At 37.9% G+C, this 115,588-nt stretch overlaps 1 protein-coding gene across 4 annotated transcripts; it reads left to right on the top strand.

Moving 5' to 3' along the window:
• The first annotated feature begins 32,777 nt into the window (after positions 1–32,777).
• On the top strand, positions 32,778–113,008 carry FBLN1 (fibulin 1). 4 transcript variants are annotated; one of them, XM_065742393.1, is made up of 17 exons: positions 32,778–33,516; positions 46,522–46,621; positions 54,065–54,200; positions 61,234–61,405; positions 63,601–63,660; positions 68,466–68,567; positions 70,186–70,323; positions 72,037–72,174; positions 74,184–74,327; positions 75,137–75,265; positions 75,749–75,874; positions 76,373–76,492; positions 77,275–77,406; positions 77,967–78,090; positions 89,953–90,095; positions 92,177–92,308; positions 111,576–113,008. In XM_065742393.1, the coding sequence occupies exons 1-17, from the start codon at positions 33,441–33,443 to the stop codon at positions 111,713–111,715; spliced, it is 2,112 nt and encodes a 703-aa protein (XP_065598465.1). In that variant the 5' UTR covers positions 32,778–33,440; the 3' UTR covers positions 111,716–113,008. The 4 variants fall into 4 exon arrangements, with proteins under 4 accessions (XP_065598465.1, XP_065598466.1, XP_065598467.1 ...); XM_065742395.1 differs by lacking the exon at positions 32,778–33,516 and adding an exon at positions 34,175–34,256; XM_065742396.1 differs by lacking the exon at positions 32,778–33,516 and adding an exon at positions 34,223–34,251.
• Positions 113,009–115,588: the final 2,580 nt, after the last annotated feature.

The raw sequence follows: 115,588 nt of genomic DNA, 5'->3' as shown, positions 1-115,588 counted from the left end.
TGTATATATTTACCAAGGCATGATAGAGAAATTGAGGGTGTGTCGTAGTAAGAAGGCAAAAGAATGGGAGAAAATATTCCTTCATGCACCATCACTCCTTAGAATTAATGGAAAAATTGGAAGTTAAACATGGGAAAACATGATGTAGAAGCTAGGTAAGTAACTACATACGATAGGTGGATATGGAGATACCAAAAAATGAAATCCTTTAGGGAAAGAAATTAAATGCAAAGGATTGGAAAGAGGGTTAGAAGACTTAAGTGATCTAAAGCAGGAGAGATCTGTATCTGGATCTTTGGTCATATTCAGTTCTAACTCTCTAAAACATGGCACAGTAAATAAAAATAGTCCATTGATGAGACTATAGTTTACCCTAGGTTCTGGGATCTAAACTTGAATAAAAGCATCCTAATGATGTTGACATGGAGTTCACTGATCTTTCTATTGACATAAGTGATAACTGAATTCTGAGGTAACAGGTTGAAGATGATTTCCACCAAGCTAACTCCAAAAAATGTGGAAAGAAAATTGAGACAGAGATAAACTCAAGTGAGTTATTCTCATCTTGGTGAAAATAATGAAGAATACAAGGTTTTCAAGGTAGATGTTATTAGAAGGATTTCAAGATGTTTGAAGGAAACATTCCTTGAATGGAGACTAAGACTGGTCCATTTTCTGTGCTGAAGTTGTAGTCCCATGGAATCAGGCTCACATATTTATGTACCATGTTGTACCACGTACTAACAACAACAGTTTGGAAAAATCTGTGACGTTAAATACTGCTAGATAGGAAGGTAAAAGAAAATCAACTAAGTACTACATGACAGTGGAAACTGAATAGCCTATAGCAAGAAAAAAGTCACAGTATTAGTGTATTAAAACTGGAGCTACTAATACCTACAATATAGGTAAAAAACAGCTGGGAAAGGAGTGTCTGGAAAACAAGAAATGAAAAATGTACGATACAGAAAAGATAAATCCGAGAGGGGAACACACTGCATCTTTAGTAATGAGATGAACCAAAAAACTGAGAAGTGTTGATTTTCAAGAGACGCTAATATGATAGCACTGGGAAATTCATTTATCAGGGTGGGATTCAGACATGGCTTATCTTTGTATTATTGTGACATACTGTATTGTATTAAATTGTCAATGTAGGGAGTTCATCTAGTTGCCTTTTTTTTTGTTGTTAAACTTATATTTTAGTTACCTGACAGAAAAACAGATAAAGTGTTCAGAAGTTCATGGCATTGTCTTTATTTGTTCATTTTGTGAGTAGGTGTCTACAGTTTTTACAGTAGCAGTACAATTTAAATAAAATGTGCTGGACATAGTGAGGTGACATTTAAGCTTCTTAGGAAGTATGATGATCAGTGTATGATCAAATCCTTTTTGCATTTATATGCTTAATTTCTTGAAAACATTTTTATGAAGTTACAGAAAGGATTGACTTCTCAGTTACACTGTGAATAAGCCTTTAGATGGACATTCAAATTAAAGGTCTCTGACCATCTTTAATATTAAAATCTTTTTTTTTTTTAATTTTTAAAAATACTATGAATATCGTTGAGGGGAATTGTTAGATCATGGCTTCAACTGGTGATTGGCAAAGTGATGTGGCTGGCCTAGGGAGCACAGGCAGATGGGGAGACCGGCTCACCTACTGGCTGCCTCCCAGACAGTAAATCTGGCCGTGGTTTCCACGAGGCAGAAAGCTCTACAGGTGGTGACAAAAGAATGTGGTGACTCAGATGGAGCGCCTGCCAAAAAATGCGGTGGCTCAGGGAGTGCCTGAGCGTGTTGCTACCAGTGGAGGGCAGTAGGGATATCACCCATGTGAGCGGGTGGATGATCTGCTCAGTATGGCGGTGGAGCTCAAGGAGGCAGAGGTTAAAAAGCATCAAGGTGTCCAAACAGGAGATAGATTGGTGGAATAACTCCCTGCCATATCTGCTGGAAAGGCACTGCGGTAAGACCCGTCCAAACAGTGGTTGGTGCCGTGCTCTGACACCTCTGGGCAGAGGAAGGGGATTTATGATATGAAGAGGAGTGGAACAGGTCCCAGCTCAGCATTGCAGGCAAACCCTGTCCCCATATACCTCAATTCCCAAGTGCCCCTGTGTACTAGGTTTGAGGATCTGGAAACTCAAGGGAGATGTGAGGATGTGTTGGAAGGTCCATTCAGGAGATTGTCTAGGGTGAGGTGGTTGACCATCTTCCATACTATTTTCATTCACTAAAACCATCTTCCATACTATTTTCATTGAGTGCCATTCTTGAGGGTTATTTGCCCTACAGTTCCATATAAGAAAATATTCTAATTCAGAAACATCGTTGCTGTCCTCTGCTATTCACAATAAAATCTTTCAATGTATTTGCAATGACCTTAACTTTTCTAGCTGCTGCTCGTATAAATTTCATTTATGGGCTTCCCTTTCAGGTTGCTTGCTATTGAGGTATTCAGAAATGAATTTATTACAAATGTCATGGCTTTACTGCAAAGATCCTTGAATTTCTCTTGTCTATGTTGTTAAATTGTACATTTAAGTTGCCAGAGATTTTTTTCTTCCTTCTTATACTGAACCCTAAAGGTAAGAAGGCATACTTGAAAAAGTTTCCTAGTGATGTTTGGTGAAATATTATTCTGCAAGATCTTGATAGTAGCTAAAATTTGCATGACTTATTTTTTAGTAACTTTATTATCTAGGAATTTTCATGATCTCTAGCAAATGGATTTGACAGGTCATGTTATTTAAAATATATTTTCATGGGTTTTATTTTTTATGTACGTGAGTGAGGCAACATAAATAAACCCTCTTAAATTGTTCACTGGAATGAGCATGTCTTCATCAAAGAATGCAGAAATTCTCCAGTTTTATCTGCTAACTGAAAGTTCAACGAAATCTGTTGGTTTGTTTGCTATTTTACAAGAACATTTGGCTGAAGTACTACGCTATGATAGCATAACATCATCTCTTTCTTTAATTTATAAAACCCAGAAAAATCTTCTAAGTGTCTTTCAGATGCTAGTAAGGTTAGGATCAGAAGTGAGCAGACAAGTTTCCACTCTTCTTTGGCCTATGTAATATCAGAATTTACTGCAATTAAACATGGCAGAAGTTAATGGAAGACATCTCTGAAGTAAAATGTAATGCTTCTGTTAAAATTAAGAAGTAATCATGTTTGCCTTGTTATGGAAAGATGTTTAAAGTGTATCACCAGCCTAAGCAAAACATGTCCAGAACTCTATGAGAGCCGTTATGTCACAGCCTGAACCATTGATTGAGCACCTGGTGAAAGGCTTAGCCAGCCCTGGGAGTGCAGGCGCAAGCAATTCACCTGTAACCTCATTTAGGGGCTGGCAGCTAAAAGGGAAGCATCTCTACTTGGACACTGTCTCTTTTAGGAGTTTCCAGTGAGCCCTGATCTTTGGAAAGGGGGTAAGCAATTCCTTCTTTATTACTGAATTGTGACTACTACCTTTTTTTGTGTGACTTGAAACATGTTAAAGGCAACTGTGTCTACTGCCTCCTACTGTTACAAGAAACAAGCTATGTTTTTGGTATAAGAAACCTGAATGGAACATCATACATCCATGAAAGTAAACAGACTGTATAAAACAATTTATTAGTAGTATTCTGATTTCAATTTTATGTCTCAATGATTTTTTCATAAGTACTTTACATCTATTGACTTGAATAAAATTATCTGAATTGAACCAATCAGAATTAAGCATATTATCTTGCTAAATTTAGTATTGTATTTGGTAAATAAACTGATATTTACTTCAGCACAGGTAACTTACTCTCTATCAGTAGACATTTCTACTATTTGTATAGGATTAACTCTTCATGTATGAAGCTGGTAAACTGATACAGATTTGAAAGAGTTCTTAGTTATTTGCTACTTTGGCATGTTGTATAAGCAAGTGGTGGATATTCAAGTTTGTGACACTGAAGAGATTTCTACTCTCGTAAACATAGCTTTTTAAAACACTAGAAACTGATTACAGAAGCAAAAATAATAATATTGAAACAGTGATTTTCTATTGCGTTTCACACTTGTGGAAACCTGATTTTGGCTACTCATGTTAAGCTAGGATTGTGTTTAGTATGCAATTCAATTCCTAGAGGATGTTAACATCAAAACTTAGTGATGTAGGGGCCTGTGCTATATATAATCACAGATTAAATTAACAAATCAACAAGGCAAAGAATATTTATTGACAAACAGGCATAATTGTTTGCCAAATGAATGAACTTAATTTTTCTGAGATTTAATGTTTTTCTGGCTGTGAGGGCAAAGTTGAGCTTAATTTGTAGCTTATAGTGAAATGTTAGTAGTACTTTCTTATCTAGTGTTACTATACTGTATTAGTAATGCCAATAAACAAATGCAATTAATGAGGGAAGCCAGGTCAGTTCTGTTTTTCCTTCTTCAAATGTACTTTATTTGCTTTTCATATACCTGGAGTCCTCTTTCTTGAGAATATTATGTTCATTCCCAACCCTATAGTACAAAAAAAATTGTACTTCAAATTCTTCAAGAAAGGAAATGCTGTATATGAATGAGGGAGAAGTTTAAGTCTCTTCCAGTAAATCATGTGTGTGTTTTTTTTTTTTTTCAAATGATACTACATTGCAATTATTAGTGGATTGAAGTGCTTTTCAGATGGCAGGAGAAGCTGACTACCTAGCAGCCATTCTAATCAAAGGCTGAAGATAGAGTGGAAGTATGAAAGATACTTTAAAAGATTAGTATTAGATCTTTCTTTTTGAAAGCAGTTTTATCTAAATTGGCATTTATTCACTGTCTATGGGTAGCTTTAGATTGTTTTTAATTTACTAACTATATTACCACTACTTCTCTGTAAGTCTGTTATATTACTACAATACTTTTCTGCCTTTCTCTGCATGAATGTTTGAATGATCTTTTTTAGGACTTAACCATTCTTTCTGTTGGTTTAAATACTTCTTCATGGATACTATGCTCTTCAAGATTTATTACAAAACATAGATGGGCACCTTACTGACTGTGGGTACTCCTTGCATTTTATACAGTCAGCTTCAGAAAAATAATCCTTATTGCAGTTTAATGCGATGGTTCTTTTTGACTAACTACCTGCCAGGAGAACTGATTAAAATGTGTACAAGAAACTGGTCATGAAAAGCAACTGCCATATAAATATAGGCATGTCCCAGTTCAAGTAAAATAAGCATTGACTCCTTCACTGATATAGGGTGAAGAATTTGATAGTCATGAGAAGGGGGTGTTATTGTGTTTTTTTTCATTCTGTGGATAGCCTCACTCACAGATCTCATGCTGCTAAGCAAAATTATAGGGAACTTTGACCCTGACAAATCTAATTCCTGTGGCTTCCTATTAGCAATCCTAATTCTTTATAGAAGAAGCCATAAAAATTCTGTCTGTAGAAGAAACCACAGAAATTAAACAGCAGCTGCTAGACATCATAGTAGAAATTGCACAATTGCAGTTAACACAGCAAAAAATACTCATGTTAAACTCCAGAGACTAACAGCCGCCTTCTTTATGTCCTTAGAAAAGATGGATGAGTTGTTTTTAAACAAATCTTTCATCATAATACTTTATCTAATCATGCCATTTTGCAATAAAGCAGGAGGAATATTGAGATCTAGATGCATCATCTTTATGCCAAGTTGAGACAAAGCAGCAGTTCAGTATATGTTCTGGTTTTCCCAACAGAATATTTGCTGTGCTAGTGGTGGTGCTTGAAACTAGTTTTAAAAATAAATACCTTAAGCATTAGCTATCTGAGTCAGCATGTCAGAAATGGCAATTACTCAGCTTTGAGCTTTATTAAATTTTATATGGTCTTCCATCAATATGCTGAAGAGTTTAATCATAAAACTTAAAGTAAGAGAAAATGCTAGATAAGGAGTAAGGTTTGGGAAATGTTGTTTCTTTCTGTTAAATTATCCTGCATATGCAATAAGTTATATTGATTTATTAATGAAAGGTTTCATTCAAAATATTATTTACTGATTGTTATAACTGACAACTAAGTGATGAGATGTTAAAATACAGATATCAGGAAAATAAGTTAGAATACTTGAAGCTGACAACACTGCTCTGGCAATGGGATAAGCAAATTAATGAGTGAATACATGGGTGAGAAAGCAGCAAAACTGGACAATTTCATAATGTACTATATGAAAGTCTCAAGTATAAGAAACTGCACAGCAATGTAGCAATTGAAGTATGATTATTTTACCTGCTTGCTTAGTAATCAGCAACCCATCTAGCTAGAAGAAATTGCTGTTTTACAAAGTGTCCTATTGCATGTGGTCATTTTCCAGGTTCATGCTCCTGCTGGGCTAACAGTTTCAAGTACTAACAAGTTTGACTTGTGAATTCTTCAGAGGTTCAGGTCTCCTTAAGTCCTATTTCAGTGGATCAGTACCTTAGCCAACCACTGTATACATGCGTAAGCATTTAATGTGTGCATGTAGATGAATATGCATTCACATAAATGAAAATGCAGTTTTCAAGGCCATCTGTTCATCTCCTGCTGACTTTAAATAAATAAAAACTGACTGGGCTTCTGGAAGGATGGCTAGAGACAGAGCTAATTCCAACAGAGATCATAAGCTTTTTTCTACAAAGAAAAATGTCTTTCATTGAAATCTTCAGTGGCTGAAGAATGAGAGATTCTGCCAAGGCTACCCAAGTGTTACACAGATGGTGTAGAGTTGGGAATGAGCTTGCTTCTTCTATGAACTGCATTAAGGGTCTCAAAGCTCCTGGCTTTTCTGTTTGGATACCTTAGCGGTATATATTACAATTCCTACAGAACTAAAAGTATGTATGAGTCGTGTATGGTTCAAACAAGAGAGCTCTAATGATGCAAGTATATGTGCATGTATAAAAGTATATAATATGTGAAAACCTAATCCCTGAGGACAACCAGAATTCCATCCATTTTCTTTTCTTTCTCTTTCCCGCCTTCAAAGCTCAATGTAATGCCTTCATTTTATGCAAACTAGATAAAGAAGACAGCACTTAAATTTATTGGTTTGTACATACTCAGTGACGAAGAGAGAGCTGGTGAGCTGGGGCTCTTCAGCCTGGAGAAGGCTGCGAGGTGACCTGATAGCAGCATGGACTCTTTGGCAGAGTCTGTGGTGCTTAAAAAAGGGGAAACAGCTTCAAGCTTGGGGAGGGTAGATTTAGGTTAGATATAAGGAAAACATCTTTTACAGCAAGGGTGGTGAGGCACTGGAACAGGTTACCTAGTGTTGTGGTTGGTGCCTCATCCCTGGAGACTTTCAAGGCGAGGCTGGATAAAGTCCCAGGAAACCTGATCTAGCTGTGGCATCCCTGTTCACTGCAGGGGAGTTGGACTAGATGGCCTTCAGAGATCCCTTCCAACTCTAAGGATTCTATGAAAGAAAACATGAGAAGATAAAGACCCAAACAGAGGGGATAGCTTGTAACAGATTTCTAGTAAGAAATGACTTTGTTTTAAGATCTGGAAAGAAGAGGAAATAGATCCAAGCAATCTACAAGTGACAATATAGTAAAAAAAATGCCCAAATATATATCTTATTATGGGCGCTTACATTCTTAATACATTATGCAATGGAAACTTTACCCTTTCATTGAAAAGCTCAAGAAGCTTTGTTCCTGTTTTAAAAATTACTTGCTCTTTACCTGTTTTCAGTTAACTTTCCTGTTCACACACAATTTTGTTATGTATGAAGGTTTTGTATTTTCTGAAAAATATTAACACAGTATATGAGGCTAGTTATGACTGGTGACAACAAACAACTGACAATAAATGAAAAAACAGCATTCTTTTTTTATTACTGCTTTCCAGTCAGCACTAGGACAAGGCATTCTTTACACTTAATGTGATCATAGAATGGTTTAGGTTGCAAGGGTCCTGTAAGATCATCTAGTTCTGACTCAATGCTGTGGGCAGGGACACCGCCTACTAGACCAGGTTGCTCAAAGCTCCATCCAGCCTGGCCTTGAATGCTGCCTTCATTTAGGCTTTTTTTTTTTTTCGGCCTATGGGTGTAGTCTCTGTTCTCCATGTTTCCCTGGTACAAGGAAATCCCCTTGTACCTTGAAGTCAGCTGTGGATGGGCTGGCTTTGAAGCAGCTGCTCTCAATGAGTAAGAGATCCTATTATGCAGATATATAATAATTTCACACTATGTAACCAAGAACCTGTACGTTTTAAAGGTATCTATCCAAGAAAAATGATTGAAAATAATGATAAAGAATTAAATAATATTGGTGGAAAAAACCCACAAACTGTAAAGGATGGCCATATGAGAATCAGAGTGAGTTACGGAGCTAACAGCTACTTCTAGTTTTTACACTGTTGACCCTCTAAAAGGGAATTCATAAACAAAATAGGCCAGTGTTCTCTGAAGTTTCAGTTATGATTACAGACCCTGTTGGCTGCAGGCATGATGTGAAAGTAGAAAGGTGTACAGCTTTGATAGTCCTTTCCCAAAACATGAGATGAAGTATGTACCTGTGACAGAGATAATGCAAAACTGCAGTTTCTGACAGATGAATGTTTGGGCAACTTATAGTCTGGATACTTCTACTGTGAAATTAAACAGAAATCTTCAAGATTGTTCCTGCATAATTGTACCCAAGAACCAGCTTATGTAGATGTATGGGAACTGTTGAACCACTGATCGGTCACCTGAGGTGAGCACCCAGTCAGCCATGGGGCCACAGGTGAAGATGATATACCTGTGTGAGTGGAAGGGGTGGAGCCTGGTTCCACCTCTCCCAAACCCCATTTAAGGGCTGACCACCACCAGGGAAGCATCTCTTCTTGAAGATCCCTCTTGTGTGGAGTCCATGGCAAGCCTTGATCATCACAAAGGTGAGCCACTGTCTTTTGTTACCTATCTGTGTACCATCTATATAGGCCTACTAAAATATACCATCTTCCATACTATTTTCATTGAGTACCATTCTTGGGAGTTATTTGCCCTACAGTAGAGATGAAAAAATCACAGGCAACCAAGAAAGCGTGTACTTCAAGTTACATTCCATGTTGGAATAAACAAACCACAAAAAGTGATTAAGCTTCTTCAGTATAAATACAAAAAGAACTCTCAAAAATGTTTTGACTTGCAATTTTCTTTCCCCTTTTAAGTCTGGAAGGAAGCCTGAGTTTTAAACTTAGCCTGCCTATAAAAGTGCTGCAGAAAGTACTTATGAGGGAATGTTATCAGAGAGGAGGAAAGAAAAGCCTTTGTTAGACGTGAGGAGGACTTCAAAGTAATAACATGAGAAAATATATTTTGTTTCTGTTGGGGGGAAATTTACTGTCACAGAAACATTTGAGTTGGAAGGGGCCTTTGAAAGCCACCTAGTCTAACACCCTTGCAATAAGTGGGGCCATCTACAGCTGGATCAGGTGACTCAGAGCCCATCCCGCCTGATGCTGAATGTCTCCAAGGAAGGGGTTTCCGCCGTGTCTGTGGGCAACCTGTTGCAGTGCTTCACCAGTGCTGTAAAGAACTTTTTCCTTAAGTCCAGTCTAAATATCCCCTTTTTTAGTTTGAAACAGTTTTCCCTTGTCCTTTCACAACAGGTCTTGATAATGATTCTGTCTTGTTCTTTCCTGTAGCTCCCCTGTATTTGCTGGAAGGCTGCTATCAGATCTCCCCGAAACCTTCTCTTCTCCTGGCTGAGCTTTCTCAACCTGTTCTTGTAGGGAAGGTATTCCATCCTTTAAGTCACTTTTGTGGCCCTCCTCCAGATGCAGTGCAATAGATTAACAAATTATATACCTTAATAATATATGATTCAATACACGATGCTTGGCTCTGATCATCTCAATTCAAAAGGAAAGAAATATTAAAAAAAAAAAGCTAAAGAAGGGATTTTGAAGGTGAGAGAGAGTAAGGAAAAAAAGAAAAGGATCTCAAAAAATTGTACAGTAGCTTAGAACACTGAAGACCTTGATGGTATATCCTCTGTCTACCAAGCATTTAATGTCTGACTACATTAATGTTCTTTAAGCTTTCTCCCCTTATATTTCCAGTGTTCAAAATGAGAATAATAGCATAGAAGAAAACATAAAAAGGCACTTACATTATGCTTGCTTAGTCTTACTTTTATGCTCCTTTGAAATTTGAAGAGGTTGTTGCACAGTGCTACTTTAATAAGATTAGTGCTTCAAATGATAAAGACAGCTTTAGTAGAGGGACTGAAGGTCAAATATACTAAAGTTTGTATGTAGCTTTAAAAAGATAGAAAAAATATAAGGAATTGATAGGTATGATAAACTTCAGATTAGATCAGGTAAACAGGCTGATATTCCTGTATGTTGAGCTGTTACAGGTCTTGCATTGTTCTGACTTGTTAGTTTTGTACTTCTCTATCGACACCCAGGTGATCTACTACAAACCTTGTTCAGTTTTGTGAGGACTTTTCTTACCTGTCCTCTGTGACATGTGATAACACCAACTGCATTCTGAAACGCAGCCAGACTTCGAAGTAGAGCAGTTATATTCATACAGAACTGCAAACTAAATTAGTTCTGATTTGGGCTCCCTCAGCTGTCTGCAGACTTTCACGCTTTCCACAAATAGCGTAGCTGTGAACCTAAGATGCATGTTCACTTTTTCTGTTTATCCTCAGAAAATATGATAGAAAGTAATTAATGAAACAAAGGCAGTGCACTTAAAATTGTAGAAGGAAATGTTTGAAATCAATACATAATGTGATGAAATAGAATCTCTAAGATAGACAACCTTACATTTTCTTGAATTATATGGTTGATGAGAATCCATGGAACTGCTTCAGGTATTTTGAGAAAATTGTTATGTAAACAGTCATGTTTCAAGTCTTAAGCCAGTTATTAAAACCACTATATGATGAATCACTGAAGCACGTCAAGAGTATGAAATTATTCGTGCTTAAAGATCTTATGCACTGAAGTTTTACTGTCTCAGGAGCTAATATTTCAGTGGTAGAATGACAATAAAACTGTGTGCAGATTCTTTCTTTTCTCTGAAGCAAATAATGAAAGTTACTGTCAAAGGCAGAGTATTGCAATAGATGAATCACTGGCCTAATCCAGTGGGTACTTTATATTTTCCTTTAATGAGCAATTTTTGATTCTCAGTTTTCCTTCTTTTGCAGTACACAGAGAGAAAAGAACTGAGACCTATATCCTGCAGAATCTGTTTGTTCTCTAAAAATAGAAGAGTTGTATCCACTAGGAAATGAAAGTTATTAGATTTGAGCATGCAGTGAAGATTACCTTTCTTAAACACATAGCATTCTATTTTTTTTAAGTACATGGGAGAGTCATTTGATTCTTCAGCAATGATGTCACTAAGCTTGTAGCCCAAATGTTCTCATTCTTGGCAAGTAACTTTAAACAAAGAATGTATGGTTTTCAAATGTTCTTCAAATTCAGTAAAAAGCATTTGTGCAAACAAAAGCTGCTGTTGTGTCTAGAAGCTGTTGTTTATCTTTAGAGTGGAGACACGTTAATAGTTTTAACATGCTAAAATATGAGCTCATTGCTGCACTGAATAATTAAATTCTGATAATCTTGCTTCACAGAACTGTCATACTGTGACCTGAATTAGGAGAGAAAGAGAAGATTTGAATGCTGAGGCTTTCTGTTCTTAGTAACCTGTGCAAAAATTAGATATCAGCAAAGCCTTTTCTATTCTTACTTTTCATGGAAGATGTCTCTAAACGAGCATTTCTAAGGTTTTTCTAAGTTTTAGCTATATTTTCTAGAACATGTAGAGAAAAGATGTATATTGATGCAGAATGACAGCTATTACACAAGTTTTCTGACCTGATTAAGCTGATATCCACCTTTTCAGGAATCCTGAAAGAGATGTACATCGAACAGACATCTAACGTCTTAGTTGAAAGAGGTTAATGTCACCAACCAAATCCATTAAGTCCTCTGCCCTTAACAGCTAATAGGTAGAGAAGAACTGAGGAATGATGAAGAAAACCAAGAACCACATTAACTTTTTTATATTAGAAACCTACAAACCTGTGACATGCTGAGTATCTTCACAAAGAAAGCTTTGAATGCTACTGCAATACGTTATGAAATTCCCTCTCTATTCTTTTTTAAAGAGACATTAATTTATTGTCATTGGTGTGTCAATAGCTGGGACCTGATAAGGACAGAGAAAAAGAACAGAGAGAGGCCTCATTCTTCATAGCTGCCAAATGGAACCAGCTACGTTCCAGCCAGCCAAAGATTTAATAAGAATACAGAATGTAATGTACAAGTCTTCTTATGGGATAAAGTTTATATAACTACTCTGTAAATCAGTTTATCTGGATGGCTTCACTAATAAGTTGACACTTAAGCATTTTCAGTCACATTCAACTGAGCAGGAAAAGTTTCATTGATGATTTCCCATGAATCTGAATATAGGTAGCAGGTTGTTTTCTTTCACTGAAGGAGTACTTTCACAGGTTTAGTGAAGAAAAGTTGCATCTGTATTTGTCTCCAATAACCTACGTGGGGGAAAAGAATGTAATTTCTTTAGCCATGAGCAACACTCTCTAGATTTGTATCCTTTTAAACATCTGCTTCAAGTAATGACAAGGGGAGAAGCATCAGAAAACAAGTTTAGTTCTGATATTTTAATGTAACTTGTCTTAATATTTATGTAGTGTCCAGGAAAAATGATGAGAAGAGAACAGGGAAGATTGGAGAAGTTGACTGTGATTAAAGAGAAGTTTTAAACATTGTGTAGATAGAAATGGAGGCAGATATATAAAGTAGATTTTCTTTTTCAGTTAAAATTTCCATCTGTGCATCAAAACATCTTTTCGTCTAAATGTCATTGTGACATTAAGTGAAACGAGGAACATTTGTATGTCAGCTATATACAATAGCATTGTAAAGCATGACTTCCAGACTATTTGGATGGCTACCAAGGCAAGTAATACATAAGTCATTTCTGAAGGTAATACACAAAGAAAAGTAAATTCTTACTATCCATGGGTTGATTATCTATTGCTATCATTTCTTTTTCTATATTATTAAAGTCTCAAAAGGCCTCAGATAGGAGAAAGTATAAAACAAAAGGAGAAGAAAAAAAAATCTGAAGTAATAACAAGGGGGGAAATTTTTTTTTTCAAAATTTATATTTTTCTTATGAACAAAGTTACTAATTTTCTCTTCATATTGACTCCACATCAAGGAACAAATATATTTAAGTGTAGTTTTTCCGAAGACAGGAATTATGCATTCTTAGTAGTGGCATGAGAAGCAAAATCCTTATTTTTCTATCAGTTAATTAGGATAAAAACACTTCCAGCTGCATAAATAATGCCAATAGACTGTGATAGACAGAAGGGGAAAGGTACTGTCATTTAGGAGCCAGGCAAGATTGTGCTTTATCCTCTGCTGCTGTGATACAGCAGTGCTTCCCAGTTGAGGTAGAATATTCCAGGCTTTTTTGGAATATGAAGAGCATATCTAAGACTCATTGGATTCTGTCTTTAGCGGTAGTATGGAAGCAAGATTTTATCAGCCTAGCTAGACATCAAGCAGGAGTTAAATGCAAAAGATAATTGCATTAATTCAGATGGAGTAAAATAGAACAAGAGTCAGGCAAGAAATTCTAACATGCAAAGGTAAAAACTGCTTAACAGTACTGCATACACAATTCTAGTACATTGTCATCTAGTTTCCTCAAATATAACTCAACATTTGTGTTCCCAAGGAAGTAGTAGTTCACAGCGGGAAGTATTTGCCATCATTGTCCAAGGCAATTGATGATCATTTACCCTTGATTAGGTTTGTATAGCTCTCTTTTCTATTGTCTTGGGAATAGCTGTTACCTGATACTGAGATGTAGTATTCATGCTTGGAGTTACAGTGTCTTTATGGAGAAAGGAAGGATGTTTAATGAGATTTTGAACTTCTAAGGAAATCTTGAGAAGATTCTTCTCCTTTCAAAATGTCTTGAATCTCCTGAGGAACACTGAAGAGGCAGGTAAATTACATCTCAAACATTGACAATAAGCCTGTCATACCATGGATTTCTGGGGATACCTTGCAGATTAGTTCAGCTAGGAGCAAACTGTTGATGAGAATTGTAACTGGGACTTTGTTCTCATACAGGGGCATTATAATCAAAGGATTTCTTTTCCATCGCCTAATTCTTAAATCTAGATACGATGGGCTATGTGGTACTGAATGCCTGCTTTTCCATGCAAACAAATCAAACTGGCAGCTCCTTTCAGTTTTACCAATACCCCACTCCCAACTTTTTTTCTGTATACTTGTATATAATTGTAACATCTGTTATTATTACAACCAGAAAAGGGCAAAAAATTATGTGCTCACATGCACAACTTCTATTGCCAAAGACTCAGCAATTGCCCCTAAAATATTCTGATTTTCATCTTGTTGCTATAGCTACCTCTTTTGTCCATGCTGAAGCATACAGTAAGAATGTTGTAATTGTATCATGCTCCCTGCTGTCTTAAGTAGTTTTCACAGCACTTTTTTCAGAGTGTTTGTGAAGTATACCATATGGTTTCCACACGAGAGCTGACCAGACTTTAGTTATTACACAAAGATGTGAACAGTGTATCTTCAAAACTCAGGTTCTTTACTCAATACCTCCTAATTTCATTAAAGGGTAAAGAAGTTTGGCAGAAAAGAAACTCCCTTCTATTCCAGCTTGTCCTTAGTTATCAGAGGGGATGGGGGCAGCTGGGGTTAGATTTTGAGTGATAGGTGTTGCAAGTCTGCTTGCATTTGAGTGAGGTAACACGGCTACCCTTAAAGGAGTTTAGTCCTGCTCAGTGAGAACTGTGAAGACTAGATTAATGAAGAGTGCCATTTACTGAATGCAGATTCCTTTCATGAAATCATAAAATCATTTGAATTGGAAGGAACCTTTAAATGTCATCTAATCCAACTCCCCTGCAATGAGCAGGGACCTCTATGGCTAGATCAGGTTGCTCAGAGCTCTTGTTAAATACACCGTTTGCAGAGCATGTGCAAGTACCAAGAATGTGGACAATACAACTGTCCATGAACATGTTAAACAATGGAATAACTCTAGGGATTTCTAAATTTACCTGGGATGCACTTGGCATGTGTGCAAATCTTGCCTAATAGGTGTCCTTCTGGGGAGGCCGGCGGGGGGGTGGGTGAAGAGAGGCTTAGCCCATCAGCTGGTCCCAGAAGTCAGCAATATCCTCAAAACTCATTGGTGATTTTATCTTCCCCAAAATTCCTCTTCTCTTAAGCCATTTTTATACTATTTTCTTACTTTCAGATGGAGCGTGAATGACTCTAGTCATACATATCTTTGTTACAACTCATGTTGACAGGAAATGGTAAACTCCTGACTCAGGGTGACCACTATGGAATCATTTTCATAGTACCACCAAGTTCCCATCCCTGCTGTGCTAGCACAGAGCCTGGCCCATGATGTTTGCGCTTCATTTCACTTTCCGTGCTGTATCTCTTAGAGTCAGCGTACATAGCTGTCCTGATGGTGCCAACATCTAAGGCTGCAGGTTTATCTTGCTTAGGAAACTGTCATGAAACAGACTCCTTGCATATTCACCACGTTCCACCCTGGAGGTTTCCTCAGTGCTGTACCTTCTCTTAAGAGGTGGCCATCTCAATCACTCACCACTAATTACTCTACATAATTCATCCTGTGACTATGTTCACTCAATCTTCACAATGTTTAGAAGAAATTGAGGACTGAGATCAAGGGTTGCTTGCTATTTATGGGGCCGGAGAAGGGCACGCTTGCTATCACACTCTTGCTACTGGTTCATTTTTGCGAAGGATCTGTAGTAAAGTAGTATTCATTAAAATAGAATAAACTGAAATTGATTTTTCTCTATACATAACACTGCTGCCCACACCCAGGACACAGATTTGTGGCTATGCCACTAGCATTAGTTGTCCTTGTACATCTCTTGAATTAACTTACTTGTAAATATTTCTGTTCAGCATTAATTTTATAGGGATTATGATGCATAAAGATTAGATGGTAGTACAGCTGGCTGTATCACATTTAAAATGCAACTTCAGTTAGTATAGTTACTTTTAAATCATATTCAGTTTAAAGGAGTAAGAAAATTCACAATTAAGGACTGTTGGCATTTATTTATTTTTGAAGATTTTCTTATGTATTTTAACCAGTCTTTCATTTGCCTATAAAATGTTCAAGAAATAGCTATGCGAACTTACTTCCCAGACAACTTTGGCCTTCTAGATTTATAGGTTTCCACAATTATTTATTTCTTTCCCTTCTCATGAATTAAAGAAAAAGAGTAAATCCATTTAGTTGTACATTTTTAGTCAACCTTGTGATTTTAGTCAACCTCTAACGGTCTTCCAGCAGAGAGGAATATAATAGTGGTATACAAATCTGACTGACATGCATCAAATACAAGCTGCAGCTGCTTTTGCAAGCTAAGATGTCTAATATAAAAACTATATAAATGGCATGGCTATGTCCATTGCTAAAGCTATAGCAAAACTGCTGGTGTAGACTGAAGATCACCAAAAAAATGTCCTTGCTCTGGAAGGTGTTATTGTCTTCTGTTTGAGATATGTATGCAAGTTTCAGAAGTGGAGAATGGCAGATTCTTCTTTGAGAACCTCTCTCACTGCATAACGAAGTCTGTTTTCTGTTTACTTGAGCCTGAGTGGAATTTAGGAGATGATAATTCAGCTGCACTTCTATGCAAGGAAGTTAAATGGAATACGGCATTCTACTTTCTCAACTTCAGGATCTGACATAGAAAAGAAAAAGGTGCAACATACTGATTTTCTGCCTCTCAGACTACACAACCTGAACATAAATGAGCAGGATTAAGTGTGTCTTGTTGAACTGAATGCTGAGCTTGGCAGCAATTAGCACAACAGTACTAATTTACAGTGAATGTAGCCCATAAGTCAATTTGTATTTAACAGAAGTGCTAAGATAGCAAGCAGAGTTTTCTGATTTTCTGAACCATAATTGGAGAATAAGTCAGTTTTACAATAGACAGTGGTCACTGGTAAAGTTTGACAGGAGTCCATCTACTCTATTCAACATACTCATAAATAGCTTGGAAGTGACGGTGAACAGTGGATGGAAAAGGTTTGTGGAAAATACTCTTGTTATTCAAGGCAGAAAGGAGAAATCAGTAAAGAAGAGATGCGGTTGAAATTCAGTGTAGAAAGATGTGAAGTGATATACATTGTAAACACGACTGTAGTCATGTATGAAATTGAACCATCTGTTACCACTCAAGAGCAAGATTCTGAGGTTATGATCTTTAGTTTCATGAAAGCATTGATTCATTGCACAATGACATTCAAAAAAAATAAATCTACTGTTAGTTCCAGGATTGAAAACAAAGCAGAACCCCATTATACCACCCTCAACATCTATGGTTCAGCTGTGTTTTAAATGCTGTGCAAGTTCTGATCCCTTGATCTCAAAAAGGAGTATATTAAAACTAGAAAAAGGCATCCACATCCTCAGCCTCGCTGGGCAACCCATTCCAGTGTCTCACCACCTTCACAGTAAAGAATTTCTTCCTAATATCTAGTCTAAATCTTCCCTCTTCCAGTTTAAAGCCATTTCCACTCGTCCTGTCCCTTATAAAAAGTCCCTCTGTAGCTTTCCTGTAGGCCCCCTTTCTCATGTACTGGAAGGCCACTGTCAGGTCTGCTTGGAGCCTTCTGTTCTCCAGGCTGAAGACCCCACTCTCTCAGCCTGTCCTCACTGGAGAGGTGCTCCAGTCCTCTGATCGTCTTTATGGCCCTCCTCTGGACCTGCTCCAACAGCTCCATGTTCTTGTGTCCGGGGCCCCAGAACTGGACACAGTTCTCCAGGTAGGGTCTCATGAGAGCAGAGTAGAGGGGCAGAATCACTACCCTCAGCCTGCTAGTCACATTTCTCTTAATGCAGCACAAGATACAGTTGGCCTTCTGGGCTTTAAGCGCACACTGCCAGCTTGTGTTCAGCTTTTCATAAACCTCCCAAATCCTTCTCCTCTGGGCTGCTCTCAAACCATTCTCCTCTCAGCCCGTGTTTATGCTTTGGAGTATTCTATGTTACTAGGTGATGTAGATATCAAAGAAGTAACTTAGAGCTGATGTTTTCAGAAAAGTCAGGGAGCCTGGCTTCTCAATCAGACTGAATTGCAGTCAGATATAGATACTTCATTGTATCTGATGTCCTTGAGAACTGGGGCATAAAATAACAAACATTAGCAAGTCATGATTCCAGTAAAATTATGTTGGCATCTGCACTTTAATTAGGGGTTGATCACTTTTCTTATTCTTTAAGATTACTGCGCTACTATGCATATTTTCAATACTGGGTGAGTACAAACTCATGTTTCTATTAGGAGCATTAATCCTCAAAGCCTAAAAAGTAAATAAATAAATGAATCAAATACTTCAAAACCAATCTGATTTAATTTTAATTTTTCAAGCAATGTAAGTGTTCCATGAATGTGCTATACTGCTCATTCAAGTACAGTAGTGCTCTTTACATTTGCCGATTCACTGAGGCTTTTAAAACACTTTAGAATGTGTAGCCCTTTTGAATATCTTTTTTCTAAACAATCAAATGTTTTTCTTTGTTCAGCTAATACTCAACAAAAAATTATGTGGTTCCTTAATGAATATATTTCTTAAAACCTCAAACTAAACAATGTAAGATCTAGAAGAATGTTGCTGTCCAAGATTACATTAATGCTTTCAAATATTTCATCTGAGAATTTATGTATGAATGGACATTCCCAAAGCATATGCATTAGATTAACAGTCAGCCTGCAACAACTACAGTGCTTTACATACAGTTCTGTAATGAATTCCAGGCATTTCAGAAGAGTATATTTTACATTATTAACTTCAGCTTAATGCTATTATAGCAATTAATCCTTTTGAATTCAAATTCATGAGATTTATGCAAGTTTAGGACTTTGAAGATAATATTGCTGTATTAGTATGAGTCTATAAATGAAGGGATAAATAGCCAAGAAAAATCTAGTAATTCAGTGTCGATCCAGATCTACCACACTGCTCCTCATTAGCATGCCTCAGTTCATCCCTGAGTATGTCTTTTAGCTAGTACACTAGGACTCTGAATTCCACCTAGGACTGCTGCTGACTAATTAGAAAATAAATATATATATTTATATACATATCTAGTATGTCTAGAAATCCAGACAAGATTACTGATAAAATCTGGAATTTGTTTTCTACATTAAGGTATTTTCTTTTATTATTGTTAGTTGCAGTGTATTTTAATCCTCAGTAATAATAATATTGTATGAGGACAGCACATTAGTTCTCGATGTCAGATTCATGAAGTTTTTTAGATCAAAACAGTCTGTTTCTTGATCTACATATCTAGTAAATAATAAGGTGCAAAAAATCAAGATTTTTTTAGCTGGAATAAGAGAGTCTTTCTGAAGTTTTGAATGAAGAAGGGAAGAGAGTTTTCTTACCATTTCAGTATGTCCAACAATTGAGTCAACTCTAAAGATAGAAACAATTTAGATAATCATTTTGTTCATTGATTTTTTCTCTTGTCTTGACAAATAATTCTGTTAGCCAGTTTACTTGATAGTACCTAGCATATTTAATCTGTTAGCATATTACTTCCGTTATGAGACTGTAAGGCAGGGTGCGTGAGTGACTATTGGCGTTCATTCAGGAAGATCCTTAATGCAGTTTGTCACATTAAATGAGAGTTGTCGTGTTCAATTAAAAGTATTTTTCAGGTACTTAAGAAGATACGCTCATGTTCAAATTCCTTGCATGGAGATTCATTTCTTGAATGTCACTTTTGACATAACTGGTTGCTAGCAGATGATATGTATCTGGATTCAGGCAAATTGCCAAAAAGCATTTGCTATATTGTCCTTCTCAAGCTAAAAAATTGCTTTTAGTATGTCAGAGGGCTTGGCATAGGCAAATCTGTAGTAGTATAGGCAAAATGTAGTACATTTATTTTTCCAGTTATGCACTGGGAAGACAAACTTGCTGTTTGAAAGGAGTCACATTATATACAAAAAAAAGTTGCATTTAAATTATTTAAGGATGTTAAAGATTTTTAATTTTTCCCTTTGTGCTTCTTCTCTTAGGCTAAGTAGAAGCCTGCTGGACTCTTATACATGTGGCAGTCACTGTGCTGGAAGAAAAGGCAGAAGTACATAGGTCACTCTGAATGTAATGCTTTCTATTTATTTCCATGGAAACGACAACATATATGAAGAACACAATAACACTATTTGATAGAGCAAATTCTCAGCTACAAAACGCTATTTTTAACACAGTCACCACCGTTAGTTATGTGTTTTCACCAGCCATAAGAAGAGTCTGCATGCTGTGTTTATACACATCTGCAATGTGACCCACTGTGACTGTCATATCGCCCCCCTGTCTAACTGCACTCACTGCTTGGTCACCATAAATGTTCAGCAAGTGTCAGTGAATGTCAGTGGGTGACATTTTTTCTGTGTTGAGGAATTCAGTGACGCCCCTTTTCTTCATATGCACTTCTGTGTCAGATCCCATTTTGTCAGATTACCCCTCTGTTGCCATCTGTCACACAGCCACAGAATGTAACGGAATATTGGTGGGAAGGTTCAGCCTCTGCTGCCTTACCTCCAGCATTCTTCTCTGATATTGTGGGCCAAAATAATAAAATTGGAGGCATTACTTTCAGAGCAGCACTCATATAATGAGCTAAGGATAATAATAAGAACATAAAACTAAGAGTATAAAGCTTTTGCACATGAATAATCATAATCCAAGAATAACATGTACATGGTTATTATATGAGTGCACACCAACTGCCTGTTATTTTTCATTTTCTTTGAAGGGCAGAGAATGGCTAAATACATCTCCACAGCATAAAATATTTCATATAACTTGGATTTGTTCCTGGTTCCCATGAAGTCAAGTATATGTTTGCCATATGATTCAATGGAGCTAACTCTTGCCTGAGTGCTTTCATGGACGTTTGAGACAAAGCAAGGAAAATGAAAGGAAAAAAACACTATTATTGTGTTTTACTTGCAATTAGCACCAGCATTAGTGACTAACGTGAGATATGGGACAAAGGAAATAAGGCTTACTGTAATTTGGATCATGTCAGATTTCATATGTTCAATTATATCATTACATTTTATTGTAGAAAAAGGCTCTATAAATGCAAAATCAATATTTTTAATTGTGTGTAAGTGCTACTTTCTTTCAGTTCAATAATTAGAATACCTGAGGCAAACTTTTTGAAAAGCTGGTAAGAGTTGTTATCTGACTTTAGAGGACTTTAGATAACGCTTGTGTGTAAATGTCCAAAACTGCCCTGGTTATTTGCAATTAGATGCTTCTACTTTTTAAAACTCTAAATTTCAAATTGACTGTGATGTATTTTAACTCTATGAGCGTTAAATGCTTGTGTGGGTTACATTAATGGATCTGTAAAGTTGTTTGGTCCTTCAACCGTTGAAAGTAATGGCAAAATTCTCGCTGATTGCAGCAGCAAAAACAGGTTGCATCTTAACTAACCACTCACTCTACTCTCCATGCCCTCTCCAAATATCTTGTTTATTATAGAAAATATGTCTTTAAATGAACTCTACATATTGATCTACAGAAAGAACTCTTTTCAATTTCAATTTATTTTTTAAATATTATTTTTAATATTTTAAATTGTAAGTTAAGAAACAGGTTGTTTGAAATGAGAAACAAGTCGATTAATGGCTTTCTTTCTCAGTTTGTGCATGAATGGAAAGGAGATGTTAATGGGATATATAGTATATTGCAAACACAGTGTTTAGAAAGATCTATATTAATGTAATTTTCCTACTTAAATACATCCTTTGTGTTTTGCATGGTACTAGTTAAAGCTTATTATGATGCATACTAAATGAAAGAGACTAGTGAAATAGGAGGTTGTCAGATCCCACATGATGAATTGTAACTCCAGGCATTTCTGTTTAAATCTCACTGCTAACCTGTTACCAATTAGTGACATCTGGGACCAGATTTCTTTCATTTAAAGCAGAGGCTTTTAGAAGGTTTGATTCTGAAAAAAAGGCATAAAAAAAGGAGATGGAAAGTTTTTTTCTACAAAAATGAACTGAAAAATCTTTGAAGAAACACTAGTAAAATTCCTATCTTAAGCATAGAAATTTATAAAGATTTATTATTTATAAAGATATAATTTATGTCTTTAATTATCTTAATCTATAATTTATAAAGATTATGCCTCCTTTTCCAAGCATTGGAAATCCTCTTGTGTTGTAAATTGGCACGGTTCATTTGAAATGAGTGGAGCCATAAGGATTTACACAGTTGAGAATCTTGGCATCCATATATTTATATTGATTTTGCATTGCTGATTATGATACCACTCCGTTTTGATTCACTCCATGGATGATTTTTTAGACTAAGCATCTGTTGTCTTTCACTGAAATTACAGCTGGAGTGCAGGAGTCCTCAGGCAAAAGCATCTGATTTGCTGAAATATACAAGTGATCTTTTAAACAAGAATTCTTCATTTTGTGAGAACATTAACCTCTCATGCCTTTCAGCTAGAACATATGAAGTTAAAACTTGAACATACATGTATGTTCAGGCTTAGCAATTCTGTGGTAATAATTTAACTAAATTCAAGTATATCATTTTTGATGTTCCAGAAAATAGATACACTTTTCTTGTTTTAACTAAAAGTGCTTAAGTAATTGGTTGCATATATGTAGTATACGTGCTGCAATGACAGCTACAAACCCACACTGCAAGAAAATGTCAGACCAGTGTCAGATGTACAATGGAAAACAGCAAGACATTTTACTTTTGAGTCCTCTGAAATATAGAAAAGAACACCATGAAAATACCTCCAAATAATGTACAACTTGGGTGGTATGCGGTAATGCCAAAGTCTGAATTAGTACATACAAAATAAATAAAACCTGAGCCAGACTCTGAGACAACTCAATCTGGCTATTTTCTCTGAAAAAAAAATAAAAAAAAATAAAAAAATTTTTTTGAAGATTGTTGTGTGGAACATAGATAGACAGACACAAATCACTTTGCATGTTCAGGTTCACAAAGATGTGTAAGGCCTTGTAGCCAGCTGCCGTACATGCTGCTCAGCTGTGGCAGTAAATAAGAAAGAAGTTGAAAAGAAAACTCTTCCATGTTACCCTGGACAGAACTATAGAACTTAAAAGTGAGTTTATTAGTCAGTGTCTCAAAAAGGCATAGTAACCATGGAATACTATATTATGTAACAGCCAAAGTGTTCAATAAAAAGACTGCAAAGAAAAATATTTGAAAAAAAAGAAAAAATAAAGGGGGAAAGAATATCAGGTAGGAAATACTTAGAACAATACCAAGTATTCAGGATGCATGAAAAACACAAATGCTTCATCATTCTTTGGCAGTATTTGTAAATGAAAGATTTACTGATGATTGTTCCTAGACATGATAGAAACTTCCTCTAGAATCTATATATCCTAGTTAAAAATAATAATAATTTTAGAAAGAAGTACTTTAAGCTTCTCCCATCATTATATGCCTGTACTTAAAGGCCATACTTCTAGGCCTTCCTATACTGCTGGTGACACTTGTGTACAGCTTCATTTCAATCTCCTGTCCAGCCTGTGCTCTAGGAGCAGACATGTCTTTAAAACAGCACAGTTATCTTGTTAGTCTACCATCTGAAACGTTCCCAGTGTGATGATAAGCTGCCAACAACTTCAACAGTTTACGGCTTGATTATTTTAACTGGTATCTAAGGAAAATATTACATATATTGCATGAAGAAGAACCATGCAGGAAAGAAAAAAGGACAGATGAAAGGAATTCTTCAGGCTATCATCAAAAGTTTTTCTGCACTTGTTATTTATATTTTAAGCATGTTATTACTATTATTAGTAAATACTTATAGCAGGACAATATTTAGAGGTCTGTCTCACAAATGGGATCCCACAGTGCCAGAAATTCTGGTGATAATGTCTGTGTAATCAAGTAAGGGAATGGCTGTACCATGTATAGCCATGCCTAAAATTTAGCTAACAATGAGCAATAGTTGTAATGATGTAACAATATGGTACTAAGTAAAAACTAGCAACCTGTATAGCTCCCTGAAGCCTACATGAAAGCCCTGTGTCTTTGTCCTTGTAATTAGCTCCACTGCATAGATTAAAGTTAACAGGAGATATAATTTGCAGGGAGTTGCAGGGCATCGGTTGGTGGGTGGTGAGTAATTGCATTGCAGCTATTTATGTTGTTATAAATGCAATTTTGTTTTTCTTCCTTTGTCCCTGCTATCTCAACCCATGAGTTCTGTTTTGTTGCCAATTCTCTCCCTCATTCCTCTGGGTGGAGTGTGACTGCGTCTCCTTAAATTCAGCATATCGGACAAAGAGACTATCTCATTAACACCTTTTCTAAATCTAGGCTTACTTTTAGAAACAAAAGCAATTCTGATATTATTAATCATAACTTCTTCTCCTGAAACTGAGTTGAAAAATCATTAGGAGCTCCAGCAAGAATTTGTTACTAGAAAATGAACACAAAAAAACAGGAGAGACGATGCTGACATTTCTAGTAAGGATGGCATTTCTAAAAGAGGAGTTAGCTCAGTGTACCAACAAATGGACTTCAAACTGCATGAGTTGTCAGGAGGTCCAGAATATATTTACAAATAAGCTCAGTCATATTGTAATAGATATTAATGCCCTGTCTTCACTGAAGGGAACAAACAAAATAGCATTGGCTTTTTGGTATTTCTGCTGCTAGGTGGAATAGATCTGGGGAGTAAGGCACATTATTAGAAGTAAATAAATGAGCGTAGATTACTGAAGTAGATCTGATTATTTGGTGGATGGTGCAGAAGTGTTATCTGTGTATCTTTGTGCATTGTGTCTTGGAAGTTCATTCTATCAGATTCTATTTATTCTATTCAGATCACGAAGTCATCTTTTTGTTGAGTTGGGAATAAACAAGCTAAAACATACCAAGAATAGTAATGAATAGTATGATGTAAACACACAAATCATCCCTAATTTAGATAGCTTCAGGAGATATGAAGATAACATAGTAATATGCCACCAAATTCTGAGTATTTTAAGTGTGTTTATGGTGAAATGTCAGACCTGAGGGCAAAACATTTCATCAGTGTGCACTTAACAACATGAATTTTCTTCTGTAACTGATAATTACTGTTGAAATTCTATACAAGCAAAATTGTCATTGAAACCATGGGGAGATATGTCTACCTAGGTGCTTTCATTTATAAAGTGAGAAGGTATGTCTTACTCCAGGGTATAAGTCTGGGGAAAATTTATGATGCTAGTTTTGTCATAAGGATTTGGCAAATTCTCAAAAACAACAGCCTTAGTAATTGTGCAAGGTCTGTTCAGCTTGTAAGCAGTCTGGATGTGAGTCTTAACTATGGCAGGTCGGTTTCTTAGGCAATCTTGAGTTTCACTATAGGGAAGAGTTAACAGCAGTACTGGGCCCACTGAAGTCAGTGGGAATGTTGCCAATGATTTCTGTAGAGCCAAGATTTCATTCGTCTTGAGCAGAGCTATTAATTACAGTACATAGCATAAAGTGAGGGAAAAATTGAAAGCTGCAAATAAGGAAACTTCTTTTGGATTCATGTTAATGATTCTGTAAATGCTTTTTTTACTGTTTTTTTTTCTTTATAAGAGCTAAGACAATTTATATTACCCCTAGATATATATAGCTAATGACACCTTCTTAATGAGGAATCTAAAATCTTAGAATAATTCTAGTTTCTGATGTTCAGTGAAGCTATTACTTACACGAGTAAGTTAGTTTGCTGTAATGATTGGCCTGTACGTTTGTGGAACATTTCAGAAGTGAAACTATGGAATAACAATCCAAGCAAATATATGTACCTGCTATTCAGCTGGAAACTTTCTGTGTCTTTATGTTTCTAAGTTTAGAGAAAAGAATATGATGGCTATTCTGAACACTAACATTACTCTAATACAAATGACTGTATAAAATGGTGCTTTTAAACAAGAGAAATAGACTCTAAGCTAACAATGGCCTGAATTGATTCACATTACATTCATGCGACGTTAATGCATCACAGTTGCTAGTTTGTAACAGCTAAGTTAGCAAGTTTATAACAGCTAACTATAACAAGCTTGTGCAGCTTGTTGAATTTTATGGAGCTCCAAATGTTTTACAGGTCAGGTTATTATAGATAAAATGAAGCACAGAATTGTAAAGTATTTTGCCAAAAGACATCTCACAAGCCAGAGAGAAAGCTGGAAGCAGAACCTCTGTTAAAGACTGCTCACAACTGTTATTTACCAGGCCATGTTTCTTCCAGATAATTATTTCCTGAATAGTTGGATGTTGCAGGGTGTGGGGGGCCATTTTTTCAGAGGAGACTGAGCATGGTTTTTCTACTTCCTTTTAGTGTAAGTTGCTGCTGTCTGTATGCCACATCCTCCTTCTATACAGCACACTGGGGACTGTTCTTTCCTCTGGCTGGAATATCTAATTGATCCATTTCCAAAGTGTGACTAGATCTAAGAGCAATTGTGAGATTATAGTCAAAAGAATTAAGTAGAAGTGTGAGAGAAAGCCATTTGCTAGAATAAACAGGTAGCACAGGTTTGGTTGGTAAATGGAGCCTCAATTCTGCCTCTAAGTGTACTTTCAGAACTCAGCAAGGACCTAAGATGGGTACGTCACAGTAGTCCCCAACAGACAGAAAATTCAATTTCAGTGCAAAATTAAAAATAAATTACAGTATCCCTCCAAAGGTTCTGAAATAATCTCATTTCCATAGGCTGTTCCTAATAATGTAGTATACACAGCTGAAAATGTCTACCCCAATTCTCTTAAACCTGAGGGTACGTGTGGCATGGGACACTTTAACCCACTGATGTTCATTTAGTGGATCTGATCTATTGTGTTTTTTTTTTTTTCTTTTGCAGCTGTCCAAAGGTATTCTGATTTATTCACCCTACTGATTAACAGCTACAAGAAGCACAATGACACTATTTGATAGAGGAAATTCTCAGCTACAGAACACTAATTTTCAACAGTCACTGCCATTAGCTATGCATTCCCAGCAGTGAGCCTGTATTCTGGACATAAAAACCCGCACCTGTGGAGGTGACCCACTGCCATTGTCATTGCTGCTGAAAAGTACCACCCACTATCTCACTGTGCACACATCCACTGTTTGGTCTCCATAAATGTTCAGCAAGCATTGATGAATGTCAGTGGGTGCCATTTTTTTTCCACATGGAGAAGTTCAATGATGCACCTTTGCACCATATGCATCTTCCATGTCAGACTTCATTCTGTCAGACTGTATGTTCACGGAACTGTTGCATCTGTTGTCATCTGTTGCACGGCAACAAAATGTGATGGAATATTGGTGGGAAGGTTCAACCTCTACTGCCATACCACCAGTGTCCGCCTCAGATATCATGGGCCAGCATAATAAAATAGGAGGCACTACTTTTGGAGTAGCCCACAAAGAATCAGGCCACCAAGGATGGTCTTGGTTTCTTGAGACAAAGACACCACAGCCCAAGTCTGTAAAGTCTATAACATGGTAAATGAGTAAATTCCAGAAGTTTGGGAATTCTGGAAAATTCTGGAAGTTTGGGAATCTCTATTAAAGAATCCAAGGCTAAGGAAAAGGAACAGAGGCTGTCTATAAAACTAAAGGAAGAGAAGGAAACCCAATGCACATTAACTTGTTGCAGAGCTTCAACAAATTAATGCTCTTTTCTGCTGACTGGCTGCTTACATTATCCGGAGTTTAAATCTCAGTTTTTATTGGTAAGATAAAAGCTTTCTGGCAGGACTGGGACTGTTTGCAGATGGATCGCTTTTTTCCTTGTTAGACTTAACAAAATAACATTCATAATAAACACAGCAAAATCATAAAGTAATGAAATAGCAGTGAAAGAACTTTGAGTAACCATGAGGAAATACAGAAAACTGTACATCCCTGATTTTGACCTGTTAATTATTCTGAAATTTTATTTCTGCAAATCTGAAATGTCTTGTGTATTTTTTCCTTTTCAAAGATCACTTGATTACATACTTGGACACTGTTTTTGTTTGACAGGGATGGAGCTCAGATTTATTAGAGATGTCAAAAATGGAAATGGCTTTTTGCCAGAATAGCCATTTACTTTATTGATGGCTTTTCCCCAACCTTTATAATGAGATTTTATTTTTGTTTGAACATTGAAACTAACTACTGGTACATGTGCTGATGGGCAAATTTAAGTCACCTTCTGAGAGACTGTAGTAGAAATAATGCCCGATCCATACTGTTAGATTTCTGGAGGCCCCAGGCAGAATCTAAGGCAGATATCATTGTCCCCTCCAAGCCATATGTGCATGACTTCTCTCTACATCTTATGTAAACTGAGCCCAGCCTTCCTAAGCCTCAGGTCCTGCAAAATGCTTTGACTGTTCGCACAGAAGACTAGCTCTTCCTGAAGTGACATGAGAGAGTCTAAATGGGGGAAGGAAATTTATGGGATGGGGGAGATCTGAGAGACTGCAAGGATGCATCTCTAGATGGAGAGCCAGGAAATAATACCTTATGAATGTCAGACTGACTTATCTGCCACGAGGGAAATGACATAGATAATCAAAGCATTCCTTTATTCCCCCAATAAGCTCTTCCTTGTCTTAGAAGAAGACATATTAATAGCCATTATCTCTTTTGAGTGTCCAAGATAGCTATATCTATGCTGCATTTATCTGTGATAGCTATATCTGCTCTCAATCAGACAGAAAATGGAAAGTAGGCAACACTTACAAAATGGATATAAACTGAAAAATGGATAAAAACTCTCAATATTTAGAAGCAATGATGTTGAAAAAGGCTCAGGGTTATCAGTCTCAGTCTGGAATATTAAACAAAAAAAAAAGTTGAATTCTGTCTTAGTGTTAACCAACAAAGCCATGGAAAGAGGAAAAAAAATGTTTAGAGATCAATCTAGCAGTGAAAGGGTTTGTTTATGTGAGGAAAGCTCTATAAACTATCCTCTTATGTATTTGAGCTATAGAGAGCAACTACATTCCCTGATTTGGATGCAAGCATCTATATTGCTACCCATATGGTATAAGTGGCTTGGGCTATAGGAACTCATATTATTTCATATATGTTTATATACAATATATGCATATGTATTTATCTGTATAAAGAGCGATTCAAATTTAGGATAGTTAAAAATCTAACCGGACATGGCAATTATTCTGGAAAGACTCCTGAGCCAGATTAGCTGCAGGATGCCATTCTAAACCAAATGGGATATGGGATGGTGTCCAGGACAGCCTTCTTGACACAGTTGGAGGCACGGTTTTGTACATACTAGGGAACAGAGCAGGTGCCCAGTCCTTCTCTCTTCCATTGCTCATCTAGGGCCTGGCATGATTGAAGACAGTATCTGTTTGGCATGGATAATCAGTAGTCTTGATTTTGAGAACAAAGATGAGCCTACGGCTTGGGGTACAAACTGGCTTATCTAAAAGGAGATTTTATTCCAAGCTAATCCCCAGTGAAGATACACAAGTGCATATGAATTGTCCACAAGCTACAGCATTATAAGCTACTTTGATGGTCACTTAGGATGCACAAAGCACTGAATACATAGTGATGATAACTCTGCCATAAGTACGAGCCCAGATATCTATTAAGAATGAAGCTAGATTGATTTAGGCTCAAAATAACCAATAATATGTCATATGTGATAACATTAACAATTTCAAAAGATAACTTAGGATTGTTCTGCATCCATTTCTGAAAGTTCTGATGTGGATTTTCTGTAAAAGATGTGTTGTAGTTCAATCAGTGAAATTAATGCGCATCCAGGACAGGCAAGAAAATCAGAATGATGCCCATAAAACTTAGAAATCAGTTTCCAGTATTGAGCTGATAAAAAAAATATAAACAGGCCAAATTTCCAGTGTTAAAATGATTATTTGACGCTGTTGTTTCCAGATCTTTTGCAAAGAAAAAGCTTAATTATTACAGTTATTATTTTTTAAAATTAGAAAAAGATTCAGGTAGTGTTTTTTCCAGCAAAGAAACTGAATGCCAGTTATACTTCACAAATACCAATGTTTGGAACTAATTTGCATGGATCATCTGTACTCCGGTAACTATGGATTTGTTTACTGTAGAGTTTGAGGTCTTATATTTTAATGCTGGGAGATGGACTCCATGGACTTAGCAGTGAGTAGAGTATTATTCTTTTTAAGAAAGAAAAGGAGGCCTTTTTATGCATCTTTGGTGTTGCGCATTTCCATAATGAGAAGAAAATGTAGCCTCATATTTTGCCATTGGGGCCAAGAAATTTTTCTTCAGTAACAATGGATAAATTTAATTTCTAGTGCATCTATTTTCTTCCCTGCAACAGGGAAGATGGAACAATTTCCTCCTGCTTTTCCCTCAAATTCTCAGGCAAACAAGTGGAGGGGAACTAGAAAGCAGGATGTCAGAGCTGCAGTTAACCAGAAAGGCTGGAAGGCACAACAGCTGGGAACACGGGTAAGCTTTGTTCACCAAGTCGACTTTAATGTCCTTAACAAAGGCTTGTTAAGGCCACTTAAAGATCTGCTGTTCCCATGAAAGTAAGTAAAAAAATGGCAACTGTGAACCTGCTGCCATAGATGGTAATAGGTTTGTTGGAGCAATTCGAAACTCTTTGTCATTCTTCTCGATTGTATCTACTCGCAACAAGACCCTTGGAAATGACTAATGCAATGATTTGTTACACTGTCATTACTCATTAATCTGAGCTTTTGCAAATGATTTTTATTCTTCTGAAGTAAAAATAAAATCATAATTAAGGAATTTGTTTGCTTTAAAAGCTACACAAAGGATTACAAGGCTTTTGCAAACAGATGTAAAAAAAAATGTGGTTGTGCAAAATGTTCCCTCTCATAAGCCCTTACTTTCCCTTACTTTCCATTGACAAAACAGGAGCTTTGAATTGAACCCCAAGTGCACAGCTTAGCTCACTGCAAAGCTTGGGGTCAGTAATTAGAATCACATGTCCTTGAAGCCACTGAATCTCACTGTAGGTGAGAGAGCCAATTTATACTGGAGATACATATTAATACAAAAAAAAACAAAACAAAACAAAAAAAAAAGGCAACCAAAAACTATTGTCAGATCTTCAGATGGTTACAGCTGTGAGAGTTTCTAGAAACACTGCTTAAATTCTAAGTTGGTGTTTCTTGATTCTTACCTCATTTCTAGTAAACAACTTGTGGTGGCAAACTAAACAGGAAGAAGGAATTCTTACTCTACAGATGGTGTTAATCAGAGTAAGCCCATGTGTGGACTAGCTATTATGTGTGACTTTACACTGATTCAATAAAACTGGTGAACTTCTTTATAGTCATCTTTTATCAATTAGGAGCAGGTTTAAAGTAATGTGAAATAAGCCACTGTGGAACTGACTCTAGGATTTCTGTAGAGGAGACACTGCCATTCCAGTTAAGCTGCTGCAAAATTTAGACAAGGTGTGATCTTTTTTAGTTGCCTCCTGCAGCTGTCTGCTGTGTAAAAAACTGCAGCTTGGAGGTTGTGGGGAAATTGCCAAAGTCCCACTGTAACTGAAGCAAGAAGACTTGAAAACAGGGCATTTAAGGAAGAAGCAGAAATAGATGGGTGTGTGTAGAAAAGGGAAGCAAAAATACCCCTGAACAAAGTCAGTTCCCCCATCCTTCTTCACCTTTTTTTAACTGCCTCCTACAAATGAAATAGGAAAAATAAAAATAAAAATAAAAAAATGGAAAAGAAGAAACTGGTCAAAAAAGGACAACTTCATCAGGATATCTTCATGGCATGAGGAGTGGGGATAGGACTCAGATCTTTGATAAGTCTTCTTGCAGCAGCCAGGAGGCATTGGCAGAAGTTGGATGAAGCTGGGTTCAGAGGGAACAAAACGAAATGGTCTTTCACACGAAGAGTGGAAGACCAGTGTAAATCTGTTGCCAAAGGACATTTTGGATGATAAAGGTTTATGAGAACTCAAGGTGAGACTGGATAAATACCTGGAATAGGAATTCACTTGAGAGCTACAAAGTACACAGATCTGAGGGAATGTTCCAAACTCAAAGCAGCTGGAGGCTGGCAGGACAGCTGAGAGAAAGCTTTACTTGGGCTTGCACTTCCTCTGGTGACCACTTGCAATCCTTGCTGAAAGCAAAATGTTGGGCTAGTTGGGCCCTTGGCCACATGGCCGTGTGTTCTTTTCTAAGGACGGAAAAAAGCAAGTAACCAAGGGAAGAAAAATATCTGCATACTTTCAACTCTTAAGTGTCTTAAATGCTTTTTTCCTGCTGGATGTTTTGAGAGGAGATACGCACATTGAATTACTGAGTGCTCACAACATGAATAGTCCAATCAGAGTCCCCTGTGGCAAAACTGCCAAGCAACCATAATGCAACTTACAGCTGTTCCTGAATAAAACCCACAGTTAAGTGTTGTGGAGTGATGAACTCCCTGTTTGTTTCCACATGTATTTGCATGTAAACATTGTCCCCACATTATCTGAAAGATCTTGGCAGCAACATAGACAACTGGGTGCCTCCAACCCAGCTCTGCCTTTGACCACTATCAGTGTTTGTGTTCCTGTTTAAATAAGATAATGGAGGGGGGTCGATAGAGCAAAGCTGTCTGTTTCATCTGGGTAGAAATTCTCATCCTGATATTTTACCAGAAGTAAGAATGCAGGGTTTTTTGTTTTGTTTTGTTTTTCCCAGTGAAGCTTGTTTGGAGATTCTAGAATACCCCTCCTTTTTAAAATCCTTTGTATTGAAATTAAAAGTTATTGCAGAGTAAAATCCATGGAAAGACTAAGGGGGGGGGGGGGGGCGGGGGGGGGAGGGGGGTGTTGAAAATCTCCTCTCCAGAGGTTAAACCTTTCCTCCCCTGCTAGGTAGTTTCTTTTGTTTTGTTTTTCTCTGCTTTGCCTTTGTTTGTGGCTTTCTCCCACTTGGCTCCGACGGAATTCGCTGCGTTTCTCACGCACAGAACCAGGCAGACCGTCCCTAGGTTCATGCTGAGGATCTCTGTAAAATTTTCCGAGCCGAAGGGAGTCACATTTACAGCCCGTGTGGGGGTGGCGAGGAGAGTAGGGGTATCAGCGCAACAGGGGCTCTGCCTCCTGAGCCGCGGTGCCGCTCAGTTCAGCTGAGCACTCGCAGGCTGTGTAATTAACCGGGGAGGCAGTGAATTAAATCTTTGTAAAGCCCACCGAGTGGTGGTGGGGGTTCCTGCGAGCTCTTTTCCAACCGGTCTCAGGCGGCTGGGATAACATCAACCACAGCAGCAACGGCGGCGAGCGAGAAGCGGGGAGAGCCGAGCCCCGCTCGGTGCGAGTGCTCCCGCCGGCCGATGGACAAGCTCCGCGGGGCCCGGCCGCTGCGGCTGCTGCTGCTCCTGGCGCTGCTGCCTGCGCTCCGGAGCCAAGGTAAGTGCGGGCGGCGGGAACCCGGCGGGCTGCCCGAGGGGTGAGTGGGACCTCGGGGCGGGAGGAAGTTTAGGGCGAGGGGCCGCCAGGCTTCCCTGCTGCTTTCACCCCCTCCTCCTCGCCCGCGCCCCTGGACGTCCCGGCTAGACTTCAAAGCGCCGCTGCCACGTTCCTGCGTGGAGAAAGGCGTGGCGAGCACCGCGCCCGAGCTCCGGGCCGGCAGGTTAGCTGTGCCGCCCAGGGCGCGGGGCCGCTGAGCGAGCCGCGGCGGAGCTCCGACGGCGGCCCAAGGGGATCTACAGCCACGGAGCAGCGACGGGAGGGGTGCCCCGAGGCCGGCCTCGGGGAGAGGGCAGGTGTGAGCCGCACCCCAAAAGCGGGACGTGGGTCCGAGGCAGTGAGGCGGGGTGCGGGACTGTTAAGAGGCAGAATGCGAAGCGTCCGAGAGGAGTTGCTGAGGAAGGCGAGGACCTGGGTCCTGGCCGTGTATCTGTACCGTGCACGTATTACCGCATCAAAGGAGGATATCTGATATCAATCGGCAGAGTATACCAAAGTATAACTGCTAAGGTATGTCGGAGCTGTGACGGTGAGTTCGTCGCAGCTAGCGGTTAGGTGGCATCCGTCCGACCAACCCTGAGGGGCCGTGCAGAGCCCAGGCTGGATCATCCTGCACGCCTTGAAAACGTTTACAAACACATGGCCCCTCGGCCTAACGACGCCAGACAAAAGCCGGTGAGGTAATTTATTATTTACTATCGCAGCATTTTGGCTCTTGGATTTCCCAATTGCACAGCAGTCGTCACGGCCGTCCTTTGAAATAGTTGCCTTGGATGGAGATGTAAGCCACTCCTTTTAAAGACGGAGGCACCAGAATAGGGAAGGGTTGGAAAGCAAAGTTTAGTACTGAACGCCCACTCAAGCTTCTACTTTCTTTCTGAGGACAGAGTACATTGTAGCTCTGATGCTTCACAATGTAGGGACGTGATAATATTGAATGCTGAAAATTGCTATAAGACACTGAATAACTTGATAGCTTCACTTTGTAATTCAGTGTATTTCAGCCTTAGCTAATTCGCTCCATTTTGGAAAAAAATGTAAGCCAGTAGAAATGTAATTTCTGTTTTTTGAAGTTTACTGCAAATTATAGACAAACTTGGCGATAAAGGGTATATCAGGTATTTATTCTCAAATAAAAATCAGAACTCTAATTTCACTGTCAATTGCTGTGTCTTTGGAATTCTAAAACAGTAAATTAGATAAAATTAAGTTTAAATGTCTAAAAGCAAACAATGATCTTTGCTTAGGATACTGCTCTTCAAGACTTTCCTCAGTGTAAATATTATTTGAAGATATAGATATGCTATAGAAATTATTAATAATTGTAATCACTGGAAGAGATTTTTTTTTCTGCTTTCTTTCACAAGGCCATCTGTGTTTTGCAGGCAAATGAACTAGTTCCATGGCAAGCTTACGTTGTTTTGAGTGTATGCTCTTTGGGGCAGAGTCTGTTTTCCTCTGTGAGAGCAGTGTAAAAAGGCTTGGGATAAAGGCAGTCTCCTGAGGGCTTCAATGATGCAATTGCCAAGTTACTTTATCAACATATTTCTGAAATACTGCCTCCTCATAAACTTGTTTCTTTCATTTTTCTCATTTGCTTTTATTTTCTAATGAATTATCAGATCATCAGTATCTATTACTTAAAGACCTGGGTCTAAGTTCAGAGGAACCGCCCAGTGCATGCGAAGATGGAATGCTTATAAGAATGAACATACTTAGATTTTATAATGCAACTTTATTTTACTTTAAGCATTGCATTTTTATTACAACAAGTTTTGCTTATGGTATAAACTGCCATCCTTACTGAAGAAAGATGGATTAATCACATCATCATGTCCAGTCATTGTAGAACAGTTCACCCTCTTGCTAAGTCTTTGACATGTCTTGGTGCTACAGACAGATAGTTTAACTCACTAAACATCTGGAAACATGTCTATTCAGTGTGAGCTTATAGTTTGTAATAAAAAAAAATGTTCCACTGAGTTTGTGGAATGAGTTTTATTTTAAGATCATGATTTTTACATGTGCTTTTATAGCAGTAAATTTATAAGAAATATGTGGGTGGAGTAGGACTTAAAAAAGGCTAGTTTTATTATTTTTTGTCTGCTATCATAGCTACAGTCTCCCTAATCAAAGAATCAGAGAATGGCTTTAAGATGATCTAGTTCCAACCCCCCTAAAAATCATACGCCACCAAAAAAACTAATTCTAAAACACGAGTGCTGTCTACCTCTAAATTAGTTTGCAGTTGAATTTCCTTTTAATAGACCATTTTCAGGCGTGATGTTTTATTGCAATCAGGGGAAGAGCAAAATGTTAAACTCTTGTTTTTCATCTCTGTAATTGAAAGCAGATGTGTTAGTCAAATCCAAGATGAAAATCCATAAACTAGCTTATCAAGTTACTGCAGTGTATTTATATGAGTCCTTAAGATTTCAGGCAAAATCTGATAGCATGTCAGTGGATTTTCAAAGTGTATTTATTTACTGTTTTGCCTATTCTGCAAGCTTGATATCAACACTACGTGTACTGTCAGTAAATAGTTGTGTCAAGACCAACTTGTTCAGCAGTATTTTTATAAGGATTTTTGAAAATGAAAGGTGAATCATAGTTCTTCCAGAATTTGACAGAAATAGTTACCTGGGACCATAAAAAAAAAAAAATTGTTCTCATGAATTATGGATAGACCTAAAGAAGTAGGCATCAAAATTGGTTTGATAAGCAGAATAAGTGTCTACTATCTCTGAACAATACTTGTAAAGAGCACAAGGGGAATGAGATAGAGAGTAGAAATGAGATAGAAAGAGATAGAAATGAGATAGAAAGAGAGAACTGTAATCTCAATAAAACAATAATGGTATGGTCAAGAGTTTTCATGGTAGGATGAAATGGCTTAGTATGAAAAAGATAAATAAACAAAACTCTGTGAATAGAAGTAGCTAAAAGTGGTGCTTGCCAATGGCAGGGAATAAGGAAAATGCAAGAAGTCAAGGAAGGAAGAAATTGGCAGATAATTTTAGCCAGAATAGACAAATGCTTTTGTAAAGCAGTCGTGTCAGGCATGTGTATTTACACGTGGATTAGATGAAAGGAAATGGGTCAGGAGCTAGGACTTTAATAGTTAAGTCATTACATGTAACTGGAAGAGTGGATAACATTACTCCAAGAAAAAATGTGTAAGTGGAGGCAGAAGACTAAGAAGACTCTGGAAAGTCAGAAATAACAGAGAGGTTGTCTACAAAGAAGTTAGTGAAGGAATTGATAGGAGCAAGAGGGAAAATATTGGAAGAGGTTGCATGAAGTGAAAAGAGTATGAAGGAGAGGAAGGGTCAAAGATAAGTGAAGAGTCCTAGAAGAACGTGACAAATTCCTGAGTGTAATATGGTGTTAATAAAATGTAGCTTAGAAACAGGAGTAGTCAAAATAGTGGCTACAAAGGCAGCATACTGGGTATTTTACAGTGACAGGGACACTGCATACAATAAGGGAAAAATTATGATAGTAACTTGCAAGTTTGTCAGACAGAATGATGATTCTTGTTCTGTTATATTCATCTCTGGCAACAAAGTAGGAACAACAGCACAGTAAGAGTTATGCTGAAATTATTAGTAAAAGTTGTGTTGAAATTCTTCTCTTGTTGACAGAATGCAATAATCTTTGGTGCTGATGCTTTCCTCAGTGCTCTGGCACATCTTCTAATGCAGTTCATGAAACTACTTGCCTTCAATTAAAATAAAAAGTAACACCTTTTTTTTCCAGCACTTGTGAGTCCCCTGTCTCTGCTTTTTGCTTAGTATAACCTACTTTCGACTTCTTAAAGGTCTGAGAAATTGTCCTCTGGTTTTCAAGTATGTGATGTTTGATCTAGGAAAGGAATGGAGTAAAAATTTTTAAATTCTCAGGAATTCTCATTCGATCTCATTTCATTTAATCAAATGCATTTAAGTTTCCTTCAGGGAGAGCTGAAAGCCACCTCTGATGAACATTTACATATTTCCTGCTCGATTCTAGGAAGCACGGGAGAGTCATTTTTGGAATTATGGTAGCGCCCACAAGCAACCAGTAGCTTGTAAGATGTTCCCTGCTAAGGAGCTTTTAATATTTACTGAGCTCTGGAACGATGTATTGTACAAATGATAACCAGCACTGCATCCATTTGAAATGTTACTGTCCTGTTCTGAAGCTCTTACTACTGGCTTTGTTCTGGGTTCAGAGTAGTGATTACTTCTAATGTCAGTACTGTGGAAGAAAATCTGTAAGAACTTAGATAGCAATTTGCAGTTCAACATATGTAATTTGACTGAGGAAAGTCTCATGTATGATGATTTTAGGAATGTCTCCAAGAGAGTCATTCCTAATTCACCTCTATAAAACTATATACAAATAATATTTTCTTCAGGTTCCCTCTATGTTTATTAGTTACTTGAACCTTGTCCCATTGTGCTGTACATTTTATCCAGTCTGTATAGTGTCTGCAGACTATTCTTTAAATATAGCAACAGTAGAAAATCAGTCCTTCATCATTGTCCATCTTAATCTTATATTTTCAATAACCATGTTTACGGAGTAGATGTATGTCACTTAAACAGTATATAAAAACATTATTATTCTTGCGTTTTCTCAGGTCAGATGAAAATAGAGAGATCCCGGTATGAAACTGATTTTTATGCAACCATTTTACATGAGGAGGTTTGAAATGAGAAATCAAGAGAAGGTAAAAAAAATTGTTCTTAAATGAGAAAGGAAAGAACACTTCTTAGGATTATCAGCACTCTGTGAGGTAGTTTTACTTTTAAAGTTCAAAGCAGAAGAAGCAGCCTCTCTTGATATTGACATGGACAACTGAAAAGAAGTCTGCCTAAAACTACCAAATTGTATGATTTCTGCCTGAGAGTAGCGGATATGACAAAATAACCTCTTATGGGCTTCTTCATCCTTGTTTTCTGTGGCATTTTGATATGTGTGTAGGATGCCTAATGGTTTTCCTGCAATAGGTGGAGGCTTTTCTAATTTTTTGAGTAGGCAATTGCCTTCTTTTTTGAAAGATTTTTTTATTAGAATTTAGGCAAAGTAAAAAAGAAACAAAGCCCTCACTTAGTATTTACTTTCTCTGTCAGAAGAAATATGGCATGTTACAAAAAAGCACTGCCTCCCTTATCACCAAACACATCAGCTACCTCATCCCCATCTGCCACCATCAACAGTTTTAAGAGCTTCATTTTATAGACTGCAAACAGACACACCTCATAAATTGAGGTTTGGCCATATTTGAAAAATCCTCATAATTGTGTGATGGCCACTGCTGGTGCTACCAGAGCCACATTCCCCATAAATGAGTGTTCTCCAGACCTAAGAAAATTTCCAGTAAAATGTTGGCTGTTTTAAAACCAACCACAAAGCACTCTAACATACCAGGCATTTCCTTTAGGGTGCTGCTACTTTAGTTAGTATGCTGGTTGGGTTTTCTCAGTAATCTCAGCTGTCCTTAAATAATCACACTCAGATGAGAATTCATCTGAAGGTAGAAACTGAAACCTTTAAAGGTGTTTGTAGAGAATATCCCCTTATGTAGCAATGGATGGATGTTGAGTGATTAGCTGTCAGTCCATAAGTTTTAAATATGCCCTTTCTGCCTGGAAGAGAGGCACCATTTTCACAGGTTCCCTCAGGGTAGCCTGAGGCAGCACTGAGAGGGCCAGCAGGTAGTGAAGCCAGGCCTTGTAGGGCACAGTAGATCCACTGGCTTGTGTTTTTGTTGGGAGGGCATACTGGCTTCAGGTTTTGTGCTATGAAGCTCAAGATGGTATCATAGAATCATAGAATGGCTTGAGTTGAATGGGATCTTAAAGATCATCTATTTCCAAGCCCCCTGCCTTGGATAGAGTTGCTTCCCACTAGGTCAGGCTGTCCAGGGCCCCATCTAACTTGACCTTGAACGTCTGCAGGGATGGAGTATCCAGTTTCTCTGGGCAGTGTGGGACACTACTTCACCACCTTCTGAGAAAAGAATTTTTTTCTAACATCTAATCTAGAATATTGCCTCTTTTAAGATCATTTCCCCTTGTTCTATCACTATCAGACTGTAAAAATCAGTCTCCCTCCTGCTGTATGAGTTCCCCTCAAATACTGGAAGGCAATAATGAAATCTCACTGGAGTCTTTTCTTCTCCAGACTGAATCAACCCAGCTCTCCCAACCTTTCGTTGTAGGAAAGATGCTCCAGCGCTCTTATCAGCTTTATGGCCCTCCTTTGCACCCTCTCTGACAGCTCCCTATCTTTCTTATGTTCAGACCCCAGGCCTGGATGCAGTACTTGTTAGGGAAACTGTAAGAGCAACTTAATGGAAGAGCTAAGAATAGGTAACTGTCCAAAGGCAACAAAGTTTGCAGCCTGTTTCTACTTCCAGCCCCCAGATAAATCCCTTATTTACCCACCCACCGTACTTTTATGTAAGAAGGGCTTGGCATTTCCCTCAGAGTGCTGAGAACAGTAGGAAAACTATGCATTCACTTTACTGTATGTGTAAGGGGGGGGAAGAAGTTAATTCCCTTAATTCCAGCTTCATTCTGAAGAAATCCAGCAAATACACCTTCTCATGCTGAGGATTGCTATGCTTTCCTTCACTGCCCCATTACTCTCAATTCAAAGTGTTTATTTCAGAGACTTGTGAGGCCAGATTTTCTTTTGTGTGTTTTTTTTTCTTTTGTGTGTTGTTCTCTTTCATCATTTCTCCCTCTTTGTGAGCCTATTCTTTAGGTTTACAAGCAAGATTAGATGCAAAAAGGCAGTCTTGTCCTGTTACTCTGTTACTAGTTGGACCTTTGAAATCAGCTTTCTACCCTTGTCTAAATGTGTCTCTGTGTGTATTTGATCCTTTATGCCGCCAGCCAGTGTTTGTGTTACCAGAAAGAGCTTTTCTACAGTTTGCAGTAAAGACAGACAAAAAATTGATGCTACAAATTCCAGTCACCTGTGCTTAACTGCTATCCCTGCTATTAGCCAGGTATCATTTCAACAACAATTGGTATGGCAGTGGCAGTGGCAGAGCTGGCCGAGCACAGTTTGTCTGCACTGAACCTATATCACAGTGAAGCCTTGGCCAAAGGGATATGCAGTTTCTCTGGGTCCATGAGGAGAGTATAAATATAAAGGGAGGTTGGGAGACAAAAAAAAAACAACAAAAAATTGCCAACTTGTAATTTTGAGGATCAAATTATGTATATAGACTTGCATTTTTTTCAGCTAGCAGTTACATATATGAGCACTACTGGTAAGGGAGTTTTTTGACAAGAAAGGTACGTTGTAGAAGCTGAAAATTATTTATCTAATTGGAAATCTAAACCAATGCAGGCCTGTTGTAAGGAAGAGTTCCAGAAATTCAGGATGATGTACTGTTGCTGAAACTTGTTGGACTGCTGCTGAGCTTTCACAGAATCTGTCTGCTGTCTGTAACTGCATATGCTGAGAAGTGAGAGTCATGTTCTGTTTTCTTGCATTCCATTAGTGATGAGTCTTACAGAGTAAATTGGTGTGCTTGGAAGATTGGAAACATCTTAGTAAGAAGTTGTGACTTTGACCCCTTGACTTGGACTTATTTCCAAATCTGTACCCTACTACAGCTGGTTGTGTGGGCTGGGGTGTCAGTGAATATCATGGTAACAATCACTTGTACTGAGGAACTGGAAGGCTTGAATAGCACAAACTTTGTAAGTCCACTTATGCTAAGATGTAGCTTTGGTTTGATAGTATTATCAGTGATTGCAGCTTTATAAGTGTTCCATAGATCAGCACTGAGTAATGAACAGCTATCTTAATTCTGGGTTCTGTGTAGGCTTTTCCATCTCGCAGTGCAGCTGCACAGAATAGTTGCTATTGTAGGTTGTTAATTAAAAAATCTGACCTTTTTTTGATCTAGCTGGGAAGCTAGTACCATGAGAATTGTCCAGTCTGCTTTACTCCTGCTTACTTTTTTTCCATGATTCTCAGAAGCAATTCAGGGTTTTTCATTCCAGGAATCAAGCTTTTGGATAATGTTCTCAAGCTTATCTTACTTTTACTGAAAGTATTAATCATAGCAGCTGAATAAGCAGTTATTACATCATAGAAGTCCAAAGTGATACAATTTTTTACAGAATTTGACCACGTTTTTCACTTTGAACTCCTTCACAGTATGGCAGTCCTTTAAGATTAGCAAACTACTTTTTAAAAAAAAAAAAACATATGCTGCTACATGTTTTGCCAGTGTCAGCATAATTCATAACTAGCAGATGAGTGCATCATGTGTGCAAAATGTTTTAATTACTGTGACCTTTAACTACTTGTTATCTGATAAGTCTCCTTCGTGACAGCTTTTATAAAATTAGAGATCTGAGTTCCAGCTGTGTTTCTTCTGTCCTTTTCCTTGAAGAGGACTCCTGGAACTTCTCTGAATGCTACGTGGACCACCTTAACATCAGGATAGCGATCCTAGCTGTTATATTAGCATGTAGAATTTTCACAACTCAAGTTCTCATGGCTGCCTTTGTGCACATACTTTTTTTACAGGGAAAAGGTGCTGATAGAGATGCTCTTGATTTTATTCAGATTAGGCTTGAATTTTCTCCTGAATTGGTCAAGTGACCTGCAAAATCACTATGTATGAATGAGAAGTAAATGTTGCTGTCTTAACAGGTCTTGGTTTTATCTTCATGTCTTTGTCTCATGATATCAAAAAGCTCAGTGATTCCTTCAGAAACTGTAACACGATGGACGACACAGTGTATTCCTGCATATTACAACTTTCCTGTAGAGTTCTTCTTTTCAAATAAAAGTGCATATTTCATCTGAATGCAAACAGTATCATCAGCCTTTTCCCAGAAATGTATTGTCTCTCAGATGCCTATGCCTGAGATTTCTTTGTCTTACTTGCATGTAGCATTATGCACTTGGCAAAACAGTTTTAGGGGCACCAGGTTCAGAAGATCAGTACTGTAATGTGTATTTGATCTCTGGCATTCCAGCACAGAGGGGTGCTACGAGCTGCTCGACTGCAGTAAAAGCCAAGTAGTTATATTCAGAAAGAAAAATTAACCATCTCTTTTAACACAGTGAGCGTGATGCCTTGAGATGTTGTCAAGGTAGTTTCAATTGTCTGCTTTCCACTACCTCTTCTTTCCAGGTGCTCTGTAAGATGAATTTCTGGTTATGTGAAGTGAGGACATACTGTGGCTGCCCCATGCTGTTGGTCCCCTGTAGAGGGTGAAGAAGGCACACATGGCCTCTATACAAACTGCTTGCCCAAGGACTTCCAACTGGGAGCCACATTAGTATACACACGTACAGTTCAATCCACAACACTGGAAAAATTACAAGACAATATGTCTATCCTGTTTCTAAATAATCATTAATAACAATGCAAAAAAAAATAAATTAAATTCCTTCACAGTCAGGAGATGAACCTTGAAGTGTGAGACATGCACTTTTAGAGATTTTGCAAGAATACAGTTTTATCCATGAATGACCATTTTTTTAAAGGCAAACTGTGGAGCAAAGCTAGAGAAAATGTTTTTCACTCTTTCATTGTTATGTATGAGAAGAAAGGCCTTGAGGGTGGAGTCCTTTTTTTTTTCTGCTTGTTTTCCATTTTCCCTAGTTCTCCAGAAAGTTCTGGCAGGATCTTTGGAGTATATGAATTCTGATGTCACAAAAAAACCAGGAGCTTGAACCACTGTTCTCCCTCCACAATCTATCCTGAAGCCTTCTTTTTCTGGACACACTTCTACAGAGGAAGTTGCTTAGCTTGGCCTGCTTTGAATTCTTTAGTTATTTGGTTGGAGTAGAGGTGTATTGCCAGAGCTGGGAGGAAGAATCTGTGTCCAGAGCCAGGGATTGTCCTTCTGGAGAGGAATTTGGCTGAAGACCCATTTGTACAAAGCCATGCAAAAGCCTGCAGCCAGCTCTCCACTTCAGTTAAATGTGTATCATTTTTCAGCATGAGTAAGATTAATTGCAGTCAACAGCACTAAAAAATATGATTATTTGTAACACACTGTAAGAAATTCAGTGCATGAAATTTTTGTTAGCAGTATACTGGCAGACAGAGAGCACCAGACAGGGTCCCCTATTCCCAAAGAGATCAGAAACAAATGTACTTTTTTCTCCACAGGCAGATATTTATTCACATGACAGATTTTCCCTGCATCATTATAAGCTGCAATTATCTTTCAGACACTGGCATAAATTTTGGACATACTGAGGAATTCAAGAGAAATATTGCCTTGACTTCAGAATTACAGTTTTGATCAGTATTTTGGATATGCAAGTAAGACTAGAAGAATGACCTGGGTCATTGAGTACAAAGCTCTCTTACAAGCTAACATTAAATGCAATTCCATTTAGAAATATAATGATTTTTTTATTAAAGAATGTTTGGTTTAGTTGATCCCATCATTCTGATTACTGTTTACCTCTATAATATTTGTTGACAGAAACCACATCCTTTTACAAACTTTACTTATCTAGGCTTCAAATAGTCTGTTTTTTTCTTTTAGCCTTCCCTCATATACCAGGGCTTTGATTCCTCTGACCATCCTCCCATCCTTTCTCTACACATTTTCCATTTTGACTGAATCTTTTATAAAGAGGGGTAGCAGAATTATTCTCAGTGGTTGAGAAATTTGCACAGTAGGAGTAGTAGTTTCCTTAAGGCTGCCTGCCCTTAGATGAATGATGCATCCTAAAGTCATATCTAACTTTTTTCCTTTTTGTGTTGAATTGTTTAGGTTGTAATCACTTGTCAGGAATATAGGTTATTCTCTGAAAGGAACTATGTAACTGGGGATGATGATCTTCCTGCTTTCAGCTGCTCCTTGCTGCTCCATGAATGAAAGTCTGCCAGTTGAGGAACTCATGCAAGTTCCTTCTAGTCTGTGTCAAAAATGTGATCATGAATGGATAAAATAACATTCTGATTTATTTTAATGACTTCAACAGTCTAGGAGGTGGATATGCAGACAGGTGTGGAAGGAGGCTGTAACCCTCAGACAGCAGGAGCACTTGGAGAATAACTTCATTACTAGTACATGGAGAACCAGAGGACACGGATGCATGTTCTTACCAGACTCTGCAGGAAGTCATGCAGCTCAAGGTGGTGTTGACTGCCATTGACACAGAGGCACTGATGGTCATGGTCATTTGCTCATGGGCAGCTTGGTGTCCACCAGGACACTCAGATCTTTCTCTGCAGAGCTGCTTTCTGGTTTATCAGGCCCTAGTGTGTACTGATGGAGTGATTTATTCCTCTTCAGATGCAGGACTTTGCATTTCCCTTTGTTGAATGTCATGAGGTTCCTCGCTGCCCAGTTCTCCAGCCTTCTGAGCTCCCTCTGGATGGCAGTATAACCATCTTGGGCATCAGCCACTCCTAGTCTTCTATCATCTGTGAACTTTCTGAAGATACCCACCTTCCCAGTGTTCGAGTCATTAGGGAAGTTGACCTGAAACCAGTATTGAGGCCTGAGGTATGCCACTAGTGACCTGCCTCCAGCTGGACTTGTGCCACTGACCTCAGTGCTTTCAACCTGTTCAGTTTTCAGTACACCTTGCTGTGGACTCCTAAAACCTCTTAAAACCTGTACACTGTCTCCTTATCTCTGAGGATGTACTGGGAGACAGTGTCAAAAGCCTTAGTGAAGCACAGGTAAACAGTAGCCACTGCTCTCCCTTGACCCACCAGGCTGGCCACGTCATTGTAGAAGGCTCAGAGGTTGGCTAAGCACATTTTTCCCTTCATAAATCCAAGCTGACTTCTTCAATTGCTTTCATATCCTCCTGTTCTGAAATGGTTTCCAGGAGGATTTTCTCCATCAGCTTCCCAGGTTGTGAGATGACACTGACAGATTTGTACTTTCCTGGATGTTCTCTCTTGCCTTTTCTGAAGATGGGGGAACATTTTTTTCTCCTGTTCTTCAGGAACTTTTTTCAGTCAAGGATAATCAGGAGTAGTTTCACAATGACATCAGCAAGCCCCTTCAGCACTCATGGGTACAACCCATGAGGTCAATTAGTCAAAATCAGATGAAACAAAGGTTGCATATTTGTTATACAAGGACCTGTTCAGTGTCTGGGCTGCAAGATAATTAATAGGAAAATGTGACTAATGTTTTATTCCAAGTTCTGATGCACCTGCTGTGCGGTGAACTTTTGCACTTGGAATATGAAGCAAACCTGTAGTGATTGTCAGTTCATTAATGGTATTTTGTTTTGTTCAATTAGAGAGTTCAGCAAAAATAATGCTCTACACAGATAATTATCTTAAGTATGCTTTTCCTCTGAGTTTCAGTGTTGGTATCTGTTGGTATCCGTATAATTTTTCTTTCATATGTTAAATTATTAAAACATTGTATACCTTTCTTTCTCTGTATATTTTTGCATTACAGATGTATTTTTGGGTGAAACAGATAAATTGGATGATAACCTCAGGAAAAAAAATAAAAAAAACAGTTCTGTAAATTAATTCATAATGAAACTCACCTTTCATATCATTCAGTTATTTGATTTATCATGTTTTCTTTTGGATATTGATGGTTCCTTATGACTACTGCCACCTTTGATAATAAAGAAGTGCAACGGGGCATACCTCTTTGTTTTAATTTTTATGTAATTTGTCTGAACTGTATTCTGCTGGTGTATCAGTCCTTGGTCTGTGTCTTTATTTGGAAGGATAAGGGAAACTGTGGTTTACTTCACAGATGAAGGAGTACGTTAGGCTTATTGCAAGGTATTAATGGATGTCTCATTGAGCCTTGGCTGCCTTTCTGGATGGGTGCACTATTCTGAGCATAGCTTAATAAATAGAGGGAAATAGAGGGAAAATGAACTCTCCCCCTTTCTTTAAACTGACAGATACAGTACTATTTATTAAGGTTGTATTAAATATATTGTGTTTTTCTTTCCTCGTTTCTGCAGATCTTTCGATGGAAGAATGCTGTGACAAGGGTGTTGAATGGGCAAACAAAAACAGAATATGCACTTCTCTACCATTAATTTCTGAGTCCAGAGAATGCAGGTATACTATTACATATTATACATTACATGAAAATATCCCTCTATGATGCTGGAACCATGGAAATGGCAGGTGTGAAAGCTGATTATGAGGTGAAGGATCTAGCTCTTAAATCAGAGTTTTTGAAATCCATCTTCTCCATCCTTGGAGGAACCTGAGGACTGAATTCACTTCTATTAAGTCTTTTAAATTTCTGCTGTTGATCTAGTGCAGAGTTACCCTACTCTAACCTGTTCATTGTGCACTGTGTCTCTTAGGTTTTCCACTGTATTGTGCCCACTGGGCTTGAACTCAGCCTATGGTCATTGTATCTCAGCATGGCTCTACTGATGTCAGCAGGGCATCTTCACTTTCTGCTGACTGAAAATGTAGCCTAAGTACAAACTGAATAGAAGTTTTTGAAGGAACAGCAGGTCATGCACATGAATAATATATAGACTGTGTACATGTATATATAAGACAATCTCTTAAAGCTGCTTCTTCTCTATGATGCCACACAGATAATTGTCTATAACTTAGCTGTATTTCTTGATGGGGAGCTTTGAGCTTAAGTCAAGGGGACTGCTAGTTACTGAAAGCATCTATCTTCTGTCAAATACATTCTATTGTGTAGAACAGTAACCTTTACTTAATGAATATATTTCTTAATTCAGATTAAACTTTATGCGATACTGATTTATTTTATGCTATATAAAAAATGAAATAATGAAGTTAAACCTTAAAATTAGTTGCACAGTAGTATTTTGGTCATACTCATTGTCACATATGATTGGAGACGTATTTTTTCTCTCAGTTTATGTTGTTTTTGCAATTGTTACATTACACTTGGTACATTTTATTTGTAAAGCTAACAGTTTGTGGTTGGTAGTTTGAGGGACAGCTTCACAGACAATTCTATACACTTTACATTGCCTCCTCTATCTTCTCAAGTAGATTGCAAAGTGATTTAACTTCAGTACTTGTAGAAGTGTTGGATAGATCTTTATTATGGAAAGAATGTTTCTCACAGTCCAGTCTGTTCATGTTTTCTGACTTCAGCATTTGTATTGGCATTGAAAGCAGTCTCTTCTGCAGAATAATTGACAGATAGGACTTAAATCCCAAGTTAGAAAATACTTGAAGAAGAGTTACAGACAAAACATGAGGGAAAAACAGGAAACCAAGTTTATTGAACAATCTGGGAGAAGAAATCTTTTTGATTATCATTTAATTACCCCGATCTGTGATTCTGCTGTAAATGTAATTCATTTTCAAAGTCTGCCATTTTAAAGAGTCTTTAGAACTTCATAGGAAAGCTGAAAAAACATTAATACCTTGGCTAACTTGTGTATAATTGTCATAATAAGTAAATTATAGTGATGTGATAGTAAATTAGAAATGGGTAAACTCACATATTCTATGAGAAGTATGAGCACTCAGTTGACAAAAATAGAAGTGGGTAAATTCGGCTGCATTTATTCATGGCTGTGGCATAAATAAACATAACTCCCCTTGAAGCTTGGCTCCATGCTAAAAAATGGCTAAGTAAAATTGGCACTCTTAACTACTTTCTTATTTTACTCCAGTTATGGTTGCAGACTGGCATATCTGCAAAATTTAAACAGAATCACTTTATGATGCCATTTTAGAGACGAAAGTAAGAGCCAAATTCTACTCTTTTTTTATTAGTGTAACTGGAGCCAGTATGAACAATGAGGGAACATGATTCCCTTTGCAAGCGTGCTTGGATAACAACACTGATTTTGCACATTCATTCCTATTGCATAGAGATGTGAGCAAAACCAAAACCAGATTCATTACATTTGCTGACATCTAGGCAGGGAGAATATGGCACAGAATATCTTATTGGTTGCAGATTTCGCAAAGAGCTTCAGATTACAAAGCCTGCTTTATATTTAGACACGTATGCAACAGGAGCTACTGGAGACCAGTCTGTCTGATGTCTGTCATTTACTTAATTGTTGAAAACACGGCTGGGATCTTGATCTGCATCATGATGTTGAACCGTCTAAAAAGCCCCTTGTTTAAACAGCCATGACCTCCCGGGTGTAGAATCCATTAATACTTTACACCAGAGGGTGCTTGGTTTGTCTCTCATGTGCAAACCAGTGCCATGTTCACTGGTTGTATGAGGAATAAGCTGCCTTATTGCATTACAGTGCACCCACTTGACCTTTTTCCAATCACTTAAAGCATTCATAGGAATCCAGAAGGATTTCCATGCAAACTCTGCCATTCTAGTAGCTGCAGATAGTTGTGGACTTCACTCCTTAGGATCCATCCCATGAAGTCCCTTGTGGTTGCTGAGGGCCTTGCCATCTGTGCAAGCAACACTGAATATGGGACAGTTTGTACTGCAGGTGTACATGCTATACCAAAGGTGAGCCAGCTGAAGTTCAGATGAATTCCTAGGATCAGTTTGTTACTTGGTTGCATGTAACTTGAATCACAGCTTCCAGCATAACCTCCAATCACATCTGCAATCTTTTATGGTGGTTTCTTGTTTACAAAGTGATATAACTCCTTACATTATCGCTCTTTAGAATGACAGTATTTTTTGTATGCTCTCATGACTCAGAAAGGGTGAACGTAGGGTTTTAATGAATGATGAATTTGGCTGTCATAACAGCAGCATTTTGCCCATTCATCCATTTTCTTGTAATGTGGTCAAACTCACAGCAGCTGGAAGCAGCTGCCATTTTTTTTTTTTTTTTTTGGAACTCAACCTGACCAATAAATCTTCCTTTCAAAATGTAGAGTTTCCCCGGCTCAGAACTCTTAGCAAATGAACATAATTCCTTTGCCAGAAATAGCATATCTTTATATGACAATTGCCTGCATAAAGTCTTTCTGGAATTACATTTGGAATAACATTATTCATAATCAGTTTTGCAAGAGTGCTTAGAAAAAAAGATGCACAACACTCTGCTAGTTGCGGCGCACAAACAGAGCAAAAAGGTGTTCCCAAGCAGAGACCAGCCATAGCACATGAATTCAGACCCAGACAGGAACACAAGGAGGTAATAAGACATGACTGTTTGGGGTGATAGGAACCAGATGTTTAAATGCTGGTGGATGGTTGTTGATTTATGCCATTGTAATCTTGGAAGAGCTTGAGACTTCAGACATCAAAATTGTGACAGTTTTGTGTCTGAAAAAGCTGTTTACTTCTTGAGAAATTTTCTTATTTGTCATCTCTTCTCGTAGCTTGCTAAGTATGCCTCAGTCATTTTCTGCTTTGCAATCAGGATAGAAGAACAATGCTATGCTGTGAGAGTTTTATTGCCACTCACGTAGGAAGATTTGCTTACTTCATCACATGTATAAAGGCAGAATCAGTCCTTTCTCTGCCACAAAGTCATCAGTATCATTTATTTATATGTATGGCTTCAGTATAATTTTACCTCTTTCCTTTGAGAAAACTTTTATCAAGTAAATTACAAAGCTTAGATATGGATTATAGCTGATTTATTTTGAGTCTTGTTAAATCAATGAGTTTTCAGTCCCTTGCTAATTTGCAACATATGATCAAATGTATGTGTTTTAATTGTTGTTAAATTCTTTACTTTCACCTGCCATATATCACTCATAATACCAGATCTTGCTCTAGCATGTTAAACTTTGAGCTGAAAGAATGAAGGCTGGAAGATTCAATTTGTACTTGCAAAATAATTCTAGAGTGGGATCCTTCCCTTTTTAAATCAGTTTAGTTTACTTTTAAAATATTTTGTCAAAGGCTTTTCATTATGCAAGCTATACAGATGTATGTCTAGCACCTAGCTTGAAGGCTAACAGGAGAGACAGAAAGGATAATGAAGAGATTTTGTTGCCTAAGCAAGAGTGACAATAAAATTGTTTTCAAAGCAAAGTTACAATGTTTTTATGGAAAGAAATAGAAAGAAAAATAGGTAATTAGGAAATCTACATTGGTTTTGGTGTATACCTTCTGTGAAGCATAATAATAAAGATGAAATGAAAAGTAATCATAGAATCATATTGCAGAACCATGGAACAGCTTAGGTTGAAAGAGAACTTAAAGATCATCTAGTTCTAAACCCCCTGCCAAGGTCAGGCTGCCCAGAACCCATTATAACCTGGCCTTGAATGCCTCCAAGGATGGGGATGTCCAGGTACCTGTCATCAGCCGCCCTCTCTTTGCCCACTGATCCTGTCACTTTATGACAAGGCATTTGGCTTGGTCTGGCATGATCTACCCTTGGTAACACAATGTCTGTCTCAGATCACCTCCTCATCATGCATATGTGTTAATGTAGCTTCCAAGAGGATCTGCTCCATGATCTCCCCAGGCACAGAGGCGAGGCTTCCTAGCCTACAGTTCCCCAGGTCTTCTTTTCTCCCTTTCTTGAAAATGACTGGTGTTTTCCTTTTTCACTCACCAGAGACTTCCTCTGACAGCTGTGATTTTTAAATATGATGGAGAGTGTATTGGCAACCACATCTGCCAGCTTCTTCAGGACCCTGGGATGCATGTCATCTGGTGCACATTTAGTATCATGAGGCAATTTTGGACTTGCCCTGCTCTTACAGTGGGAGGAACTTTGGTCCCCTAACCTCCTCCTTAAGGGTTCAGGGTCATGAGAAATGTGAGAAGCCTGACTGCTAGTAAAGACCAAGGCAAAGAACACATTAAGTCCCTCAGCCTTCTCCATGTCTGTTGTAGCCAGTTTTCCCTCCTCATTTATTAGAGTGTGTACATTCTCCTTTGCCTGCCTCTGCTGATCAATGTCTCTAAAGAAATCCTTCTTGTTATTTTTCACATCCCTCACCAAGTTTAGTTCCTCCTGCCCCTTGGCTTTCTTGATCCGCTCTCTGCATGTCCAGACAGCATTCCTATATTCTTCCTAGGCCACTCGTCTCTGCTTCCACTGCTGATACTTTATCTTCTTTTCCCTCAGTTTAGCCAGCAGGTCCTTGCTCAACCATGCTGGTTTCCTACCTCCTCTGCTTGATTTTTCCTGCTGGAGGATGTGGAGCTTTTGTGCTTAAAGAAAGGTATCCTTATAATGCTGCCATCTCTGTTTTGTTTTTTTGTCCCTGTGGATAATTTCACGGTGTTTTTGTTGTTGTTTTTCATAGAGAGAGATAAATCTGGATGTCCTACTAGCCATTAGATATGGTTCCTTTACTGTGAGGTAGAAAGTGAGTATGGATCATATTAGGGTGCAAGCTAGGGGAATACATAGCTTATCAAAGGTAGGGAGAGAGAATCTTCATTTCAAAGTCTTGGAGTCTAAATTGCTTCTGGTGACGTGCCATAGATATCAAAGAATGGCTTGGGCTGGGAGGGATCTTAAAGGTCATATAGTTCCAGCTCCCCCACCACCAGCATGGGAGCTGGAGAGCAAGGGAAAAAGGCTGGTCAGCTGTAGTGAGCAAATGAAGATTAAGATGAGTACTGTACAATTTTTGTAGTATTTTTCTCTGCCATCTTTCTAGGGTTTCTGCTGCTATTCTGCCACCACACAAGTGTTCACAGTCTCAAGCAATATTTGTTACCAATGTAACTTCACTGTCAGATTCGGGCAATTAAGCGTAATTTTATTGTTGCTGTTCTTAGAATGAACAAATGGTATTTTAATCTAGTATTTCCATTCAATTGGAAATTCCTTGTTACAGTTGAGCTGGGTCACATGACTTATGAATACAGCTGTGGGAAGCATTTTGAGAAACTTTTTTGTTATGGTTGCAATTGCCAATTTGTCAGGGATTTCAAAGAGATGCCTTGTATTTGAAAAAAGAAAAAGAGAAAAAAAGATGCCACACTGGAAATCAAACAGATCTACTGAAAAACTGCTGCTGTTTGTTTCTTTGTTTGTCTGTGGTCAACATCTCTAGCTCCTCAAGAGGACTAAAAGGATCTGTAAAGTCTCAGCTCCCACACTGTTAGGCCTGAAGCTCAGGTTTTACAGGCCTGCAGAGCCCTGACAGGCAGACCACCTCGGAGCTGGGCAGGGACTGGAAATTCTGCTTCAGAGGGAATTGCAGCAACAAAAAAGCTACATGTTCTTCCAGACTGGAACTAAATCAAATTTCAACAACTTCATATATTCTGCCAAATAAAGTTACCGTACTGGGCATAATTTCTAGCTATGACTTTAGAGTCTATTTTTGAATAATTTGTCCATGAAGCTTGCCTGACTTCTGTTCCTATGCCTTGACATTCCGTAGCTGTTTTTGTCCATGTGAGAGCTGCACTGTCAGACCACTACAAAATCGAGTAAATAAGAATTAGGAACGTCCAGGAACATAGCTTGGCATCCTTGTCTCAACAGCATGCACAGCAAAGCAGTCTAAGCCCCATATTAATGTATGGAATGCAATTGGTTTGTAAGATATGCAAGGCTTCCCGTACTGTGTGTTTCTTACAGACCTTTAACGTACCTGGACATGCCTTTAAAGTGCCTCTGTTGTACTAGGAATAAAATTAATTTAGCACCTTGGATTACTTTGGGAAATTTTCCCCTTAGAAACTCCTGCAACTTTATTCTCAGTGAACATCATTATCAGAAAATAGATATATACGTTTGTATCTTGTGTGCAGTCTGATTTGTTTCTCCTCTTATTTTTTTTTTTTTCTCCTGATCCCTGGTGTCTGTTACAGGAGATAGTGGTCAGACAGCATTAAGCCTCAAGCTCTACTGACAATGCTAGCCTGTAAAATAGTGTTGCATGTTAGAGGGGACCTATCTCCTTGTGTAGGTGACAGATATAGAGGAGTTTGAAGTCTCCTTGCTCAGAATTTTTCTACAGGAAGGAGGAGACATTTTTTCAATTCATTCAATGACATGAAGAATAAATGATTTTATGAGCAGCCAAAGTAACAAAACTGAGTTTCCTTCTTCACTGTCTTTCTTCTCCTCCTTACTGCAGTGCACTCTGTTTCTCAGTGTCCTTAGTATCTTCAATCCATGCCATGTTTCCATTTCTCCCACAGAGTGATGCTCTGAGCCTCCTGTAGTGTGTTGGACTTGTTTGAGCAAGGGTCAGCAAGTGCTGGTGTAATTGGCTGTAGGATTGTGGACTCTCAGCATCCAGAGCCTGACTTCCCTTTTCCATTAGTGGGAGATGCTGACTGGATTCTTATCATTCTCTGTTTAGTCACCAGCTGTGATAATGCTTACCAGATTGCAGTGTCCTAGAGTACTGTGGCAATTGTAGTTGAACTAGTTATCCATTTACTTCAAAAACTGTTTGAGACTGCAGGGTTCAGAGTTTAGTTGTATTAATGTATCACCTTAACTGTATTGTACAAGTCACCTAGACATTCTGTCTATGCCTAAACAATTTCACTCTGAAATTTCATGAATGTCCACAGGAACCTCTTTCCACATGATTAGTACAGGTGCTAATTGACAAACTCAGCTGCACGATCTGTTCTTGACTTACATGTGACATTGTTCTCTATTGCTTCCATGCTCTTGTCAGCATGACTCAGGTGCAGTGCTGTCGCAGCAAGCTGGAGGAGCACTACTGTTCAGATGGGATTGAATTTGCCAGTGTGCATGAGGAGTGTGACTCACACATTGGTGAAAATTCCACCTGTGAAGCTGAATACTTTAAGGTAAGATATCAGAGCTACTCCTATTCATCTGTTCAGAAATTGTATTGACTAGATTAGTATTAAGGTTAATCCCACAGGTCATGGTACTCAGTCCTGATGCACATAAACAGTTCTTCCCCACCTACGCCTCTTGTCTCAGTTAAGACAGTGAGCTTTGTGCTTCTTTGAGAGAACAGTCCCTCTTTGAGAGAAGCATAATTACATTTTAGCAAAGACAGATGGTAAATAAAAAAGGGTGGAAAGTCTCAAATGGATAATTGGCTAGGAAACTACTTTTGCATCAACACAGTGTAGGAGGGGATGGGTAAGAAACTCAGGATCATTTCAGACTTCAGATGTCATTAGAATTTCATTGCCTAAGATGGTGGTCTTAGGGGTAGGACTGAAGTAAATCCTCACAGTGCGCTTTATAATAATAATTAGTGTACATGTCCTTAGTTAGCAGACTTTGATTTACAGTTTAATTGAGACATCTGTAGGCTTATAATAGCAGCATTTGATACTAGAGTAAAAATGCTCATCAGTGACATCTTTAATCACATGTTCTATCCTCCACCTTCATTACTGTATTTATCTCTCTCTTCTTTTTTTGAAAATGATCATAGTCTTAATTCTGCAGAACATTTTTGGAAGAAAGTTCTACCAGTAAGTCTGTGACCTTGACCATGACCAGGTCATGGACAGTCTAGTGCTATTATAGATTTAATTCAGTGGTGGTGAAGATATGGGAGTGATTCACACTATTCATAAATGCTGAATGTTTTGGTATCATAGAATCACCAAGGTTGAAAAAGACCTCCACAATCATCCAGTCCAGTTGTCCACTGACCATCACCATTTCCCCACTAAATCATGTCCTTAGTACAACCTCTAAACATTTCTTGAACACCTCCAGGGACAGTGACTCAATTATCTCCCTGAGCAACCCATTCCAATGTCCGACCACTCTTTGTGAGAAGAAATTTTTCCTAATACCCAACTTGAACCATCCCTGGTGCAACTTGAGGCTATTCCCTCTACTCCTTTTGCTAGTTATGTGGGAGAAGAGGTTGACCCCCACCTTGCCACAGTCTCCTTTCAGGAAGTTGGAGTGATGATGTCTTCCCTTGAGCCTCCTCTTCTCCAAACTAAACAATCCCAGTTCCCTTAGCTCCTCTTCATAAGGCCAGTGATCCAGACCCATCATCAGCTTTGTTGCCCTTCTCTGGACATCCTCCAGGGCCTTGATGCCCTTCTTGCAATGAGGGGCCTGAAAATGAACACCATACTCAAGATGCGGGCTCACCACTGCTGAGTACAGCAGGACAATCACTTCCTTGCTCTGGCTGGCAACACTATTTCTTATACAAGCCAGGATGCTGCTGGCCTTCTTGGCCACCTGGGCACACTGCTGGCTCAGTTTTTCGTGGAGCATTGATCAATATCCCAAGTCTGTTTCTTCCACCTAGTCTTCCAGCCACTCTGCTCCAAGCCTGTAGGGTTGCCTGAGGTTGTTGTGGCCAAAGTGCAGAACCTCTCACTTGATCATGTTGACCTTTATCCTACTGGCCTCAGCCCAGCAATGCAGCCTGTCCAGATCCCTCCGAAGGGCCTTCCTATTCCCAGGCAGATCAGCACTTCCAGCTTGGTGTCATCTGCAAACTTATTGAAGGTGCAGTCAATTCTCCTGCCCAGGTCATCAATAGAGATATTAAACAGGACCAGCCCCAATACTGACCCATGGGGGACACCACTCATGACTTATCTCCTGCTGCATTTAACTCCTTTCACCACCACTCTCTAGGCCCATCCTTCCTGCCAGTTCCTTACCCATTAAGGAGCATACCTGTCTAAGCCATAGGCTGCCAGCTTCTCCAGGAGAATACTGTGGGAGATGATGTTGAAGGCTTTGCTGAAGTCTAGGTAGACTGTGTTGACAGACTTTCCCTGTTCCACCAGGGGGGGTCACTCAATCATAGAAGGAGATCAGGCTAGTCAAGCAGGGCCTGCCTTTCATAAACCCATGCTGGCTAATACATTCAGTTTAAAAAAAAAAAACATCCATTATATAGAGAAAATGTCTTACTCAAAAATTGCATTGCTCTCTGAAATGCTGAATAGATCATGTTCCTGGCATTAAGACCCCACTGATGCTGGGGCAGTGAAGTAATTGGCATTCTTACTGCAAGTATAATAAAGGTAACATACTCGGTTGAGGCTGGCATTGGTTTGCCACGACTTGTTTGCACATGCATCACAATTTCTTGTTCATGAGATAACAGAAGCACAGAGAAGACAACTCTCATTTGTTGACCGTGTGCAGGATACACCCTACTCTGTCAAAGATGAGTACTTTGAGATTCTTGTACCATTAAGAAACTTGTCCATCTGCATTTGAATATGGTATGAAAAAATATTTAGCCCTCTGTGTCATCACACTGAGAAGCAAGAAATGAATGAATGAGGACTGTGATGGCAAGTACTCTGCTGATTCAAGTGCTTGCTGTTACAGAGATGTTTATCATAGCAGTACAGTTCTAAACACATGTCAAAGCACAAGTCTAAAACAGAATACAACTGTTCAAGAAAGATCACTTTCCTATCTATTGATTGGTGTTTCCATATGTGGGCTTGTCAGCATGAGGAAGAAGTGTGAGTGATTGTTTTTAGGAAGTTCAGGCTTCTTTAAAGATTTCAGGATTTTATGGTGGCAGCTGTATTAAATGAAATGGACTAAATGGACTGAGCCTTGATCTCTAGCCCTGGGAATAAATAACTCAGCATAGCTCATGTCACGTAAGTGAAGTCTTTCCCCTGCAAAACACATATGTGTAGGCAGTTGTGAACAGTCTCTGACCTTTAGGAACACCAAAATATTCTTCATGGTTCTCTGAGAGAATGTTAATAGTCACTGGAGCTTGCTAATACTTAAACAGTAGAATAGACTGTGGGCTAATGCCTAAGCCCATGTTCTGTCCCTGTTTAATTTACTTGTGTAAACATTATCAGTGTTATTTAATGTTTGTGAGCCACATTCTGTTCCTCTGCTCACTAATACAAATATCAACACGCACATCTTTCTGTAGTACTATTATTGTAAATAATCTCTTTGATCCAATATGGTCATACATGATTTTTCATCTGGTATCAGTTAATAATTCATCAATTTTTTGCTGATAATATTTTGCACCTGATGAACTGGGTTCATTCAATATATTTGGTGATTATAGCCTGCTGTGGTAAACAAACTGACCTTCACATCAAGTTTATCTCGCATGGATTTGGATCTCATTTTGCCTAGGCTGGCTCAGTTTAGATTAGGTAAAATAGCGCAGGAAATCTTTTGGATCTTCTTTGTCTCCTTCAAGGAAGCAAAAAGAGTGGTTTGGTATTTAATTTATTAGGATTACTGGATTAAATGAAGCAGTAATTTTGTTTTGAATAAAAAACTTGTAATTGAAAAGAAGATATAAAGACCACATTATAAAAACATTTCCCCAATTTTTGCACTTTGGCTGTAGGCATAGGTAATAACGGACGTAATTCCACTTCTTCAGATTTTTGGTATTACAACTTCTCTTGCCTTAAAAAATGAATACAAAATGAATAATAAATCTTTAAAATATTCTTCAAAAGATAGTAAACAAATGCAGGTTTTATTGCTGATACAGGAGATTTGGAAATGGAGTTAGGAAGGCAGCTCCACGAAAGGGAAGAAATTTGTAGACATTTGATGTTCTTTAAAATGCTAAGATGTCTTCTCCAATTCATAGATGCTTTCTTTTGACAAAGATCAAAGCTCTTTCTTAAATTTTGTCAGAAATATTTTGTTTGTATGTAATAGTTGAGCTTTGCACTTTTATTTCTTTGGCCTGCTGAACATAGTTTTAAGTTCTGTTCATCTCTTCAAAAGTTATGCTAAATTCGACTGAATTGCAAGTATTTTTTCTGACCATTTTTCTTAGCGTCTACTGTTTAGTCGGGATTTCAGGAAGCGAGAGACCTCTTGTGGACAGGAATAAAAAAACAGTATACAGTTTATCCTTCAAGTTTTGGTAACTTAAACAATGATATAAATAGTAAAGAATTATTATCAAATGTAACAAATCAAGAAAGCTTATCAGTGACAGCAATTCCAGATGCTTTCTAATCAAATGAAAAATAAGAGTTCAGACTTTTTATAAATATATATGCCAGCTTCATTTTCATGTTGTTAGGCACTGGTGATTTTTCGCTCAGTGTAGTCAACCCCAGCTATCAGGACAGTACAGTAAATGCTTATTTCTAAAACAACTGTATGGCACTGAAGCATGTACTTGATCCTTTCAGTGATAGGGCAAAATGTGAGAGCAGTGGAGGAGATCATAGGAATAAAAGAGGGACACAGCTTTCTATCACAGAAAAGTTAAGGTTGGAAGGGACCTCTTGGAGATCCTAACATGAATGAACATGAATCCTAACAAGCTGATCCAATCCTAACATGAAGATCGAGTCATGTCTTTGATGCTTCATGGACTTTTGCAGGTGAGAGACAAAGCAAAAAAATGCTTTAGAGTATTATCAGGACTACTTAAAAAACAAAAACTTAGAGGAAGTGAAAATGTGGGATGAAGTGGTTCTAGCAAATGAGTGGATGGTCTGCCTCTAGGCAGCTGGCACAGCCCTTGCAAAAAGGCTACAAACACAGTAAAAACTGAACTAATACAGACTCTAGCCTCCGTTTCAGTCTAAAGGATTAAAGACTGTCAAACTAACAACCCTGGGGAAAAAAAGTGTGGAAGTATTGAGATTAATTTTATTAGGATAGTGATAGTTATAATGACATAATACCCTGTGTCTTGACATACCAGAGTGCTCTGTGAGGGCCAATTAACCAAGCTTCATTGCTTCTATATTATTACCATTTCATAGCTGAAGAACTCAAAGAGAAAAAGAGAACTAAGCGACTTTCCAAGTTCACAGATGATGTGTAGAGGAGTGTCCAAGTATGCAGGGTTCTGAGTTTGTTCTGAATATGAGGCCATCCATCAGCTTCTTCATCTTACTTCTGTAGCTGAACAAGAAATCTTAGGCTTTAGAACATCGAGTGGAGAATATTTTAGGGTCAATATTAAAAGCCAGATACAATAAATGTCAGTTGGTTTCCACCTCTAGATAATTTTCCCATGATATATCAACCTAAATTATTACCCTTATCAAGATGTAAAATCAAGATGGATAAATATAGGCTTGAACAAATGGTTCAATGCGTGCAATTATGTTAAATGAGGATTTAGTTTCTCACAGGCATTGCGAGACATAGCAGGCTCTATAGTTGAAGATTTACATTAGCTGGAGACAGAGGGTTTTTAGGTTCTGTCTCAGCCTGGAGGAGATAAAGAACATAAGGTTATTCAGCATTTCAAGAACAGCAAGATGAATGATCACTCCCTACAAAAACATCCAGAGGAACTCTGTAACTCCCAGTTTGAGCATTGTGTGACTAGACAAAGAAGTAAGTGTGAGTTACTTAATATGCCTAACAGTAGAAGCCAGTGAAGATATCCAGAAGAATGTAATAGGAAAATTTGGCAAATTATCAGCTGTAATTCAGTGTTTGGTTGTCAAAAATAACATGATCTTAAGCCAAACAATGAATCTTCAGCTCAGTTTTTATTTCTGTATTCTAAAAAATGCTTGAAAAAATTGGAAATCCACCAAAATTTTAGGCACATTTAAAACTTTGAGAAGAATGCCTCAAGAAAGTATTAGACAAGTTACACAAAATAAATATTCAGAAATGTGTCGATTCTTGGAAAAAGAGACCAAGTCTTTATTTCTGATATCATCCAGAATATGAAACTATCCAGACATGTTGCTGATGAAGCATCTGCCACTGAAAAAAAAAAAAAAGGAAAAAATATTTTATTATTTTATCTTTGTGTTACTCTGTGTTTTAAATGAACATCTTACTGCCAAATAATGAGAGAACACATACATGCAATGCCCTCTATGGGAAAACTGAGAATATAGGCAGTTCCAAAGTAGTGAAAGAAATGTACTTGTTACCTTCTTTTCAGTAAGTGAAGCTTAAATTTACAGAAATTTGTTTTGCTGTTTATTTGCTTATCTCATGTGCTCTGTTTAATGGTGCAGGCTACTTTTTTTTTCAAGCAAAACAAGAATCTAGAATCAATCTAATCATAAAGTTAATAATAAAAGCTTAAATTGCTTTTCAGTTGACAGTAGCAGTTAGCAGATACCAGTTCCAGACCAAATATTTTTGCCACTTTCTAATAGCAATAAAGAACAGTAAATAAGTTGGCAGTGTCCCCTCAATAAAGAATGAAAATACACATGCACAGAAATAACTTTCCCCGTGTCCACTGCTGTGGTGTATTCCTGGGTGGTAGTTCAGCAAGTCTGGAAGGTGTGGGTCATGTTTAATTGCTAGAAGTCACGTCAGTACTGTGATGCTTGACAACGTGCTTTGTTCTTCAGTGCAGAGTAGTTTATCTTCCTGACTTGTTAACACTAGCTTTGTATGAATCATGCTTGCTTGCTTGTTTGTTAGTTTTGAGAAAGACTTTTTTTTAATGTGAAACTGGGTAGGCAGTTTAATTATAAACTGAATCATGCACTTTATTGATCGCAACCCAGTTTAAGGAACTGTACGCAAAAGAGACGCAGATGTAAAGAGTTCCCGCTGTTCACTGGTGTTTGAAACTGGGGTGTGCAGGCAGAGAACAATGTAATTCCATATACACAGATGGACAGTTCTGCTTCTCCACAACACCATAGTGGTGTATTTGTGTGCAACATTCAAATATGCACATTATTTATGAGGTCTAGATCCAAGTACTAAGTTTAGCTCCATGTAAGGAGATCAAGAGCTCACTGAACTAAACTACAGATTAAAATATCTGAAGTTAAGCATAGCAGAAGTTGTTGAAGAATTTGCAGAAGAATTTTGACCAGTTTTCCAAGGTGAGATAACACTATTGACACTATTGAGAAAACTTGCAGTGATTTGTCTGGGGCTAGGATGTGACTCCCTTGTTTGTTTTTTAAACAGAAATGTTGTTACTGCTGTCTGCTGGGAAGGACTGCCCAAGTTCAAGGCCAGAGTTGTGAACCCAACCTGAAGATAGGATACCAATGTGGAATTGTCTTCAGAGCTTGTTGTGTGAAGGGTCAAGAAGGCACGGATGTGTCCATTAGTGATGATGCTCCTAAAAAGGAACAAGGTATTTTACGTTGCTAATTATAAAAACCTGAGACAGGAAATGATATGGGGTACAAGGAGCGCTTGTATTTGAAAGAATTTCTGCAGCAATTCATCTACTTTGAGATCTCCTCTAACATTATAATGATGCATGTATATTGGAACTCATTTTTTGTCTAGTGATGTCTGAAATCTATATTCCAAGAAGCTAAACAATTGATTCTTTTAATTGGATTTTAAACCCAAATAGACTTTGCTGGATATGTGGAATTCAGACGTTGCCTTTTATGTGAGATATGCTCACAGATGTGAAATGCTGAGAGAACTGGTCATTTCTAGACAATGTGGTGCCTGCATTTATTTGATGTTGTCAGATGAGAGGGAGATCTACACAGAAGCAGCTCTTGACACACTTCTCCATACCTAGTCCACAGATCTGAAGACAATCAGCATGGACATACTGATTCTTACAGACCTGGTTTTGGGTTTTTTTTCCATCTTTCACTTAACAGACTTAACTGAAACTGCCGAGAAGTCATGCTGTAGAATGTTGCCTCCATGGACAGCTGAACACTGAAAATATTCACTTGTCTCTTGGCTTGTAGATAATCAGTGGCAGATTTTAAAGATGGATTACTTAAACTCAAACCCCACCTCTTAAACTTGCACTAGAGTGCCTGAGCCAGTGTATTATCGTACTTGCTTCAGATGTTTGAAATTTTGTTTATTTCACTGTACATTCACCCATATCAAGTAAACTTTAGAAATAGCCTGCCAATTTCTTTGTGTACTTCTGTCACAGCAGGGAAATTGCCCTTGTCCACTTGCTCTGGCTGCAGGGTATATAACTGCGGGGTAGATACCTTGCACCTAGCTTCCTGTGTCAATACTAAGAATTGGCAGACTCAAATTATTGACATGACAGGAGAAATATATCAGTACTTAAAAATGCAGAATTGCAAACACAGTGTGCAATATTTCCCTGCTTAATTCCATGGACAATTGGCACTCAAAAAGATCCTTAATGTAAAGATATCAGCAAGTAGGGCAGGACAAAATTCTCATCACTAAACTAAGAGATAATCATGTGGTTAAACGTATATCAAATATCCTGTAAGTCAAAGAATCCCTGTCAAAGAAAGGCGGAGCAAATAACATGAATGGACGGTTCTCTTCCATTTTGTAAGACCGCACCTTGTGTTTGTATTATTCAATGGCAAAGCACACAGGAGTTATGCTGCAGAGGGTAAGATGAAGTGACTCCGTGTATGATACTTTATTGGTCATGTAAAGAGAAATATCTGATACTACATCCAAAAGTACTGTATAAAGTCAGACCAGACGTGGGCAAACTACTTAGAATAGCTTCTGTGTGACAAAATGTACCGTTATGTCTTGAGGGGTCTGTGTACCAACTCAACATTGCTTCCACATCCATGATACAGTATTTTCTTGTTAGTAACCATGGATTGAAAGGCATGGACAAGTACTGCTATGTGACTAAGCTTCCTATTCAATAACCAGAGCATTTCGAGATTGTGTTTTTACACGTCTCTACCAGCTTAACATTTCTGAAGTATTCAAATTAGTGGGCATTGGGGAAGTCCATTAGCTAATTCTTTGGCCAAGAAAGGGGGTTCAGAGAGTGGAAGTATCTTGCCCTTTTATGCCCTTCATGTAGATGGAAATAACTCTCAGGAAACATGTATGAAGCAAATGTACAGCTGATCATTAAGTATATTTGAAATAGTGCTATAATTAGGTTTCCAAGAGTTGGGTGTGGATTTTTTTTTGGAATGAAGCCTAAATAAATAGCTGAGGTTAATCTGATTTTCATTAAAACTGTAAGTACCCCAAGCTACTGTAAAGTCAGTGGAAACCAAGCATGTCTCAACAACATGTTTTATGAAAATCAGGTTAAGCTCTGGTTAAAAGTCTAATGGTAAGAACCTGCATTTGAAAATCTCAGCCCGTATATGATCTATGATCACAGCATGACTTTCATACTGAATTGGTCAGATGAAAAATGCCCCATGGGCATGTGCATTTGAATGTCAAATTTAAGAATGAAATAGCTGTGAAATATGTAAATAATGCTCTTTAATTTTGTCACATTGTTTCCCGATGCTCTGGTCTGAACCCCATCCCAAGCAGGCAACTTTTTACTGTGATAAGAAAAGTGCTTTCTCTTCTAATGCCTCTCTCTTCTCTTTCTAGTTGAAATTTCAAAGGAGGAATTAGACCAAGAAGATCCTTATCTGCATGATGGCTGCAGAGGTAAGTCATGTGACTTGTCTTGTTAGCCAGGTCTTTCCTGATTGCTTCCAATAAAGTTTAGCAGACTTAGATCTAGTGATTAGTCAAAACCTTTTGCCTAAGCTAGTTATAAAAATAACAGAATCAGAGTCCTTTTAAGGAGTAGTAGACCATTATGTGATGCCTGAGTTGTTCTTAAAGGAAGGCATTGTCTATCATGGTGAAGTTAATTCTTACCCAGGTGAAGCTTATACAATATATTTTTCATTTAACTTCTCACTGATAATACCTGTGTTGTCTTACTTACTGAATGAATGGAGTACTCTGGATTCTTCAGACTATATGGATGCTATATTAAATATGTGCATTCCTTTCTTGGGATGGTCAGAGTGATTGGGTATAAAATGGAAGTTATGTTTGAGATGCATCTTCTGAAAAAAAGGAAGAAAGACATCATTAATTGGACAGTTCTGCCTCGTGAGAAGAGTGTGTTGCTGGGTTATTGTTCTGCTAAGTATTCTGATTTACTGCTTGTCACATGTGATTTATATGTCTGTAAACTTAAAACAGCAGAGATGTATTATGTTCTAGAAGCATTTCAGAACTAAATAATGTAGTAATGTAGTTTTAACTTATTAAAATCAATTTAATGGACTTCAATTCCAGTTGAGAGATGATTTACTGTGCTGCATGTTGTATTGCTATTAAATTCTAGAGAGGCTGGAAATGTGTATTAGGTCATTAGCTAGTCAAAGCCAACACTAGCTCTGACTCTCTGCTCTAGCTGCTAGTGATGTCCAAGAAATAACATAAAAAACATGTTACATATTTTCCTAGCATTATTTCTTTATGTAATCAGTTGTTGCATTTGCCAGTTAATCAGCTGTCTTCCAAGAGATATATTGCTGTGACTAATTACAAATGAGAGTTTCTGTCTGCAATATATTTACTGATAAACTTGGCAAGCTAAAATTGTGATTTTTCAAGCTTCACAGGGGGAAACTTAAATTTCTTAAGGAGTAGGACTTCCAACAGTTTGTTTTGGAGCACTCATGGCACATGAGAAAATAAATTCTATTATTCCAGCACCTCAACAATAGATTTTACTTTGCTTAGCTGGAGCTCAGGTTTTAGGTTTAAAAAGCAGTAGCTGGCCATCTCAACTCAAGACTATGATTCCATGTAGTGTCATTGCCTTTTCCAGTACTATCCTGAAGAACTGATTTCCTGCTTTCTGTTAATGGCTCTCATTAGAAACTGATAATTTTTAAAATTGTTTTCCTTAATTGGCTTGAAAATTTTAGTTATGATAGCTGCATTTGCCCACATTGGTAGTGCTTATCAAACTTTGTTTAATGCCTATCCAAACATTCTCTTGAAAAACAAAAGTAGATTTGATTTGATACTAAGTTTGTACTAATATCATCAATATTGTTAAAACAAATAGTTGGAAGTATGAAACCATTTTTCTGTTGTGAAAATATTCAGAGGAGAGGCACTTTGGTCCCTGGTGACCCACAAAAATAAATCTCTACTTCAATCCCTACCCTCCAGCTTCAGATATGAAGCTCTTACAGCTATAAAAACTCATGATATCATGACCAAGACCTGCAAGAAGAAACCATACCTGCAGCTTGCAGTGAATATCATAAAAAGGAATACTATGTGTTTGTAGTGGATAACTCCCTGTTAAAAGGCGCTGAAGCTCCCCTCTGCTGGCCTGACAGGGAGTCTCAAGAGGTCTGCTGCTACCCAGGAGCCAAGATCTGGAATGTTGCCAGGAGTGCTGCAGCTCATCAAGAGCATGCACTACTATCCACTATTGCTCTTTCATGTGGACTTGAACTGGAAGCCAAAATATGGACAAAATCAAATAAGACTATGAAGCCATGGGAACACAAATGAAGAACACTGGCGCACAACTCTTTAAATTTTTCAGTTGGAGGAATGAGGGAAGACAGAAATAGATGTATAATGTACATCAGTTCCTATAAAATCCTGGCTACATGGCTGATGCTGGCATAGTAGTTCTGGTTTTTATGACAATAGGACCTTCTATGAAGATTATAACCTGTCAGGGAGGGATGGAATCCACCTGTCTAGAAGAGGCAGGGCAATCTTTGGCAGTAGGCTGGCTGACTTAATGAAGTGCTGGGAATGTGGGGTCCAAAATGGCTATGCTCATGCCATTGCTACCAGCTGGGAATTAGTAAGGCCAACCAGAAAAGTGACAGCAGTATCCTGTGACACGAGCCAGAAGGCCAACAACCTCAAAGGTTTGTATAGCTATGGAGAATCCTCTTACATCCATGTAGGGAAACATGCATCCTTGACTCTTTTCTTCTCTGAAGTGCCTGTATACCAATGCATGCAGCGTGGGGAATAAACAGGAAGAACCAGAGATCTCTGAGTGATCACATGGCCATAATTTCACTGTGATTACAGAGACATGGTGGGACTGCTTACATGTCATGGATGGCTATGTACTTTTTAGGAAAGACAGACCAGCAAGACAGGGTGGTAGAGGTGCTCCTTCAGTGAGAGAACAACTGGAATGTATCAAGCTCTGCTTTGGGATTAATGTTGAATGGGTAGAGAACTTAAGGGTAAGAATTAAGTGGCAGGCTGTTGTAGGTGACATCATTATAGGTGTTTACTTCAGGCTGCCTTATCAGGAGGAAGAAGTTGATGAGGCCTTCTACAGACAGCTGAAAGTAGCCTCATGGTCACAGGCACTGTTTCTCATGGTGGACTTCAGTCACTCTGATATTTGCTCGAAAAACAATACTTCCAGGCACAAACAGTCCAACAGATTCCTGCAGTGTGTGGAAGATAACTCTCTGATCCTGGTGGAGGAGGAGCCAATGAGTAGAAATGTGCTGCTAAAGATTGCTCTTTAAAACAAGGAGGAACTGATTGGAAATGTTAGGGTTGAGGGCAGCCTTGGCTGCAGTGATCATGAGATAGTGGAGTTCAGGATTTTATATGGAAGAGAAAGGGCAATAAGTAGGATTGCAACACTGGATTTCAGGAGAGCCAATTTTGACCACTGAACACCTTCTTTGCTTCAGTTTCTACTGCTGAGACTGTCCTTAGGGAATCCCAAACCCTGGAGAGAAAGAGAGTATGGGGAAAGAAAGACTTTTCCTTGTTTGAGGAGGATCTGGTTAGAAATTCTACACACACAAATCTGGGGGCCCTCATGGGATGAACCCATGAGGGAGCTGGCGGAAGTGTGTCAATGGTTTATGGGCAGGTTCAGCCCGGTTCCGCGACAATTGGTGCAGGGGACCAATGGACCCACGCCCCAGGAATGGGGAAGGGGGAAAGAAAAAAGGGGAAAAGGGAGATGGGCCTAGGAACAAAACAGCGGCAATGATCTGAGGAGGAAAGCTAATTTACTAAATAAGATATCAGAAAGGAAAATAACACAATATAATACAATATAACTGGAATTGAGGCTAATGAATCAAATAAAATGATCAAGAGAGAGTGTCCGGTAAACCGAAGGCCTTACGCTAACGCTGAAGGCAGACGGCTGCAACAAACACCCACTGCTGAGCTCGATCCCGAAGGGAAGAAGAGAGTCCAATGACTGCAGACAGTTTTTATTTTTCCCTCTGAGAGTAAATATGTAAAAATGCAAAGCATCGCAAAATCTTCTGGGGAATGTAGTTCTTCTTCTCTTCTCAGACAGGTACACCCAGAACTATTGATGATCCATGGAGCTGGAGCATTAACTCTTTAACTCCCAATACACCACATGATGTTATGATGTGGAATATCAATAATACAACAAAAATCATAAAACCATAACAAAGTGTTTGCCAGACTGCTCTCTTGGTCATGGGAGAATGAGGGAGGTGTCTTACCTCCATCCCTGGGAAAAGGAGGTTATCAAGAGTAGTCAACATGGATTCATCAAGGGAAAATCATTCTTGACCAATGTGGTAGACTTCTGTGATGTCATGACCAGCTGGGGAGCAGTGAACATTGTGTGTCTTGACTTCAGCAAGGTTTTTGATGCTGTCTCAACATCCTTGTAGGTAAGCTTAGGAGGCGTGGTGTAGAGATGTGGACAGTGAGGTGGATTTGGAACTGGATGACTGGCAGAGCTCAGGGTTGTGATCAGTGACACAGAGTCTTATTGTAGGCCTGTAGCTACTGGTGGTCCCCGGGGGTTGGTCCTGTAATGATAATCCAAATTTTTTGTAAATGTTGCAAGAACAAACATAGCTCTTTTCCGCATCCTTTGTGACTCCTGCACACACCTCACTTAAGTCCTTAGTATCCCAGTAGGATGTCTTTATTCTTTTATGTTCTCCAAACCTTTTGTCACCTACAGTTCTCTCTCCTTCCTTTGTTGTTTCCTGCATGCTGAATAAGAATGAGCATGTTTTAGCTAATTCTGGAGTATGATTCTAATATGGATAGGCTGAAAATAAAGCCTAATGCAGCTAATTGTGAAAATGTTTCATTAATTTACAGTAATGCATCTTGTCATCCCTAATGTGCAGTGGCAACCATATAAAGCTATAACTTCCCAGGCAAAACTTGAGGTGTCTGAGCTCCCAGCATTTTCACTTCAGGTTCTGAAAATGATGAGTTATGAGCAACTGTTTAATTTACTTCCTCCTTGTATTATTTGGTGCTTAAAAAATCAGTAGTTTCAAACACTTCTTCCAGTGTTTAACTCTTTCCTTCACTCATATATAAGTATTTAATTACTTTCTTAATAAATCAGTAAGCAACCTATAAATCAGTGCTTTGTTTCAGTACCTGTAAAGAGCCTCCTAATTTTATAAGACTTCTTAAAATCTAATTAGGTGGTGGTCCCTGCTCTCAGCAGTGCAGAGACACAGGATCCAGTTATGTCTGCTCCTGCTTTGTTGGATATCAGCTTCAACCAGATGGTGTCAACTGTGAAGGTAAAAGAACTTAAACCATTTCCTTGATGATTATCAATACATTTATTTTAAAAGAGCAAGAATGGATTTAAATTGAAAAAAAAAAAAAGATATAGTCAGAAGAGGTCAGAATATTCTTTCATATGCTTACCCCAGGTGGGGAAGGATGTGAGATCTTAAAAAAAAAAGATTGAATAGAATATGGGAAAGAGTTCATGATGGAGTGTTAGATTGATAGAGCAAGTGGAGGATTCAGAGTAGAAAAGACCCAGGAGATCTTGAGCATTTTATTGCAAGTTAAACAAATGAACAAAAAACTGATAGTGATGATTGGTCAGATTAACACTAGCCTAGTGTGAAGTACAAAAAGGAAGAACTTTTATATTTGACATGCATGAGTGTCAAATATTCTTACGGATTCAGAGAGAAAATGAAAAATTCCCAAAATGAATGTTTTTCAGTAGCTAAAAAGTAGAAAGTGGAAAGTTGCAGCCTATGGGTTGAGTAGTCCCTAGGCCACGTGTGAATGGGATCCAGGGCAAAGTAAATGTTTCTGTAAGTTTGCCTCATTCATGAAGTCATTGTAATTGTCTGCTACTGGATACAACCAGATAGCTGTTGGTCCTTTACTCTCATTTAGTACAGCTTTTTTCCCTTCTTAAATACAATGAGCCAGCAGTTGTTAACAAATGGTCAAAATGGGGTCAAAATGTCTTTACTAACACTCTAAGAACATAGAGCAGGTACATTGTGAGCTTGTGAGTCTGAGGTCAAATTCACAGAATTTTTTTGTATCCTTTATGCTCAAAATAATGACTGCTTGAAGGTATGCCCACAACTAGCCTTTGACCTTTTTGTTCAGTATCTTCATCAAAAACCCTGATGAGGGGATAGTTTCCACCCTCAGCAAGTATGCTGTTGATACAAAGCTGGGAAGAGTGGCTGACATGCTAGAAGGCTGCGTTGCTATTCAGTGAGACCTGGACAGGCTGGAATGTTGGGCAGCAAGAAACCAAGAGCAAGTGTAGAATCTTGCACTTAGAGAGGAATAACTGCATGTACTGGTACAGGTTGAGGGACAACCTGCAGAAGGGGAGCTCTGTGGAGAGGGACCTGGTTGTCCTGATGGATGACAGGTTGGCCATGAGCCAGCAGTGTGCCCTCGTGGCCAAGAAGGCCAATGGGATCCCAGGGTGCATTAAAATGAGTGTGACCAGCAGGTTGAGGAAGGAGATCCTCCCCCTCTACTCTGCCCTGGTGAGACCTCACCTGGAGTATTGTGACCAGTTCTGAGCTCCCCGTTACATAGAAGTCAGGGATCACCTGGAAAGAGTGCAGAGGAGGGCCGCAGAGATGATAAAGGGCCTGAAACTTCTCCCCTTTGAGGAAAGGCTGCGTCTGTTCAGCCTTGAGAAAAGAAGACTGAGGGGATCTTACAAATGTTTATAAATGTCTTAAGTGTTGGAGTCAAAGGGACATGGCCAACCTCTTTTCAGCAGTCTGGACTCGATCTCTACAGGTCCCTTTCAAGCCCTACTATTCTGTGATTCTGTGACCTAATCTTTTCTTAGGGATTTCTTTAGTTTTTAATTTAATCTCAATTTTTCTGTTTGTTTTCCTCCCATATTGCATATTCCAGATATTAACGAGTGTATCACTGGAACACACAGCTGTGGGATTGGACAAACTTGTGTCAATACATTAGGATCTTTTCGCTGTCAGCGGGACACGAGCTGTGGAACTGGTTATGAGCTAACTGATGACAGTCGTTGCAAAGGTATCTCCTGGGCAGAGAAATTGAAATTATCTTGTGTTAAAAAAAGAAATAGTGACCAGGTGTTTCAATTTCAAAATGCTAAGGTAGATGCAGCCTTTCTCTTCAGGAGGTTTAAATTCATTACTTTTTTGCTTCTTAAACACAGTATTCTTAAGGATGTAAAACTTGACAAAAGGAAAAGATTATAACCAGTGTTGTTGACTAGCTATGTTTGAGAAAAAAGAAAAAAAAAGGCTGATAGTCTTTTTTTATTTATTCGATAAATGACTGATTCCAACTCAAAGTACACTGTTATGCATGTTCATTGCCACTTGACATGCTACCTTTGCAGATGTTCAAACTAGCAGCAAACTCCAATTGTTGTAGAATTGGTTTTCTCCATGAAAACTCCATGTTCCCCTAGAACTTACAATTGTTTAAAATGAGACTGTAATTTCATTGCATTGAGTATGTGAACGTAGCCAAAATTCTGGGTAAGGAACTGATCAGCAAAGAGTAATAGACTGGGGGGACAAGGGAGAGAACAACAGAAATAAAAAGGACTGATGAACATACTCCAAAGAAAACCTGCAAAATATACAAGCAAGAATTTTCAAAGTGTCGTGGTCTAACTTCGCTCCATTTGAAGTAAAGTTTCTACTGATTTAAATTACATCAGTTTTAGGCCCGCAAATGGCTTACCAGGAAGTACTAGCAATGTTTCTCTTGTGGAAAAGTGGGAGTACAGCCACTAAATTATGCTTGCCATTAGCTTTAGAAATTTCCTATCTGGATAAGATGTGTTAATAATGTTAATTATTAACATTATGCTAATACTGATAAAAATAGAAGAGGAATGATCTTAGTATACAATTTCTATATATTTTTTTATTTCTATAATTTGTGGAATATACTTCTCTCATTACTGACTTGAGTGACATATATAATTCTGCTGATTTATCCCAGTTCAGTATTAACTCATCAAAAATGTAAAGCAGGCTCGATAATTATTTTCTGAATCTCACACGACTTAGCAGTTTGCCTGTCCTGTTTTGTCCACTGCATTGATGGGAAAGCTAAGGCATCCTATAGCTAGAAGTTGCCTTCATTTTAATAATAAAATATTTTAGTTACTTACATGTGGACTAAGTTACATTTCTGTATAAAGCCTTGTTATTCCTTATCTGTTTTGTCTGAATGATAATTTATTCACAAATATTTTTTTTAATGATTAAATTAAGGTACACAGAAATCATATGCATTTTAAATAGAATAATTCAAGGAGGCCTTAATATGCATGAGAATCAAGGCCAACTAATTCTTTTTTGAAAGAAATGAACTATGTCTACATTGCGTCTAACGTTAAAATTAAAATGCTCTTGGACATGTAATTAAGTTCCACTGACTTCAAAGTTAAGCCTATGTGTAAGCACAGTGCTGAAGCAAGACTGAACACTGCTGTACATGGTGCTCCAGATGCTCTATAGTAATTTTGAACTTTTTAGTTGTAAGTTGAGAGTATGTAATCGTATTTAAAGCATATACACATATAAATGCTTTTTACTTGAGATTTTGCTCTAGGCAACAGATTAGACTGAACCTGGTTCATTGTACTGATTTGCACAAAAGGTGCTTTGGGTTTAATCTGTGTGACATTTTTAACTGTGTCTTATATTTTAAATGTGTTGAAAATGTTTGCCAAACTCCTAACAATTTTTTTTTGTGATGTACCAGATATTGACGAATGTGAGACTGGTACTCATAACTGCCCCCCCGATTTTATCTGTCAGAATACTCCAGGATCTTTCCGTTGCCGACCCAAGCTACAGTGCATGAATGGGTTTATACAAGATGCTCTAGGCAACTGTATTGGTAAGATATAATCTTATCTCAGTGAATGCTGAAGTGCTGCTTATGAGATAAATTGTAGTTCCATTGAGTGGGTTCTGAGCTTCTCAAGTCATTCTTCATGCATACATGTATTGTTCTATTATGTGTTTTTTCTCTTCTTTATAGATATGGGTTGATCCTTCAGGTAAGATTTACAGACAAAAGCCTTCTAAATATGACTTAAATAGTAAGTCTATATCTTAATGAGATTTAAGTACTTAAAGTACTTGGCTGTGTTTGAATTTTACTTAAGTCTTTGGGGAATTCATCTGGAAAAGAAAAATCAGGGAAAAAAAGATATATGTATGATCTTCCTCTATCCAAAAGATTTTAGCTGAAGCTTAGTATAAAAACTGTAAGATATGATATCCTCTGTAACATACTTTGTCTATACTAGCATGCAGAAGTTCTACAGGTATGTATGTGTATATATATACGTGTGTGTTTGTGTAGGTCTAGTAGACCTATCCCCCTTTAGTTATGGCTTACGAAGAATTATTCTGTGTATGAGTGGTGGGCAAGTTATAATACACTGTGAATATACTGTGGAGATAAGTTTTATTTTAAAGACTGCTTAGAATCTGTTGTGCTTGCACCTTGTTTCCAAGACCTGTCAAGATACTGTGAGGCTTCTACAAAGTAGAATTACCTTTCTGTAAATATGTTAGAATTACTAGTTTCCAGCAGAGTCTAAATGAAATTGTCTAAGGTGACCTGCCAATCTATCAGTTACTATTTTCAAGTCTCTACCTAACTAAATTACCCCAGCGGCAAAGCTTGTTTTGAACTTGTGGAACTGGCTGAGCAGCAGCAGCTGCCAGTTCTAGTTCATTGTCAGTCCCATGTTCTCCTGACCATCTCATACTCTGCAGTGCTGAAATCTGACACTGGCAACACTGATGCTGAAAACAAAATTGAAGCCTTTACAATGAAGGGAGCCGATGACTGTGCACAACAGGCTCTTTGAAGACATATATCTGCCACATCCATGGCTGTAGGATTTAGCATTCCTGTGCCATTAGTAAAGCCACACCAATTTGTAGCAGTAATAGTTATGTCCCCTAAAATGAATTTGCTCAAAATAATTACCAAAACAATTTTGTAGGCGAATTTTACAAAATATGAATCAAATGCTGACCTGTGTGGCAACAGGAGGGAAAAAGTATGAAAAATTAACAGCCTTTCCAGCAAAGGAATACTTTGCTTAATACCATACTAACTGGAAAACTGTAACTTTTCAGCAGTTAGCAATACCACAGTGCAAAATGATGATCATGTGTCAGTGATATACGGAGGAAAAGGTTCATACACTCACAAGCAGTGACTGCTCCTACGGACTTGCAGATCACAGATACATTAACATTTTAGTTTGATGAAGGTTGCTTCAGTACCTCCTATAGCTACTAATTCTCACTCTGAAACTCCTTTTCCCAAAACTAATAGCACGTTGCTAACCTTGGTTAACAGTAAGTTCCTTATCTTCTTGGTTAGATTCACTGCACCAGATCATACTCTAATATAGATTAGTTTCATCTAATTATAAATTTTTGAGTTTTACTTTTTAGGCTTTATTTTTAATAGGTAGATGGTTATCTGTGTCACAAACTGATGCGATGTTCAGTTTCTGAAAAGATGAATAGTGAAGGGATGCATAGTCCGTATTCATACAAGAGCTCTTCAATTTCTTACATGTTTATATGGATAGCCTATTATGAGACAAGGAAAGCATCCTTGGTGAATACAGGGTTGAGCTGATAAACTGAGTTCTTGATCATCTCTTTGTACTTTTAGGGAAGACTTTCAAAGGCTTTTAAATAAATAAATTCTATACACAATTTCCACTGCTTTTCGATACCTCTCCCAATCTTAATCCCATAGGCTAATCTTCATAAACTTGTGCTTTCCCATGAGTAGAGCCTTTCAGATCATGAAAGATGTAAAAAACATGTTCAGGCAGCAGATTATTACATTAACTTGTTGTGCTCTTGCAGATATCAATGAGTGCTTGAGCACGAATATGCCTTGTCCAGCTGGTCAGATATGTATCAACACTGATGGTTCATATACCTGTCAGCGAATTTCACCTAGCTGTGGTCGAGGTTATCATCTCAATGAAGATGGAACAAGATGTGTAGGTAAGTAACAGTTCTGAAAAGTTGAAGAGTTTAAAGAAGATGAACCACAACTGCTTATGTTGACCTGTTTCTTGAACTCTACCCAAAGTTTTTCTTGTTTCTACAATCGATTCTTAATCCTATTCTTCCGCTCATAACTTTCCCAGCTCGTAGAGAGTGACAAAGACCCTCTCTGTCCTTCAAATAACTCATAAAAAACTCATCTATATACTGAGAAGAGTAAAAGTATTATCACCCCTGCAAAATGACATTATCCGTGGCCCACCAGCCACTTAATATCTCTCAGAAGATAGTCAAATAAACTTCAAAGGCATATGTGCCTTTGTTTTGTATGTGTTTTTAACTGTTGTAAATGTTTATCAAAGCACAACTGACTGTGGTCCTTAGACATCCTACCTTAGCTGAAGATTTGTTCCATGAATATTGAGTATTCATAATAAAATAGTTTTGCACCTAATTTCCTCCAAAGATTATCTGTTTTCCTGATTATTTTTAACTCCCAAGTTCATCAGCATTTCCAGCACAAGTGAGAGATACCTGGTTCAGTAAGAATTTTGCATTCAGAAGTTTGCGTTTATTACTCTGATCTTCTTATTGAAGCTGTTAGATCAAAATGTTTCTATTTCAGAACATTTTTCAACTACCACTGAAGAAAGCTCATGACACACTTGTAAGGCAGCAGAAGTTTATACTTTATTTGATAAATGGAAAGAGCACACAAATATGCATCTTAACTAGGAGTTAATGTGTTGCTCTTTTCCCAACGTGCATGCTCGTAAGTATACTTCTAATTACTTCTTTTGTTTTAGATGTGGATGAATGCTCATCTTCTAATCAGCCATGTGGTGAAGGACATGTTTGTATAAATGCACCAGGCAATTACCGCTGTGAGTGCAAGTCTGGTTATTCTTTTGATGTCATCAGTAGAACGTGTATTGGTAAGTTGCACCTATTAACATTTTAAAAAATGAATCTGTGTAAAAAGTGTTATTGCTCTCTGCATAGTCTTTTTCATCTGAAAGTAAAATTGACTACTATATTATTTATATAAATCTAATACCATTCTAAAAAGAAACTGATACTTTAAAGGAAGATGTAATAGTAATGTCAACATGGAATCTGTTACACTCTTATAAGGTAAGATTATGAGAGTGCATGTAATTGTTTTCTGTGATCTTTTTACATTCAGTTACAGCAAAACATTCCTTTGAAAGATCTAAGTGACTTTATTCTTTATGCAGCTAATTCAGCTGTGCACTGGGATTCTTTTAAATGAGTATTTTGAGCAAATGCTTCCCTTTCAGTTGAGAAAATTTACATTTGGAAAATAAAAGTCAAATTCAAGACCACATTATCATCCAGAATACTACTGCAGGGAAGCCAGACAATCCACAGATCTCTGTATATATTTATCATTGCAGATATCAATGAATGCAGACGCTATCCAGGCCGCCTTTGTGCTCACAAGTGTGAGAATACTCCTGGTTCCTACTACTGCACTTGTACCATGGGATTCAAACTTTCAGCTGATGGCAGGTCATGTGAAGGTACGGTTGTCATACAAATTGACTGTGTAGCATGAGATGCAGCTGTTGTTCAGCTATTTTTGTTTGATTTTAGCTCATAATACTGCATTGGAATGGCATGAGAAATAACCCATTTGGTGCTTTTGATTACACGAAGGCTGTTATGATTAATCAATGCCACTGCAGTCCACAATTCCAATATATCGCTCTTTGGCTAAATAATGTGACCATTTCTTCACAACCAGCCTTGCTGATATTCAAAAGTAAAAATTCTCTTGTTTTACTAATGACTCCTTCTAAGTCACACACCTTGAAGGACAGTGGGAAATGGATAGCACGTAATAGCTTATACTGCCAGACCCTGTTGAGAGTAAAACATCCAAAACCCATTACTTCCAGTTTACTCACTGACATTCAGTCACTTCAATTTTTTTTTTCTGAAGTTTTGCTTCAGTCCTCTAACAGGAGTGACAAATATGTAAGAAATTTGGATTTCACATGTTCAATTTTGCATTTCAGATTTAAATGAGTGTGAAAGCAGCCCTTGTAGTCAAGAGTGTGCCAATGTGTATGGCTCTTATCAGTGTTACTGCCGCCGTGGCTTTCAACTTAGTGACATAGATGGAATTTCATGTGAAGGTAAGAACTGTCTTTGCAGATAAAGGATGAGTGAGCATTTTCTGTTCACAGCAAAATATACATGAACAGTTCCATACAATCTTAACTATTGCATTTTAACATTTGGTTCTTCTTGATATTTTCCTATGAAACATTGAAACTATACTTAATGAAGATCTCCCATCCATACCTGTGCTTGCAAGTTATCATTTTGTTTTTGCAATGAACTGTATATTTGCATACTCTTCTAACTCACCAGAAAAGTTTTTTAGCAGAATTTTCTTGTCTTCAGGAAGTGAAGATACAGGCATGTTTGTGTGTTACATTATATTACTACACAGTATTTTATATATCTTATTTTGTGGCTGGCTCTGAATGAATGTTTAAGTAGGTTTTGCTCAAATGTGGTTGGCACACAGCTGAAAAGATCTTGAAAACACAAATCAGATCTCTAGGACAGTAAAATGTTGGGCAAAACATCTAATTTTCCCTTCTATAAAAATAGAGATAATACTTTTCTCTCTCTACATAGTAAAGCTGTACAATAATGTGTTAATGTGAAGTGTTACTATCCATATACAAAACAAAATCAGACTGCCTCTTGGACATTTATACTGAGTTTTATTTTCATTTCTCCATTTATTCCTGACACCTTTATTGACTAGAACCACCCTTATTTGATTTTTTTTCCTTACCCCCATACACGAATCATGTGTTTGAACCTCATAGGATGAATACCATACACGTGCTCTTGTTTGAACCGGGTGCAGGCATAGTAAGTTAACGCTGTTTTCTTCTTGCAGATATTGATGAATGTGCTTTACCTACTGGAGGTCATATCTGTTCTTTTCGGTGTGTTAATATTCCTGGGAGCTTTCAATGTACTTGTCCCTCCACGGGTTACAGGTTGGCACCCAATGCACGCAACTGCCAAGGTGTGTCCCTATCGCTGCAGGGAGTCAACTGTGGGGTGACTGTGGGCTTCTGAAAAGTTTTGAGGAGGTTTCTAATTTTAAACTGCCTTTCCTGCATCTTTATAGGAAAAGTAATCAATATCAATTTGAAATCTGTAGAGACTGATATTTTATAAAAAATAAATAAGAACCTATAAAAATTTCTTATAACCTATAGAACGCAGTATAAACATTTTATAACTATATTAAAAAATTCTAGCCAACTCAATGGAGACTCCCACTGTGAAATGAAGTACATTAGTTTAACTGTCAAAATTAAATATCATAATGCTGTGGATATTTCATCAAGTATTTAGGTCTTGTCCACTTAGTGGCACTGCTGTTCTTCCTTTTCTTGTTCTTGCCTGTTGTTTGGGTTAGTTTTCTTCTTTTTTGTTCTCCTGCCCTTGCTACACAATCCTGTAATAATGCTTAATTGCATCCTGTATTCTGTTGTACCTAATATGAAACTCTCATCATCTGGCACCTGCAAATGTAGGAAAGGCATTTATTTAACCCACTCTCCTTTTTCCATTTGGCAGATATTGATGAGTGTGTTACAGAAACTCACAACTGCTCTTTCAATGAGACCTGCTTTAACATCCAGGGGGGCTTTCGCTGTCTGTCTTTGGAATGTCCAGAAAATTACCGCAAGTCTGGAGATACGTAAGTACTTTCCTTTTCAAGGTACAGTCTTCTGGAGTGACATGCTCTCCTGTATGTCATGCTAATGCTGACTGAATACGAAAGAGATTCTGGCAGATATGTATGTTGCTGGTAGGCTTACACTATACTTTGCACACACTCTGGTCCCTTTTTCATGGACCTATTTGTGCCCCTTTAGAAGTTGCTGCATGTCAATTGTTGCATTGTAATGATCTGTAGAGTCATAAACTGATGTTCTCTCTCTGGCTGCCTTGACTGTTAGGGGAGTTATGTTTGGCTACAAAAGTCTGACTTTTCTTTCACCCTCAGTTTTTGCTTACTATTACAATCCAGAGACAGAATAATCTCTTATACTGTCTGTTAACCTAGGTCAGGCAAAGTATGCATTCTGGTTTTTAAAATGGGAGACACAGATATGGGAGGAGGAACAGCTGGTAACACATTTACACCCGTCCTATGGTGCTAGCAATGTGGAGAAGTTGCAGAATTTCAGTACCATAACTATATGGCTGATGCAGATGGCTGCTTTTCCTCCTGTCCCATGGCTTTATGACCACCCTGTACTCCAGAGGTTCTTTAGAGGGCTTCTCAACATTCTCCTTATGTGTGCCATAACCAGGTAAGTGTATATTCATCAGCTGGAGAGGAAAGCAGGTAAATCACATTGATCGTCAGCCTGCTATTGCTCTTCAGAGTGCTCATAATCCCTTAGAAGAAGTTGAGTATTTTGTACCTCCACTGTAAAATAAAGCTGGTGCTGACCTTTCTCTGAGAGAATTTATGGGGATTATTTAGTTTCCATTTAAACCTTAAGCTGTAAAATTCCATGTAAGTAGTTTAGCAGATGTATTTGATCAGAATGTTATAGGAGATCATTATATAAAAACAGGTATTTATAAAACATGTTTGTATTTTAAAAGTCATCAGTAGTAATTAGATTTTAAATTTCTTTTGTCACATTAGTAAACAAGAAGTGTCTCATGACACAAATGGACTGTTTATTTGTAATATAAAAAGTCATTTGCAGTGGGCCACTAAGCAGAATTAGCAGACTTTCACTCTTATGGGCATCCTAGAGTTACAAAGTTCATTTTATGAAATGATATAAACACATATTCCATTTTCTTCTTCGGTTCTTTTTTTATTTCTATATTTTTCTGTATTGAAAGTGTTGAAAGTAATGGCTGTTTGAAAAGTTAAGGATCTTTTTTGGAGGTAATAGAATGTCTGAATTGTTTTTTTTGTCTGGGTTGTTACAGCTCTGTAATGGCTTACTCTGCTTAACTCAAACAGATTAATAGGGAGAGATTCTTCTGACGTGCCAAGACTATAATTAGGCCATGAGTCAGACACAAATCCTGCAGCTGCTCAGTAAAGTTCTAATTATTTTAATTACTTGAGTTATTATCTTCTTGGATTTATTAGGCTTCCCCCTTTCAACAGTTACAGACACAGCTCCTAAATGTATTGTCAAAAAACGTGTTTTCATAAATGAAAGAGAATACAGGTATATTATCCTTATTGCAAAAAGTCCATGTTAATTCAGTGGACAAACAGATACTCTTCTGGTTAGCCAGAGTGAGATTATTATACCAGCATGCCTGAATCATTCAGATTACCTTGTGCCCACTGGAGATCATTTCCTTAGGATAGTTCTTTTCTACATCCAATCTAGTTTATACATTCTTTAATCTTTTTTTTTTTTTTTTGCATATATAAGGCAACATACCTGATAGCTAACTTATCCTTGTTAGCCTTTGCATTATTATGACATTAAATCATTTTTTCATCTAACCTTATGCCAGGACTCTAAAATCAGAATAGTTGGCTTCTTGTAACACCTGTCTATTACCAATACTAGTTTCCTCTCTTTCATTCAAAACACATTCCAGGTTCATGAAAATGGCACATTGTAAGAAAGACTATGCATTTTCCCTTCCTATCAAGTTGGCAACTCACAAGGCTTTTTACACTGTATCCCTCATTTTCTTCTGATCAGCTATAATTTAATGGGTCTCAGTCCTACAAACACACGTTTTTTTTATTCGGATTTTTCCTTAAAGCCCATGTATACAGGCAACAGTTGTCAGTGATCCAAAAACTTTCATACCTAATACTTTTAAAGAAGAGATTTTTGCATGGTGTCTGTAACAGAGTTGATTGCCATTGGATGATGTTAATTGCCAGAATATCAGAAGCTACAGGCTGAAAGCTCAGAATGGTATACTAATATGCTCAGCTTCGCAAGCAAACACCCTGTGCAAGCTTCCCTGGAGACCAGCAAAGTGCCTGGCATGATGTGGTCTGTAATGCAATAATATTTTTTTGAAGACCATAACACTTTTGCTTAAATTCTGTCTATTTTTTTTCTTCTTAGAAGCCCATAGGCTTGGTATTTTTCCAAGGATAATTATGACATACTGCTTCTCACAATAGGATTTAACTTGCTGTACTGCCCTTGCCAAACACTTTTTGTTATCAAATCGCATAACAATTAAATTCTCTTTCTGTGACACTGAATTCAAACATTTGTAATATTTAAGCCAAGAGAAATAATAGTAAAGATAAAAAAGCAGTTATGGTGGTGTGTGAAAAATGTATGCTATAATGAAACAGATTGGGAAATATTTTCATATTTTAAACCTGTCTATGTATTGTTAAGGTTCTCTTTCTCTTCTCGTTATTAGGACCTGTTTTAACTGCTTAGAAATTTGCTAAAATGTAACCAATGTCTGAAATTTCGCATGTCAGGTATCTGAAGTAGGCTCAGGTTTTGGCAAATTTCTTCCAAAGCAATTCACTTATTTCCCGGAATAAAGATGGGCAGGAACAAGTTGTTTCATGTGCATGAGAAGTTTGGGGTTTTTTTGGTTGTTGTTGTTTTTTCATTTAACTATTTGGAGCAGAAACCTGAGGTTGTTAGGAGATAACTATTGCCCTTTTTGTCATCCTTACCTTTGAAATTTTTGAAGTTAAAAATTTTTGCATAATGGCAGCTAGATCTTTTCATAAACCTTAGAAAATAAGGACCTTGATGGTTAATCAGACCCTATGTACCAAAAGAGGATCAGGTCTACCAGACTATTTTTGAAAGGTATTTCACTTTTGCTGCAAGTCCTTCACTGATATTTCTCAGCATAACAGAGTAGAATGGCTTAGATGGAAGGACCTCAAAGGTAATTTAGTTCCGGTGGCAATTGTTCTTTGTTTGACTCTTCTTCTCAGTGCAATTGAATTTCTCTTGTCTGTAGAGAGTTCTTTCTTTTTTAGCAGCAAACAATTCTCTCGTTTAGCAGACATGATTCTTTTGCAGCCCTTAAAGCAGTCAAAAATGTGTGTATATACTGTCTTAGCATGTTCCCACATATGAAGAAGCAGCCACATCTTCCCTGAAATGTTAGCTCCTAGCTGTCCTGGGTGCAGTACTGTCAACCTTGACAGCTCCTGGGCATCGTTCTTTCAAGCTTTTACCAGCTAGGCTTAATGAAATATGTTTCTAGTACAAGTAAGAGATGAGCCAACTCACTAAGAAGGAAAGGCATATGTAGGGCTGAGGCTGAATGTAAGGAGGGTCAGATTTGAAGTTGTGACCAGGAGAGGAGAATTAATGTGGGAGATGGTCAAGAGATGGAAAGTAAAATTAGGTAAAACAACTGAGAGACAAGGGGGAAAGAAACCATGGAAATCAGTGCAGAGTCAGCATCTTGTTGGTGAAGATTGATTTATGCCAAGTTTATGTGCATCAGAGCAAGAAATGGTTTGGGGTGGTTGCACAGAGATATTAAAACAAAGTGGGACTAAGACTGTGAGGTTGAAATTGAGAGAATCAGGTGTCAGCCAGGAGAGTATAGAACAAAATTAACAGGAGAATTAACACTGTAGAAAATCCTTTTAGCAAAGGTTTGAGTGTGCAGAAGAAAGATGAAAGTAAGAATAGAGTTTGGGAAAGATGGATGAAGGAGTCAAGGATCACAGAGCCACAGAACACTTAACGTTGAAATGAACCTCTGCAGGTCATTTGATACAAACCCAAATTCAGGGAACAGGACAACATATAAAGGCTGAGTGCTGAGAAATAGATGGAGGTAAGTCTGTGTCTTCTACATCTTAAAAGTTAAGTTTCCAGCTCCAGAAGGGAGGAGCGTGCAGAGTGTACATCAACTCTACCAACTGTTTTGCTACATACTTTATTCCCACTCAAGCTTGAAGTGAACTCCAGGTTTATTCTGTGGTTAAGAAAGATTTGTTGAAACCAACCATACACTGGTTTTGCTCCCTTTAACTTCTGGTCTGTTTAAGACAAAAATCATTTTCCCCTGCACAGTTTCTGTGTTGGCCCAGATGTGATGTACTGTGATGCATGATTCTGTGATATGCATGATGTTATTCACCTTAAGGTGCGGTGCAAACTACTGATAGAGATGTAAGTGAATGCCTTTGTAGGGGAGTATGTTGTAGGAGATACAAAAGATAGTTACAGCTCTGGAAATCTACAGTGATGAATTTCAGAAATATGTCGCATATAATTTGGTGATAATACTTGGTTTGTCATTCAACAAGTTGGAATTGTTTCCCTATATGAAGTAAATTACAAAGCCATAAATCCTGCTAAAAAAGTTCTTTTCAGTGTATGAGCAATTGTTGTATACCACTCAACTTCTGGTTCAATATAATAAATTGCATCTGTACCATGTGATAACCAGAATCAGAACTTAACAAGAAGAAAGACAACATATTTTCTTATGTAGGAAATATGATATTCATTCTCTAAAATAGAATCTCTTTGGTTTTGATGGTTTTATTTTCATTTATAAGTAACTGATATTTGGTACATAACTTTCAGACTATCTGTAATTCCTTGAAGATGGTGTTTCATCTAAGTAAAGAAACTCAATAAAAGAGAGTAGGAAGTGAGCTAAACATCAGTGAGCTAAATAATCAGAAAGAAATTCAGGAGTAAGCGGTTAGTTTCACTACACACTTATTTTTTAGCACATGCTCCTCATTGCACAGATCTGCAAGGATGCATTTATAGCCTCCTCACTGCCTAGTGGTGTGCATTTCTCTGGCAGCATACCTGTACCTCCTCCAGTCCTTCCATTCTCCCACAGGCCTCCTTATGCTCGTGGGCACAGTGTTGCATTGTGGTGGTCAGGCACAGTGACTGCATGGCCTTCTCATTCATCTTGAGATGTCAGAGAGCTGGGACAGCACCCAGGGTCTTGGGCTGCTCACTCATTAGTAGTAGGCTACTGAAAACTCCTGCTATATGATTTTCTTCTGTACATGAAAGGTAGTGTTTAAATAAGGTCTAGAGGATACACCATGACTTAAATACTCAGTGTTTATTGCCTTTATGGTGCATGACCCCAGAATGAACTCTGGCTCTTGAAAGCAATAATATTTGCTATCTCTTCTTTGTGGTTATTTGAAGGAGCAATTAGTACACATTAGCTAAACCTAGAGTGTAGTGTGCAATGTGTGTGTACCACCAAATAAGATAAAATATGAATTTTGAATAATTCTTACTCCTAGCCCCAGGCATATCTGTCTCCACAAAAAGCTTTCTGAATCAGCACAGTGTCTTTTTCCAAATCTTATGGAGTTGGGGTTTTTTTGGTTGTTGTTGTTCTTAAAAAAAATCTGGCTATTGAAAAACATTTTATTTTTTTCTTTTTCTTTATTTAATTACTCTTTTATAAAGAGTGGCATTTTCATGAACATATGCAGGCTTCAAAAAAGATTTACATGGAGAAAACAATTTCAATTAAGAAATTAACTGTGCTTCATGATTTCAACAAAACTAAGCAGCCTTTTCAATAATTTGCTAAAGTTAAGTAGTTCTCCTTTATGGAGTTATTGATGACAGATCAGAAAAGAATGCAGAACTTAATATACCTGAAGATATTCCTAGAGTATCCACACTTAATTAGATAGTCATCCTGTGAAGACTTGTGTTTGTTCATCATACATATGAATAAAATTAAAAATGCATTTATGTCTTCAAAGAATTGCTTTGTACTTTGGTTTGCAAGTGATGTTAAAAGGAAACATACAACTCATTAACTGAAGAACTGAGGGTGCTTTTAACTACTCTTCTTGAAAAGGCTTATTTTGCATATAATGAGACACAGTTCTTTTGATACCAGATATTCCTGATAAAAGCTTGATTTTATATGTCAAAATAAAATAAATGAAATGGGCAGTCAGATTTCTTAACACATTGTGAGGGAACAAGAAGCAAACTGTCCTTTCTGGCTTTCAGCATTCCTCTGTGAAGAAATGAATAATATGTTAGGTTCCAAAATTTCAGCCTGTGGACTGAATATTGTAATAAGTTCAGAGATTCTTGTATATGCTTTAATTGTTTCATAGCTATTGTGAGGCAGATTTGGAGCCAGGCACATAACCTGATCTTCCTCATGTTTTGCAGAGTCAACATCTAGCTTAAATTGTTTGTCTACCTCTACTTTCATGTATCTATCTGAAAGGATATTTTTGATGAATTGGGTGTATTTTTCATCTGGAATTCATATAATCTTTCCTTTTATGCTATATTCTAAACATTTCTCAAATCCTACTTTACTTCTTTCAGTAGCAGAAAAGGACAAGAGTTTTCCTTTCATGAAGATCTGGATTTCCAGTCCTGACAATAGGACCAAATTCAGTGTTTTCTTTCAGCCTGTATGGGTGATCTCTTTTTATTTAGATAGATTTGTTGCTGTAATACAGTGTTCACTGATAACATTAGAAGACCAATATATCCTCACTCTAGAGTATCATTCCTGTGATTTGAGCCTGCCTAAGAGTGTACTAAATGTGTAGGGTATATGTGGGAGACATCAGGCTGTTGGATTTTTTTGGTTCTCACTTAGCAGTTTGTTAAAATGACAGGTTAAATCCCTTTGTGGCATAGAGAAATACCCTGCTGTCTCAGGAGGATAAAAAAAGATTGTTTCTAGAGCAAATTAACCTGAGAAAATACAGTGAGGAATCAAGTTTTCTCTTCTCCTCAATGCTGTCAGATGATGAATATCCATAGTGCAGTATCTATAATGCCTCGTCTCTAATAAATAACAACTCCTTCTAATGCTCCTTCTAAACTTACACTGAAGTTTTCAGAATACTAAGGTCATTCTTAAAATCCAACCCTAAAAGGACATCCAGACTATGACACAGCCAACTCACCAGTCACCTAGGATCTTCTCCTTTATTTAATGTATGTGCAACCAACAAGATAATAAAACTTAAAGGTAAAAAAAAAAAAAACAAAGCTGATGCTCTCCCTAGTAACGATTGTCTGCAATGCCAGCCCCAGTCCACCTGTGTGTGCAAAGAAAGAGCAACACTTCTGAAAATGGCAGTCCTCCTTCAAAAGCACTAACTACAGACAAGTTCATCCTTATTTAATAGATGTCCATTTGCTGTATAACTGAGCTGCCAGGATGAAGAATGGATACAGTATGCAAGTCAACATATCTTTTCCCATCCCCACTGCCCTTGCTTTCCTATCACGCTTGCTAAATGTACGCTAATCTTCCTCTTGTCTTGTGTTCTCACTTTTCTTGCAGTCGCTGTGAGCGCTTGCCTTGTAATGAAAATAAGGAGTGCCAGAGCCTGCCTCTGAGAATAACCTACTATCACCTCTCTTTTCCTACCAACATTCAAGTACCCACCGACATTTTCCGCATGGGCCCTTCCAATGCTGTCCCTGGGGATAAAATACTGCTGTCCATCATCAGCGGGAACCAGGAGGGTTTTTTCACCACAAAAAAAGTGAACAACCACAGTGGCATTGTGGTCATGCAGCGGCAAATCAAAGAGCCCAGGGACCTTCTTCTGACAATTCAAATGCAACTTACCCGCCATGGAACTGTCAACACATTTATTGCCAAACTTTTTGTCTTTGTCTCTGCTCAGCTTTGATCCCTAACTTACAGACATAAGTGACTACACTTCCTCTCTTGAGAATAGCTTGTTTTTTTTCCCTCCAATTTTAATAAAGTTTTAGTTCATTTGTTGCATGCTGCACTTGCATTTTATTTACCATGATCATTATTGTTCTTCACTTTCCCCCATCACTGAACATCTCGATTTTGAGAGATTATTCTATGTATATCATTATAAAAAGCAGAAATAATTTCACACAATATAGTTATTTGAACGTACTGAAGACTGAAACTATTAAGTTGCTTCACACAGTAGTGGAATTGGTCTCACCTGAAGAGATACAACTCCATATGCTTAAGTCTAAATCTTACAAACAATACAGATACATAATTTGCTGAAACACCTTTGAAGAAAGAGTTTTATCATATGGGATATCTTATTTTTTTATTTTAATTCAAAGGGAAACAAAATGGCATAACTTAGGGTATCTATTGATGCATACTTATAAAACTTCCAGAAGCTGTCAGCGGGAATAGAGACCCCACATTAAATATTGAAAGCATATGCCTGTTCTACTTGAGCTAATGGGATTTCTTGCTGCCCTAGAAGATGTTTGCATATACGTGCCCTCTGGCTACCAGTTCATGACAAGGCCATAGTTAAGTGGGATAAAGATTAAAAAGTAACATTTGTTTTTGCAAGCATTAATATACATTTATTTGTCAGGAAAAGAAGAGAGTATAAGAGTCTGGTCCTCGGCATTAAAAATTCTACCGTATTCTATCATTTCATTGCATTCAGCAATTAATTCAAGAAGACAGAGATTGCTATTGTACTAATGCTGCAGCATAGCTGGAACTTCCAGGAAGATTTTACCATACAGCACAACTTATGTGTATGGTTCTTTCCAAATGAAGTCAGGGCTCCTGGTCCGAAGAACTTACTGAATCCAAAAGAGAATCCAAAAATGAATACAGACCTTAAGAAGAAAGAAAAAAACAGTATTTGGGAAAGCATTATGCGTAAAACAATTAATACAACTGAGCTACTTCTTAATTTTTTGTTGTCTAAATAGGAAAAAATTCTGGAGGAGGTAGCAGTTCCAACACTGTAATTTATGACGGAGGAGGCAACTTCAAGGAAAGATTTGAATAAAGAAAGTTTTCAGAATATGGAAACGAACTTTGTCAGTCTTAGTACCCACTGCTGGAGGATGTAGGCAAAAAAGGAAGTCTTCAGCTATCAAATGCAGAGATTTTGTGTAAGGTAAAATAAGAAGTCTACTGAAAGCAGAACACATCATTAGCAGTACATATTCAGAATTTGGAATGAACAAAGATATTGTTCCAAAAGATTCCTAAATATGTGCAATCAAAGCATTGGAAGAGCAAAGTGTTACCAAATGCATTCTGAATAAACTGAAGCAATTAGACAGCAAAAGAAAGGAGACCAAATATGGAAAATTCAGTCAGTAGAAAATGAAAGCACAAACTCAAGTTCATCAGTGTAGATTGAGCACATGCACACAAAAGTTGGTCAATTTCTAAGAGAAAAGATGGCAAATAAATAGAGCTGACACAAAACCTTGACATGTATATCATTATAAGCTGGATGGATTTATAAATTAACTTTAATTAGTAGCTAACAAGATCACTTGTGGTTATAGTGATTTTCTGTTTCTGTACATAGATTACCTAGTTCATGTCAAAATGCTTTGCTCTAATGAATCAAAAGAAAGAATTATGAGCATGTATATTACTTAGGGCTTAATTGTAAACAAATTAATAGCCTTTTTTGGATGAGAATTTCAGAAATATTTGCATATGTCAAATATTCAAGCTGAGGTCGAGAATAAAACTTCCTTTCCTTACAGGAAGGAGCAAAGGTAGTGTGATACTGAACCCTTAATACAATCCCGCCAGAATGGTTTTGCATACAAATCATAACTATCAAATATCTAACGATAGCTTTGAAAATTTAATATTCTGTATGTATTGTACCAGTACTTCATTAGTTGTAAAAGCCTAAAATGAATTGCACAAATCGTTGGTTGATGGTGTCCCTCAAACCTGTAGAAGACCCCATTGTTTTTCACATATATGTGTTATGTAAGGCAAAGAGAAGAACTTTCCAATAAATGTTTCAGGATTCTTAAGCTTGCTATTGGTTGTTAAACTAGCCTGGCTTGGCTGTTAATACTCCTGCACAGTAAAGGACAGATTCTCTATTTGTTTATCTGTCTATATGTATGTAAATATCCACTAAAATCCCATATACACAGTAGGAAAAAGAAGAGGGAGAGAGGGAAATAGATGTGACTGATGTACATCTTATCTCAATTCTATTTCTTACATAATTTGAAATAGACCAATGGAAATAGTCTGTACAATTTAGCTCTTCTTTATTGCAGAGATGCAAGGGTCATCTTGTTGCTGGAAATCCTTTAACTTGGTCACTGGGTTTTAAAATAAGGGAGTGCAATCTGTTGTAGGTCAGACTACAATGCCCATATATGCATAAGGAATGCCAACATGAGGCATTTCAACAGAAGGCCTTGTTCTCTTCATTAATGTTTAGGAAATCGTGAAAATTTGTGCCTGGATAAAGATAGGAAGTAAAGGATCTCTCCTGATCTGTATCTCCATTCTCCAGCTTCTCTCTCAAAATATCAACTATGAAATGAGAATAACAAACCAGCAGATGTAAATTAATTGAGCTTCATTGCCACCTCTTGGACTATGCCAGTTCACATCTATTGAAGCATGATTTCCTTAATATTGTTTTTAATCTTTATTTTAGTTTAATTCAATATCAGCATGTTTGGCTTTGTTTCCTTTGATGAGCAAATGTGAGTAACATACAATAAAAAGTTACAGATGTATTTATGATTAATAAAAACATAAAGCCATTTGTAATGCTTTAAAAAAGATGGCTTCTGGGTGTGGATGTGGGTAACGTATTTTGAAATGAGCAAGAACCATTTGTTTCTAGAGGTATCTGACAAACAAAAGCTTCCATTTTTGTTTCCCATTTACTCAGTTAATTTTTCTTTCTTTTAATCTTTTAATTCCCTCACTCTGACACTGCAGTCTTTTCTTTCTTTTACTTAGAAATATGAAGAAATGGGCAGGTCAAAGTTGAGATCATTTGTGGGGCTTAGTCACATTGTAAGTCCCAGCACAGCCCTTTCATCTCTCATGAACACAGACTGGGTATTGTGTGAAGTTCTTGAACTGTAAGTGACTTTAAATTCACTCTGGTGGACAAGGGTGAGAAGAAGTCATTTAACTTTTAATAGACTTTCAAGGCCGAGTGAGCAGCTGGTTGAGATGGAATATGGAATGTCCCTTACCATTTCCACAGACTTAGAATTCAATCTTTGAGGTTTTGAATAACGTGGTTAACTTTTACCTCCCCAGTTTCCATTCCTCTGTGTTTTCTCAATTAAGATGGAAAGGGGTGTGTGTGAAAAAGACTGAAGAGAGGTTTTTCTGATTCTTGCCTCACAAAAAATTGAAAAAGAAAGTGGACCTTTCTGAGATATTCTGCCAGATTTCCAGAATGGGGTCAATTGTTTCTGCTTTATAGGACTGATATAAAATTGAATACAAAGAGGCTTGTGTAGATCTATTGAAATAGGTGAGACCATGCCAAAGTAATGCATCTGAGGACCTGGTTCTGTTGTAAGGTGACTTTACATGGTATCTTATGCTACATTTCTCCCTAGTTTTCACACCTGACTTGATGAAACGGGTTTGAGATGATTTTGACTTCAATTCTTAGCGAAGTCAGTTTTTCTTGTTTGTTTGTTTGTTTGTTTTCCTGTGGCCTAGCAATTCTGCTAATATGCTTTTGTCAAAGTTTTTCAGGAGAGAAATGAATACTTAAATCCAGTTTCTAGCTTCCTGGATTGAAAAATTCAAATAAATTTATTTTCAGGATATATATGCATCTCTCTCTTGTTTCTCTTAGTGTCAGACTTGAAAAGACAGATACTATCCGTTGCATTAAGTCTTGTCGACCAAATGATGTCAACTGTGTGTTGGATCCAGTCCACACAATTTCCCACACTGTCATTTCACTACCCACATTCAGAGAATTTACAAGACCTGAAGGTAAGTGGTTTGTTCCTTGCTCCATTTAATAGACTACAATGTATAAAACCTCCACCGGAAATCCTTGCCTAAAGCCAGACTAACTACCACTGCAGTAAAATGTTTGCACAGTTCAAAATTATAGTGTACTGTTCATTTAATTAAAACCTTCAATATCCAGGAGTTTTAATTTTATGAGGTAAAAAAAGTAAATCTGAGCTCTAACTCATACAACTTCTCAGTCTAAGGAAATACTGAGTCTGAATTCCCGTTTACCACATTTGCTCACATAATAGCAGTGTGCCCCATTGCTTTTTCTTCCCTCTCAGATTTTACTATAGGAAGTAGGTACTCATACTTTTCTCGTCTGCTTACAGTGTGGTGCATGCTATTGGTAAGTGGCTTGTTCCAAGGATATGGCCTTTATGTAGGCCCTAAATCACAAAATGTGGTATGCATTTATACATCTAGTACTGTGATTTGCTGACTTATGACCTATGAAAAATTAGTCTTAGTTTTCTAAATATAAAATGAAGGGAAATTCCTATAAAATCAAGGAAGGTTATTAGGGATTTGATTTAGTAGTTGGGTAGGGATAGTGATAGGAGGATGGTTGGACTAGATGATCTTGTAGGTCCTTTCCAACCTTATGAACCTATCAACCTATCAACCTAAGGGTAAGATTGGGCAGAAAGCTTTTTAAGCTAAGATTTTCAGAAAACATCCCAGTGAACAGCTGCCTAGTCATCCAAAAGGAGATTTCCAGCCCTACATGATGGGTATTTCTTCAGTTTCTTCATTTTCTGAGGTACCTGGGAACCTTTATGTCCTGAAGTTCCAGAATAATTACACTCACTTTGTTTAATTTATATATAAAGAATCAATTTTTTGCTACTTGGTGTTTGTATTGACTTTTAGGTAGCTTTACTGGGACTTACCTATGCATCCAGAGGTGGAATGACTGCCTTCATTCAGCTTCTTTCTAGGATGAGCCACTTGGCAACTTACTGTGTGATGAAGACATAGGGAGAGGAGGGAGAATAGGGAGATTATTCTTAAATCTCTATTTCTGATCCACTCAGAATCTCAGCCTTGATTCTTCAGGAAGCCATCCTAAATAAAAGCCAAGGCTGATTCTTCATGTCTGTATCAGTCACTCTCAGACCCTTCTAGGTAGGGAGTGAGAGAAGGGCAAGAGGCGTCCCAATCCTTGTTCAATTCAGCCACCAATAACTGATGCAGAGGGCTGCTCTAAAGAGCATCAGGCCTGCTGTATGTCTTAGCTGGCCCTACTTCACAGAGACTGGAGGAATGTCACATAGCCACCTTTACTCCCATACACACTCTGTTTCACCAGGTGTACTGGCAGCAGAGCAGAGCTAAGGATTTGGCCCAAGACTCTTCCAAGCAGTTCGCTCAGTAGTCCATCATGATATAATAACAAGAGATGAGACTTAGTAATCTGAGAGTAATACCAGAGCCCAGAGGACATTCCTGAACTGTAATTCACTGCATGGCCTTGGTTGAATTCTTACAGATCTGTGCTTTGGTTTCGTCATCTGTAGATCAAGGATAATAATGTGAATAGTAAAATTAATCTCCCTCCCATAAGGCTTGAAAAAAAAAATATATATATATATATAAACCTAAATCTCTCCTCCAATTCTTAAAAAGACTCTACAGTTTGTAATATCAGCGCTTTGTGTAACTGTGTAACATGCCTGAGGGAATGAGAGTTCAAAGGTCCACCTGTTTGGTCCCACTCCTCTCCCCACCCTGTGGATCTTTAGCATTGTCTTCTTTATGTACATGCTAGAAGTCTGATGAATTTCTAAGAGTGGTCTTTCTGTACATTAATGTAATGGTGTTTTGGCTTCAGGGCTTCTTGGATGGTACAGGAGGAAAAAATAAATCTATTTGAATGTTCTATTCCCCACAGAAATTCTTTCTTTCCATTTTAAAGACAAATGAGGGGGAAAGAGAGAGGGATATTAGTCTTTTACTGGCTTCGAGAATAAGTCATTTTGGATCAAATACTGTTTTGTTTCTCAGTGATATTTCCATTACTTCTCAGTATATTCTGTGATATCTTTTGTTTGCAGAGATTATTTTTCTTCGTGCCATCACACCTACGTATCCGGCCAACCAGGCAGATATCATATTTGACATAACAGAAGGAAATCTAAGGGATTCCTTTGATATCATCAAGCGTTACATGGATGGTATGACAGTGGGTGAGTAATCATTTCTACATACAATACAATTTCATATCTCAATAATATTGTAGAACAATGTCAGAGAATTGAGTAATTCTTTCACACCTTGATTCTCAAGTCTCCATTGATTTCAAGTTCTCTTTCTCCAGTCCAGTATGTCTGATTTGTACTAATATCACCATTTTTAAAAATTATTCTTTACATCAGAGGCATAAACATTAATTTCAGGAGCATTTTAGTGTTTGTTTGTGGGTTTTTTTTCAGAATTAATTCTAACTACAAATTATTTAGCTTTAAACTTACGGGGTTTGGCTATCATCATCAACCCAAATATAAAATGTGTAGTCTGTCAGCAGAGAGACTGTATGATTTAATTAACTATTCTTGTTTAAACAGCATGACATCAATTGTTTTTTTGGATAATAATCAGATTTTTATTGCAGGAATGAATTTTCTGAATCTGCTCACTCTTTTAATATGTTTGGATGTGTTAATATGATTGGATGCATTTTAAATATGTATTAATATGTTCTGTATGCCATTCCCACACAATTGGAAGAGGTTTATCAGGTGTGCTCAGCACAGGAGGTCTTGACCAACCTGGTGACTTTCTGTGATGTCATTACTGGCTGAATGGATGAGGAGAGAGCAGTGGATGTAGTCTGCCTTGATTTCAGCAAGGCATTTGACACTGTCTCCCACAACATCCTTATAACAAATCTCAGGAAGTGTGGAATAGATGAGTGGACAGTGGGGTAGGTTGAGAACTGGATGACTGGCAGAGCTCAAGGGGTTGCAATCAGTGGTGCAGACTGGTTGGAGGGCTGTACTTAGTGGTGTTACTCAGGAATTGGTGCTGCATCTGGTCTTGTTCAGCATTTTCATCAGTGATCTTGATGAGGGGATAGAGTTCACCCTCAGCAAGTTTAGTGATTACACAGTGATGGGAGGAATGGCTGACCTGCTGGAAGGCCGCGCTGCCATTCAGCAAGACCTGGATGGGCTGGAGAATTGGGCAGCAAGAAACCAGATGAGGTTTAATGAGAGCAAGTGTAGAGTCTTGCACCTAGGGAGCAATAACTGCATGCACTGGTACAGGCTGGGGGACGATCTGAAGGAGGGGAGCTCTGTGGAGAAGGACCTGGGTGTCCAGGTGGATAACAGGCTGGCCATGAGCCATCAGTGTGCCCTGGTGGCCAAGAATGTCAGTGGCATCCTGGGGTGTATTAAAAGAAGTGTGGTCAGCAGGTCGAGGGAGGTAATCCTCCCCCTCTACGCTGCCCTGGTGAGGCCTCACCTTGAGTATGGACTCCCCAGTACAAAAAAGACAGGGATCTCCTGCAGAAAGTCCACTGGAGGGCCACAAAGATGATAAAGGGACTGGAGCACCTCTTTTATGAGGAAAAGATGAGAGACCTGGGTCTGTTCAGCCTAGAAAAAAGAAGACTCAGAGGGATCTGATCATTATCAATAAATGTCTAAGATGGGGGAGGCAAAGGGACAAGGCTGGACTTTTCTCAGCAATGTGTGCTAATAGGATGAGGGGAAATGGTCACAAATTGATCCATAGGAAGTTCTGCACAAATGTGTGTGGGAACTTCTTCACAGTGCAGGTGGCGGATCACTGGAACAGGCTGCCCAGCAGAAGAAGTTCCAGTCATCGTGTTTTGCAGCCCCATGTGAATTGCTACTGCAGTGGTAGGAGAATATTCTGTGATTCTCATGCTCAGAGAATGAATATACGAGGGCTGTCCTGAAAGCAAAGCCTCCAATTTTATTATGTAGTCCCACAATGTCAGAGGCAGATATTAAAGGTATGGCAATAGGGGTTGAACATTTCCACCAATATTCTGTTACATTTTGTTGCCACACAACAGATGACACCAGAGGGGCAGTTTGGCAAAATAGTGTTTGACATGGAAGTACATGTGAAGCAAAGGTGTGTCATTGAATTCTACCATGTGGAAAAAATGGGACCCGCTGGCATTTGTTAACAGTTGCTGAATGTTTATAGAGACCAAACAGTGGATTGAGTACAATGAGGTGATGGACAGTATGTTTCAGCAGTAGTGACTGGGCCAGTGGATCACTTCTGCTGGTGCAGATCTTTATGAGTACAGCATGCAGGCTTTTGTTCATCACTGGCAAAAATGCACAATTAATGGTGGTGACTGTGTTGGAAAATAATGTTCTGTAGCTGAGAATTTGTTCTATCAAATGCTGCTACCTTGCTCTTTGTTGTAGTTTCCATGGAAATAAATAGGAGGCATCACTTTTGGAGCAACCTAGGTAGCAGATGTGCTTTATTTTAAAGTAATATTTGATTACACTTCATTATTGCTTATTTATGACAATAAAGGACAACAGTTCCCAGTGAACACTTGTGCTTCAGCATGCGAATGCTTTATATGTATGCTTCTAGTCTTGCTAGCGGGATTTGCCTGGATGGAGGGAAAAATCATTGTTCTTCACTAAATTTTCTGATAAGCCTTGTTCAGTATGATCTGAAGGTGGCACTGTTGCATTTCAGAAGCCTTAACTACAGTACAGTGTCAGCTGTACAAAGGTATTATGAACTGTAGATAAAATAAGTCATTAGGTTTATATTTCTTTCTTTATCAAACAGAGGTATACATGTGAATGCTGAGAAAGAGGGAGAGTCTGTTAAAGCAGGATGATAAGATTAGAGATTTCAAGAATTGGGCTGATTCTTTAAAACAGCATAAATGTTATCAGATCCCACAGTAGTTACAGTAGTTTGCTTTTTGTGCTGCGTGCTTTTTCTGTCTGAAATAAGAAAGAAGAATGTGTTTAGAAACTTGACTGGCTAAGGCATTCGCCTGAGGGAAATGTTTCCATTTTGAATAATAGGACTGCATGTCACCGATATTTTACTTGGTAAACTGGATATATACCTCACAATGTTAGGGGATAAGGGATATTCTTATGCACGGTGTTGAAAGGATATGATATATGCCCAACTACCTACCCAGCTCTACTGAAGAACTGGGTAACAATTTCATCACCTCAGTTCCCCCATGTGCAACATGGAAATGATATAACATGCCTACTACTGTCTTAATTAATTCTTACATATAAGAATCTTAATTAATTCCTCTATGTAAAAGTACTTCAAGATTAATGGATGGAATCTGCAAAGTAAATTGCCTGGAGCAGAATTGGAAAAGGAAAAATAAGCCCTGGCCCTGGGGGGGGCAGGAGCTCAGGACAGCATGTTGTCTGTGAAATTAAGATTGCAAATAATTCTGCCATCAGCAATTCTGCTATTACCATCACGATATCACTTTTCTTGTTAATAATAATCAGAAATTTTATGTGTTCTTGTAGAAGTTTTCTAGACAAATAAGACAGCATCTTAATCTACAGGAACTAACAAAGTTAAATCCCTTTTATAAAGAAAAGGGAAGATTTTGCATAATGATGGAATAAAAGGAAAGGCATAGGTGATATCAGAAAGGTTCATTGGTTATCCCATTAAATTAAAAAAATGTAAAAACTATGGGGATGTAACATAAGGATTCTAGTAGAACAGATGCCAAACTAGCTCAGTAACCAGCATTCAATGTTATAACAGCTGGGTATAGAGGAATCTTTCTCCAAAGGTAATGACACACTATTGTAATAATCAGTTTATATGCTTCCGATTTCTGGGGGAGTGCATCTGAACTTCTTAACTACCACTGATGGATATAGTCTTCTTGAATCTGTTCAGTCTCTTTTAAAACTTGTCTGTTTCTTAAATTATAGAGGAAAGACCACACGTACCCTGCTAATATTTCATAGATGCTTGGGTAAAAGTACTAATGTTCATGTTTCATTTTGTTGTAATACTTCAGGAGAAATTACCAGAGTATCAAAGCTATTTTATCTGCTATTGGAAGGTAGGTCACCATTAGATCACCATTCTCATAGAAAAGCTGTACAGGAGTAGTGCTTGGTTGTTGTTTTTTTTTTGTTTGTTTGTTTGTTTTAAAGAAAAGATATCAACTAGCTCAGAGAAATATTAAACGAATGCATAGGAGTATGTGGAAACAGCAGACAGATATTTACCAGAGTTACTGAGAGAGATGAATATAATAAATTTGGACTTGATGTTAGAGCAGAGGAAACCAATGAAGGGATTGAAAGAAAGGAGGGAGCACTGGGAAAAGAGGGAGAAAGGACAGATCAGTAGACCATGGAGATGGTCTTACAGAAAGCCTTTCATTTTTAGAATATTTTTTTGCTAGGTGGTCACAAACAAGGAGAGAGATGACTGCTTAAGAATGAGTTGCATCTAAGCTGTGTTTGTGTGAATGGAAAGGAAAAATATGGTCTTAAAAGTGTAACATTAAAAAAATTGAAAACATGCCAATTTATTTTGGAAAATGCTTAGAGAGAGGGAGGATCTGTTAAAGGTGGATTTTCAGAAGGAAAGCAAGGATTTTAGCATTGACAGAGAATTATGTCCAGAAGAGAGTCAGATCATCAGTTTTAGTCATTATCCCATTAAGTTGCTACTGAGACATCAAAAAGATGTTAAAGAAGCTGAGAGATTTGTAGGATTGGATGGAGAATGACTGATCAGTCTGGTTTGTGATTTGTTGATGGAGAGATGGGAACTGAGGTCATAGGAGGAGATGAGACAGTCTAGGAGCAGGTTGCGAGGAAGGAAAAAGAGCACTAGAAGAAGAGGAAGGATCGGGGGCAGGTTAGAAGAAGGAAGTAACAAGTTTACCTAAAGGAGATGTAGGAGGAGCAGCCACCAAGGCAAGAGACGAAAGAGTCAAGGACACTATTGCAAAATAATAGAAATAAAAAATATCAAACCTGGATCAATGACCAGAAGTAGCAGATAGAGAGGAGCCAAAACAATTAAGCACTGTCTACAACAACTAGCTATTGTGCTCTACAGAAAGTATCTTCCAATGGAACAGAAGTAATCAAAGTCAGCCTACAGGGGCAGCAGTAAGAGCTATGAAAACAGTTGCCTCCAGTATTTCTACCCAATTGTATTAAAATGCCAAACTCCATTCCTTGCTTGTACTAAAAGTTCTATAAACTCTCTGTTGCCTATGTAGTTACAGGCCAAAGAGCCAAAAGATTCAACTTGAAGTTAACAATTGCACATCACTTATTGGCATGGGTGGGAGAAAAAAAGAAGTGCAGACATATCCAGCTTTTTTTGTTGTTTTTTTTTTAAAGCTTTTATAGACTTCTCACCACATTCCTCCTTTAACCAGCTGTCAGTGAAAAATGAAGAATGCATTTTCAACCTGTACAAAAATGTCCTATTAATGCCTAAGGTATTATCAGATAGTATAAAACATTTTTGCCCTCAGCTATGCATTCATTTCCTTAGGCATCTCTAATACCACCTTGTAGTATGGTAAATTTCAGGGAAGTTTTAAAATTTCTTAATACAGCTAAAAGTGCTATTGGTAGGATGAAATCTTCCCTACCACATTTGATGGTAACATAAGCCTGTATTTTTTGCTTGTTAAGCAGAATGATACTATTCTTAGCAAAACCCAGAGCCAGTACAGTTAAGAGAGCTTCCCAGGAGTGTTTTGCTGGTGCTTGAATATGCTGATATCATCAGTTGCTTATGATTTTACAGATCTGCAGTAGTGTTCTCAGTTGTGACTGGTGTATACAAGCATTCACATTTTTCAAATTATGCTGTTACAGGAGGTATCATTTAAACATTGTGCTACTAAATGTGTTTTTCAGCTTGCAATGAGATCTAGAATTTGTTTTATTGTTTACTTAGAGTGATTATTTGAGGAAGTTTAATTCATCATAGTGCCTGTCATTTTAATCCTTCTGCCACCAAATACTAAGTGGCAATGATTTCAGTTACATTTGTAAGGGTTCCACTGCCAACTGTCACCTTTCCAGGCTGTTTTCTGTGTGTGATAGTTCGTGATGTTACTGTTGAACCACTACAGAGAGTGTCTTAACTACTGGTGTTACAATACTGGATTTATTAGCAGTCATAATTTTTACTATGGCATCATGATTCTTTAATATATTCCAGAGTATGGACACAGACATTTTAAAAATGAGCCAAATATAAACTGAAATAGATGGATAACGTAACTGCTTGCAGGATCCCATACTGATTGGATGTGGGAGAAGGAAATTGAACACTTTTTTTTTCTTTTGAGCAAACCTGCCCTTCTGTAGAAGACACTTGTATACCTCACAAGCAATTTGTCCGTTCCCAGTTACAGCAAAGTGTTTTCAGTCACGGGGCTACTGAAGATGGTTTCAAACCTTTGTCAGGTGACCCACTTTGAAGTGCCAGGCAAGTGCCTTCACATTTCTCTCTGCTTCTGTATGCTCTGTTTCTCTGCTGTCTTTACCTTTTGACCAGAAGCTGGCTGGCTCTTACTGTGCAGTTCTGCAGTGTTTAGCATAATGAGATCCTCGGTCTGATTTGGACTTTCTGGCATGGCAGTAATGCTGAAAGTAGCAACTCACCTACAGCTGCTTTGCTGTGCTGAAAAGGAGCCCAGGTGAAGGCAAAATTGGAGTGTCCAGGAGAGATCCAGTGTTTGCAGGGGCAAGGGTTTCAGCACATACGTTATTTTCCCTTGTGGATACCCTTACTGGAAAGTAAGCAACAATAGCCAACTTTTGTCGTGACTATAATGTCATTAGCATGAAGCAACAATGGTGTCTGGCAATACAAAAACGATGCTGTCCAGTCATTCACAAATAGCACACAGCACGGTGGCATAATTCAGCAGATTTTTAGACAGGCTCTTGCAGCCTTACATTAAAAAAACACAGGCCCTGTCAGTATTTTTGTTCTAGTTGTAGCCAGGCTTGCCCTTTTCACAATAGGAGCCCCTCTGCACGGAATATCTTGTAAGCAGTTTTCTATGCCAGCTTGCCCTCTCAAAATTAGTAGCTACACATTTGCAACTTGGGTGCCCAGAAGCTGTTTGGTAAATGGGATCCTAGATTTATTGCCTAAACCTGCCCTTTTGGGATGCTGCTGACTGCACTGTGCTGTAGTCAAATCTATCAAAACCCTCCCTTCCCTACAGAAAAAATGTTGGGCAGCAGAGCTCTTCTGGAGGCAAACAGGCACCTTTAGCAGGAGGTGAATTTTCATTTCTCATCTGAGAAATGCTGAAAGTGCTTTTCTGGTGAGACTGAGTCTTGTGCTTGAACAAAATGACATTCCTAGTGCCAGATTGTGCTCTACCACATTGCAAGTATCTGGTTAATCCCACTTTTCCATGATCAATATTCATCTCATCCCTTGGGTAGGGAGATATAATGTATTACAAAAGCATTAATCCAGACCTTCTTTGATTACAGTTTTCATTAACCAGCAGACAAATAAATAATGCTGCAACTCTGACAAAGCTTTGTGAGCTGTTGCGTGAAGTGTAGAACCTGCCAACTTGGGAGAGAAAGTGACTGAGTCAGAGAAGAGCTAATGGGGCTGCTAAAGGTTGTTGGCTCACATTGTGGAGCATGCATTTTTTTGTATTAATTTCAAACACTGGGCAGAAACATTGTATGAATGAGTGAATAAAGCCACATTTGTAATCCAGTACACCAAGAAATGTACTATAGAACTCCTCTTGCTTTGACCCAGTTTAGAGAGTAGTGGAAAACCTGTTTTTCTGAGGATCTCCAAGTGTGAAATTCTTGTTTAGCACATTAAGCTACTTGAGCTGTTGCTCCTGAGTTTGTGTGTTCATAGCAGGAATCTCATTCTTACAGTAGTTCCTACATCTGATAAAAGCTGGAGACAGAAGATAAGAAACTTGAAGTATATCGTAAATCTTTCCCTATATGATGCACAAATGCATGGCTCGTGTAAAAAGAACACTTTTATTTTTAAAGGGGTCAAATGTGGTGGTGACCCCTTATTTCAGCCTTATTTTGTGAAGTTAGTCAGGTATTAATCCACAGTAACATTCAGAAAGCTTCTTTAATCAAAAGTTCTGCAAATAATGCCAGCAGAGCTTTTGCCTCTACCTGATGACTAAACAGCTATCTGAAGGCTTTCATGGCAAATCCTCAGGATTAGATACTTTTTCTTCCTTGGTACATTGAATCACAGGGCTATAGCATGCTGTATGCCATAATGTGGCTCTTGACCAAGAAATGTTTAAGGTTAAAAAAATTAATTGTCCAGGTGTCGTGTATATACTACTGCATCAAAACTTGACTGAAACTGAATAATATAGTAGTAGGACAAGGTAGGGTAAACTCAGCCACTTCTTTAAATGGACTAAGTACATTCGTATTTGGCACTTAGGTATTACCATGATGGGCATTAAACCTTGTGTACAAAGGATTGTGGAAATAAAGTAACAGGAAGATGATATATGGAATTCTGAACGATTTTAAATTCAGCCTTGATGTTTTTCCACCTGTTTTTGTAATACATAAGATTCTTATTCTACACAAAGTGTGATGCATTCTCCAAGGAGGAATAGGAAAGATAAAAATATTTATGGTGGAAACTATTTTTTAACGAGACGACCTCAAGTACAGTTATTGCATTTTAGGCGTGAGTGATTTCACAGCATTGTCAACATTAAAAGCCATTGCAAGTTTTGGCTGGAAGGCAAACCAAAGATCTAAAAGCACTTTGAGTTTGCCAAACCAAGTTAAGAGCACATCTCTCTGAAGTTATTTGGTATCCTTAATAAAGATCATAGTATTTGTAAACTAGCCAAACCTCAGTAAAATCAAAGGTTGTTTTTAATTCTTTCATAATACCAAGGCTCCATGTGATCCAACACGACAGATAATAGCTTTGAAAACATATACCATTTGTTTCTGGCCAAAAATGTATTAATACCATGAGGCCTCCTTATTGCCTCTTTATTTGGTGCATTTCAGCAATCAGAGCTTTCTAGAGAAGCCCAAGCATTAATGAAACTCAACTTTGTTGAGTAGTTGAAGGATACAATTTATAATAAATTGAATCCCAAATTTCTAATCTGTTGAAGTAAGCTAATAAAAAAGATCCTGTTTTCTTAGCTGCAAGCTGAAATGTAACTCACTTACTGTAATTTCTTTCTTCATTTTCCTTTCTTCAGAGATAAAATGAAAGGCAAAAAAAAGAAGCAGATAAAATGTTTTAGCTAAACTATAAGAAGACCTGTACTGCAGGTGAGAATTTCAGAGATCTTGAGTACCTGTAGAGTGTTAGACACAATTATTTGGTCAGATTTTAAATGAGAACCTTGTCTTTACATGTTTTATAAATGATTACTCTGGACAAGAGGCACTGTGAATGTTAGATATGTGAGCAATAAGTGTTGCTTATGGTCACAGCACAAGCCTTCAATTGTACATGCTCTTCTTTTCTGAGGGGTGTCTTGCTCTAAAACTGATACTCTTTTACACCTTTCAGAAAATGATCCAGTATGTGTCTGAGCGGTGCTGTTAAACTTTTGAACTGATCTGGAGACATAAACATTTTGCTTGATCCAGAAATAACTTGCCAATACAGTCAATGCTGCGCCAACTGACCCAAATCATTAGGATTCATGTTTATTATATTGGTGCAGTATTCACTGTTTCAAAACCTGAATTGCTGTTGCCTTTCTGTTCCCAAGATAGGAAACACTGGTGCTGTATTAAGGGATCTAGAGTTTTGTTGATGCTCAAAAGGGAAATCTCCTGTCTACTATTTGCAAAAATACTCCAGCCTTTTCCCTTTTGTCAGCATTAGTGCTTCTTTGGCAAATTTCATTTTTATCTATCTTTCAGGTATTAATCTAAGAGAAGGGGTGGAGGATATAGGGCTAGTATTTTTTATCATCTTAAACCAACAGGGAAATGTAGCTTATGAAAATATAATTGTATGTCTCTGAAGCATTTCATAAGCATTCATTTTCCTAGTTGAAAATTAGTCAGTTTTCTTAGGAATTTAAACAAAGATCTGGGAGGAAAATGTTTCAAAAACGCATGTTTTTCAAAATCTGGTCCCAGATACTTCAGCATAGGTTTGTACAGTAGCTAAACTACTATGAAGCAATTCTGTATCAGCATGGAAACCTAATGTTCAGCTCTAAACTTCATTCTCCTAATCTATTATTTTATGAAATGCTCACCGTCAAACTTGAATGAAGGTCTAATTCACAACGTTGTGAGGGCAATATACTTCAAAGCAAAAGGAAATCTATTTCAGTACTTGCATTTTGATTAATGAGTTTTCTGAATCCTTTAACCGTATTTGTGTTTGTCAGGTGTGACAGTTCCAGGATTAATGATATCTTCAGAGCTATTTTTCTGTATATGGTTTGATGCCTGCAGTGATGATTACCATGAAATATTTCATTTTCCAAAGAGCAGCCACTTATTAATAAAGCAGATTATATAAAAAATTATAGAATGCCACATTTCAGGAGTCTACATTGTTATTGTCACAAATAATTTAGATAAATATAGATAGCTTTCACACACACACACACACACACAAAAAAAAAGAGATAAAAAATTGAAAAGAACTGTTTAGCTTTTGAAAGATGGAGGAATCTAAGGTGTGCATTAACCTTCTGAAGTCAGCAGACATCTGGTGGTCTGGGAAATACCTGCAATTTGACAGCTAGATTGTGCCTTTAGGCACAGTCATGAACTAAGGAAGAATACTGCTTGTGAGACTCCCTACAGAAGCACAGCTTTCTGCTCTGAAGTGCAACAAGAAAGGCTTCTACAAGTACATCAATAGTGAAAGGAAGACTAAATGTAGACCAGTGGCTGAATGGGGCAGTAGATCTTGTGACAAAAGACATGCAAAAAATTTAAGTATTCAGTGTCTTCCTTGTCCCGTTCTTTACTGATAAAACTGACCCTCAGGAGTCACAGGACTCTCAGAAGAATTGGAAGGTCTGTACCAAGAAATCCTTACCCTCATTGAAGGAGAATTGTGGAAGGGAGCATTCAAATGAACTAGACTTACCAAGGGACTGTGAGACCTGTTGGGGTACTTGCACAAATGCCTAAGAAACTGATTGATGTCTGTGCAAAACCACCTCAATTGTTATTGAAAACTGTGGTGATCAGGAGTTCCTGATGACTGGAAGAGAGCAGATATCACTTCAGTCTTCTAGAACAGCAAGAGGAGGTTCTGTGGAACTACAGCTCAGTCAGCCTCACCTCATTCTCTTCGAAGGTGATGGAGTAAATCCACCTGACAACTATTTTTGAATATACTGAGAACAAGGGGGTAACTGTGAGTAGTCAACAAGAATTTAAGAAGAGAAAACAATTCCTAACCAACCTAGCCATCTACAAAGAAACAATTAGTGGAAGAGGAGGGCAGATGTTGCTTTAACAACTTTAGATAGACTATTAACACTATCTCCTTTAACATCTTCATAGGCAACTTTAAACATTTTTACAGAAAAAAAAAAAAGGATAAAATAACTTAAACTATATGTTTTCTGTTTGCAGCCAGGCTGTCAATTGGTCAATTGCTTTTCAACATTATTGATGAAATTTGTGTGTTTGTAATGAATACTGAAGAAGAAATAACCCTTTCGTTACAGATCTCAACATAAATTCTTTGAATCGAGGTCTCCAGAGCCAAAAAACAGTTTGACTGTAGAGTTTTTGCTTCACACAGTAGATATGTATTTACATGTTGTAGACTGATATAGTCTGGTATTCAAGCCTAACCTGCAACTTGTTGTCTGTGGTTTGATCCAAAGAATCATTTATTCATGGCTGGATTCTTTTCCTGCTCTTTTCTGGAATGATCCTATCACCACTGCCTTTTAAAATAGCCACTGCAACATTCATTTCCCTATCCATAAACTTCCTAATTGCCTGAACATCTCTTCTGAAACGATGACTAGGCTGTTAAGTAACACTGATGCATCTGAGATGTTACTCTTAATTTTGAAAATCTTGGCCAGCAGTATAAAGCAAGAGGCCTTGAGGATAAAAGCAAATTTCAAATTATAGTTCAGGATCTTGCATTAACATGAGGAGATCAGTCTTCTTGTATTGCTTAAGGGAAGCTCATAAGCATGCTTTTCACCTACAAAAAGTTCATTGCACATTATAACTAGTGTGCAGATGTTTAAGGCTAGTTTCCTTTAACAGTCATACAATAGCCTTAAATTCCAGGAGGCTGCAATGACCTTTTTGCTTTATTACTTCAAGATCTATGTGGGCTTAAAGATGTTTGCTAAAATGAGGGGATTGCTTATATCCCTCCTTTGTATGCTGTCTTACATACCTGTGGCATGACACAGGCTAGCAGGCCATTTGAAGGCTATTTTTGTGATTCGAAAGATCCATTGCTTAGAAAAATAGCAGTTACTCTTGCATAGTGGCAGTTAGGGTTATTAATGTATGACAAAGCTGTAAAAAAAGACCAGGGAACTTCTTGTGGAGAAACAGAGATCTAGAAACAGCCAAATATTGGACTTCATAACATAAGCAGAGATTATTTGGAAGTTAATATGAAGCCCAGTAAATTAATCATTTCATGTTCTAAGTGTCTATTCCAAGGATGTGGAAAATAGGTAGAGGAGAAATGGTCTCTCTTGTAGATGTAATTCATCCCAAATGTTCCATCTGAAAAAAAAAAAAAAGAAAAAAGAAAAAGAAAAAAACACTAACTCTCACCATATAATAGCACATTTGAAAATATAGGGGAAAATTGATTTCACTGTGCTCTTAAGCATCTCACATGGAATTTTATTTATCTCATTAATAATCTCTGCAATAGAAGTGAATATATTGATAACAAAACATCTCATTCTGCATGAGAAATCTCTGCATTTTTTTTTCTCTTAGTGTGTATTCCTGCCTTTTACATGTCAAGCCTTATACCCTCAGATTTTCAGCTCTGCTTTCCTGCTTGCCTCTCTGGCTTGTACTTGATTAGAAATTGCCTGGACACCTCAGAGCTAGGGAGCCAATGAAACACATTGTGCATCGGGGGCGAAGAAGCTTCACCACACATAGAATTACCAAGTAGATCCTGGGACATTCTGTTGCTTTCACAGTCCTTAGACCCTTTGCCATCTATGACTGTATTTTCTAGTGGAGCCACATTCCACACAGAATTCATGTTGCATTTAATATACTAAATTTCAGTTCATTCTAAGTAATGCAAAACGTTTTTGGTTTTTTTTAAGGTATGGTCAGTATCATTAGTTTAGTCATTTTGTGGATAGTTTTTAGTTGAATACAAATCATACAAGTAAACAGTGTAATGAAAAATTAAAACTTTTTCTTAAGTAAATCATTTATTGCCAAAAAAGTTGGCTTAATTAGAACTTGCCTGTAATGTCAAGTGTGGAGTTTTGTACTTGTGAGAGAAGAGTAATGCTGTTGGATACAACTGATAGTAAAAGCGTGTCTGTTAATTTGCCACCTGAGAAGAATCACAGAAAGGAGACTGTGTGTTACCAGCAGAAAAAAAAAAAAAACATTTTGTTACTAGCCTTCAGCATGAGATGACCAGAACAAAATAAAGTAGCTGTAACACTGTGTATAGGAAAAAAAAAAAAAAAAAAAGATGGGAAAGTGGTAAAAAGAAAAGAGAATTTGTGTTTGTTCCTTAGCATAAGGCTTGCAATGTTGTTGAGGGGATTGATGACATTTTTGATAACTGTGTTTATTGTACTTCCCAGAGTGTAGCTCACAGGTTATTTGGAAGAAGAGCATTTGATTTGGCAGTAGTGTGAACTGTTTGTATATACACAAATATGCAGGCCTGCATATACATAGTCAGGTAAGATAAGAGGTTTACTTCAGCAGAACCCCTCTTCCAGCACCCATCAAGATCAGGTCCTCAGTCATCAGTTGCACCCATTGCCTCTCCCTCCAGCCCCTGATCCTTTGTCCACTCCTATAACACTTCTCTGATTTTGTGAGGGCTCATAAAAATTTAGGTTTTCTGAGGATTTCTTACCGAAGAACAGTACTTTTAAAGGTATGCAACTTATATTTGTACTGTGTTCTTGTGTTATTACAAATGTAAACATTTGAATAGAATCAGGAATCTCCCTTGTGGAAAATCTTTCCAATCTTTGTGTCCAGAACAGAAAACATATCATGATTAATTCTCTCTGCCAAAGCAAAAAAAAAAAAACCTTTTCTAGTGGCAATATGAAAATAAGCTTCATGCTCACTCTTTCTGCTTTGCTTTCTGGCAAACCATGGAGATTCTGTTAGAGGAGCTTTCTCTAGAGAAAATGCAAATGCAGTGTTCTGCAGATGGTGTAAGGAACACAGTGACCCAGATTCTGTGCAAATGTAATTGCTGCAGATTTTGTGGTTAATAGTGAAAAAAAAAAAGAAAAGTTTTAGAAGTATTTTAAAGAGTTTTGCAAGAGCTCCTTTGGCATATTGGGCTGTAAACAGTGCAAAAATCAGAACCAGGAGTCTGGATTTTTGGAAACCAAGTGCTAATGTGTTATAACACAGGAACTTGTCATCCAGAATGGGTTAATGTGTTAACAGCAGTGTTTTTTTGAGTTCAAAATGGAGCTTCTTAGCAAATTGTCTACATAATGCAAAAATACAAGCAGAAACCAGACACAGAGGTGAATTGCCTCAGGGTCCCACATATTTCAAAGCAGAGAAGTGAAATGATATCTTAAAGAGGTATGGACAAGCAAAGGAATACCTGTGTCATCTGATTACAATAATAGAAATTCTGCTGAAAGGCTTAGGAAGATGTAACAATATTAACCTTTCTGTCTCATTTATCCCATATTCTTTGATAAGAAGAACTTCTGTAATCCAGTGATGGTACCTCTAAGATATTGCCATTATTTTCACTTGAAATAAGTATTACATATTATTCAGGGTAATGTCTTCACTACATATGATGCTTTACAAGAAGAATTGTGTCATTAAAAGTGGTATGCTTTTACCTTAGCCAAAGTTGAAATGCATTACGTAAAAGGAGAAGACAGAGAAGGAGAACAGCTTGATGTGTTAATTAAAGAGCTTTAAAAGTTTGGACTGTGGAGTGACAATCACTGCAGAAATAACTATAACATCCAAGAGATCCTATTTACAGTTGAGCAAAGTGTGTGAGAAAAGTTGTGATGTTGTTTTCTAAAAGGAGAAGATCAACAAACCATGAAAATAAATGAACAGATATGGGACAAGTAATAACATCTCTGATCAATTAACAACAAACAAACAAATAAATAAATAGATTGGAGCTTATGGAAAGTAGTGTACCTGGCTTGTGGCATGTAGGGCTTTCTGTAGGTTTAGTCAGCATGGTCACAGATTATGAACTGAAGAGGGTAAACACCAAAAGACAGATACTCAAAACTGTATGGCATGTGGGATTCAGTAGCAGTGAGGATCTCCTTGTCTCTTGTCACTGAGCCATTGAGACATTAGCTTTGGCGTCCTATAATAGTTTGGTCTGTAGAAACAAAATGTATATGTTATCATGAAGTGCATACTTGGGAGTTGCATGCAGAAATATTGACTATGTATGTTAGCTGTGATACCTCTGCAGTAACAGTGGGTGAACACTGTTACTGAACACTGCACCTGAGTCTTCACAATTTCATATCAGCAGAACTGTTTTGTTCACTTATTAGCAGTGGTTCACGCTGCTTTATGTTTATACTGGATCTGGGTGTCTGAGACCACTATTTTCAGGTCACATCATAAGCTTAACTGTTACTCTTCTGGCATTCTACAGATTGTGACTCATGGGATTGTGTGTACTGCTACAGTAATCCAGGACCATATCCCATTCTGCATTTATCCCAATGTGACCTCTGACTGGCTCCATCCAGCTACTTTGTTTTTAGACTAGTAAAAAAAGTCTGAACAGTCCTATATCTGTCAGCCTTTACAAATAGGAGAGGTTCTCTAGTCCATTAATTGTCTTCATGACTCTGTGTTAGACTCTTTCCAGTTGCTTCATACTCAGGAGCCCATACAGGGACACAGCCTCAGCATAGCTGGATAGAAGGGATAACCTCCCTCAAGCTGCTGTCAATTCTTTGCTCAATTCAGCTCAGGATTCCATTAGATTCTGTCAGCCAGCATTAAGGCCTTGTGTACACCACTGGCTACTTGCTGATTCTTTTAGCCATGTATGAGAACTGCTTGTACTGGGCCTGAGTTGCAAACTTTCACTTTAAGCTCTTGTTTGTGAGGCAAGGCTCAAGGCACTATGGGTTTGTTTGGATCTGGACTAGCTATTGCTCCATAGTACCTGACATAAGAGAATCAGACATGGGTAGCATGAAAAAGCAGTGGCATATTATAGCAGATGTCCTTCAACTGCATTTCTGAGACCAATGTCATAGGATCACTGGGAACTAGTTAAATGTGTAGCAAGATTTCAGGCACTGTGCTGCTTTGTTGTTGCGTGGTTTCCATCTGTGTTTATATTTGACTTGGACTGAGGGGAAAAAAAAAAAGCAAAAAACAGCTCCAGCATTATGCCATTTGTCACCAAAAAAAAATCTGAAAATTCTCAATGAGTCAATCTTCAAAGAGCTGAAAACTGTGTATTCCTGTTACATGCCTTTGTCTTTCTTTCCTGCAGTCTTGATTTCTTTCTTCCTCACTTTCATGCTTGCTTGCTTTATGGCTTTCTTTTTTCTTGCTTTTCTTGCTTTTTTGATTTCTTGCTTTCTTTCTTCTCTCATTCTTTCTCTCATTCTTTTCCTTCCCTCCTTCTTCTTCCCTTCCTTTTATTCTCAACAGGTATCTTGAGAAACTTCTCCATGTTTAGAATGTCTACAGTTTATATATACGATGTAGCACATATGTGACTGCAACATCCTCTTCATTGAATAGGAGAAGAGGGGAAATAGTTATTTTTCACTGATGTTTTCAAATTCATTTTAGGACAGTCTAGGACTTTGGCACATTGAATGGTATAAATCAATACTGTGATAATATTTTGTTTCTTTATATATTCCTTAAATTCATTACGTATGAAACATTTACTTTTTGAACTATTGGTATGCTTGATTTTAAAACTTCAACAGAACTATATAGAAACCTGCTCCCCATGGATTGTAGCATTCCACCTGGGAAATAAAGAGTGGGTTTTTTTGTTTGTCTGTTTGCATACTAGCTGAGAATATCCAAACAATGGGGAAGTTATTTATTTCTTTGAACGCTATGTCAATAGTGTGTGGATACATGCTATACTGTAACATAGATCAGCTTGAGTAAAGTTGTATCACATCAGAAAAAAAACCACCAAACCAACACAATTTGCAATCACACTTCTAGATTGAGTAGAGCAAGGAAGTGTAGAGCACTATCAAAAGATTACTGAATGGAAACAACAGCCCTTGTCATCTGATGCTTGGTGATTGCTATGTTAGAACTTAACTGTGTGGGTTAAACAACTTGCCAGTATTGAGTGATTCCAATTCCATGTGTTTCCGTGGTTGTCAGTTAAATTGTTGCCTGCAATAATGTTATGTGTTGTTAGTAATATGCTTTAAATGCTACCCTAAAGGGAGGGCAATTTAAACAAGGCTTTTCTTCTTCAATATATCATCTGCCAAGCCCAGTAATTTTTATAAGGTGCAGGAGTGTGGCCAAGAAAACTAAAAAATGTATGTGTATATTATGTATGTGTGTGTATGTATGTACATATAAATCGTGGGGGCAAGAATGCTTAAAAAGCATATTCACAAAATATGGCAAGCGAAGTGAATGCGGTGAAAAGTTTGCAGTTTTACTGGATGCTGAAGATGCTGGTTGGTATTTAAACAAGACAAAACTGTAATGTCATCACTGCCTTGGAAAAAGGTGCTGACAGCCTGCATAAGCAAACATTTATCTCTCCCATCAGATCTTAGGCCAATGTGTTCACAGGGCAGTGCTGTAGGAGTTCGGCTGGGACTCCAGGAAGCTCTGGTATGCTGCCTGCTTGTGAAACATAACCCCCAGCACGCAGAAATAATATGCCTTAAATAACTTTTTCATAAACTGCACACTTCCTTCTGAATCCAACACCAGATCAGATAGGCTTTGTCAGAAGGAGGCATCTGAGGAGGGGTCTCCACCAGGCTCCAGCTGCCTGCAGCCTTACCTCAGTTCACAGGATTTTGACCTTTTCTGATACATACAGTTTGGTAGCTCTTACTTTAGTAACAACAGGCCTCAAAAAAAATCTGAAGTGAGAACATGCCTACAGTCTAATCCTGAGCCAGTTGGACTCTGTGGCAAAACTCCTGTTGACTTTCTTTTGTGTAGGTCTAAAGCTTTAGTGCTATTCTTTCCAGCCATGTCATGTCAAGACTCTGAGGGCACTGATACACTCTTGTGACCCAGAGTGTTGTAGGCTTGCCATACAATATGAGCGTCCAACTTTTTGTCTTTCCTGGGCCACACTGAGTGAACAGGAATTGACACAGGCACATAGAGAATACAGAATAAACTTCACATATATATATGTAACAAAACTTATTTTTTTATTAAAACATAAAAAACAGAGAGCAACAAAAACATAAAACTAATGGGATGTTTGGCTTTTGTGAAACTAACACATTAGGCTGGTTCAGTGACAGTTGTTGCCAGGCCAGACCTGTCAGCACAACAGAGCTGCCACCAAGATGACACTGCAGCAGGGAGTGTTGGCTACAGTGGCTGGGCTGCATGTGGTCCATGGGGTGCAGGTTGGTCATGTACTACTATCCTTGCAAGAAATTATGCCAATAGCCCCCCATTTCCTCATCATATTCACCTGCTTTTATTTGCAGTGCTTCTTGGTGGGTTGCTCATCCACATTACAGCACACTAATAATTAGTGAACTAGTGTTATCTGGTATTTATACAGAGCATATTAATTTTCTCGCTGTAATTACTTGCCATTACAAATGAAATGCAGCTCACAGCATAATAAATTACATGGCATTCCCAGGTGTGTGTGTTCATGTGCTCCTCAGGACAGTGTGTGTGCTGGCATACATAGGAAAGATCTGACTATGTCCTATTTAAAAAGCTGTACTGCAGACTGCTTACAGACTTCATCTCTCTGAATAAAGAATAAAATTTATGCTGATTTCAGAATATATACTTTTTCTGCCATTAGCAGCTTTTTAGTGCTATTTCTGGACTTTCTGCAAGATATTTTGAATACAAGTTCTATTTTAGTCTCGTACTGCAAGCTTTCTTGCAAGCTATTTACTGATCACGTTGGTAAAGTAACCTTCTTTTGTCTATATTGAAAATGAAGGGGAATTTTTCTCTTGCAGAAACAAAATAGGCTATAGGACTCACATAAGTCCATTTGATTTCCACTAATCTCAGCAACCTCTCTGTATCCCAACAGGTGTGGTGCGCCAGGTGAGACCCATTGTTGGACCTTTCCATGCCATCCTGAAACTGGAGATGAACTACGTCATGGGTGGAGTGGTATCTCATCGTAATATTGTCAATGTTCACATCTTCGTGTCTGAGTACTGGTTCTGAGAGAGCTCTTAAAGTCCCAGACAAGCAAGCTGCTCCAACCTAAGTCATTACGACAAACTACTATGTCATATACTTGTTTGTAAAACCCAATAGAGTTTTTTGTGGTTGTTATTTTTATATATTTGTTTCATGGTTTAAGCAAAACAACAAGTGATCAATTAAGTGAGCAAATTAAGTGAGCTGATTTAGTTGTGTGTATAAATAAGTAGTTCGAGAAAATGCTCAACCGCCTAGTGAAATTTAAAACTTTTCTAAATGTTTATGCAGACTTAACTATTGATCCTTGGCCTGATAACCAGAGCGACTGAGGATGTGGAACAAAATACATGTCAGAGTTCACTGGGATGAATATATGGTATCTTTGGATGGAAGAAGTTCGGTAAGGATTAGTTATTTCAGCTCCACATAAATTACTTAAGAGGAGTTAGATTGTCAGAAAGTACCAAATATTCACTTATGGGCTCCAGTAGAGTAATTCTGAATGGGCATCCAAAATCACTAATCATTTCTGAAATGTTTAGCCTAGATATTCAGCTACGACTACAAGAGGAAGTACAAAAAGAATTAGAAATAGTAGGAGACTAACAAGCTATTGCACATATTAAAAAATTACTTTTTTTTTTACTTGTTATTTGATTGTAAAGTTATGTTTGATTCTAATTAAACAAATACCTCTCAGTGAAATTAACCTGTTACAAAGGTAGTGAATATTCCTTAAATTCCAGTCTCATCTGTACTCAGCAATACATGGAAACTCAAATCTGTATCTCCTGTCTGTCCTAGAATAAAGCTTGACACCTTTTTAAAGTTGGTATTCAGATGACCATGTTAAACTATACACTTCCTATGCACCAAATCAAAACATATGTACTAATACAATGAAACATTCATAAATAAATGAATTTTTAATGTAATTTTTGGGCATCAAAGTAATGTATCATTTTTATTACAGAACAGAAAATAAATAGCTCCATGTTTCATTTTGTCACGTTTGGTAAGATGTGAGAAAATAAAGAAAGTCAAATGGGAAATACTCAGAAGTGTGCTATGGCTTCCATTTACCAGAAAAAGAGTATAATATACAAAAATATGTATCCAGCAGGAAAATTAATTATATGTGCATATTATGCATTTTCCACTCAAAATGGTCTTCTATTTCAATAATTGTTGGCAACAAGCATTTACCTCTGAACTTTACACAAATTTCCCTCACACTAAAGGGAATCATTCTGTTGACCTGAATGATCTTTTAAGTCTAACAAAAAGAGACTGTCCACTCTGATCTACTGAAAATAAAAGACCATAGCAACTTTACCTTGTACATACAGAAGCCTTCATACAGTTCTCTGTGGTAGGGAAAAATCTCTGCCTGCAGCTGTCTCATTCTATAAATTCAGATTTTATGATAACACATTCTCATAAATAAGTGTCGAGTAAAGATTACCCTCTTGGCAGTGTTTGGTTCCCTCCCTGCACTTACAGAGAATCTCAGCCCCATTCCTCACCTGCTTTTTAGGATGACTTCAACTGAATATATTGTATTTTCCATGGCTGCCTCTACAGTCTGTACCATTTCTCCAAACTGTTACTATACTTGAGTAGCAAAATGCTGTGAAGCAGATATATTTGTAGCATTTATCATTCAGCTACCTTAAGGGGATTTTGGAAAACTCTAAATTATGGAAGTTGATTTCAGGGATTACCAGCATAGGTAATTCTGATTTACACTGGGAGTAAAAAAATGTTGTATTATCTTATGCTCCTAGAAAAAGAGAATGGAAGACTCCAAATATGTTGTCAAGTTCTTTTTCTTCCAGTGTAGGAAACTAAGTAGCCTGAGTACCAAAAATACGAAAACTCTTCCCATCTAATTTTCTAAACTGTAATTTTATTTCCTTTATTTCCTCTGTACACGGTATTTACTTGCAGTGGAAAGAAATTTGGGACACCATAAATCTAAGTTTAGGATCAATCTGACGAACAAACCAATTTACACACATTTTCATAAGTGAAACCACAGAGCACCACGTACCTCTCCCTTTCTTTTCTCCGCATCTTTTTTTTTTTTTTTTGAGTATAAATAGGGTCAAAAAAGGACTGCCTCTACTTGGAAAACTGTTTTCCTACATTGTCCCAAATAACACTTGAAGAATTTCAGCCACCTTTTTAAATATTCTTCTTGTCATATGAGAACATTCATTTGGTAGACAATTTTATTTTGTTTATAATCAAAAATGGAGTGAATTCTTAGTGCCATGGTCACTTTGACATGTCCTAACGTTTACTAGACCAGCACAGAAAATCTGGAAAATTCCATAAAAAAGATCAAGTATTTATGTCATCTAAACTTGCCAAAATAAACTGCAATTTGTTATAAATGGGACAAAGTAAAGCCATTTCTAATTTTTACTGACAAATCATTAGAACTGTTCAAGTGGAAGAACATGCTTAGAAATAGTCACTGAGATCCCTTTCCTTCAAGGGCTTTTCTTTTGCTGGGATCCATTTGGATTGATTAGGTGCAAAATATTTTAATTGTGGGGACACTGAGAATTACATGTAAATGAGTATTTAGAAGAAAACAAAAGAAGAAGTGTACACTGCCAACTGTTTATTAGTCTGTTTTTTAAGATTCACACAGAAAATGATGTCACGTGCCTCAGAAGAATAAGCATACACCACTAAAAGAATGAGTAATAATAACAAACAAGTACAGATATCTCAGAGTTATTTCAAGGGAGATTAGGACAGTTTGGCTGAAAAAAAACCATTCAGTGTATAGAGCTGTTCCTGAGTAAGCAGGGCCTTATTCAAATAACAAAACAGGAATATTTCAGATCGTTTTGCTAATAGGCTGGTCAACTTCTTACTACTTCAGTTAAAAAATCACTTCTTGAGCCATCTGTGTTTTATTAGCATATAGAGAAGGCAAAATAACACAGTATATGTAATCATAGCATGGCTACTGCTTTTAGAGATGGCTTGGAATCCAAGGACAATAGCAGTGAAGTGCAAACATGTTTCATAATAATGGCCAGATAAAGCTTATGATAGCTGGTGCAGTGATGACAAAAGTTGTTTCATGATTTGAGCGAAATGCTGTGTGTCATTCCAGGTTAACTTTCCTAACTGCAACGTATGGTAACACTTCTAAGCCAGTGGCGACTGGCTGCAATGATGCAGCACAGCAAATAGCTTGTCATCACTGTGAATATGTATGTTATTCAGAGCTTGTGCAGCATTAATGTGTTCCTGTCTCAACCACAAAATCACACTACGCCCATGAAAAATATTACAGCATCCATTTTGTCTATCCAGTTCAGGACTGCTTCAGTGTCTGAACACATGCAATCAATCAGTGCTGCAAACATGACCCATGTGAAGTCCCCTAAGAGAGCTTGCCTTGTGCAAGGCAGTGTGGAGTGAAAAACATGGCACAAGCTGACTTCTGGAGCAGGCTGTGTCATACCAGCCTCACCAGCATATGTCTGACTGCACTCCTTGTGGAAGCAGGTTCAGAGCAGTTGTCTTCCTACACCCCTGCCAGTTTAAAAGAATTAAGAGTTTGTTTCCAGTTTTAATACAGTTGCTCTGTTGAATTAACAAATACATGTGGGTGACAGCCCATATTTCAGGCCATTTAAAACCATGCGTACTGGTAACTGAAGTTAATTCAGTTCCACTCTAGTTCTGAAGACTGGCAGCAAGCACAGCTCAGCTTGGTGTCATCAGCAAATCTGCTGAGGGTACACTCACTGTGTCATTGGTTTAGATGTTAAAGAGCACTAGTCCCAAGACAGACCGCTCGGGGCTCCACCAGGACATATGTTGGCAACTGTTGACAACAACCCTCTGGCTACAGCTATCTAACCA

This window comes from Cyrtonyx montezumae, unplaced genomic scaffold (genome assembly GCF_038088225.1).
Source record: "Cyrtonyx montezumae isolate F1298 unplaced genomic scaffold, pur_monq_1.0 scaffold_3, whole genome shotgun sequence".
In the NCBI taxonomy this organism is placed as follows: domain Eukaryota; kingdom Metazoa; phylum Chordata; class Aves; order Galliformes; family Odontophoridae; genus Cyrtonyx; species Cyrtonyx montezumae.
This window is presented reverse-complemented; position numbering and strand designations above follow the sequence as displayed.

Excerpts from the sequence above, each read along its gene's own strand:
- FBLN1 (XM_065742393.1), top strand. The coding sequence starts at position 33,441 with ATGGACAAGCTCCGCGGGGCCCGGCCGCTGCGGCTGCTGCTGCTCCTG. Across the intron at positions 63,661-68,465 it reads TCTGCATGATGGCTGCAGAG|GTGGTGGTCCCTGCTCTCAG; the intron begins GTAAGTCATGTG and ends AAATCTAATTAG. Across the intron at positions 90,096-92,176 it reads AGAATTTACAAGACCTGAAG|AGATTATTTTTCTTCGTGCC; the intron begins GTAAGTGGTTTG and ends TTTTGTTTGCAG.